The sequence below is a fragment of the Pezoporus occidentalis genome, unplaced genomic scaffold, assembly GCF_034315485.1.
Source record: "Pezoporus occidentalis ecotype Australia unplaced genomic scaffold, CSIRO_AGI_Poc_V1 ctg243, whole genome shotgun sequence".
NCBI lineage: Eukaryota > Metazoa > Chordata > Aves > Psittaciformes > Psittacidae > Pezoporus > Pezoporus occidentalis.
The window spans coordinates 308,238-452,416 of record NW_026914319.1 but is presented as its reverse complement, the minus strand read 5'-3'; the positions used below and the strand labels follow the sequence as shown (position 1 = coordinate 452,416).

The 144,179-nt window shown below is 40.6% G+C and overlaps 4 protein-coding genes across 7 annotated transcripts; 1 reads left to right on the top strand and 3 right to left on the bottom strand.

Moving 5' to 3' along the window:
* Nucleotides 1-37,551: 37,551 nt before the first annotated feature.
* Nucleotides 37,552-73,002, bottom strand: STK31 (serine/threonine kinase 31). Its single transcript, XM_062622536.1, is given in 25 exon segments — nt 37,552-39,016; nt 39,018-39,205; nt 43,743-43,811; nt 45,744-45,869; nt 47,554-47,703; nt 48,603-48,689; nt 48,928-49,053; nt 49,891-50,016; nt 50,346-50,426; nt 51,243-51,344; nt 52,346-52,477; nt 52,939-53,058; nt 54,091-54,207; nt 56,857-57,033; nt 61,210-61,332; nt 62,575-62,734; nt 63,474-63,589; nt 65,239-65,389; nt 67,530-67,885; nt 68,775-68,933; nt 69,570-69,644; nt 70,960-71,058; nt 72,477-72,532; nt 72,626-72,664; nt 72,915-73,002. Coding segments are annotated over 25 exon segments (3,051 nt in total). The 5' UTR covers nt 73,000-73,002; the 3' UTR covers nt 37,552-38,985.
* Nucleotides 73,003-75,991: 2,989 nt separating this feature from the next.
* On the bottom strand, nt 75,992-86,540 carry FAM221A (family with sequence similarity 221 member A). 2 transcript variants are annotated; one of them, XM_062622534.1, is made up of 7 exons: nt 86,447-86,540; nt 83,460-83,633; nt 82,783-82,973; nt 80,133-80,339; nt 79,178-79,288; nt 78,429-78,517; nt 75,992-76,740 (listed from the first exon to the last, which is right to left on the bottom strand). In XM_062622534.1, exons 1-7 carry the CDS (start codon nt 86,500-86,502, stop codon nt 76,678-76,680), a joined length of 891 nt encoding a protein of 296 aa, XP_062478518.1. In that variant the 5' UTR covers nt 86,503-86,540; the 3' UTR covers nt 75,992-76,677. The 2 variants fall into 2 exon arrangements, with proteins under 2 accessions (XP_062478518.1, XP_062478519.1); XM_062622535.1 differs by lacking the exon at nt 79,178-79,288.
* Nucleotides 86,541-93,037: 6,497 nt separating this feature from the next.
* On the bottom strand, nt 93,038-107,893 carry CCDC126 (coiled-coil domain containing 126). Of its 2 annotated transcripts, none has more exons than XM_062622532.1 (4): nt 107,755-107,893; nt 98,051-98,188; nt 97,030-97,430; nt 93,038-94,643 (listed from the first exon to the last, which is right to left on the bottom strand). In XM_062622532.1, exons 3-4 carry the CDS (start codon nt 97,265-97,267, stop codon nt 94,462-94,464), a joined length of 420 nt encoding a protein of 139 aa, XP_062478516.1. In that variant the 5' UTR covers nt 97,268-97,430; nt 98,051-98,188; nt 107,755-107,893; the 3' UTR covers nt 93,038-94,461. The 2 variants fall into 2 exon arrangements, with proteins under 2 accessions (XP_062478516.1, XP_062478517.1); XM_062622533.1 differs by lacking the exon at nt 107,755-107,893 and adding an exon at nt 107,574-107,703.
* A 3,257-nt stretch (nt 107,894-111,150) lies between these two features.
* On the top strand, nt 111,151-138,201 carry TRA2A (transformer 2 alpha homolog). 2 transcript variants are annotated; one of them, XM_062622530.1, is made up of 8 exons: nt 111,151-111,399; nt 120,827-120,960; nt 123,253-123,424; nt 127,015-127,203; nt 135,435-135,552; nt 136,138-136,258; nt 136,977-137,044; nt 137,210-138,201. In XM_062622530.1, the coding sequence occupies exons 1-8, from the start codon at nt 111,364-111,366 to the stop codon at nt 137,218-137,220; spliced, it is 849 nt and encodes a 282-aa protein (XP_062478514.1). In that variant the 5' UTR covers nt 111,151-111,363; the 3' UTR covers nt 137,221-138,201. The 2 variants fall into 2 exon arrangements, with proteins under 2 accessions (XP_062478514.1, XP_062478515.1); XM_062622531.1 differs by having other exon boundaries at nt 111,153-111,399; nt 135,435-135,550; nt 136,151-136,258.
* The last annotated feature ends 5,978 nt before the right edge of the window (nt 138,202-144,179 follow it).

Below are 144,179 nucleotides of genomic sequence, written 5' to 3'. Positions count from 1 at the left end.
ACTATATAGCAAGTGCTAAAACTGTCAGAATTTAAATATACCATCTACATCCTTGTCTGCACAGTTTTTCTGCCTTATGGAATGGAACTCTAAATGATCCGAACATGAACGGAATATCCCCAAGATTTCTTCCACTTTCTGTTCTTCTCCAATTAAGAAAATTCTATTGATGGAGATGCTTTTTCATGGTCTTTTAGCAAAACATGATTGCATGGACTGCTGTTTATTTGAAAATCTGCTAAGGAAACCAGTAAGGAATTTCCCCCTAAAGCTATCACAAAAAAAAATGATCTCCATATGGGGAATTTCATGGCTTTGTGAGCTCATAAAAAAGTACAACATTTACTCTTGTAATCCATAACATCTACTCTTGCTTTAATTTTTTGCCCAACTTCAAAATACTGGTTTTGACATTTTACCTCAAGGAAGTGTTCCTCAGTCTGCCAAAGGGGAACCAGCATGAGCTCAGGCTTTATTGGGGAGGTGAAGGTTTATTGTGCTTCTCCTGCTTTTAAAAAGTCCTATGCTGTAACACAGGCATTGAACACATTATTGTATAGTCCAAATTCCATACATACCCAGCAAGCTCATCTAAGACAATGCAAACCAGGTAGGCTTTTAAGCATAACTAACTCCCACAGCAAAATCTGGCAGGTCTGCACAGCTGGAATAGGTTTAAGCCCTGCCTCTAAAATATTTTGGAGAGCTTTTCTCTCTCCATATGGACTCTCAGAACAGAAATCCTCTGGAGTTGATGTAAACTTCCAAGGCTGGATTCGTGAAATTTCAGCAAAGAGAATGAAAGCTAACAGCAAGAATTATCATCCATGGTGAAAAGTTCTGTGGGACAAATTTGGGGTACATACATACACACATATATCTTCCCCATGTGAAAGGTATATTCAGAGCAGAATTTGTGGCCATTGTTTGTGGTTTGTATCGAGTTGGTTGTGTACAGCCAGAGCCCTAAAATCTACGCCTGTACCTAACCAGCCTTCTTCAGACAAATGTCTCTCATCATTTACTCCATATCCCTGAGCATTCTGAATCACTGACTGTCATTTGTTATGTATTTGTTTACTATTCAGTAAACATCTTACACTGCTTTGCTGCAAAAACAACTAGAGCCCTCCTGGTTGTTTTGTGGCTAATGTAGTAAAAACAGCTCTTCTGAAGCATAGGAGATTTCACAATGTGACTGCAACCTGTATAAACACTGCTGGGAGTCTCTTGGTTTTGTCCAAGGTAAAAATCCACCTGTTCATTAATCTACATTGTATTGTCTCTGAACACATCCCACAGTAAAATACAGAGCTGTGAAAATCTGGAGCCTGGAAGACTGTAGATTGATATTGCTCTCTCCTTTTGCACACATTCATTTCCCATCATGCCATCTTCTGTGCTAACCCTTCTAGCTATCAAGGAGAAAACATAGGGTGGAAAGCATTTTATGTTTCACTGTCCTCCCAAATGACACATTATGACTTCTTATTAAAACAACACCTTTAAGGAATATGTTTGGTCAGAGAGCTTTGCAAAAATAATTGCTAGTATCGGGGTGTGTCTCTGCAATTAGTCTGTAACCTGGGACAAAACTCACAATCTTTAAATGGCATGGCTCCTTTTCTCCTATGCAAAAATGTTAGCCTTCCAGTCAAGAGCTGGAGCATTTCAGATCTAAAAGGCTCCTGTAAACACTTCTCAAGAACTTCAGTTTGGGTGCCCAGTGCTCCTACTCTCCTCTACCAACAGCATCCTCTGGTCAAATTAACTCTCCAGACACTCATGAACCTCCCATGGCAATTGCCAAGGTGCAATGGGAAATGAAATCCTGTTGGTTACTTCTACCTCCAGAGGAGATCCCAGAGTGCTATAACCAAAAGGAAACACAGAATCATAGAAACACAGACTGGTTTGGGTTGGAAAAGACCTTAAGATCATCCAGTTCTGACACCCCTGCCATAGGCAGTGATGTGGCACACTCAACCGTGTCTGCCAAGGTTCTGTCCAACCTGGCTTTGAACACCACCAGGGATGGAGCATTTACCATTTCTTTGGTCAGCCTGTACCAGTGCTTCACCGCCCTCACAGTAAAGAACTTCCTCCTTATATCTAACCTGACTCTCCCTTGGTTTAGTTTGAATCCATTACCCCTTGTCCTATCACTACAGTCCCTAATGAAGAGTCCCTCCCCAGCATCCTTATAGGCCCCCTTCAGATACTGGAAGGCTGCTATGAGGTCTCCATGCAGCCTTCTCTTCTCCAGGCTGAACAGCCCCAACTTCCTCAGCCTGTCTTCATACAGGAGGTGCTCCAGTCCCCTGCTCATCCTCATGGCCCTCCTCTGGACTTGTTCCAACAGTTCCATGTCCTTTTTATGTTGAGGACACCAGAACTGCACACAATACTCCAAGTGAGGTCTCACAAGAGCAGAGCAGAGGGGCAGGATCACCTCCTTGGACCTGCTGATCACGCTCCTTTTGATGCAGCCCAGGATACGGTTGGCTTTCTGGGATGCGAGTGTACACTGAAGCTGGCTCATGTTCATTTTCTCATTGACCAACACCCCCAAGTCCTTCTCTGCAGGGCTGCTCTGAATCTCTTCTCTGCCCAACCTGTAGCTGTGCCTGGGATTGCCCTGACTCAGGGGCAGGACCTTACACTTGGCATGGTTAAACTTCATGAGGTTGGCATCAGCCCACCTCACAAGCGTGTCAAGGTCCCTCTGGATGGCATTCCTTCCCTCCAGGGTATCAACCGAACCACACAGCTTGGTGTCATCGGCAAACTTGCTGAGGGGGCACTCAATCCCACTGTCCATGTCACCAACAAAGATGTTGAATAGGATATGTCCCAACACTGACCCCTGAAGGACACCACCCATTACCCGTCTCCACGACTGAGGCAAAGAAGTCATTGAGAATTTCTCAGACTTTTGTAAATCAAGAGTAGCCAATTCTGCTTCCTTCCAGAGAGGGCCCATGTTATCCCTAGTCTGTCTTTTATTTGCGACATACCTATAGAAGCCCTTCCTGTTATCTCCGACATCCCGTATCACAGCTTTCAGCCAATGCTGGTTTTGACAGAGCATTTTTAACCCATCCCATGGGGAGCTCTGAGACCTGCTGCCTCACTGAGGCTAGCAACTTTGTTGACTCACTCTAAGCAGGAAATGCACAAGAAAAAACTTCTTGAGTGATTAATTTAGGGCCTGAGCTGGGCAGTATCCAGTGTGGAACATCTTGAAGAGCTGTGCTACAGCAAGTGCTGGGGACAGAAACCATCCAGGCCAGCTTATGACACAAGAGCATCACAGTGCCAGCCCTCCAACAGCAGAGTTAGTAGAAAGCTGTTGTATGCTACTTCTGTCTCTTTTTTGGCAGTCCCTCAAATTCATAATAAAGAACGATGCAAGATATATTAAAATATTCAGCAAAATCTGAATACTTTATGTTTTCTACTAAGTTATTTCCCATGAAACCAATGAGCTCATAAGATCATTCTGAATAACAAGTTATTCTTATAGGGACAAGGTATCATTATCTAATATTCATCATGACAGAATATAGTCACCTTACAATTTATGCTGCAGTATCCAAGATATTATCTAACATCCATTATCAGCTATGTCTTGAACTGCCTATATTACATTTATTTAAAGAAAATCAGACAGGTGAGATGTCCTAAAAAGATGCCGTTTTCAAACAAGCAAATGGGAAAAAAAGGCATTGACGGCTATAAATGTAATAAACTCCTACTGATGTCTCAAACTCATTACAGTTCACTAACAAGTATAACGGCTGATTACTATGATAAAAGAAATTGAGAGAAATAGCTTCCTTTCCTTCGTAGGAAAGGAAGTACGATATCTACTCGTCATTGTGCAGATCCACCTGACTGCTACTCGTGGCATCTGCCCAACATGCTTCCCATCCTTTTTGTTAATGGTATATTCATGAAATACCCCTTTCCCCCCCCCATTTTGCAATACCAGGTTTTGAACAAAATTTCAGATGTAAGGGATGCGATCTTCAGAGCTATATTTATTATTTCTAAGGAAGTAATTTAACTAATTATTTCTTTTTCAAGTCCAAAAAGTTAAAGAAATGGTACAGCACAGCTGATATGCCAAGTTCCTTCCTCTGGCTTGCTTGATAATACGATGCCAACAAGATGAAATTTAGCATCATGCAACTAGGAAACTGGGTACTAAACAGGTTTTAAGAGATTTAATCCTGATGAAAATTGTGCATAGAAATATAAAATCCACCCAGTCTGTAATCAGTGATAGAACAGCCAGCTTCTTCTATTGAATCATCCTCCCAACACAAACTAACACTAGCTAAAAACACATGGCTTGTTTCCCCTGTGGAAAAAAAAAAGCTATTTTGGAATAATAATGGTTAATATCTTTCAGATAAACAGACAGGATCCTGATGTCAGAACATGTATCTGGAAAAGATTCTCTCTCTATGTGGTGACATTTTCTATGTTTTGCCCCTTGCACGTCATCAGGATTTAAATCTTGCCTGAAATTTTCATAGCCGCGTTCTTACCCATTATGTTAAAAAGGGAAGTCCCATTTGGCAGCACACAAGAGAGGGTGATGTTTCCCTGGAGTCAGGGCAACTCCTCTCTGTCCATGAGCTTCAGCATCTGTTCTGGGGTGGGCGAAGCAGGCAGCAAGGCTGACCCCTTCTTCCCTTCTCTCCGGTCTACAAAATCCCTCAATTGCCACTATAAGGCTCAATTTGTCAGTGATGCCAAGATGCCTGAGGAGTAAACAGGGCAGATGCCCAACACTGAATGGTTTTATTCAGATGAAGCCCTTCTGGTTTTGTTTTTTTAATTATTGAACAGCAGCGTGAAGTGAAAAAGGGACTTCAAAACACTGTCAGCCATCCTTTAGTGCTTGTTTTCCTCAAGGCCAAATATATAGCTTGATATTACATAATGCTGCTATAAATCAATCGATAATTGGATACATAAATGACTATTTTCTCATTTAAAGATTAGTGTTTATTACTTTGATCCCAGTTTGATGGCGAGACATGCAGCAAGTCCTTCTTGATCTCTAGCCACAGCCGTATTAGAAAAAGATTTGCTAGCAAAAGACTTCTTCGTGGATTTTTCTAAGGCAGAGCATATGGAGTCAAGGACCCAATACATGGGTGACAGTGCATCTCAGGGTAACTTCATCTAAACTGTTAGGCTTCTAGCTTTCTCCACTGAGTCTAAAGAAGGAAAAGAATCACAACTAATAAAACGTTAAAATAAAATATCACAAAAGCAAGAGCCCTGGGACCCTTTGAAGCACCTCCTCCCCTTAAATTTATCACAATGAAATATGTCAACATGGTTTTACCAATGCATTCCAAATCTGGCAATAAATAATCCAGAGGAAACATGGGACTGAAATCTTAAAGTAGGTGAGAAAATCTTCACTTGACTGATTTTCTCCTATGGAAAAACTGGCATAGTAAAGAAAAAAAGGGTCTTGTGCAACTGCCTTTTTCTATTTTCAAATACAGCATCCATGGCACACACAACCAGTTCACGCACCAGTAAACTGGTTAGCACCTGGTCAGTGGCATCCCAGTGGTCCTACTGGTAGCCTGGCAGCCTGCACCAGCCCACAGGAGGTCTCCACCAGCTCCAGCCCTATCTGCAGCAGTTACTTTAAGAGGAGACCCAGATGCTGTGAGCTCAGGGCTGCTGAAGGACTGGGAGGTCAAAGGCAGACCTCCATGGCACCCATCCTGCCTACAGCCTTCGTGTATGGCTTCCCAGAGAGCCCCATTAACTTCTGCATGCCAGACCCATGCATAAAGAGGCAATTGCTTCAAAAGCGCTTACTCCAAAAGGCTCTTGGCAGTGCCCCAAATCTGGAACCTGGCCCAACACCCTGGAAAGAACACAGTGCTGCTGGGCTGCCAGCACCACCAGTGCCCCAAGTGCTCTGAAGCGGGGGTGGTCTGTCATTGCCTTAAAGAGCTTTCGCCAGGGGTTGAGAGCAACAAAAATGCTTGTTCTGCTTAGCCATAGGGTGAGGCTTCACGTATCTCACTGAACTGAGGAGAAAAAACGCTACAGGGGGGTGGCAAAGGAAAGCCCCAGCACCACAGGGCTTTGCACACTGGAGGTCCTCTGTGCCTACAGCGCCCACGACTGAGGTCAAAAACATTTCAAGAATCCTTTTCCAATTAATTCAAGCCTTTTCAGTGCTGTTTGCAATTAAAGGATAATGCGCTTAATTGCTAATTGCACCGATCACTCTCCAAAAAGCCAAAGGAAAAAGTTACTTTCCCTGAATTTCACTCAAGTAATTGGCAAGCACAAGCCAGTGTGCAGACTGAAACAGTAGAAGCAATGGGTTTATCTGTTGGAGTCTACATCCTTCCTCAGTCGCAGGCCGCTTTGATGACAGTGATTCTGGCTGGCTTTCTGGTCTCTTGCTGCACAGTAGTTCTATATTGTGAAAAACAGAAAGAGAAAACTTTGCAGAGCAAGCTTTTTTTTGTGAAGATACCATCAAAGCAAACATGCCAAAGGAAAAGATGTTCAGTCTTTTAAATACAAGAACAAATACACGGATCCTAGGTTTGTAAATTTTTTTGGAAATATGTGATGTTCAAGTTCAACATAGGAAGCTAGTCACTCTTGAGGAGAGATGCCAACAATTTTGCAGTGAGCAATGTCATTCAAGTCTTGTGTGTGAGCTGCAAGCCTGACAAGAAAGCCTCACGGTGGTTCTGAGCTGTTATTATTAGGCAATAGCATATGTTAGCATCCTTGACACATTCAGCTTGTCAACACATTTCAGTCTCAGGAGGAGTCTTTGCCTAGCATGTTCAGTAATGGTCTCAAGAGGCAAAAGAGAAAGGGGAGGGAGAGATTACAGCACACGAACTGCAGAGATCTTGGATTTTGAGTCACCCAAAGCAACGAGAATCAGCAGTGGCTTGCTTAATCTTTTATTTCCTTTCCACAATGAGCCTGCCTCTATGAATACAGTTCTCTTGCCTCTCAGCTGTTATCTGTCACTTCATACAACAAACACAGCTTCAAATTTGACACTTTTCTTATTGATAGTCTTTGTTCTGAAAACAACTCTCCTGTTGATCTAAAGAGCCAGAGGCTCTCAGCCCCATCCTGTAGTCATTATGGTCTTGTGTCTCCAGTTCAAAGACTTTCTTCAACTTGTTTATTCAATATCTCTCACCCCACAAACCAGAGCATCTCGACTAAACCCTACCGCATTTGTGTTTCTCCCTTAACCTTAATAAGGGAAACAAAAGGTAGAAATACTGCAGGACAGTAACACTGCATCCTATGAACTGTTTGGTCTACAGCTGACCAGAAACTTTCCTGACTAAATTTCAAAAGGACAAGAACAGCCAGTAACGAGTTCTACCAGTCACAGCAGCATTACAAACACCCACAGGAAAGCTGCTTGCTGCCTCTATAAAACACCTTCTGAGGGAGGACCCATTTGGGGAGTTGCCACTTCTTCAAGTCTGCAGCACATAAGCAACTTTAGCTGGGTTTATAACACCTTGTTGGAACAGCTACATTTAATAAGAACAGCCGCTCTGGACCTGAACTGCCTACCCCACATCCAGGATTCCACAGCAACAAGCAGCAGATGCCTACAATACAGAACAAGAACTGGGCAAGCATGCCATGATACCTCCCGTGCTTCAACCAGACTGAAGTTTGGACACATCCTTAAACAAAAATATGATCTACTGTTTAGCAGGCAAAAGATTTTTCTTCTCCTTTTTCTGTGCTTCTTGGCACAGACAAACCTTTGGGAATAAAGCCTTCTGTAACAGTGATTTTCACTGTCAGCCAAATGCTGTGGAAGGAAAGACATCTTTTGGTTCATTTGCAGCCTTCACAGACCAGTTCAAGACTGCTCATTCTTGTAGTATAAAAAGTTGTAGTGACACACACCCCCTTTTCACTGTACCACTGAGCTGTTTGAATCATGGGGTACGATTAATGCTCATTTCAGAACCTGAGCACTTTCTTCTTTTACTCTTCAATCTCAGTTAATTTTTAAATTCATACAACTAAGCTCAGCTGAATGAGTCCCTAAATTTTCACCAAAATGGAAAATGAAAACTTTATCAAATTCGTGAATAGCTCCATTTTAATAAAAATCTTCCCTTTTTTTTTGGAATAGATGGGAGGAAGGAGACGAAGGTATTTATAACACTTACTGGAAAAAGAAGTCTTTTCTTTAAAAATCTTTTTCCTCAAAGAAATATCTGGACTCGTGTCCAGAAGTTAGGCATTCAAAAAGGATCTAAATAAAAGGATTTTAAGCAGTGGTGACTGCCCACCTAGTTTCATGCAGATCTGCTCGGGTGCAGAGAACACCATGAGAAAGGTTTCTGGCCATTACCCATTAAACAAGGCAGATGTTGATGTGACCCATCAGTTCTTTCACACATCATCTCCTCTGCAGAGCATCAAACTGCACTATTGGGCCTGCTTCACACATAGTCACATCTGTTGAAGCAAAGTGAACATAAAAACACATAAAAATTCCATTTAAATATGTATTTTAGACACTTAAAACCCCAGTACGTTTGCTTCGGGCACTAGCATGTTATGTAAATCCAGAAAACATCACTTACATACACTCAGAAAGCTCCAGACTGTTCAGGGATGTAGACTGAAGTAAGGAGCTGCAAATAGATCAAGCCATCAGCCTTAAATGCCTGAAAGGCTACAGTCTAAGGATTTTCCTTTATCATGTCATTCTTTGCCTGAAGCAAAACCAGGAAGGTGATTTAATTAACTGAAAAACACCTGCATGTTCATTCAACGCATAGCCCCAGAGCCTTCTTCACTCAAGACTAAATACTTCAGCAGACCAGCTTTGCTATCTCTGTCCTGTTCAAAACCTAGAGATTCCAGTTAAGTATGCAAAAATATCTGTCAAAGAACAGTTACACTTCCTTGTTGATTCCAGCAGTTACAGTGAGAAACCTTAGGTGAACCCAGCACTACAGCAAATCCCCAGTGCGGATGAAATAATCCGCAATTACACAAACACAAGACACAGAGCAAGACTTCTATGCAGATTTCCTCATCTACACTTGGGGTTTGCTTTTTAACTTAGGATAAAGCCCCAGCAAATGCAGAGCCAGTGTCATTCTTCCCTTACTCCACTCCCCATGTTACTCAGAATACACATCTCAGTACACCAGAATCAAATTTCTTTACTCCCTAGCACGTTTGTCTAAATGGCTGCTTCTAGCTCCAAGCAGCTGTCACTAAAGCAGGGTTAATGATGCATGTAGCCCATTTGTGAATACACAATTTGTGAAATGCTTCAAAGACATCATTCCTTGTTCACTTCTTAGTGAAGTAAGCAGAGCCATGCAAGATGCTCCATTTGATCATGCAAGGACACATGGAGAGACAGGAAAAAGACATTAAGAAAATGCTCCTAATTCAAGGGTCTGATGATGAGGCATTTTCCAGCAAATAGCACTTGGACTTCAAGCAGAGAAGCAAAATAACCCCGAAGTAACAGCTCCAACTTCAGTAAGATTTGGTAGAGAAGCATGGCAAAAAACACTGGTGACATTCCAACATTTACAGATGTAACTTTCTCCCTTTGAATTGGCAAGTTAAGAAGAAAGCTAAAACACAATATACAAAACTTTATTAAAAAAATATCATGTATTAAGACTAATCAAAGCTTAACCGTGACTTGGTTAAATTCCCTCATAATTATCAAAACCATGAAACCTGTTACTAGAGTGGCCCAGGTCTGGGATTTCCCCCCTGATGACAGTACCAGCAGAAACAGTTTAAAAGCACTCAACAGCAAAGCTAATTAAAAGGAAAAAAATGCTTTCCAGTGGCATAGGAGCGGTGTTCAGAGAGGGGAAATTACTGCTTACAGTCTTAATACGTAAAGGCTATTTTGAGTGGCACTAACTGTTCCCTCTCTCCCACAGAAAGCAATTTTCTAATGATGAACAGTTAACAAGGCAGATCCAAACAAACTTGTTGCTCATTACCTGACAAGCCCTTCAGTCCAGTGGATTGTCTATCCCCTGGAATCCTGATGGAATCACTGTTCCTGGAAGTGTTAAAAAACCATGCAGATGAAGCCCTCAGTGACGTGGCTTAGTGGTGGACTTGGCAGTACTTGGAATGACTGGAGTTCATGATCTCAAATGCCTTTTCCAACGCAGGCTGATTCTATGATTCTGTCTTTCGCATCAAAACAAGTGGTTTTTGAACAACCAGGGGCACCTACCCAAGGAAGCAGGGAACAGAGATACATCTTTTGACCTGATTATCCCTCAAGGAGTCCCGTTTAATCACCTCTGCTCTATGTTCTATCAAAACATTGTGATGATAACTTAAAATTACTTTGATCCCTATAGGTTAGCACTTGAAATAAATCACTGTTATGAAACCTTTCTGTCTACACAAAAGCACAAATCCTCCTTTTTTTACTGGTGCAGCTTCTCTTGAGGACTCTCTTAGGAGCACATTCAGTAGAATGAATCGATGTTTTTCCTTGCTCTTTCACAGTCTACCTTCTCTGGTTTACCTAGTTTGCTGTAACTGGGACATTAAGCACAAGATACAAAATACAAGTATGTCAGATTAATATCAGGAGATGATAAATGCAATGTAAATAATTATCATCTGAGTTGTGTTTATTATCAAAAGACTATCGGTTGGTCATCAGCTCATTAACCAGTGATTCCTATCTTGCACCCCAATATGTTTTAAGGTTACACCTGAAGATCAGGGCCCCGTCTGACTAGCAGACAACATTTCTGAAAGTTGTACAGACAGAAGACAAACAGCAGAAGCTGAGAGAAAACGTATTTGAACCAGAGACACTTCAACCACTTGGCTTCATCACAGGCTGATCACAGCGAACTCCCACAGAGTCTCACACCTGAGATGCAATTGCACCAAATGCAGAATGAGGGACAATCACTGTGGGACACCCAAACCACAGATTATCTACAAAACTGCTTCCTTCAAAGGTCTTTCTCAGTGCTGAGCAAACAGCCCTGGAAGTAGTAGACATGGGATGACATTCACTCCAAAGAAGGGAAGATCCAAGAACTAGACACTATAATAGTACAGGCATTTGTAAGCCATTTAAGTCCCACAAAAGCATCATTTTGCAGCCCTGATGAGAATATGCATTGTGTTGGTTCTTATGTGAATGCAATGCATAGGTAAGATGCAAATTAAGTTTAAGATTAGATTTTTATCACACTTTAAGGCTGTAAGAGGTCCACATAATGAGGTCCATAGGACATGCATAGCACACAACTCAAAACCCAGAAATATTATACTCCCCAATTTCCCAAAATAATCAAAGAGCAGTTACTAAAGATATTTTTTTCTCTTTGAAAATAGAACAAAACAAGAGTTGATGACTGTGTTGTAAAAATGAATGATTCAGGCTGTACCATGCCTCAGAGGAGGTGAACCTGCATTTAGAACAGTTTCCCAAAAAAAGCAGTATGAAGTTGCCAGCCAACCAGTCAGGGAGGGTTTGCCTCTTATTTGATTACTGGCATGAAAGTCATTAAACCCCAACTCTCCCGATGAATCACTGAGAGTGGGTTAACATAAGCCACCACTCCACATTTTTTGTTTCCTCAAAGTTACGTATTATGGTTCAATAAGCAAAATTTTTCTTGAGTCATCAGCATGAGACTAATTCTCATTCTCTGAAAAGCATTAAGCAAGAGCCACTGTCACTGGAGCCAAAAAACTTAGCTCATGTTTGCTAAAGCAGCCAAAAACTCTAACCTGTTCTAACAAGGGAAAAGGGCAGGTTTTTAAGATACCGCGCAACATGGCTGCTTGTGGTAAAAATCAGTAAGTCTAAATCCTTTTTTAGTACCTCATTCTCACAGCTTCCAGGAAAGCAGTAAGTCATCAACACATCTGAATATCAGAGTATGAACCTAAAGGGATCCATTTCCTTGATGTTATGATTTATAGCCATTTATTACCACAGCTTGCACTCTATACCCTATACTCTATGCATCCATAGCAGTACATTGTGGACCGATAACATCTATGCAGATTTAGCTCTACAGGGCGTTTTTGATAGCTGTCAATATCCTATATGGTAATAGCATTTCCAAAGAGCTAAATCCTAGGCAGAAGCCATCACTAGGCCCTTGCTGGGAGGGAGAGAAGCCATTAAACATACATCAGACCAGCTGCCATGCAAACCTAAAATACAAGAAAAAAAATGTATAAATAGATTTGTAGGAAATGTCAGTGGGAGGGAAAACAAACAAACAAACAAACCCCAAACCCACACAACCAAAACAACAGCTCAAGGCCAACAGCAGCCACAGTTTTTCAAAGTACAGTCATATGCAATAAGCAACAGCCTTCACAGCTGACAGCATCTGCTCTCTGGCCTTTCACAGTTTAAAATGAAAGTAGGTCTTTCAGAGTAAGTCAAGCAAAAGAGAGAAGAGATGTCTCATAAAAGGAATAAACCAATCTGTAGCTAACACCCTGTTAGTCACTGCTACACTTAAGCGAGAAAAGTCAGGAACTAGCCCTTTTGATGCTGATACACTGGCTACACCGGGGACGTTTTTAGAAGGATTTTCCATAACATATGATTTGATATGAGAAGTATGCAACTGATCTGGGACCTAGTTCTCAAAAGGTAAGATGCAGCTTCATCTTCATGCAAACTGCATGTTGGTGGAATGAGGTGTGTTCAGCACCTTTCAGGACTGAAGCCTGACTCGCAGGATTCTCTCTCCCATTTCTCCTTTTATCCAATTCACTTTGTGGGTGCTTTGTCAGAACTCACCCTTGGCAGGAAAAACATTCTTTCTCACAGATGATCAGCTCTTTGTGTACAATAGGATCTCTGCATCAGTCTATCCTAGAGGACGGAAAGAGGGAGCTTTTTTTAATAAGAGCTACATGTGAGGGCAGTTGTGGGAGCTTTCCTCCTTGGAGATACTCAAAAGCCACCTGGTCATGGTCCTGGGCAACTGGTTGCAGGTGCCTGAGCAGGACCAGAAGACCTCCAGAGGTCCCTCCCAGCCTCAACCACTCAGTGATTCCATGATGTGCAACCTCCTCTCAGGCACCTGGAGAGAGATATGAATTATAGAAAGGCTCCCAGTATAGAATTAACTTCAGAACAACAGTTAGAACAGTTGAGGGACTCATCTAAGGTGAAAAGCAAGGAAATTCTGTCTTCAGCCCCAGTCTTTCCCAGGTCTTAAACACCTGCATCTATTTGGGATTCACAGGTTTTCTAGATCACACCAGATTATTTCCAAAGCAGAGCAGAAGCCGTTTCAGACCTTGACTGTGAGCAGCAATAGCCCCCAATCTTTGTACAGTAACATTAGTGTCTGAGCACCCCAGATGTGCTGCAGACAAGATTTCTGCACACCCAGCTGTCAGAGAGGATTCATAGCCACATACCTGTGTTCCTAAAGCTACTGGAGTTTGTAGATGTTCAGGGGGAGGAAGATATTTAGCCTGCCAGAAGCCACTCTATTGGGTCAGAGCTGTGTTTTTTCTCCTGGATGAAAGAAAACAGCAATGTTTTTGCATAGATGGGAAGAGCCATTCCCACTTCAGCATCATTACAGCAAGGTAAATCGATGGATGGTTCATGCAAGGTCTCTCATTTCCCATAGACTGATGTCATAACCACCAACCAGCTCCACACACCTGGGGACAGGGTAGCACTAGCCCTCTTTTACACACCTTTTGGGGCAAGACTGTCTCTGACCACCATTTCCAGCAGACCTTTCATGTACCAGCTGCTTTCAGCAGACACAGGGACTGGCAGGTGTGATGAAAATGCTACAACCCACAAGCACACTCATCATTTACATCCCAGCAGAGGTTTCAAAGCATCTGAAAATTACCTTTTAGGACTTAGGCACCTAATTTTGCTATATTTTAAATGACTAAACCTCTTTGTAGCTCTCTGGGATATGACTGCAGGTAGGGACACACAAATAGGGAAAGACAAGAAAGAGGACAGAATATTATTAAACAAGCAATAGCAATACAGAAGAGTATGAATTATGTAATACCTGATAGTTTATTACCTCACTTTCTTTGGCATTCTGTAGCAATAAATCATGAGGAAAGATGCAACAGGTAAGACTGTTAGTGCCATTTGTCGGCCAAAAGTTTTAATAACTGAATGAGATTCATCATGCCTTTAGAGAAACAAGTATTTCTGCATGTCACTCTCTAAATCTGCCAAAAAAAAGAGGTATCTAGAGTATTGGATGTTAAATAATGGCATATTTTCGCAATTTATAAACTCTGGATTTAAATTTCCCCTAATTGCAAGCAGAATACGATCTCCCCAATGTCTGGGATCCTAAGTTTGTCACTAATAGTGAAAAGCATAAATTTAATCTTGACTTCATAGAATACTTTTTCTTAGCAATGGCCATTAAAAAAAACTCATTGTTCTAATAAAGGTCGTAAGGTTTATTTTTCAGCATGGCAATACAAAGATGCTGCTTTAGATGCTATTGTAACATTCACCAGAAGTGCTCACAGATTTTTATTTCCAGACAGGAAGATTATGACCATATAGTCTGAGCTGCTACGAAGCACCAATGACAGACAAAACAACTTCTGCATCAAGCCCATAAATTCTTGTTCAGACAATTCTTCACTTTCAGAAGGCTGTCTTGATTAATGGTTTTTACATCATATTGCTATGCTCGTGTGTGACACAATGTCTGCGAGCCCTTTCTGTTAAATATGTTCCCCATGTGCATAAACAATGTGTCTGCACATACACGGATTGCAAAAATGGCCATAAATCAGGAAATCTTACATCTTTGAGAAGAATAAATTAGCCTTACCCCAAATGTCTATTTGAAGACTCCTCTTCTTCTCCCCCCCACCAAATTGAACCAAACAACCCAACCTTTCTGTTACTGCATTGCAAGCACCTCATTGCAAGCCATGACAACATTCTGACTTCATCTTCTCTGTAAAAGAGAGTTCTGCCTTCATGAACAGTGCTGGGGGGTAGCCTTGACTTACAGTCGAACACCCACCCAGCTGCCCATTCAGTCTCTGCCCGCGTAACAGGACCAATGTACAGGGGTACAGTGAAGTACTACTGCACCAGTTGCCCAAAGGTGTTATTCTTTGCTCTGCCCTATGTTTTAATTTTCCTCTCAAGTCATGCCCCTGGGTTTTTGTTCTTTATTCTCATCATGGTTTTATTTAGCAGTGGCCTTGCTACAGCAAATTCCAACAGCTCTCCTGTTTCTTGGTCAAAACTGAGAAGGTATCTAGCCACTTTAAGCTCAAGGAAAACTGCGAATAATCAGTGTCGGTGACGCCCTAGAGAGCAATCAAGTGGCAGGTTATCTAAATAGGATCATAGAGAATAAAACCTTTCCAGTCCACCTCAGTGAAACTCCATACTCATCAGCATTGACAGAAATACACGTGTCTTCTTCCAGTGATGTACAGCCTGATGGGAACCAAAGATACCCAGCTCTTGAATCCCTGAAGTATCAGCACTGAAGCCCAAAATATAATTGCAGAAATAAAGACACAACTGTAGCATTTGCTTCTATCTGGCTGGAAGTTACAGAGTTTGTACTTTCTGCTTCCATTTTAAAACATCAGTTATATACGCAAGTAGCTTTACAGCTTTGGGCTATGCAAGAAAAGGTGAGCATTGGATACAATTTCAGGATCTCTGCAGCATTCATTTAATCCTCACTATGCAGGTTTGGCATCTGAATTCAAACATTTCTGAGACTAAGCCCTGGAGAGAAGAAGCTGAAGAGCAAGATAAAACAAGTGAAGACTTCATCAGCACAAAGCCAGCGGTGGGTGAAAGTAGGGTTTTGAGCAGTGTGTGGTTTTCTTTTAAACATGTGCTAAGATTGAGGGCACTGATTGAATACAGCTCTGGTAGAACAGCTGCCCTGGCTACAGTAATTAGTCCTACAGTTGCTGCGTGCAGGTGTTCAATTACTGAGGTCCTGCTAGCTGCGTGTTTGTATTAGATTGGCTTTTTCCTTTTGTGGCCTTTCACTGATGTGTTCAGATTTGATGGGGATGGTACCCTTGAGAGATGAGATCTTTGCTCTTCAGGGTTTATTTCAGCCATCCAGAACAAGTGGAGGGAAGCACAAGCAGTCACAGGCATGCAAGTGCCCCAGGCTGAGCATCCTGATGAGAGCAAGCAGACTGTGCAAGCCAAGGTTATTCATCAAGGCACATCCTGGGGGAGGCAGGGGTCCCCGTTAGCTCCTGTCTCCTGGGACACACATCACCTCTAACCAGGCACGCCAACATCAGGAGTGCAATTTTCCCTCATTCAGGAAAGCACCTGAACTATGTGCACTCTGCCAAAGCAGTTTTAAAAATGTGGTTGTTATTTCATACTAGATTGAAAACTCCAGGAGGACAAACTACACCAAAAAGATCTTTGCTAGTTCCCATAAAACTGCATGAACTCCCATCACTATAGGGACACCTTTATCAAAGGACAGCCGTCAATAAAGACCAGCTCTTTAGATAAAGGACAGGACTTAATCAAATGGGAATTAATCCAAAGAAGCCTTATGAACTGAACTATGAAGGAGGCCAGACCTGAAAACTTGGCACCCCAGTCACTGTTGTGAAGTTGGACACAGAGCTCTGAGTGCCTGAAGCCTATGACTGATGGACACCTAAACTACACCCTCACCACACTGGCAGCTCCAGGGTGCCATGGGATGCCAGGGACTGAAGGCTCTTCTTCTGGCTGACAAGGTTTGTCACTCAGAGACCTCAGGAAGGTGGTTAACAAAAGCTGGGGCGTAGGTCTCCTTCTCAACAGCCAGGACATTGTTGTCCAAAAACTGTTCACTGAAAACTTACTGCCACAAATACCCTACATAAAATAAACAAAACCCACAACTGTGTAGATGATGTTGCCTTCACAATCTGCAGCAGAGGCACTGGTGGCTGCAGCTCTCATTTTAGTCCTAGGAAAATAGAAACACCACCTGGTGCTAGAAAGGGCAGAGTACACAGGCATGACTACACCTGTGAGACTGAAGTTTATTCTGCCACAGGAATGCTCCATCCTCATCACGCAAATTGGTGGATGTACACAGGATACACATGAAATACGTAGAAATGTCAGGATTAATTCTGCAGAACACACAATAGTAATGTTGGGTTTACACCTCAGACAAGCCCAGAAGAATCTTTGTGTCTCCTCTTGCTTCAGTGTCAGCCTTCACTCACAGAAGGATATGCAGGCACAATCCATGGCCAGAGGAACCATGCTTGCAGAGGCCCCAAACAAGCACCCCTTACAACACCATTGTACCCACAGAGCACATACTGCCCGTGGACAGGAATAAGAGCGGTGTTGGACATAATTTGCTTGAACATTGCTTCCTGTGCAACAAGCTGCACAACAGGAAGAGGCGTCAATGAAGTGCAGTGAGAAATCTGAGCTGTCAAAGGGCTAAGCCAGGCTCACTTGGGCAACCTCTCATCTGTGTACATGGTCACTTCCTTAATGTAAGGATTTTACATGACCTCTGTCTCTCCTGATGGAAGCAACATCTCCATCCACAAAGCAGGACCCTTGTTTTTATTCATCAAGATTTCAGAAACAAAAATACAGGTCTGAGCAATTATCCCCAGAGAAAAAGCAACAGCAAAACTGGAATGCATTAGCCATAAATGAGGCAATTAAGTCTAACCTTTGCTAACCTGGCAGGTCAACGGTACAAACAGTATGAGAGGAGTTGTTTGGGTCCTATAGATGCCCTTTAAAAAAACAATTATCTGGAAGTGTGTGACTCTGTGAGATGACAATACAGCAGTCCTTCAGAAAGAGCTGGGGGGTGAGGGGGGGTCTCTCCACCTGGCCCACACACAGCTTTCCAGTCTAATTGAACCTTTCTCACTGCTCAGAGGAAGGGAAAGGTTTCTTTCAGCGGAAAGTCTTTGGAATTAATTACACTGCTTCTTAGTGGAGAAGGGTCGGGCACATTTGCCTGGATGAGGTATCAACATACGAGTAGGTTTTTAAGAGGTATGAAAAAAAGGACAAAAGCAAAACCAAACCAAAGAGAAGGGATGCAGCAAGGTATATGACTGCCAAGGCTTTCAGAAATTTCCAGGATGAGGTGAAACACAACTAACAAAGCACTAAAATGGCTGTCAGGGCACGTATGCAACTCATGGTTATGAGGCAGGTAGGACAGGCATACCCATTCTAGGACAGGCATGGAGCAGGAAAGGAGGGTCTTGGTTTCGGTTTGGCTTTCAATCCTAAAATACTGATCTACACACTGTTCCAGAACGTACAGCACAGCAATCCCACTGAAGGAACGTCTTCAGGTGATACAACTGGCCTCATGCCTAGCATCTTAACCAAGGGATGGGTTTCCCGGTCTCAATATTGATTTGGGATCAGGGTTTTTTTGCCTTAGCCATGACTGTATTTTTTTAAGTCCATATAACAAACTAAGCGCAGGGAAGCATTATGTATGATGGTTCACCAACAGCCCTGACCCGAAACTGAACCACTCTTCTCAGATTCAGCAAGAGGGAGCCAGAAAAACCTGAAAGGAAGACAGTGAATAACATTTACCTGCCATCTTGTATCCAATCTACTGCTCCCTCCTCTCTCTGCTGTCCCACTTACTCCATTCTTGCCATATTGCCTTGGGCATCCATTCCATTTGTCCTTCACTTTCACTTTTCAGCATCCTTAAGCAGCAGAGGCTATAAAAGGCTACCAGAGAAAACACTCATGAAATGCATCCCCCAGCAAAGGACAAAAATCGCTACCTGCAGACCATGCCAGCAGGAAGCAAGACCCTATATATGAGCCAAAGTCATTTAGAGAGAGCCTTTTAAAGCTCAGCCTTCAGGGTGTACTGGCCAGATGCTCTAGAAGGCAGATCTCTGAATATTATATCTGTGAATCAAGATAAGCCCTAGGGCCCACCCAGGCAAGCACTATTTCCACTGAACAGATGAGGCTGCTCACAGCCACAAGCACTACAGTTACTCACACCGTGGCTGGCCACCTTCCTATCTCCAAAGGATGAACAGTCTACAGCCTACAGTGTCCCCCAGGTACTCATCCCTCCTGCTCCCATTACATCACTGTAACACATACAAATCAGCTCTGGCTTTAACCATTGCAATACAAAAGGGATCTGCAAATTAGCAGCACAGATACCACTGGCAGGACACAGGCTGTTCTAATGCAACATGCAAACACTGCAGCAACAGCAGCATGCCTTCTGCTTGCGTGTGCTATCAGGAACTATGCTGCTGCCTCTCTCCGCACTAGCAGTGGGATGGGAGCCAGCCACACAGAGGACACATCCTCCATAGTCTACTGCTGCTACTTTTTATGAGACATGCCCTATTTGCATTATGCACTGCTCTTCAGGACTCATCTTCTCCAGACCACCTCTGTTTGTACAAGATGACAGGCTGCTTCACACTGGCTTCAGTGACACACAAGACCTATTGCACATGAAAAGCCTCCAAAGCTTGAAGAGCATGACACTGTCTGGGGTTAGGAAATGATGTATAGATGCAGTATTGCTAGTCCAGGCTCCTGCCCTTGTGCATGCTTGTCTTCACAGACAAACAAGAGAGAATATGAAAATCCATAAAACATAAGCAGAGAGAAGGGAGAAATTGGAAAACATGAGACCATAAAACAGTGAAGTACTGCAAAATCATTATATGCTCAACTTTGACACGCAGACCGACTACAGCTTTGGAAAACAAAACATGACTATCACAGTACCCAGTTGAAGTAAAACAAGCAGCAAAACCAACCACATCTATCCCATATAGCTCCACTCCCCAAAACCTTTCAATAAACATTTATTAGTTTCTCACCCCAAATTCAGATTTACAACAGCAGACCCAGGAGTCCTTTCCAGCACACTTCATTTACCCTGCAAGAGCTCCTGGTCTGTAGCAGCAGCTGCTCTTTATGCCAGCCTGTTACACAGGTGAGCTGAACAAAAAGCATCTCCACATCTCCTCGGGTGCTGCAGATTTAATGAGCTGGGATCTCTTAAAAGAAGCAAACTTACAAACGTTATCTTTATTAGAACTCTCAGTATATGTAACTGAAATGCACGGACCATTAGTTAAGCCAGTGTTTTGGCTAATTACGTTATCAGAACTCCCTTGGTGATGTGACTACACATTACCCTATGTTTAATGGCAGTCACTGTTTGGTGTACCTGATCTGACAATCACAGAGCTTTACAGTTTCTTTTCTAAGAAAAAATATCTCCTGAAAAGGTGACCATGTGGTCCTTTCAATGAGTCATAAAACAAAGAGCCCACTGAGCTCTCCTCAGCAACACCAGTCCCCTCTGTTATTAACTTCCCACTCAGGCCATGTAATGCATGCCCCACTGACACAGGACTTAGCAGTTTGTTTCTTACAAGCACTTAAAGTGCTACCAATTCATCTCTCTTCCCACTGCTCCTTTTTTTTTTCCATTTAGTTATCTGCTTAGGTCTTTTTTCTCCCCTCATTTATGTTAGCGCAGCAGTAGTTTTCACACACCTTAAGCCACCTCCTGCTAAACAACCACCAAGGTCTCAATGGTGCTGCAGGCTTCATGTTGACTCAGTCCTGCTGAGACTGCCCAGAATTAGGTCTGCTCACACTATGGCCTGGACATGTGCTGCCATTGACTTATAATGGGAAAAGCATTAGTACAGAGGGTAAAAAAACCTGCGATCTCCACTTAGCACTTCTGAAATCAATAAGAGCTCTTGCTCAGATCTGACCTTTAATGAAGCAACACAGGACAACAACAACAACAAAAAAAAAACCAAACCCAAAGATCACTAACAGGCAGTGCTAGTATATCTCAGAAGCCTAAGGGACATTCTCTGGAAAACAACAGAAAACATGCAAGGTAGACCTAATCTAAGCATTTGGCATGACATTTGCAGATGACATGTAGCAAAAGTCAGCTCCTTCTGCCATTTAAGCCTTACCCACCCCAAGAACTGGCAAAGAGATGAAAGGAAGAACAATCATGGTTTCTCCTTGGGAAATTAAAATTGTGTTTGTCTCTACTTCAAATTAGTCACTTCTTCAGCACCTTGAAACAAATCCTGTTCCCCTGAAGCCATGGCAAGGCTTTTACTGAGAAGCACCATAAAGATGGTGCTCACAAGCCTGTCTTCACACACGCCTTCTAGACTGAGATGCCTCCTCTTCCCTCTATTCTGCAGCTTCACTTCACATGGCAAAAGTGACCACAACAGTTTAGACACACCAGCAGTCTTGTGTGCACGTCAAGTTTCCAGCCACAGTTGTCACTAGATACCAAAAGACAAGCTTGATATCTGCCTCTTCTGCAGACTAACTTTCTAGCTTTCATACCACTGCTTCCCAAAATAAATCTTTGCCCACAGTGCATGCCTACACTCCTGTTTGTGTGTGCTTCACATGATGTTCAGGACCTTTCAGACCCTTGGCATCCTGTCTCTCTGCTGAGTATACCAATGCACAACCAACATCTGCTGCCCCTCTTTCCGAGCCCGGAGAAGTCATCAGAGACATTTCTTTAGCATCACTGTCCATCCAAACTTAACATCTCACATTTAACCATCAGAATGCCCTCAAAACATTCTCTATGCTGTTTTTTCTTACAGTCTATTAGAAATGTTTTTCTCCCACTGCATCCAGTTCCTTAGGTATTGCCTGAATGGGAACCTGACCAGATCTATGCTGACCATACAGTCTTTCTCACTAATTTAACCTGTTCTCATTGTTCTGTGCATATTGTTCTTTCAACAGCTCATTTAGCCCATTTCTATGTTTTTAACCTCTGGTTCTAGCCATTATCAATCCAAATTTTTTTTCCTTCCTCCTTTTAAAGGATTAAAATATTTTTGTTAATTAATTACATGTTGTTCTCAGTTACTGTTGGCCAAAGTCTCAAACAACAGATCAGAACTGGTACATTGTAATATCATAGCCTAGCCCCCATTTCCTAGTTTGTTACAGGACTTCTCACCAATGACCTGTCAGCGTACCAACCCCACAGTCATGGTGATCAAGGCCATTTGTGAAGTGCTTCTACTGCTTAAACTCCAGAAGGATTGTGTGAAGTCAGTGCAAATGACTCTCTCAATCCAACTGCACATAACACCAGAAGGTGCATGGCCACTGGTGTTAAACACTCTAATGAGTTTGGACCTCTCCGTAGAAATCTCACAGCTTCAGGAGAACAGGTACAAAGCAATCCTATCACTTGGAAGTGTTAAACACATCACAGCAATGGATAGCTGGAAGTACCTCAAGGACAAGGAGGGAAATGACTGTGGCAAAGACGAACAGCACCAAAATAGAAAACGTTTTATTTGAAAGACTCTTAATAGCAATTCCCAGAAATCACAATGCTGCTTCAATATAATGGCCATGGTAACAATTAGACTGAAGGGAAATTCTCAATACAACATTTGACGTTGGAATTGTAACAAACCTTTATTTAGGTCTATGCTAAACCCAATTTGCCTGAGCTCACCCAGTAAAAGTAATGAAGGAATTACTTCTGTTCATCTGTTTGGCTTATTCCTGCCTCACAGTGCTGGAACAGACACTGTACTCCTTGTTCTTTTTTTCCCCAGCAAAACCAAATGATTGCCAGTTTGTTTCCACACTCAAACCTGAAATAAAAACAAGAATCCCACACACTCCTTGCGCAGCCTCTACAAAGTGACTCGTTTTTCTCGGAACAAACTACGGTAACATGGACCTGTTTAGGTGGAGACTCAGCAAACAAAAAAAGCAAGGGTTATTATTTCCTTTGCTATTTTATGTCCTAGAAATGCAGCCCAAAGACTTAGTTTTGTTCATTGCGAGACTTCCTTTTGCTTAGCACTTTTCTCAACAAAATTTAGGGATGTTGGATATGTTCTGTCTTTTCTCTGAAACAACCCAGAAATACAGAGCAAGAAAGAGGGTTCTGAATATTCAGCACCAACAGCTTTCCTTCCATTTGCCAGGATGTTAAGACAAATCTGCTTTATACACAACCTACAAAAGAGAACTGTAAATGCTCTTACAAAAAGGAATCATGCTGCCTCAGTTAACCAGATTCATTTGCTTATAATGAATGACCCTGTATGACAAGCCTGTGAACACTAGCACTCTAGTCTTCCATAAAAATGTGAGGTAAACAAGATAATTTTTAATATGAAAGCAAACATAAGCCAAAATTCTAGTGGTTGTTCTAATACTTCTGAGAAGAGCAACAAAAAGTCCAATTCTTTTACCCTTTTGTAAGTTATTACATCAGTCACTTAGGAGCTGCGCCATCATTTCCAAATGCCTTTTCTATCACAGGAAGTTTCAATTAAATTGGTTATTAAACCAAATTAATTAAAGTTGCAAGATTTCTACACAGATGCTTGTTTTTGTTCAAGGGAGGCTTACCTGCTCCTCTTTTTAATCAACCTAAGCAAAATCAATACATGAAATCTGATGCAGTCTGTTGGTAGTTGAAGGAGGAATTCCAGCTCATTTAGTTACAGTTAATTTGGAAAAACTTTCTCTACTACACAGAGCCTACCCAAATTGCTACTCAGATTTTCTCTTATCTGAGAATCGATCCTTTTACTTGATGAAGGGAGGCTAAAGGGTGTTAAACAACTAATTACTATTTTCCAGGTAACATTTTAAGTGAGGAAGAGAAGAACTTAGATGAGAACAGCTTGTCAGAGCAGGAAACCTCCTGCAACACAAAACAGCCACAGCTGTGTAGCCACCACTCTGAGATCCCACAAGCTGCTCCACACAAGGCCTAACATGGAAAGGTTTGCCATAGTTTTGACTCATCTTCCCTCTCTTCCCACTCGCGTTCCGCTAGCTTTTCTAAGTGCTTTTCATTTGGTTCCTTCCACTCAACAGTTCCTTCATCCCTTCTCCCCTTCAAATCCTCTCTTGACCTTCACTCGCTTTGCCTCCCGCCTTCTCCCAGTTCACTCCTCCCATGCTTTTTCCTCTCCAAGTCCATTCCCAGGCACTTTTAAATGTGGCCACTCAGCAGTGAGGCAGAAAGGGAAAACCCAGGCATCAGGGGAACCTTACTGTATAAGTCTAACCTGAAATAGACTGACATGGGAGCAATTAGAATGCAATTTTATGTAATAAGATGATTTATTCATTAGCACAAGGCAGGGATGAAAGCTTACTGCTGATGAGAGAAGCAGGTTTGTTACAGCTGTCAGTTCCACCAGTAAAACGTATTAGTCATTTAACTTCTTTATTTTTTTTTAAACACCAAAAGCATACTATAATTACACCTGTGTGCCCTTCCTTATAGAAGAAGGCTTTGCACAGGATTCTTTAATTTCATAATGAAGCAGCAGCAATTAAAGTGTCATGAGATGATTGGTCTGTCAGTGAGTTTGATTGACCTATGTATTACCAAAAAACATGTTAAAGAAAAAGTAATAGTAAGATATTGGACTCAAAATACCCTCCTACTTCTCCATAGTAGGAAGCTTAATTAGCACCAGGTACTTAACCAAGAGACCTATACAAAAATCACATGGTTTCTTTTCAAGGACAGCTGCATTAACAGGAGACAGCTCTCATTTCTTTCAAAGCAATTTCAACACAGGAATCTGAGTACCAACATATAAAGCACTTCTAAGGTTGGCCTTCCAACCAATACTTGTAAGTCCCAGCAAAAGGTCACCATGAACAACATCTGCACTGTTGATGGGCTGAGGAAGGGAATGAGAACCTCAAGGCTTTGGCTCGGTGTCTCACACGCTAGCCACAAAGCCTGAGACTGTAGAGAGTAAAGAGCACTCTGCTTTATCTTAGCCATCATGACACGAGAGCACACTTTTATCTTTGCTGTAGCTCCTACGTACAATTCAAGTAGCATGGGAGCACTCAAAGCCTGCCCTATTCCTATATGCTGGAGAACCACGTGAAGACTTAGACCTCAGCAAACCATACCTGAACACAGACCCAACACTTAGTGGACTGAACTGGCAGGAAAAATGGTCAGGAAGGAACATTGCCCAGTACCAAGTCTCCTGGGTCATTCTACCTCCCCCTACTTCCCATCTGCCTTCCAAGGCCTTTATGTTCTTCAGAATATGAAATTATGTACTAAGCACCAAAGAAGGGTGCTTACCACAGGAATACTGATGATGGTTCACTTTAAGCAAGATTTTCAAACCATATGGACGAGACCCTCTCTGCCATTCACCACACAGCAGTGGAGAGCATGAGCACCACTTTTGCACTATTACGGGGGATTTTGATTGGTTTTACCCATCAGACCTCAGTAACTACATTAGTATGCCTGGCCATGTAAGTGTTTCAGACAGTAAAATTAAATCCCTAGGACGCAACCTGAGATAGAAAGGAAGACAACTGGTGATTTGTGGAATCAACTAAGGCTGGTAGAAAGACATACACTCAACAGTGAGCCTTCAGCCTGAAAAACATGAAGTGTGACAACAGGAAGGTCCCCTGAGGAATGGGGGAAACCAAGGAAGACTATACTCTGCCCGTGGATTTCCCAGTGCAATAGGGACATCTTGGGGTAACCCCATCTTGGGTGGGTCTTGGAATGCTTTGATGCCTGACCTAGGCAAATTGCTAAAGAAATAACCTCATCGTCAGAAGAGTGGGAGGTCCAACCTAATCTGCAAAGCAGGAGCTGTGTCTGCAGGAACTGTGATAGGTAGGTTATAGCCTAAAGAAAAAAAAAAATCTGTAAATAGCTCCTTGATTTTGTTTAAAACAACTCAGATTATGAAGTTCTGACACTAAATGTGCTTTCTTCATGCTCCTTTTGAGAAAGGCGTCAGGAAAATAAAACCTTTAAAAAAAAAAATACTAACATCTTTCCACTGTTAAAAAAACCATTCATAGCAGCCTTCAGGGACACCTCATTCCTCACAGGAAGGAAATAATCCACCACTAGAACATACTGACCTTGCAACATTATTAAGGCAGGAGGTACACACAGCAGTGGAAGGGGTGTCTGCCTCTATTTAAACTGCAGAAGCACAACACAGAAAGAAATAACAAGGACTAGTCATACAGCACACAACACACTTTGTTCTGTACTTTATGAGAAAACATCAATTACAGAAGGGAAGGCAGCCGCATAACATGGGAATAGAGCAAAACCTTGCACAGACCATAGTGAGTAATGTGACCAACAGCCTGGAATGACTACAGGGAAGAGATTTCCCAGAAGAAATCCCACTATTTCAGTTTGAAAATACCTTTCATCATGGCTGACTCTACACTCGTCACTCAGAACAGCACATCCAATGAGCTCTTACAATGCACTGTACCATTTAGAAATGGAAAAGCGTCCCTTCAAGTAGCTCCCCACAGGCTTTGTCCTGGAACAAGTTACACTCCCTATAGCTGCATCCAGGCACATCCTAAAACCTCAGATGGCTGACACTTGCATTGCAGCAGCTGCGCCGGGTGTCTTCCACTCTTCTGTTCAGACTCTACACCAGCCCACCAGTTACAGTGAAAACAGTGTCTCTCTCAGGAAATAGTTGGTGAGGTTTTAACTTTAAAAAAAATTGCAGGTCTGCCCAGAGTTTTAACAGTGCAGCTACCTGCTTACGCTCTCTTTCACCTCCCATTTTTCTGTGCCATTTGCTTGGATTTAGATTACAATGACATATGTTTCTAAACAATTCCCAGATACATTTTCTAGATCCTACAATCTTCTCCAAAAACCTCTATTTGACACCAAGTCTCACAGTGCACTGGCCAGGACAGAACTGTACCATCCAGAAGTGACTGCACAAGACCCATACGCAAACATGCCCACATCCCTCAGATATTAAATGACAGTTTAGTACCTCAATCTCACTTTCAGATCCTCCTTAACATTCACTCCTTGCCTGCTGTCGTGGTTTAAACCCAGTCAGGTAACTTGTTCACTCACTCCCCCCCTTCTTGCCCTCCCCCTACTCCCGGAGGGACGGAGAGGAGAATCAAAAAGAATGCAACTCCCACAGGTTGAGATAAGAACAGTTTAGTAACTAAGGTATAACACAAATCACTACTGCTACCACCAATGATAATAATGATAAAGGAAATAACAAGGGAAGAGAATACATCATCTCACCACCAGCCGACCGATAACTCGCCCCCCCCAGCCCGACCAAGCTCTAACCGATACCTCCTCCAACCCTGCCGTCTGCCGGCCCTTCCGGCTCCCAGTTACCTCCTGGGCATGACGTGCTGTGGTATGGAATACCTCTTTGGCTAGTTTGGGTCAGGTGTCCTGTCTCTGCTTCCTCCTGGCTTCCCCTCCTCCCTGGCAGAGCATGAGGCTCACAAAGTCCTTGGCCAAACCAAAACATCGCTTGTTATCAGCTCTGTTCCCGAGCTGAAAGTCAAAACATTGCACTGCACCAGCTACCAAGAAGGGGAAAAATGACTGCTACTGCTGAACCCATGACACCTGCTAAAGAGGAAGTCTTAGGGATGTGTGCAGGCTGGAAGAGTGGAAAGGCTGGGGCTCTCCACCTGAGAACACCAACTGATGGCTCTAAATAATACACTACAGAAAGTGTAACTGGGAAGGATCTCCTCCACTGTTTCACAGCACACAGCAAAGGGAATACTTGGATTCAAGGTTAGAACCTCAGAAGTTATAAAAATGTTTTTTCACCCAATCTTAGTTTTTAACAAAAATAACTGAAGCCAGATACAGGAGTAGACACAACTAATGAGCTACAACCCAGGAATCAAGTGCCTGCTGTTTTTCCAACTCCTGAATAAGTTTCATTAGGATGCCATAGGTTTCACATTCCATCAGCAGTTATGACTTTGGGTTTTTTGCTCTTTCCTTTAAGACCAGGGATCTAGGTTAAAGATTCATCACCCAAGACCTGCATGTCTCAACTGGAACCCAGTGTTTCCATCGGTTTGGCACAGAAACAAGTTATGCCCTCAAAGCAGTCCCTTTGGCAAAAGCCTTCAGCTTCTCAAAATGCTTCAGAAATAATCATCTGCTCTATGAGATGCAAAGCATCCGGCTTCTGAGCAGCAGGTTCTGTGGCAATAAACTGACAAAACAGATCATCTCCAGGGTCAGCAGTGCTGGTGCCTTTCTGCACAGATTAGCATGTCTGACCGTCACAACCAAGGAGAATCAGTGAGTCTACAGCAGCCTTCAGCTGGATAGCTTGAAGATACAGATACATCTGCCATAAGCAGGCTCTTTCAGGAAAGTATCAATACAAACATTTCCGATCCCTTCTATAAAAAGCACCCTTGTTTAAATGTTTAAGATGCTGGCATCACCTGTAAAAGTGGTAGGACACTGCACTGAGGGTCTGCTGTAAGAAACAGAAGAGACACTCTGCAAACTTTTGTGCCAGAACTTCAAAAACACAAAGAAAAATCCAACAAAACAGGACCATGTCATGCTGGTTCCATAAATAAAACAATAAGGAGAATTAAGTGATATTCTGGAGTGACCTTTGAAGAGACATGGTTTATACAAAATCTTTGTTCCAGACCGGAAAAAAATTATCTCCACTTCTCTCTCAGGCAATAGGAACTGGCATAAAAGCAAACACTGTTCCTGAAGCAAGCAGGTGACATGCTGAATTACACTGAGGATAAACGGCCTCCTCCAGCCAGCAGGCAAGGACACTGCACAGTTACTGATTCAACTGCATAGAGGTTTGCAGCCCACAAGTGACTGCTGGACTGCGGCAGCATCCAGAGGCTTCTCTCTGGCTCTGGGCCTTGTTATGCCACAGAAGCTCACACATGAAAACCTTCTGCTCTAATTTTTCTAAACCAGGTGAAATGAATGGGTAACAAACAGTAAGTGAAGAAAGCAGAAAGACTGAAAACAGCAGGTATGAGATTATAGGGTCTCACTGCATATAGGGCAAGAGCAGCTCCAAACTGGACGTAAAGTGCACACATGAAGACCATTATTTGTAGCTGCTGCTCGATCTTGCCATTAGCTTAACATCTCACAGATATCACAGAAAAACGTTACTGTAATCCTCTGCACTCAAACCTCCTATTGAAATGTCCACATCAGTTCCCATACATCATCATAGAATGGCTTGCAATGGAAGGGACCTTAAAGCTCACTCAGTTCCAACCCCCTGGCACAGGCAGGGACACCTTCCACTAGAGCAGGTTGCTCCAAGCCCCGTCCAACCTGGCCTTGAACACTGCCAGGGATTGGGCAGCCAAAGCTTCTCCGGACACCCCATGCCAGCGCCTCAGCACCCTCACAGGGAAGAACTTCTTCCTAATGTCTAACATAAACCTGCCCTCTGTCAGTTTAAAGCCATTGCGCCCCTTGTCCTATCGCTACCTGGCCTTGTAGAAGTCCCTCTCCAGATTTCTTGTAGGTTGCCTTTAGGCACTGGAAGCTGCTATAAGGTCTTCCCTGTGTTTTCTCTTCTCCAGGCTGAAGAAGGCCAGCTCTTTCAGCCTGTCTCTGCAGGAGAGGTGCTCCAGCTCTCTGATCATCTTTGTGTCCTCCTTTGTACTTGCTCTGACAGCTCCATGTTCCAGAGCTGAACGCAGTACTGTGGCAGGGGGAAGAGGAGGTATGTATGTGTGTCTCACAAGAGCAGAGGGGCAGGATCACCTCCTTCGACCTGCTGGTCACGATCCTTTTGATGCAGCCCAGGATAGAGTTGGCTTTCTGGGCTGCAAGTGCAGACTGAAGCTGGCTCTTGCTCAGTTTCTCACCAACCAATGCCCCCAAGTCCTTCTCCTCAGGGTTGTTCTCAATCCAGTCTCTGCCCAGCCTGTGTCTGTGCTTAGGATTGCCCCTACCCAGGTGTAGAAACTTACACTTCAAAACCTTGGACATATTCAACATCCAGCTGGGTGCTGTTCTGAGCAACCTGCTGTAGCTGATCCTGCTTTCTGCAGGAGGCAGGACTAGACAATCTCCAGATGCCCCTTCCAATCTCATCCACTCTGTGATTCTGCAATATGTTGGTTCTAAGTTTCTGTTGTTAGCCTAACATCCAAACAAGCCAGCAGCACTCAAGTGAAGGAGAATAAGCACACAGGAATATTCAAGCTAAATCCATTTATCACAAACTTTTTTTCTTCTTTTTTTTTCTTTTCATAGCATGTGTACATCACAGATCTGTCTACCCACGCACTTGTGACAGTTGTGAGTTCTGCTTTGGCATGCCCCGAGTTGTTCACATCATCTTGGGGGATATTAAATTAAAATGTCAGCTTTCAGATTAGATACATTTGAGTGCCTTTCTGTATCGTTGTCAGCAACAGAGTTAGAAGACAAAGATCTTTGATGCAAACAAGGCTCTGCCGTAACATTTACTAACTCCTGGAGAAGACTGAGTTGAGTCACAGCGTAAAGAACTGGATGCAAGCGCATATACACATACACGCAGTTTTTAATCATCACCCCCAGGAGGCTGCACTGATTTCACATAGAAACACTTCGAGAAAGTATAGGGATGCAAACCCCTCCTCCTGCATGAAAATCAACAACTACAAATACAATTTCCAACAGGCATTTTACACTCCTGTGATACTAGAAAGGAATTTTAAAGGCTTCAGCATCTGGAGAAATTGAAGCACTAACTATGGTTTGATCTCTGTCAAATGATGCAGATAAACTGAGGTGGCAAGCTAAAGGCCCAATGCTGTAATGAGAATGTTCTACATCCTTTAGTGACTTGTTAAAGAAAGTAAAGTTCAAGTAGACACATGAACAGGGCATGCCTCTCATGCCACTAGCCAGCATATGAAGTGATATAGCCCTGTAAGGTTGCACTCAAAAGAAACATACCCAAAGACATGCAATGGAGGAAGACAAAGATGAAGATGCACAAATTGCAGACTAAAAATGAGATTGAGATAAATCATTACATTAATGGAAGTGGAACAACTCCTCTTCCACCCTAGTCCTGCACAGGGCAGAATGTCCCTCGGCACAGAAGAAACTGCATGCTGATGTGAACTGATCCATTAACTTCATCTGAAGAAGACAGAAAGTCATCCAAAATTTGTCCATGCCAACACCACCTCCTTTTGCACACACAGATGGTCATGGGACACACATCAAATCAAAGTAGTGTTAATGAGCTAAACTTAATCCGCAGAAGAAAAACCTGACGCTGATCTCTAGATGATCATCTTCTATGCCATCACAGAAAGACAAACCTCAAAATTACAAAGGTGTCAGTAACAGAAAGGAAACTTACGCCAAACAAACCAACTCCAATGTATTTGGATATTTTTTCATGGTACTAAGATACGAAACTTGACATCTTGCTCTGGAATTCAGATGAATTCTCTCCTCACTTCCACATCTAAACCAGCCCAGGAAAAGAACATGGTAAGTGTTCAAAGACCAAAACACCATCATTAACAACAAGAACATGCAAAAAAAGGGAAATGAACAAACAAACCCATACCAAAGCCACCCCACTGTCAAAACATCAACAACTTGCAACTTTTTACATCATTTTAAGTGATTAAAAATGAGATTATTTAACTGTTTCTTTTTCTTTCCTCAGAATTATCTGGCACATGAGATGTAAACCGCAAGGTGAGATCTCACCCCAGTGCTGGAGAACACCATAAGGAATATATGGTTGATACAGAAATTATTTAACAGAAGACTGAATTTTTTACAGATCTGTAGCTGTAAGAGAGCTTTTCAAATATGTTTTTTAGTTGACAGATTTTCATCAAATCTTTTTGTAACTATTTCACAAGTCAACATTCCTATTTTCTTATCTTTCCTTAGCCACATAAAGCGATGAATATTAAACGTTTCAAAGTAGTTTCAACTGATCAGATTAACAATGAACTTCAGAAAATAAACTCCAAAACCCACAAGTATTACCTTGCTTTTTAAAGAAAGGCTGCATTTAGGTAAGTCTATCATAAAGTTTTCACAACTCTAAATGAAAATGAAAACTTGAACTGAATCTCTTCTGGAACTTCTAACACATTGCTCTCTTTGAAAAACAAGCCTGCTTGCATCACACCCCATGTATTATTACTTATTATTAGTCCTACCAGGGATAGGTGAACAGAAGCAGAAGGTGCATTTCTCAGAAGTTCACTTCGTTCTGCTGGTTATTTCTCTGCCTGAAGGCAACTGCGACTAGACCATTATAACTACCTCTGCAGCAGGTATGCCAAACAAGCACAGCAGATGGGGAATCAACTTCAGATGATGACTATGTAGGAAGCAAACCTGTTTTCATCATCAGGTACCATCTGTAAAAAAAGAAGAGATAAAAACAATGGATAGGATTTTGGTAACCCCTCTCAAGGGACAAAGTCAGTCCTACTTCGAAGCAGGTATCTGGGAGGCATAGGGGTCCATGTGAATACTGATGTGCATGCAGTTTCGTACCTAGCCCAATGACAATTCACTGGGAGGCAGTGTTGTTATCCGGTAATTCTTCCTCCGTGGCACATTAGACATATATGGAGCATACTCTAAATAGAATGTTCCCCAACAGGATGAGACATCCATAGGTGTTTTCAGCCTTGTATCCAAAAAAACGCTCAGTATCTTATACCCATGACGATCTGACCACAGAAGACAATTACTGCTCACAGCAATACATTTGACAACCAGCTAAGGACAACAGGCCTTTGTATAAAATAAATCCGAATGCTTTAAAACTGAATTAGAAATGTACTGAACAATATTTTACAATTGATAAAGCATTTGCTGAAGTCATCCTTATAGGCAGAGCCCCACTTTGAGTGCTGCAGGTCTCTGCAAATGTCAAGTTACCTTTGGTACAGAGTAAGTCGTGTGTGCAGCTTCCAATAAAGAGAAGAGGCCAGCTACTTTTTGAGCTTCCTAGGGCTGGAACTGCAGACACACCTCCATTGCATGCAGTTAACCTAGGTCTCCTTTCCCTACCACCTGCAAAAGAAAGATTCTGACCCAGGTTTCTACCTTTTAATTTACCCAATTCAAGGTACTCCAAGTTCACACATTTTTTTTCTTGATGAAAACAACCTATCTAATGGTGGTGGCTTAAGGCAAAGTAATATATTAAAAAAATAAGTAAGTTATAAAAGAGACAACTAGAAGTGAAAAACAGTTATTTAGCCCAGCTTCCACTCCACAGAAGTTATACAAACCTATGTCATTCCTGTCCTAAAGACAGTTGCTTTATCTCACTACAGCACAGGAGGGTTCAAGCCTCCCTAAGCCATACATTCCAGTGCTCAACTATGCTGAATTCGGAAGTTTCTTTCCCTAACATTTACCCTCAACTTCCTGTGCCGTAAAAATCAACCCATTAATCCCCAAAGGGCAGAAGTAGTAGTAACTCCATTTTGCTCATCTCTCTTCTAAGCTTTTACCTTGTTGAAAGATTAAAATCCACCCTCTCTTTACCCAAATTCTTTTTTTTCTAGCTCACTGATCCTGGTTTCTAGACCTTTGACTTTCTCATACTCTTCCCTGATGAAGCTTTTATTCTTCCTTGATGTATGAAGTCCAAGCTGCAAAAAAGTACCCTGGCCAAGAAAAAAGGGTATCTCTCTTATTTTACTGAAAAAATGGATAGTAGCATCAAGATCACTGGAGATGTTTTAAGTCTCAAAAATTCTGTCTTCTCCGACTGATTTATTCTGAAGTTGCTTGGTATTCAACTTGCTAAAACTAATTTAAACTGGTTCTGAGACTTCTAGGATAATAAGTGTATGGTCAAAAGAGGTGATTCTGCATATTCATTAGAAGTGACCCAATCTTGCTCAGCAACTTAAACAAAAGTGAGTTACTGGTTCCTGAAAAGGCAATAAACATTACTTGAGCAAATTCATTCTCCCAAATAATGTAAGTTCTGATTTAGTACTGTATCTCTACCTACCCATCTATCTGAAGGCTGATCCTTTCTGCAGAGATTTTCAAATTTCAAAATGTAGTAAGTGGCAGGTACTGTTGCTGGCACAGTACCTAAAAAGAGGGAACATTCCAAACCAAATCACACCACTTGAGCATTTTAAACTGAAAGTGAACCCACAGGCAGTAATAAGTATATTACATCTCCCTAATTTGAGACATCAACAATTCAACGGCCTGACGATACTCCTTTAGTAGCACTGACTTAATATTAAGCAAATGCTGAATGATCCCTCCTTAAGCCATCCCAGAACCATTCTGTAAGTGTCTGTGCACTGATCTATGCTGTAGCCCACCTTCAGCAAATGAACAAATGCACTGCAAAACAGTTTTAACAAAGTACAAATTTTAGGTTGAGGTAGCAGCCGTTGGATAATCTGACTTAATCAGCAAGTGCTCCACTGAAGATTAAAGAGGTCAGAGGGACAGATTTACTACATATATGTAGGAACAGTCAAAAATCATTCTCTCCTATAACTGCGCTAATACAGGACAATTCTGCCACCTTATATTCAGCTATTTATCTGGTGACACACTAAAAAGAGAAACTAATAGACTTATGAATCATAAAATGATACTAACTGCAGATGATGAAATTCATGACTCAAGCTACTAAGATTATCACGTTCCAAATTATGCTACTTGCATTTCTTTTATTTATTGCTTTGCAGCTAGTGTAATTTGTAGTTACCATCAATTAAATGACAGTCACAAATGTAACTTCTAAAAGATAAAATATGAATCGTGATGCTGAGCCAAAAAGCAAATAAAAATGTCAAAAGATTAACTTTATAAACACCATGAGGCCTAGTATTAAGACTAGCACAAAATGCTGGTATATCAGTACGCTCGGACTAGAAAATGTTTACGTTTTCAGTAAACCAAGTTCAGCATTTTGGTCCATCTAACAGCACTAACAAGCTGTTTCCCACCACTGTGGTCTTGCAGTGGCCTAAAGTAGTAGCTTCTTGCGGAGTTAGAACCAACAGGAAATAATACTGTTACCTGTGCTTTGAAATAGTGTATGGGTGGTACATATAGACACTATCAAATACTCTTCAAATATATTGCTTAGAACAAGTTAGAGTGCACATTTCTTAAGCTTCCTATCAAAACTTGTCCTTTTTTAGAGACTTTCACTGAACCAGAGATACCCAGCAAGGAAAAAATAGTGTTCAAAAACTAAGTCACTGGTATCCAGTTATCTCCCTGATTTCCCCACACCATTTTTGTCTCCAGCAGTGGGAGCATATTAAATAAGAGTGGGAGGTTTGATCTTATCTTTAAAGATCAACTACTTCCCTAATAAAATAGTGAGACAAGATGCAGCACACATCCAGACGTGGCTGAAAGTCTATTATTAAGTTGGAGGGAAAAAGGCTGCTCCATGACAAATCACTACAGCATACCCAAATGATCTGCCTCACAGTTCATACACATTAGCGAAAATGGGACCACAAAGTAAGTGTCATCTCCAAGAGAACATCAGCACCAAATCATTCTACAGTACCAATGTTCGTAGAGATAATGTAAGGGATTAAGTAGTGAAATACAGACTAGATATAAAGACATTTTTTTACAATGAGGATGGTGACACACTGGAACAGGTTGGCCTGTGTCTACCTGAAGACAGCTCGGCTCATTGCGGAAGAGCTGGACTAGATGGCTTTTAAAGGTCCTTTCCAAACCAAATCATTATAACTTGAAGTGTATCCAGATGCTACAAAATTCAATATTTAAGAATTAATCATTTCACAAAAAAACCTGACACAAATGTGCAAAGAAAACAGGTAGCCACAGCAGCCAATCTCTGAGTCAACGGAGAAGGTAAAACCACACAAACAAAAGCTTCCAACTAGGTTAAAAAATTAAAAAAGGAAAATAAAAACTTTACAGAGGAAAGGTGACAGCGGGAAGAACAAATAACAACAGCTCCATCTCCTGTTGGCAAGGACAGAGGATAAATATTACAGGCAGATCGATGAGTACAACAATTGCACACTTGCACCACAAACACGGACACCAACCAGCCTTCAAAAGAGGTTGGCACTGCTTTTGTGGAATTATCATTTTGACATTTATCTTAAGTTCGGACAAGGAAGAAAAGTTGCTATGGAACAGATCTGCATTCCCCAATAGGAGACTTCAACTTTAAACAAAGTCCTTGGGGGCAGGGGGGGAGGGGAAGGGGGGGGAAATGTTTTTCAAATAAAACCGTTTCCAATTCCAGCAGCCTCCACCTGCACCCCCTGATACTGAGGTCAGCAGGCTTTACTTTGGAGTATTCACCCAGCTTTCATCACAGTAGCTGGACTACAAGGAGAAAATTCTTTACTGTCAGGGTGCTGAGGCCCTGGCACAGGGTGCCCAGAGAAGCTGTGGCTGTCCCATCCCTGGCAGCATTCAAGGCCAGGCTGGACAGGGCTTGGAGCAACCTGCTCTAGTGGAAGGTGTTCCAGCCCATGGCAGGGGATTGGAACTGGATGAGCTTTAGGGTGCCTTCCAACCTAAACATTCAATGACTCTATATGACCAAAGCATCTTCAATCTATTACCTCCAAAGGTATCTTCCTGGTTATTCTCCTGTTTTTATTCCTGAGGCAGACAGTCAAACTTGTAAACTGAATGCGAGATATATGCAACAAAATAAATCCTCCAAGTTGTGGTGGCTATACATATTTGCATTGTATGTGACTTACACCGCATACGGCTTCTTGCATGTTTGTTCAGTGTTTCAGCTTGTAGGACTTCCACAGCTTGCAATTTATCACAGTTGATCCAAACAGCATAAACATTGAAAGTGTGCTAATTACCACTTAAAATCCTTCCACTGAATCTCAATACATTCGGAAGACCATCTACTGGGTACATAACTCTTATACTCTCTTTCAAGTCTTGCCCCTGTGTCTGCTCTACTCCTGCCTTGGCAGGGCAAGGCGAGAGAGCAGGCAGCAACTTAACCCACCACAGGATGCATATGGCAACACTATTAAGAACTTGCATTTCACAGATTTTTAGATTCCAGTAATACCACCACAGACTGCCCTTGAGAGTAACAGAGAAACCTTATAACCAGTGCGAACTTGGAACAGAAGAAAAGCTCTCAAGAAGCTAGTTAGAAAGAGAAGCTGCGGCAATGCATAGAGGACGTGGAATTCAGCTTTGGCAGGACAGCTGTGCAACATGACTCTGAACCAACCTATTTTTTTAAGGCCTCTGGCAAACAGGAAACAAACAAAGCCAGAGCTACAAAACTGCCATAGAAACGGTAGAAGTACAAACAGAACTGGTTACATTAAGACTGTAATCAACATTTAATTCAAATGAAAAGGCTGTCTTGTACCCTGACACTCATATGTACCAAAAGTTTTCAGAAGTTTCATTGCTGAGTTCCACATGTAAAATTGTATTCCTTAAGGCTGAAGAGATTGCAGGTTTTTTATATCAAGCATACACAGACTTCTGGTTTCAGAAAACCAAAAATGTTACCAATTTGGGGATTTAAGAAGTACACTTTAGGTTGCAGGAAAACTGGGCGGAAATTTATTCCAATATATATGACACAGCACAACACAAACCATCAGGTTAGTCTTCTAACCGCTATTCAGTGTTTAACATTCATTAAAACCAAAGCTAGCCTTTTATTAACAGTGAAAGGCTGCAATCAGTTAGCTAGAAAGCATCACAAAACTGCTAAACTATTTCTTTTCATTGACAAAATCCAAGGTATTATTCTTCTGTGATTTCTGTAATGAAAATATTTATCATGCTAACCAGAAATTCTACATAAAAAAAATACTTTTAACAAAGGTTATGCTAGCATTGGTCATTACAGAAATTTAAAAAAAAAAAATATATCATTATCATTTCATGAAAAAAAGATGAAGCATCTTACATGCTATCGCATGTAAAAAACCTAACTGGTTTAAGGGTAGAAAACCCAGTCTAATATCACAGGTGGACCTGCCAAGGTGGCATCTTCTATCCACACTGGATTGTATTATCATACCTGAGGGCTCCTCAATTCCCCTGGTGCTGCTTCTTGCTCATTACATACTGCATTTTTGCAGTCTTCATCTGACAAAATGCAGCTTCAAACATTCCTCTACAAAATACTATGCCTGCAAACAGTGCTGTCCAAGAGCAACACCCAGAGGCTAAAAGGACTGCTACAGCAACTCCGCACATTTTGACCTGTTTGTTTCTGAGATGAAAACCTTCACAAAGATAAGAAACAATTTCCTGTAAAAATAAAAAGATGACAAAACTCTTCCAATGGTAATATTAACAGCAAAGTGTTGCAGGCAAACAAACCTGTTCATGAAAATCACACCTTTATAGATATTGCAAACAACATTTAAGTACAGATAATATATATACACACTTATGTAGAGCAAATAAGCAGTAGTTCTTGCAAAGGTATGCATACAGTATTTTGGTTGGCAGCAGCATTGCAAAGGAACAACTGGAATGATGCCTGTTCTCTAGAAAGCCAACTGCATTTTTCAAATACAGAAAGATAGAAAAGAGGCAGGCTGCTCACCATTTCCTATACCAGTTGTCAGAGCAGTACTTTTTCCTTAAATACTGAAGGCAGTTGCTGTAGGAACAACTTGTCCATGCAATAATAAAACACTTCCAGCAAACGGGTAATTCCCTAGAGCACCTTTAAGAGGAACAGGTTATCTGGAATCACAGCAGGAGGAGTCACTAAAGCTTCATCTTAAAGATATCTGGCATCTAACAAGACTATTCTCTGTAAACTTAAAGCCTAACCTAACAAAGAAAAAGGCTGACTACTAAAAATACTATCAGTAACACCATACTTATACCCCTGAACACTTATTTAGAATAAAACATACTTAAAAGAAAACACAGTGAAGATTGTGTGATCACAAAACATGACTGCATCCACCAAGCCTTCTGTATTTTCAGATAACAGATGAGGACAAAGATTTCAAAACCAAGCAAAACCAGAAGCCTCAATCAAACACCTGATAGAAAAGATCCTCATCTATTCAGTAGGGTTTGCTCCATTCTCCTCAGTTAATTGCTTTTTTTTTTTAATGTGTCTTCTCAGAACCATGTTCTTCATGTGGCTCGTGCTCTTCACCTGCTTGTGGTGAAACTGGAATCTCATCAACTACAAGGAAGCAGTCATCCCTCAGCACCTGCTCAGCTGTCAGTCTGTTACAGCAGAACAAATTCAGGAGCAGAGATTTAACTTTATCATCCTAAAACAACAGAGAGAAGGATGCAATCCGTAAGCAAAACAAACTTGATGACAAATAACAACCAATTATTTGATAAACACATCTTGTAAGTTCTTAGTGCCAAAAGCCCTCACAAAATGTTGTACCATAGCATTCCAAATGGTCAGCAACACTTGACAGTCACAGTGCTAATTAACAACAAAACAAAAGCAAGTGTTCAGCACCAGGTCTGTCAACCTGGTGCCAAAAGATTTCACAGAAGAGCATGAGTTATTATGTTTTAAAATACCAATGCACTGAAGCAATATACATTAGAAAAATACTGAAGTTTGTCCTGCAATTGAGAAGGAACAAAATAGGCACCATTCGCCTTCTACAACTTCATTTTTTAACTTTTGTCATGCTGCTTTCTCTCTCTATAAGAGCATGGGGGGGGGGGGTAAATTAAACTATGTAAACTAAAGTAATGGGCTCTAAGTCAACAGTAACTATTTTGCTATTAACCGATCACTTACATGCAGGCTCTCTGGATTTATCAGAAGGGATTATGTGCCTACATGCTTAGCACATTAACAGTGCTTGACTCCATACACAAAATACAACACAGCTGCTACACATATGCATAAACATCAGCTGTTGAGGGAAGAAGAACACACTCTGGATTTGGACAAGGGGACTGCAAGAAAGACAATCTCCAGTGCTGCTCTAGAGATCTAGATTACCAAAACTTCTGGGTACAGAACCTTTCCATAAGAAGGCTTGCTTGCTCACAGTCTCAAGCCAGTAACACCTCTGACCAGGGTCAATAAAGCACAGATGCAAGTATACCTCTCACCTATCCAAGTTTCACCCAGATGGAAGAATCACTGTGATGCAAAGGAATGTACACAAGTAGTCAAAAACTTGAAGAAACATGCTGACTATTTCCAATCCTTGTATTAATTATCAGAGTGCCTCTGGAGAATTAGCCACTTCCCAAATAATGTTAAGTCTGGGTAAAAAAAGTAAGGTTCCAAAACTGTTGATCTTACAGGCATAAGGATTGGTAAATACTTATAAAATATCTTAAATGCTTGAAGAAATATCTCCAGTTAAGAAGACCCAAACATGTGTGATGAAATACAGGACAACCATGACTATACCCTTCCTCTACAAAATTTAAACTGAAGAAATGTCTGGGCATGTGGAAAGCTTGAAAATCTTTGTACTTGTGTATTTGCATTTCATGATATTATCAAATGCCTGTCAGCAACAAATATCCCCTTCACAGCATTTTCTCTCACAAAGGAAACCAAAAAAGCGATTCTACAAGGAATACTGCTGTAGGACAACATTTCATCATGTTTATTCCATTTCATTGTGTTTGCTCTTATTTACCTTTTTTTTTTTCCCCTAAATACACAAAACTGAATGCTGAACCACACTGAACAATGAAGCTTGGAACAGCTACACAAGCGGCTACAAGATCTTATCTCTAAACTCTGCTTTCTTAACAGTTACCTTACATTAATATCCCTTTTTCCAAGCTTACTGTTATTTTCCTGTGGCAATTTTACATTTGCTGGAAACAACAAAAATTTTTACTAGTTGCACCTCTGGGCACAAGACTGATACGGAAGGGAAATTACCAGCCTGTCAAGAGCCTGCAGATGGGCATGGAGATTAATTCCGAATAAGCTGATTATAGGTAAAGCACTTAAAAGCAAAATAGATTTTCCCCAAGAACTGGGACAAGGATTAACAGCCAGGGGTCTAAAGCATTTCTCAAGAAACAGCTGAAAGATATTTACTAATATTACATTTCTTAGTAAGACTCTTGTGTGTTCCTGTGCACAGCAGGCAGCACAGATTGCTATCCAGCAGCCTTTGGTGGTTGGTGTGCATGCAAGCACATGCACCAGGATGAATCCTTAAAAACTGCCAACAATGATATATTGATTATGGTTGTATCACCCGACAAGGTCAAAATCAAATGCTGCTTCTTTTCATCAGTGGAAAAAAGTCAAAGAAACTTGCTCTTATTAAAAGCTGTAAAATTAATTAATCTCTGTAAAGAACAATAATGGCTAAATTCATTAATTGTCCTTGAGATAAAGGCGCTCTTTGAACTTCAAAAGATGCCTACTAAAGGAGAACACAGAAGCGTAATACCCTGAAACTGGCCATTTAGGCTTTGATTTGCATACTTCAGACCTTATTTGTAGAACATTATCACAACAGAAATTTTATGGAAACGGAAGTGAACCAACTGCTAGTTTTAACGTCCCAAGACATCTTTTCAACTTCCTTGAACAATTACGTTTTCCTTATGCTTGAGAGAAAGTTAGGGGTTTCAGTATCTAAGGATTACTGTATATTATCCAGATCGATGCACTGGACAGACAGTTCTGTACAAGTTTTGCGGAATACATTTAAAACCCCCTAGGTAGCCCTAATGGTGAATGATGAAGTACTGGATCCTCTTTCCTACAGTACTGTGTGTTTCATGAGATTCATTTAATTTCTAACAAGAAACCAAGCAATTATAATGAGCAATAAGAAACACTAATTCAGAGGATCACCTCCCTGCTCAAATGATGCATTTTATTTTCCATGGTAGTGTCACACTGAAAATAATTTTGAGGAGGGATTCGGTAGACAGTTCTGTGCTTTATCAGTAATGCTTTCATCTCCGGATACCACTGCTGAAAAGAAGTTATTACAACACATACTGTAGAGGATAAGAGTCATCTAATAAAACAATATATTTACAGTACTGTATTATGTAGTGATAAACAACCTACCCTGCCTGGACACTGGAACCCCTACAGTTGGGTTAGTCCAGCCCTGTATCATGACAGTTTCTTACCCTAAATACAGTTAGGCAGGATACATTATGCTTATAATGAACACAAATTGAGTAATTTAGCCCCATGCTTCAACAGTTCTCTGCAAAGCAGGCAAATAATTAATACAGAAGTATAAATAATAAAGCAGGATTTATTATTTGGGTTTCTTTTTCCCTTGACACAACAACCCAAACTTATCTGACCAACAGCAACTCCACTGCTTTGTTTTCTACTTTTCCATTTAAAGTATTTTTCCACTTTTCTGAAAAATATGGGATTAACCTCTAACTCTCCATGTTCCTTAGAAAACTCTAACTGTAACTTAAGGCTTCACTTAAAAGCTAAACAAACAGTCACCTGCTTGCAGGTTACTTAGGAAAAGTATAAGGCTTAATTTAAGGAGTTTCATGGCCTTCTCAAATCTAGATAATGCAGCAGTCATTTAAAGTAAGATCAACAGAATAAGTGTGATACCAGAAGCAGTCCATACAGATTAAAGAAAAAAAAACCCTCAAGGGCAATCTTCTCAAGAGATGGGAGAGATAGAGAACAAAAACAAAGTGGTCAGTAACTAGCCAGCAGAAGTACAGCAAAAAGTAGGAAGTGGAAACTAGTCCAGGAAAGCTAATGATCTGAAAGAGGTCCATAAATCCCCCAGTAAATGCCTTTAAACTAGGTATGGTGGCATGTCTTTTGTTGTTCCAACTTTTCTGAGGAGGAAAAGGAATCATTTGTAGCAAAGGCAGAAGAGGTTGAAAGCGGGCAAGAAGAAAGGTTTTAACTCCTGGCCAGAAGGCTGAAAGCTTATGGGAAAGAGAGTTACACAAGAAAATAAACCCAAGGAGAAATGAGTGCCCAGGTAACTAAGACACACAGAGAGAAGGCCATGAAATTATCTGCTTATGATTAACATCCAAGAGATAGGCAAGTGAAGAATCTACTTCAAAGTTGGAGACCCAAGTTGGGAAACATGAAGGCACAAAAGCTCTCTTCCTTATTCTCGAAGACTAAATGAGACAGTGGAGAGGGATAACCTTCAAAAAAGGGACTGAAAATAGTGTTCTAGGTGACAACAGTAGCTGGCATACAGTAGTCAGAGAACAACAGTTGAGAGTAGAAAGAATGAATGAAGCAACACAAACTTGTTATCATGCAGAATCCACTTAGACCTGTGCACCTGTTTCAGAGGCATACGAAAGTTTGTTTCACACAAAAAAAAAACCAACCACAAACACAAAAACCCCAACAACACAAAACCAAAACCAAACTGAGTAAGAACTGGCATAATACACTTTGATAACATAAATGCAGTTGTGAAAGTGAAATGTGGCTGGTATATTAATGCTCAAGCATTGTGCAACCATTATGTCGAAGACAGGTGAACAAAGACAACTTCCCTGACTTCAGAAAAGACAGGTTCCTAATTGAAATACCTCCTTTGAGGCTGAATCATAATCACTTATTCCCCAAGTCTGTAACTTGGTGTCATTCACTTAATAGTTACCCGTGAAGAAGTTGCTCCTCCTGAGGTCAGAGCTCAGTATTAAGAAAACTCTGGGGGTTTCTATCTTCCCAAACATCATTTTATTTTTGCATGCTATTTAAAATTATCCAGATAGTCCATTAAGAACATTTTCTCAACCCAGCACTTACAATGAAATCTTTGATATTTTAAGAAGTGTCGATTAACCAGAACAAGTCTAATCTTCCTTATCTGACGATTAACATACCATGACAACCACTTCCACCTCGGGTGTTCCATCTTCTTTTATCCCAAACTCCTGGTTTTGAATGCAGAGCTGTAAATGAAAAGATACATATGGCTTAATACTGGTGGGTTTTTTCCCCCAGTTAGTTTAACAAAACCGAACATCACTCAAGGAGATTCCAGGTTTCAAGTGACAATGGATTGTTACAGGGAACTGGCAGGAAAAGGCTTTTTTCCTAATTTCACAGTAGAGTAAAACATGCAAGGATATCAAGTTTACCTTACACAGAAACAAGCAGAAAACAAATCAGTTCTAGAAGAAACTTTTAAAGCTCAAAAGAAACAGACTTTTAAAAGCATGACTCAAAGTCCATGCTCAAGCTGGATTAATTATATAATCCTCTTTAAGAAATGCTATGGGGTAAGTGCACTCCAAGAAATAAATGTGAACCCTGTACCTATCAACAAAGCAAGATTTCCCCATCCTTTACTATTGCTAAGAACCATGCCAGAGTACAGCACTTTGCAAAACCCTGCCTCCAGGTTAAGCTGAAATTCCTCTATTCTGAACAATTATAAAGGCAGCAATAGGAAGCACGTATTTAGTCAGTTCTGGGCTCTTGTAACACAGATCAGCAGAGAACTCTGAAAACCACTATCTCCATTTTAGAAGCAGCAATTCTGTTTAATGAGACAGAATACAATTTCAGACACCCAACATGACACTGGGAACTGCTGAACATAATACTAACACTTGAGCTAGAATCTTCCATCAAATAATCAATACAATGACAAGTCTGAGCTGAAGATTAGTTACACTTGGATTAACTGAAGTTCAGCTGGCAAACTTGGATGAGGTTTCAAAAGAATGACAATCGTGCAGCACCCCAGATATTCTCTTCAAAAAGAACCAGCCATTTGTAAAACTTTGGATTTTCTTTTTTTATTCACTTCTACTTGTAAAAACCTTTTTTTTGACCAGATGAAAATCTGAATAGTACTGAAATTGTCCAACTAAACCATACCACATGAATAAATTATAAATATCTATGATATTAAGCTACATTTTATCCATTTCAGTACAAAAATAATTATAAGCACCTGCCTCCTAAATCGGGAATAAAACTTAATGAAGCGTGACTCTTATATGAACCAGCTTTGTCTTGTCACCTCAGGTATCTGACAGTGGCTACCTACCAACTTGCAGTTTACATCTCTGTCTGGAAGTGTTTTTAAGATGCTAGGGCACAGAAGGGATTACTGTAGCCATCACTGTGGAGCTAATGGAGCTGCCAATGTTTCCTATCTACCTGGAGCTCCAACTCACTCAGTGAACCAGTTCCAATATACCAAGTGCTCTTGCAAAAATCAGTGTCTGGGAATATCAGCACTTGCTGGGCAATTTACAGCTTTTCAAGTCCAGGAGACTGGAAGTTTTCCTATTCAGAACACATGGTACTGACACCCTGAGTTGGGGAGGTAGCAATACAGCACCAGAAGACAAAAAGATATGGAGGAGATGCTGTGCAACATACCAGCTAACACAGGAAAGTACACTGCTTTTTCCTCCCTGGCGTAACATGCACCGAGAAACAAAACAGCTATCTAAGCACTGTTGCCAGCAACAGAACAAACAGCAGCCCATCCTTACCTTCATCTTCCCTCTCTTTTGGTTTAGGTAGTTCCTCAGGGGCAAGGTCACAAAAAAAAAGAAGAAAAGGCTCACAAGGAATGAACAGGAAGTGCAGCAAGAACTGACAATCCACAGCATAAGGTACAAAAGCATAAATTTTGTTCATATTTATATTGATATATAAATTATACTTGTATTTACAGAAAATGCACTGTCTTCTGCACGTAACTGTAACCCCCATTTGTTCCACACTTACTACTCAGTCGAAAACTTGAACACTTATTTCACCAAAATAGTTCAAAGCTGGAGCTGGAGACAACATTTACTGTTCTTTATAAGCCTGCTACAGTTTCGCAATATTACTAGAAACTCCCACAAGCTACCACATACCCAGAACAGAAGGCAGCCATAAGCATACATGTCAGAGGCTGGAGAAGCTGGCTGTCCCATTTTCAGTTCAGGAGAAATTAAGCTCAAGGTACTGACAACCATAGTGTTTGCAGCAGCACGCTGTTCCTATGGGGAAAAGAGCTGTAGCTGTAATTTCAAGCAAGACTGACAGCACATTGAAGCAGATGTTATCACCCTCTCTTTTTTCACGTGTCAGACAACTTTACCATAGTTCTGTGCTGACGCGGACTGAACTGTAAAGTCCTTCTTTACTGATAAAAAGTGGTGCATAATGTCAATTTATAATATCTATAAATCTGTATAGAATAGGCATGGCAGATTTTACTCCATACTAGAACTATTAAAGCTCATAAGGTGGTAAGGAACACAAATTTGAAAACTTCTTAAACGAGGAAAAAACCACCCATGAGTATTAAAAAGCATTCCGTTCTGAAGTTCAGTTCTGCCAGCTTTCCTACTTTTTTTCTTCTCTGCCCTTCCAGTCTTCACTGAGAGTAGCTGCTTCCTTCCTCCTGGTTTCCAGCACATTTTAGAACTGTCTACTGCTAAAATAAAGAGTTTCTATCCCCTCTGCGACAGCAGCCAACACCAACTGCAATCAGACTGGGGAAGACTAGTCTCCAGATTTCCAAGAGTACTTTAACACATCAGTTACCAGCTGCACTCCTGCATTTGTGATCATGCAGGAAGTACCAGCACTGAGCAATACTGACATCCCTATAGAGAAGGCACAGACTGGATCCAGGCTGTGAACCATGGATCCCTGCTCTACCACACTTGAACTGCTCTTTTCAGCACAGCCCATTCCTGCAGGGAAGAGTAAAGAGCTCAGCAATATTCAGTGACACCATCTGTACCGAGTATGACCTTGCAGAAAACTCAGCTGACAAATAATTTTTAAGCACCTCTCTTTAGCATGTTGAAAACTGAAATTTATTTCCAAGGGAAGCACACCCTCCTGTTCAAACATGTGACACTTCATGAGATTAACAGATAATACATCTCCAAAGCAGAGATAAGGGTTCCCAATGAAACTAATTTATAGTATGTTTATTATATGAATGACATATTATTGTATTACCATTTAAAGAATTAAATAAGCATGAAGCATACCCCAGCAGAAAAATGTTTCAGCTCAACCAACATCATCTTAGAAAGTCAAAAGGTGACTACAGAACAGATACCATTCTTGAAGACTTTGCTATGTAAACACAATGAATAGGAGGAAAACAGCTTGTGTTCTTAAAGAATATTAGGTTTTCCCTAAGAACTGCTAAAGAAACTCTTTACTACAGAAACTGAGGACTAAATCACGAGTACATATAAATACAGGTATATGTAGGTAACGTGTAAAATCCTGTTAATTACCAAATACCGCAACAGATTAAAACACATACTAGAATCTCACTCCTTACCAAACACAAAAGCAAACACTTCATTTGAGCTTGACTAGCCCTTCTCCAAACATGAGTACTTACTCTCACCTCTGATGATGCCAATTACAATTAAATATACAAGACAGCAACAAACAGCTACTGCAACTTCTCTTTTTTATTCCACTGTTTTATTTAACCAGAGCACACTCAGTAGTTCTTTTTTCCCCTCCAAGATTAGTCTGCGTTTACAAAAAATTTCAAGAAGAGTCCAACTGCCCAACCCTATTAAGATTATGAAACAGGAGTCTCACTGCAAAGCACAAAGTTTATCAAGAAATCTTTCAAATCGCAGACACAGTTATCTGGTTTGATATATAATTCTGATTAAAAGTCACTAAGGGGTTTTTTTTCACCTCTGATTTTGTGAAATCAAAGTCTCCAACGATTCCTTGTTTTCGATCGACAGCAAAAACATTATTTCCATTCAGAGATCCATGTACTATATTAGCTCCATGCAATGTCTGTAGACCTTTGGCCACTCCTTTCATCACTTTTAATGACTCCTAATGATTTGAGTGTTTATTGCAAAGACAGAGAGATAGTTAGACAGATAGAAAAAAACAAAGTACAGTAATAAGTTTCTATCCAGAACTAAAACTTTGCTTTCTTTCTGTAAAAAGGTTTGTACACAGAGTTCATTCCAATTCCATTTTACGAAGTATGGATTAATTCACAGTAAAACTATTATGACTTGCAGAGCCAGGTAGGGTGCAGACATGACACCACTAAAAATAAAAACAAAAAAAAACACGCAACTTGGATCTTTGCAAGTAGGTTCAAGTCAGCAAACAGAACTAGAAAAAAGACCGTACTGGCTTCTAGATACTGCTTCCTTGAGAAGAGATGACTATCCGAACTACCTAAAGACTGTGCAGGGAGAAGGTAAAGGAAAGGAAGGGGAATGAAGGTGGGGGGATGATTTACACACACAGGAGTCCTCTAGAATTTCCATATAGAGATGCCTGCCACTGAACATAGAATCACAGATTATCTCAAGTTGAAAGGGACCCATAAGTATCATCAAGGCCAACTTCCTGCTCCTCACAGGACCACCTAACACTATGACTAAGATTGTCATCCAGATGCTCCTTGAACTCTGACAAGCTTGGTGCTGTACGCAGCCTGTTCAATTTTAGTACTTTTAAAATGTACTAGTAACACAGCTAAGGCAGCCAGTTAAATAAAAGAAAAAAGCAAATCCAAGCAAAATCTCTTTGAGAAAGTTATAAATTACTGCCTGACCAGATGCTAAGAATGCCAGTCAAGCTATCCTGTGCACTTTCAGCTACCAAAAAATAACCTAGTAAAACATCATCAGCACCATAAGATACAGCACAACAAGAAGAGATCAGTTCAAAAACATACAAAATAAAACACTGATAGCTTAAGTAGTTATACTTACTTCTAAAGTTAAAGGTGTATCAGCCTGTACAGCTCCCAGACTTGCTCCTGGGTAATACGGGACCATTAAATATATCAAAGGATCAGACTTTAACAACAAAAAAGGAAAAATAAGTTGCTTCAAATATCAGGTATATTGGGAAGTTTAGCACGCACTAGATGTGTGATAAATCAATTCATTATGTTTACAAAGTAAACAGTTTATCTATACTCAGAAAGGAAATACTTTTCTGATTCCATGCTCAAACTTAATACACTAAAGCTTTAAGGTCCATCTGCAAGTCTTCTAGCTTAAATCAGAAATCAAGGTTTGATTTGAATCTTGCCTTGCAGAAAAGAAGGAAGAACAGTTGTAATAATCCAGATTTTTCTTTCTGTTGATTCCAAGCTCTGTGATACTTGGCAACATTTTCTATGACTTTGGCTTCTGAGCTTACATCTACAGAGTAGCCCTTAAAAGCAAAAGAAGATACCAAACTGTTACTTTTAATGCCCAAGACATTATTGTATTCATTCATTCCTTTTTTAATTAAAAAAAAAACACATATTGTTAGGTGCCATGAAATAACTTCTGCTTGACACAAAACTCAATCCTGACTGTCACAGGCTATTCCTATATTTTCTTGTTAATGCTCAGAAATTTTATACCCACAATAAACAGGATCATGTCTTTAAGATTTAAATAAGTCAAGTCAAAACCAAGAATATTTACAATTATGCCTCTTGTAATCTTACATCCCCTGGTTTCCCAGTTGCTAGCACACTGGCAAAGAAGTAGAGCATGGGAAAAGTGGCAGTTCCAGAAATTTCTCAGTGAAATCATCAGAAAGACAAACCAGCATCTGCCAAAAGGGACAGAAATAATGAAGAGGATAAAAGGTCCACCAGATACTGGAAAGACAGACAGTAGAGCGGAAGCACTGCTCACTACAGCAGTCCTGAAAAGAAGGCGAGTGGGGAAAGAATCAGTAAGCAATATGGAAGTAATCCAGAAGGAAAACCACATCATGTTCTACATGTCCCAGCATGAAAATCTGCCATTAGAAAAGGCAGAGAAGGCCATGCAGATGAGGACCTCAGTGATATGGTTTAGTCATGGTCTTGACCATCCTGGGGTAATGGTTGAACTTGATGATCTTAAAGGTCTTTTCCAACCTAGTTGATTCTATGATTCTAAGGGTCATTAAATACAAAGACGTGACGGGAACAGCAGAGTTCATTCAGAATCATCATGTTAATAAGCCAAGGCCTCACCTACCGCACCAACTGAAAGCCAGTGCCAACATTACCTTTAAAAGAACCTTCTGGCCCCAAATTTCTGAACACAGTAACGGTCGCTTTTTGCTCAGTGCCTTCATGGGCTCAGCATCCAAAAGATCTCGCTCCAGGCTGCATGTCAGGAGTCCACTGGAGTTCTGAAGCACATGCACACATAGATATTCAGGGTAACAGCTGGTAAGATTCAGAGGCTTCATTTACCTCTCCTCTTCCTCACTCAAGTTAACAAAACACAAAACAGCTGGGACATGTTAACAAGTTACAAGATCTATTACCAAGAGATTGGCCATGATGAGGCAGCTAATGAAATACATTCCTCAAACATCTCCCAGAAGATGGGGAGAAGGAGGAAGACTGCAACAGACAACGCTCAGGGTGTTTGTTCCACAAATGGACAGAGACTATGCAGAGCCTTGATTGTGCCCAAAACAGTCATTGACAGTGCATTCAAACAATTTCTGCTTACCATATAGTTTAGAATTCCTGCTTCTGGATAAAGAAGTGGTAACTCAGGGAACCATTTCTGTACCAACCATGTAAGCTTCTCCTAAATGAAGAAAACAAGGCCACAGCTTCAGGTTGCTAGTTTCTGACATACACACTGACATCTGCAATGTATACCCAGCACATTCAAATGTACATTGACCATGACTATACCTCCTTCAACACCACCAAGGTATCAGATTTTTTAAGTCTCTGAAGATGGGTACTGTTAAGGCCCCAAACAGCTCATGCACTATCACAGAAAATGTGTCATCTTTTCTACAAGGTTTCAGCAGGCCTAAACAAAGTAAAACAACATCCCTACAGGTAAGTGGAAGAAGACGGAAATAAAGTAGTAACACAGACCAGGCCAGCATCTCACGCATCTCCAGATCCCACACAGCTGTAATGCTGCAAAGTAACTATTACACATAAACATTACATCTGCAGAGGTAAGTATACTGCGACCACACATTATGGTGCCCTTCTACTTGCTCACAAGGCAATGGTTTATGATTCTTCCCTCCATATAGAGGGCTTAGAGAAAAAGTGGCCTCCTTCACTGTTTTAACCTAGTCATAAGGAAACAGTTCCCTTCTTCAGCAACAAAGCTTACACTTTCACCTGCTGCTCTTCTGGGTTGAGAGCTACTGCTTACACTTTTTTCTCAGCTCCCCCCCCCCGAAAGGGGTAAGACCTGAAGAATTATATTCAAATAGAGATAAATTTTATCAGCCTCCATGCTTTCTACCATAGGTTTCACCAAAAAAGGGTCATCTTAACATTCACCACCATAAAAATCACCCAGAGCACACGTTAAACCAACCAATGCAGGTGTGTCTCATATGGCTTTTAGTTGCCTCAGTAATTCAATACTTACATATTCTTCTTGTTCCTTGGCTATTTCCTGAAGAACCCTATTTTGAACTTCAGCAATTTCCTCTTTTATTCTTGTCATTTCACACTCACTGTAATCATCAGACTGTATTAGGAATAACAAAGTTAGTCTCATTTTGCTATTATACTATAGCCTACTATATCAGGATTAAAAAAACAGCTTCCATATCACATTTTTGGAGTGGAATGCATTCTCAAATGCATATTTACTCAACCTACTTCCTGGAAACAAAAGAGAATCTCTTAAAATCTAATCACTGAGAAAGGTGTTCCCTTTATTTGACAGACCAAATGTTCTGCCCCTTTGCTTACTTATTTCCTAAGTCAAAGAGTTGTGGGTTTTTTTAATTAACTGATCACATATAATCACAACAGGAACACCATTCATCTACCAGCAATGTCAGGTTCCATCACTCATTCTTTTTTTTTTTCCTCCCATAAGCAGGCATTTCACTGATGTCAGCACATTATTCAAGAATACTTTTCCTATCCATTTCCTTAGTGTGCCTCATTTTAAATCCCTCTTGGAAGCTTACTGCCCTTTTACAATGCTTATAGAGAGACACAGTAAGGTTCTTTTTCTCCTTAAGCATCACCAGAATAATTAAGGTGCAATCAAACAAACAGCACTGAAGCTGGAGTAATATTTACATTCTTTGGACTTCCCTGAGGGGTAGTGGGGAACCCTGAAAACTACAACAGACATAGACTTCTGTCACCAAAGAGGAGTTACACACATTATTAATGAAGTAAAATCTTAAAGTAATTCTCAACCAGCACAATAAGAGCTGAACAAACCTCCTCGTGCTGCAGACAGCAACTACCACCAGAGGGACTTAGTTGAAAGCACAGTGCCATGATTGGGGAATGAAAACGAAAAGTGGCCGTGTACTGAATGCATTTTATTTCTTTTTAAGCCATTTAGGCTTCATCTCAGGGGCCTGTAAAACTTCCAGTTAATAGCAAAATTAGGGTGAGAAAACAACACACAAAAAAGTGTTCCCAATAGTTACCACCAACAGAGAAAATTAATGTTTCTAAACCAATCTGAAAACAACAGATAAAAACACTGTAACAGTTTCATACTTCCTCAAAGTTGTTCTTTTCAACCAGCTTCCATCTTAACTGGGCCTTTAAGGCTTTCACAGTTTTCTTAATTGACTGTAAGCTGTTGATATTGGGTCTTCTATTCATCCATTCCTCTGCCTGGTTTTTGAACTAGGAGGGGGAAAAAAAAAAAAAAAAATAGATGAGAAAGTGTTTTAGCATTTTATTTTACTATGCTTTAGTCCAATTCATTAGGGAAACTGCTTGAAGCCTATTTGAATGCAGCTTTTCACAGTATTTCTCCAAAGGAGAGGTTTTATTGTGTTTCATTGTAATTACATTAACAAATTTCTGAAAAAACAATATTCTATTTAAAGCTCAATTCCTTAAGTTACACATCCGCCAAATCCAGAGCAAATCCAGAGATTCCAGCTTCTGCTTTTTTTTAAAAGCATCTTTGTGTTTAACTGAAATTAATCATTGGCTAAGGCAATATACAACTGCAATTATCAAGCTTTGACCCAACCAATCTCTCATTACCAATACACTCCTAGAATTTCCTTGTATCAAAAAGAAATTATATCAGAAAGGGTTACTACTATAGATCAGAAATAAAGAAGGCATAAATTCACCTCAACACTGGCCAAATATCTGTTCTCTATGACAGAGATCATACTTTGCTCCTGACGAACTTTATATATAACTTCATTGTAAGCACTCATAATTATTCTCTTCTCTGATTCATCATGCTCCTGGGATTGAATTACAGAGTGAGATTAAAGATTAAGAGTTGTTCTTCGTTTATACACACCAATGTTTGAGTTGCAAAAGCTTTACTGAGAAATTCCACTATTAATGGGAAAAAAAATATAATTTATCACATTTCTCTTCTTAAAGAGATTCTTAAAGAGAAGTTCACAAGTGAAAGAATTCATCCAGTAGTTTCAGTGGAATACACTTCTATGTAGAAGACCGATTTCATATTCCACATGCTATGAAAGCATTTATTTTATTTTTTAGTGGTTAAATAGATATGATGCAGTAAAACATGCAACTCTTCTTCTGAACGACAGTCATTGGTTCTACTAGAGCAGTCACAAGCAGACTAAGCTACTGGTTTGTTGTTAATATGATGCTACATCAAAGGACAGGTTCAATTCTTGCTGACATGACCATTCTCTGGCACAGCAGGGACTTCCATTGCAGAAACAATGCAAGTGCCTCCAAGAGTCAGCAAGAGAGAATGGAAGAAATGCTTATCAGAAAAGGCAAGTAACTGGGGGAAAGGCTAACAGAAGCATAGAAAAACATTATCAGTAAGGCAAGAACAACTGTCCTATGCAAAATGAAAGTGATGAAAAACTTAAGACTGGAAAACGTGTATGTATCCATACACGTTCACACAGAGAGACAATCTCTTTAATTTTAAAGAGAAACTTACTTTCCTGTATTTTCAACAAGCACCAAAACTCAGTACAGCTCAAAGAGAGCTTCTCTGCACACAGAGGGAGGAACCAGTTTTCCCAGTATTTCTTAGTTAAACCAGTCATATATACAGCTAAGTTCCTGTAACCCAAAGATGTCCTCTGCCTGTTGATTTGAAAACACATTCTCTTCTCTCTGGAGAGCAACCTGAGTGACTTCTATCACACTTCCACAAAAAAAAAAGATTCTGCCTTGCAGCAAATAAACTCATTTGATATCTTAAGAAAAGCCTTAAGCTGAAATTAAAGATGTATAAAATACATAGAAGTCATCACACAGTAGACATGATCAGAACTTACATTTAAGTCAGCATCCAGTTCTTCACAAATAGCCAACTCAACCTTTTTCAGAATTTCATCTGCCTTGCCAATCACTTCATCTATCTCTGAAGATGCTTCTGACATCAGGTCAAAACACTTCAAGGGGGGGAGGGGGAACAATCAGCCTTGCAATTGGAAGTAAGGCATTAGCAAGCATATAGCAAAAACAAGCAAGAATTACAAAGTTAGTGCTACTGGAAATCTAATCAGGATTTGTGTCAGATCTCACCTTTAACTGCCTCACACTTGAGTGATACAACCATTTCTAGAACTAACAGAGTTAAGATTCATCAGGCAAGAAGAAAGTTGATTCTTGCCTCGACTGGGTTTCATCTTCTAATCTCATTTTGATTTTTGCCAAAATGAAACAGTAGAAGAATCCAAATCCTTCTCTTACCGAGTTCCATGTCAAAAATCAACATGTGTGCTGCTCACACAGTGATACACAAGACGTACAATATGGCAGTTTCACTACCAAGTGCAGTTTCCATTCCTATACAGTACTACCTGAGATAAAGAAACATCCTGGCATCTATTTCACAGTTTATCAAGCGTGAGATAAAGTTTAAGATTTCCCCAGGAAACCCTAACTGTTTTCACAGAAGTCAGAAATAACTTAAGCTTCAAGATATGACACAGGAGGTGCCAGAGAAAAAACAGTAAAATCAGCTTATAATTACGTTAAATGTTCTTTTCAGCAAAATTTTGTTACTCCTGTCTGCACAAGGAAAGACACTTCACTGGCAAACAGAACTAAAATGAAAATATGGTCCTGTAGTTACCATGCAAGATACACAGTCATGACAGAAACCTGTGAACTCCAAACCCACTTTGCTCATTTACCTAACACTAAAGACTGTAAAAATATTTTGTTGCCTTTACCTTAAAGGAACTTCAAATAAAAATGTTAACACTGCCAGGTCAAACAGAACGTTGCTCCCCAAAGCCTAGAGCTACTGGAAATGAACCATCCAGTCTCTGAAATTCCCTTGTCTGCCACTGACCCATTTCCTATTACAGATTCCAATCAGTGCTACACACGATTAATATAGATTCAGGAAGAGAGGAAGAGGAGTTAATCTGTTTAAAAATAAGCGGAAAGGAAACACTTCAAAGAAATGTTTCCTTACACAACTGCTCACACTTTTTCTTAAAAAGGAGGTAGAAATTATATTGCAACAGCATAATTGCATGTCAAAAGCTTCATGATTAAGACAGATAAATAAAAAATTTCTTCCTTGTTCTACCTACAAGGGCTTTACCGACTCATGCCAAAAGTCTGTATGCTTCCTGTGTCTCTGAACTGTTTTCAGAGCTCAGATCTGAAATCTGAATGGGAAGCTCATCACCACACTGACAAACTTTAGTCACTTTCATACATGCAAAATAGCACTCTGAATTGCACCCAGCAATCACAGAAACCCACCTGCAGGTTTGTTTGCCCCCTCTAATAACTGACATGATTATTAACAAATATAATTAGTTGCAGATGTTTATGTTATACCGCACATGACATGCACCAACCAATGCTGCTTGCTGCTGCTGAACAGCATTTATCATCAGGTCAAGGAACAGTGTCATTTGTAACAGCATCTGACCACAGTAAATGCTCTGGGTACAATGACATGCAAGGGCAGAAGACCTGGTCAGTATGAAAGCTCATGACCCTGGTGGATTATGTACAATTCACATGGGCAGGAAGGTTATGCTGACATAAACTGACAACATTTGCACAAAAAGCACAAGGAGATGAAGGAAGCTGGGCCTGCAGGAATAGAGAGAGAAAGAGCAGCTTACAGTCTTTTCAGAGTCACAGACTTGTTAGGGCTGGACGGGACCTCTCAGATCATTTAGTCCAACCCCCTGCCAAGCAAAGTCAAAATATCAAAGCTTAGCCCAATCCTGGCTTTTGGCTGAGGGAAGATTTCTTTTTTTTCAGTGTCACAAGTCCTAAACTGAGCAAGAACATAGATATTAAGCACAGAGACAGGAAAGCCATGAAGCTACCTCCCTGCTTTGAGTTCTCATTGTAAAGAAAGTGCAATGGATGGTAACCCACTTCCACCTTCCGTCTCCTGTTAAGACAAACACAATTCACTCCAACTTTAATGCTCCAAATCTCCTACAACTCAGAGAGACACAGAGCACCAGAATGGTATTCCAGAAAATACTGCAGGACATGCAAATAGAAGTGAACGGTTTATGTGCATAGATTCTCCATACTCAGCATTTCAATGAGGAAAAAAAGAACTACTATATATTTTTCTGCAACCTGTACCTAGATCATGTCAAGTCAGATCGGCTTCTGCTTTGCACTGCATCACCTCTTCCAGCAGCATTTATGAGCTTACTAATCTTTTAAAACCTTAAGTTTTTCTATCCAAAGGCCACGTGAAAGGACTAATTAAACCATTTCAGTCACACAATGGCCAGAGCACACCCCTACAAAAGTTATATTTGCATAGAAAACCCAATCTTGATACAAAAGATGTTCTTTCAAAGCAAGCATAAACTCTGGCTCACCAAGAAGGTACACTAAGAATAAAGGTAAATTAATACTCCATTCCTCAGCACATTCCCTTTCCCTCTGTGTTAAGGCACTTCCATTGAGAGCATTCCACTATTCACGGCACAATTTCCCTGCCACAAGTAGCTGTCCCTATTAATGCCTCCTGCTCACTAGCTCCATTAGCATCACACTTCGTATTTTTCCACCAACAGGAAAAAATGACTGTATATCCTTACCTTTAAGACATCACTGAACCAGTCAGCAAGACTTCGCAGAGCTGTGTCTGTACCATTTCTGACACAAATTAATTTCTCTGTTTTAATACTCTTCCACTTAAAGAACTCTTGAAATACCTCCTCAGAGTCACCTGCTTCAGAACCTTGATCATACATCTCCAAAGAAGCAGACAGTTCCTGTGCATGAAATGAATCAAAGAAAAAAAAAGGTCTGCAAACAAGAAGAATTTTGTGACCACAAGCTATCTATAAAAGTCATTTTATACACACGAAGGTTAGCACTACCTGCTGGCATACCATTATTTCTACTACAAAAGCCTCTTTCTATATCCAGTGAAGTATATTTTATTTACACTTTCCTCTCAGTTCTACTGCCAGTACGTCAACCAAAAACTTTGATGTAGAAAAGGATCCCACACAGAGATCGCAGAGTCCGATTTTTCCCTTCAACACATGGAAGGAAAAGACACCCCAAAAGGTTTAACAGCTCTTAAGAATTCATTTGCCTTCTAGTCATCTTACCCTATGGATTTAAAGTCACACTCATCAGGATAAAATGAAAAATGGGGTTCACAGAATGGTTTGGGTTGGAAGGAACCTTAAAGATCACCTGGTTCCACCCCCCCTGCCATGGGGAGGGACAGCTTTCACTACACCAGGAGGCTCAAAGTCCTCTCCAACCTGGCCTTGATTTATAACAGTCCTCATAGAACTGCTCAAACTCAGAAAAAGTGAACTTGTACTGAGAAACAAGGCAAGCAGCAAGACACTCAAGGAGTGTTTCTGGACTGATCTCTCCCTTCAAAAGTCACTAGGCAAACCTCTTCAGAAACACCATCACCACACTGATTCCTAGATGGAACAGCAATTACCTAGGTGCCATGACACCTGCAGGCTGTCTGAAACTAGTTTTACAGTCTGGAAACTTCCATTTCCATATAAAAGTCAAGTATTCCACAAGTATATGAAGCACACAGTGTCCACCCTCTTCTGAATTCTATTAGAAAAGAAACTGAAGTGCTACACTATGCACAAGGGAACAGCACTGAGGCTAAAGCTCAGGGCAAACAGAAGTCACTTTTAAACAAAGGGCAGTCTGTCAAATGCCCTGAAGCAACAGCAGGGTCAGGGAGGAATGTATCAGTCAATTACCAGTGGACACAACATCCTAACAGAAAGCAGCCTTCCTGGAACCTGGGTAGAAAGTCCCATGATAAAAAAAATTCTCAAGAGCTACATTGGTGTTTGCAGGCAATTTGCTATAATTCAAAAGAGAAAATTCTCCTAAACAGTTGTATTTGACTGGATGAACCTGTGCTTTTGTAAAGCTCTCAACATCCATCATTTTACTTATCCACATCACACCTGACAAGATGACTAAAGAAACCCTGAGAAAGGCTGCTGGCAGCTTGCTTACATGCAGTGTTTCACTTTCTCTCCTATTTCTCAGATCCTGGAACATTTGAGTTAAATGTCACAGACCTTCCCAAACAACAGTTGGGTCATACTGATGAAGAACACCAAAATTGCTCTCCAACTTGAGAAAGGTTTCCATCTTTGCATCTCCTCATCCTCAATGGCCAATACCATGGAAAAAGCAGTAGGACAGTATTAAAGTCATTTGTCAGAAGCCTTTTAGACATTTGAAATCCAGTGGCCATATAAGCAACCAAATATAACTTAAACAGACTGACAGTATATCACCACATGCCTGAATGCAGCAGCAACAGCCTCCCCTTGCTGAGGATTACAGATACTGTGGCAGTGAGGAAGTGAGCTTGACATGATGATGCCACAACCAGGACTCATCTCTACACGCAAAAGTTTGCGGAAGAAGTTCAAATTGGATTCAAAAGCCTAAGATTTTCTTCACATTATAACTAAATACATTGACACACGCATAAAAACTCCAAAACAAAGAAAATCATCACACCAGCAAACAGTATTTTGCAATAATTATAAAAGCACTTTCATTACAATAGCTGCTACAATGAACAGCATTCATTCAGTACAACAGACTGTTTAAAACAGCAATTTTCAACTGAGCCAAGTGATATGAGCTTTGAACAAATATGCTTGCCTATAAACAAATACATGAAGGAGGTTTAGTGCTAAATTTATGGAGGCTGTTTAAGTTATTCAGGTGCACAACATTTTTCTCACATTCTTGTTTTGAACACCTGGAATTTAATATACCAGAATACACATGGTTAGAAAATGACACAGCAAAGTAGAAGCCAGGTTCAAACTGAAGAGCCCGAAGGAGGCAGAAAAAAAATCATCCCATTTAACAGCAACCCAAAGGGGGTAATACAGCTGAGAAAAGTGCTCAGTAAGTTTCACATCTACTATCACACCCAGTTTACAAAAATAATAGCACCAGTCACACCAGTATAGTACCTGCACACATTCCATCAGGCTGCCCTCAAAGAATCCTGTAACTTACGTCCTATTTCTTCACCCTTATTTTTTTCGTATTATAACACACTTCCCTAAAACATTAGCAACTTCACAAGTTACTATACAAAGATGGCTCAGTGGCATGCACTTGTCCCAGCCTCTAAGAGTCGTAATTCAAAGGGAACAGAACAATCTACTACATGCTACCAATGGGGCAAAAAAAGTGCTTACACAGAACAGCTGAAAACTGCTCAGCTCCCACCCTAGCTTGCTTTAGAGTAACCTATGTGTATGCCCACGCTCTTGGCTTTCCTCTTAATCAATGCATTACCACTCAGGAAGCATGGAGCTCACCAACTGCTTATTTCCACCCTAGCCAGTTAGACCCAGCTGTGGCTGAAGCTGTTTGAATTTGCCTGCATTTTAGGCTGTTGCAGAATGACTCTAAGAGCAGAACCATAGAGTTCTGGAGGACTGTGCAAGCAAGGCAGGGGGTGGCCCCCACAGGTGGCCGGAGACTGGACCTGGGAGGAGAATGTGGAGGAAGCTGTGGGGGCTAACCAATACTGTTGTGCCAAGAAGGAGTGGCTGAATACCACTCCTATATATGTGTGAACTGCGTCACAAATAAACTAGAAGTTGCTTATCACCCATACTGGGTTGGCCTGTCTGCTTCTCCTCGCCGCTTACATTAGGCCAACAACAATTGTCATCAAAAGGCATAAAACAAGCCAGAAGAGATGTGTGATGCAGAAGAGAGGCTTGCAATATGCAGCCTCAGTGAGAGAAGCATTAGCCCCCAAGCTCCTGCTCTTCTGAAAGACACTGGAAAAACACTCATTTATCTAGGACAGCACAGCATGACCCCTTTGGCTCTGTAAAACTGCAAACAAGGTTCTCACTGATATTTGGTAAATAATCATTTCCATTTCCTTACTTAGGAGCTAGAAGATCAAAATAGTTTCCCCACTAGAAGGGACAGGATCATCAACACAGTTAAGCTAAAGACTAAAATTCACTTAACACACCTGGCAGCACTTCAGTACCACTTCAAGTATTTTCAAAGCACTGTTACAATTTCACTGCAGTGCAGTTATCTAGAAGATGCTTAATGCCTACCACCTAGTGGATTAGCACAGCACAACCTTTAAACACACACCAAAAAAAAAAACAAAACCACCACAAAACAGAAAAACACAAACACCACACCACAACTTTCCATGAAATGACATGAAATCCTTACCCTTTCAGTTTCTTTTGCAATTAAACACCAATCTGTATATCAGACTAGGACCAAAAAGTAAGTATTAAAACTTTTTTTTTCTGAATGACATTGAAAAATAATTTCATTAGAAATTAAGTAATTCCGTGAAAATTTGAATGCTTCCATTTATTAATGCTGCTCCAACCTTACACTAACTTATGCACAGCCTTGGTGATTTTTCAAGTTAACAAGAAAAGAAATTATTTCTAGTAGTAAAGGCCAGTAACACCAGCTTGGTAATATTTCAGTTGGTGAAGTCCTCTTCAAATGTAATTACTGCCTCTACAGAGTCTATTTCCCCATCTACTTCCCCACCTTCTGTTGTTGGGTTGGCTGAGAGGGCCAGAGATTCTTGGCATAAACATGTGCTTCTGTAGAGCTTAACTTCCACATTGAAAAAAAGGCTTTAAACTTTTTATACTTTGTTACACTAGTCCAAACTACATAGCCACCTTAAGAAGAGGGCTAGGAAAGCATATAATCAAACCATAAAACCCACTGCCATAATTCACAGGATAACTGCATTGACTTTTCCATTGTAGGTGTCAGATGTCCAACTTGGAAGCGTCATCTAAAGCTTCACCTGCTGCTGTCAAGGTCTCCAGCTATAAAACATTTAACATTTAAGAAGCACCCTCTACAGGTTCTCAGCCTTTCAGAACCAGCACTGATAAGGGCAGCCTCCTTACCTGTAACGTTCTTGAGCGCTCAGAGAGGGGCAGTTGATCCACTTCCAAAATTAATTCTTTCACTGCTGAATACAAGTTCTGCTGCACCTCATCTCTCTTGCTGATCAATTCATCTCTTTCATCCTATGCAGAAGTAAAAACACATCAGCAACTCGCACCCAAACGCCACATACACAATGTGGAAAGTAATATGAAAAAACATTATTCCTTGCAAAGTCTGAATAGCACAATACACACCTGACTTGGGATGGGTAAAAAGGCAAAGTTTGGTTTTAACCTCCTGTGGCAGAAGGGCTGGAACTAAATGATTTTAAGGTCTTTTCCAACCCTAACTATTCTATGATTCTATGACATGACCACATTGCACAAACAGCATCCTTTACAGCATAAAGATATGACATTATCAGACAACTAAAGAAACAGTTTCTGCATGACTGTTGATCACAGTAGAAGTCCTAACAGCCACTGCAAACTTGAAATGTCCTACTTCTGCTGCAGTTTTTCACTGTATCACACAAATGAGAATTTGTATTTTCCACAAAGTCAGACTGCAGAAGATTTACTGCTGGAGAAGAATGCTTTATAATAATAATAATAATAATAATAATAATAATAAAAAAAATCCTTGTACCATTTTTTCCCTTGCCTTCCCTTTCCCTTGCCTTCGAGCAGGAAGGCCAGGTGACCTGTAAAATCCCCATTCATTATCTACAGTAAGATCATTAACCTAAAGGTAATTTCCTACAAACAAAAAGGAAGTTTCTCTTGGGTGACTGGCAGGATTAGTTCTGCTCATGAGAGAGAAACCCCACATTCACATCAGCCAAGGTACCTGACTTGCCAAAACCTTTCAAAATGAATAAAGTGCAATACAGCAATACTACTCAAGCAAACATGTTTAAAATGTTTTAGGTTATACCTGAAAATAGTCACAACACATTGCTTTAATTCTCCGAGACACACAACTACCATCCCTTCCCTGCCTTAGCACAATGCCTGCCACAGATCAGGAAAACCTTCTGTTCCTAAAGCAGCATCCCCGCACACGAGAGATGCGGTACGTAACCATCCTTACCAACACAGCTACGCCTGCACACCCAGGCAGGCTTTTCAGATCTGTGCTTACAGACAAGTTACACTAGATGGCAGTTTTCCGCTGTGTAAGACCGTCCTTCAACACAACCGCATTTGCACACCGCGCTCTCTATCCCTCCCCGTACCAGGGAAGCTGCAAGCTGCCTTAACAAAAGGTTTTGAAGACAGATACTGCAGCTGCACAGCTATCTAGCTACACTTACAAGACTAAAATACCCTGTCAGTAGCTGTTAAATTTCAGCTCTTGAGAAAAAAATAATTCTAACCTACCACATTTGTGCATAACTGAATCCTCTCTTGAGCCATGTCATACTCTGTCCAAATCATCTTCAGTTTTTCCAAAGAACATGGAACAGTGAGACATCCTTCTGTAACCACCTTTATGGCTTCCAAGAGCTGCTCCCCAGAATGACTGCTCTTATTTGCATGCCTAAGTTTTTAAGGAGGAAACAACATTTTGCCACATTAGTAACTCAATTTCTTTCAAAAGGTAGCAGCAGCAATTTGTCTCATTTAGCTGTCGAATCTATTTTTTTCCAGGAAGAAGAGAGGACCAAGAATACATTCTTTATACTTCAAAACCGATGAGGCTTTAAATGGAAACTCCCTCCTGCTGTTAATTTCCCTTTTGTCCTATTCATCTTCCATGCACACGTATACCAATGTATTACATTCCTTCTTAAAGGATCTGATGGTCATTTCTATTTCAAGTCTTTGTCTCGCTGCAGTTTTGTCTCTTCTTTTAAATCTAGAAGGATAAGCTGTGCTACTCAGAGATACACCTCTCCCAGCAATACAGACACCCAAGGAACTCTGACTACACAGTTACTTTTAACACCCAGCTGCATTTACTAATTAGCATCTTCCTTGAAGAGGGAATTGAAAGCTCTTCTTGAAATAGCTATGGTAAAGGAGCAGAAGTGAACCAAAGTAATCTGACAAACACTGAAAAGTAGGCAACACAAATTCCAATGTGAGCTTCCAAAATGCTCAGTTTTCAGCCTTGCTTCTGGGAAATACACCCCTCTGCAGAAACCACTACATTTTTCTTAGAAAATTAACAAATGAAATGCATGATTTCAAGAGATTAGCAGGGCAACGAGAAATAGTACGGGGGGGGGGGGGGGGGGGGCAGGGGGAAGGTAGAAAACAGAAACAAAACAACATACCTAACTTCTTTCAGTGCCTTCACCTTAGCAGCCAAGCTTCTCATTTTTGTTCCTATGTAAGTATGCAGGATCTTCTCAAAACTTTCAGTAGTTTTCCTAGACAGTTCCTTTTCTTTCTGTATTATTTATGATTTTGGGAGCAGTGTTTCAACAAAGAGAGGTAAAAACAGACCAACAGTCAGTCAGAGGTACTAACATGCAGACCACAATTTAGACTTTTGAAAACTAGAGATAAACACCTAAACGCAAGCACGCACACATGAAGAACTGGCTCTCTTCAAACACTAACAAAATGCCTAGAAGGACATCAAAACCAATAAGAATAATTTTATTTTAATAGCTTCTTAAAGGTTAATGGTTCATTTCCTTTCATTTCAGTAGTGATGTGCTCAAGTAAGTTTCCTCAATTACCCCCCATTTGCTAGCAAGTCTTCAGGTAACACGGAATTTTTTTCTTTCCTTGCTGAAAAATTCCTCCCCATTAGTTGGGGGAAATCAAATCCAGGACCTCGGTAATCTCCTTATTGCCATCACTACCAAGCATCAAAGTGGAGCAGCAGAACTGCTGTTCTACAATGCTGTATGTACAATCATCCTGACCTTCCTACAAGGAATATTCTTAAGACAAAATAAGGAGTATTTTTGACCCAGAAAAAGCCCACACCCCATATCAGGCTATATTCCTTAAGAGGCGAAGGGTCAACTTAAAAGCTTTTGCTCTCATACCAGAGAGATGTTTTTATAAACTCCCATTAAAGTAATGAAACAGTCTTTACATGCTGTTAGCCTTTCAGACTCACTACATATCCTTGCATTTAAGTATTTTTTCTTAGATTTTTTAAAAATCAGACATGTATTCTCTTGCTTGTTAATTTATTTTGCATAAAAGTGCACAAACATCGTATCTTCAGTGGATGGAGAATCTGTGCAATGGCAGGTTAGCATATGTACAAACAGATGTGTCCTAAGTAGAGGTAATCAAGTAGCAAAGCTGGCTGTAAAGTTTTATTCCACAAGAAAGAAAAAGGAAACAGCTGTGTGCAAGTTCAGGTTTGGGGAGGTCAAAGGGATTTAAACAGCAGCAGATTTTCCTTTCATCTCTGTAAGGATCAGAGTTTGCACAACATTTTTTCTGAAATGGCAAACATAACACCTTTCACACAATCTCTTCTTATTACTGCTGTTCATCACATCTAAAACCATTCACAACATTTGTAAGCCTAACAGTAACTATTACCAAGGACTGTGCTTCTCAGATAGTGCTAGGAAATTCACCTGAAAAGAAATATAAATATCTCCCCTGTCACAGAGCAATTAAGGAAATACTTCCAGGCCTAGGATTCCACAGCTGCTGTGATTCTGTGATGCTTAGGAACTTCCAGCCCAACACACAGAAAGTTGTTTTTCCCTTCTAGTGAAAAGCCAGCAAGGATTACATCCATACATACAAACATGTTTTTAATCACAAAACTCCATCTTTAAACTGAACACCTATATCCAAAGCAGCACTTGGATCAAGCACAGTAACAAACCAGTACATACACCAAGGGGAGCAAGGGTCCAGCCTGGACTGCAAAACACATGCTAACACACACTGACAGCCTCTCCTCCCTGCACCAGGGCAAGTCTTCACTCAACCGGTTTAATCCTCTTGCATTCCAAACAAGAGTGCCCAGCTGAACTGCAGTATGAAACCGTAAGACAGAAGCATTGTCAAGAACACTTGCAACTAGGAGAGGAGCATCCTCTTCACACTTCCACATACCTGAAGCTCACATTTCAGCTGTTGAACCTTCAGTTCTAGCTCCTTCTGCCTCCGCAGGAGATCCAGATTCTCCCTTCTCAGAACTTCATTCTCTTCGGGCAGCTTCTGATCTGGTCTTACTTGTGCCAAGCTGGTGTCTGGCACCTTTTCCCTTTTAAAAATGAATTAAGAGGAATTAAATGATTAAAATAAAGAAACCCATAATGTGTTCATTCATTCTTGCTGTTGTAATTTCAGTAACAACCACAGAGCACCACATCAAAAAGACTACAGAAGCACCTACACAATCATGCTTCAGAATTTGTATCCCCCTCCATGCCATTATTTACAAAGACTGTTAAGTAACACAGAGGAAAAATATACGTCATCTGAAGACAACTCTTTACATAATCATCACAGTCACTAACTCAAGTCTTTCCCATCCACAAGAATCATCTTCTGATACCACACAGCAGACACAGAAGAGTCAAGGTCAATTGTAATCAAGTCTTCTATCTACCAAATAAGCCAAAGCATTTTAACATTAGTGGCCTGAATCTATGCCCTAAAAGTATAACAAAGAGCAATGTGAAGCCATCTGTGCCATACCAACCCAAAAATGCCTGCATGTGCAAAATTTAAAGGACACAAGAATATACAGAAATGGAATTGAGAATCCAGCTACTCAGGCTGGCCAGGACAGCCTTGTACACAGAAGAATCTCAGCACTGTGGGGGGCAAAGGGGGCAAAGGGGGCAAAGGGGGCAAAAAGGGGGCAAAGGGGGCAAAGGGGGCAAAGGGGGCAAAGGGGGCAAAGGGGGCAAAGGGGGCAAAGGGGGCAAAGGGGGCAAAGGGGGCAAAGGGGGCAAAGGGGGCAAAGGGGGCAAAGGGGGCAAAGGGGGCAAAGGGGGCAAAGGGGGCAAAGGGGGCAAAGGGGGCAAAGGGGGCAAAGGGGGCAAAGGGGGCAAAGGGGGCAAAGGGGGCAAAGGGGGCAAAGGGGGCAAAGGGGGCAAAGGGGGCAAAGGGGGCAAAGGGGGCAAAGGGGGCAAAGGGGGCAAAGGGGGCAAAGGGGGCAAAGGGGGCAAAGGGATGCTATTGCTTTTTAAATAATAGATTCAGCGTCTACCTGTAACTCTGCAAACAGGCCAGAGCACAGCATCAAACTCGGACTGAGGCACTTTACTATAAATTCAGACTCTTTTGAAGGGCACCTCATTTCATATAGACTTGCCTAAATCATAGAATTAACTCAGTTCAAAAAATCCCAGGACTGCCAAGACCACCACTAAACTATATCACTGAGAATGATCTAATTGCACACCAGATTTGGATACCATGCTGGGATGTGGAAGGACATGCCCTCAGGTGGTTCATTAACATGTTCCAGAAGCTCAAATTAGGAAATGTTAGCGTATTCTAAACAAGTTTTTTTGGAGAACATTACTTCTTACACTCTCTCAACTTTCTGAATGCCAAGTACCATCTTTCCCACCCACAAACACCTCTCTCAGCAGCCTGTTGCCATGGCAATGCTAGCAACTGTAGGACAAGTTTCTTTAAAAAGATTTCTGACAACAACTAACTGCCAACTTACCACCACCTCTTGTCAATGTAATTACAAGGTGCAGAAACCGCTATCCGCTAAAGCTGACTTCAAACTGTGATAGCTGGCTTTATTTCTTGTAAGCACACACTGTTACATTCCTACACAAATCACCAAAATACATCTGTCTGCTCAGCAAGTGTACTTTTGCATTCCACATTTGTTTATACACCAATATTTTAATAGAGGAAAATAAATAGGGGGGAGCTACAAAAAGCCTCAAGGACAAGCATATGGAAATTACACAGATGCTAAACCAAACATCATTCCACTGCCTGTCACTGCAAAAACCTGCTAGAGGCCTCATGTCCTGCAACCTTCACTTTCAGCTAAGCTTTCCAGTGTCATCTCTGCTTACTCACTGACACCCCTTCCGTCTTTTTCAAAACCTTGCATTAAGATACATATGAATAGTCAGTCTCTGGAAAATAAATGAGGAAGAACAAGCTAGCCAACCAGCAACAACACTAATAAACAGTTTCCTACAGATTAATGTCCTAATTCCCACCACCACAGTGTGCACGCGCACACACACACTCGCATATTGCCTTTCATTGAGTACCGCTATTACCTGATGCTGGAAAGACAGAAATTAAACTCTGTATTTTAGATAACACCACCCCCCCACCCCCCCCATACAACCACATCCCAGCAACTAATCTGATCAGGTCACTCATACAAAGTCTTCTATGACATTTCACTGTCTTACTTTGGGGCAAACATTCGGTTTACAGGAAAATTCCAGTTCCTGGTGCCGGCAGATCCTTGCTCAACACGCCCTCTTGGGGAGCTGTGCATCGTGTGATCAGACCTGTTTAACCACAGCGGAACTGAAATCTTCATCTTCCGATTCTGCATTTGCATGACATCTGCTTTTTTCTCTTCTGCCTCTTTAGTGTACCTTGGAGATGTACATCTTTGAGCAAACCCTGCCTTGGCCACCTCTTCTCCAATATCTATCTTTTCATGTTCTGCCTGGGCAATGATGGCACCGTCTTCGAGCTTGGCTTTTTGACGTATTTTTATTTCTTTTTCAAAAACTAAGCTGCTCAAGAACTTCTTCCCCTGTAAAATAAAATACAGTGAAGGTGTGTACTGGACACTAAATATTTCCAGCTGAAACCAGCGATTCTTAGAAAAAGACTAGTTTAAGACCAAAACCCAAAGAGCTGCACAGGCAAAGCTTATGTTTAGCACATTTACTCTGAAACAATGCTGTACCTCATCTAGTCACTGTCAATTCCAGACAGAACTTGAACACCAATAGCTCTCCCTCAATGTTCAGCTTTGAAGAATTCAGATTCATAACTGACACAAGTCCAAAGTCCCATCAATCCTCAACAGAATCTGGCAATCATGTTATCCAATTCTTATAGAGGATACTAGACCAACTATGGAACAGTACTATACAAAATAATATGAAAATAATTGAATTACTACACTGTTTAACAGCCTTGTGCTAAATAGTCCAGAAGGTGAAATGGAATATAGCAACAAAATAAATATTATGTGTATCTGCCTTACTGAAACTACACATTTAGAAATTGGGATACACCACAGCATTCAAGCAGCTCACAGATACAAGTGAATTTAGCACAGGTGCTGTGACCAATGGAAGTATTTCTGCCTCTGAAGGGAAAGGAGCAGAGGTACTTCGCTCCCTCAGCACCAGAAAGAACTCAGGTCAGTCAGAAATAGACATGAGGTTGTGAAAATGGCACAAGCGTACTCTAAAAAAATCACCCCCCAGCACAACTTGAAACATTTTTTGATGAAACCATTTTAGTTTCTAGAGTATGTTCAGGGCAACAGGTCAAGACCGTCCTTCCCAGCATGCCCTGCCTTCACAATTAAACATCCAGCTTTTACAAGACTCCTCTGGTCACACTGTGCTGGTATTTGGCAGCATCTGTTATAGATCTATCATCTACATTCTTCAAAATCTATTACTCACCTCATCAAACATGTTTACATTCTGATCAGCCGGTATCTGCAGTCCCTGGAGTCTGTACTTCTTGGCAATGCTCGGACACTGCAAGTTCGGTGGAATTTCCACTATGTCTGATCTATTCAGAACCTCAGAATTTCCATAGTCTATGTACAATACCTGACACTGCAACAGTAACCCAAAATACAAAGCAGCAGAGGTTACACAAATGTCCTACAGAAATATGCACTAACAACTACTGGAGCATATGCATTTTAACTCATGTGAATGTTGCAGAGATCAGACTCTTCCTTGCTAAGCCTTCAGAGGAAGGAATCAAGTCAAATTACAGAAGCATTATAGAAGACTTTCTTCAATGGACAGATATCTAATGTAATGTTTCCAAGCCAACCAGCCTATCCAGATATTATAATTTTTAAATAAGAACTACTAGCCTTCTGTATCAGTCACCTAATGCTGATTAACAACTGTTTCAGGTTATCAGTGCTAATATGTAACAAGAAGACTGCCATTCTCACCACTCAGAAGTTTTGAAATTAAATTAGATTGCTTAACTACCATTCATGAACCCCCTTATCAGGAGATACAAACAGCCCTTTGCAAGTATATGATGTTTTTCCAGTCTTTTTATCAGCATTTGTCAAAACTACAGGTCACGTGAATTTGTGTCCCATGTGTATATTCACAGTTTGTATATGCATTCATGCAGCAAGTTTCAAAACGAGAAGGTGCTGCATTTACTGCTATCATCCTGCAGGTAGAACTGATACATGATTGAAGTCTTAAAAAAACAGTTCCTACTTTTTCATCGCTGATCACTTGCTGTACCATACACCTGTACCAACATCTGTCTTCAGAAAAACAGCCACCATAAATCTGAAAATTAGGGAAAAAAGATCTTAAGTAGCATTCTGAAAATATAACCATACCTCAAAATGGTATTTACAATACATTACAAACCTTATTTCCACACTCTCCAGTAATTATTCCAACAGCAGTATGGAAACAAAGTAATGCATTTGATATCTTATCTCTCATAACAATCATAGAATCACAGACCGGTTTGGGTTAAAAAGGACCTTCAAGCTCATCCAGTTCCAACCCTCCCGCCATGGGCATGGACACCTTCCACCAGAGCAGGTTGCTTCAAGCCCCATCCAACCTGCCCTTGAACACCGCCAGGGATGGGGTAGCCACAGCTTCTCAGGGCACCCAGTGCCAGTGCCTCACCACCCTCACAGGGAAGAACTTCTTCCTAATGTCTAATCTCAATCTCCCTCTGTCAGTTTAAAACCATTCCCTGTTGTTCTGTCACTACATGCCCTTGTAAAAAGTCCCTCTCCAGCTCTCTTGTAGGCCCCATTTAGGTATCAGAAGACTCCTCAAAGGTCTCCCCTTCTCCAAAAACAACAGCTCAAAGAAAATTCCGCAAGTAGAAAACACCAACATTTTACACAGCAGACTCCTGGGGCTTTTCTGTTAATGTGTGGCTACATTGTATGGACACCGACAGCTTAGTAAACCCAACAAAGGAACAGGACAGTCACACCACAAACATGCTGCGTTTGCTGTCGGTGTGTTTTCTTCCTTTCCAAGAGGAATGCAGGTCATTTACCTTCACACACCAGCCAAATCACTTTATTTAAACCTTACTTTGCAACCCTTACTTTAGCCATTAGTACTTCACACAGAAAACCAAAAGCTGAAATCATTCTCTGTATGCTTTTCATAGAACTGCTATTAAATGTCCTTCTCAATAGTACTTTGTCCAACACATTTAACATTACGGGTTACTGTAAGATCTTCCGCAGAGCCTGAGATGGGGTAAAGAATCACTTCTCTGCCAAAACACTGCTGTCTTGTTAAAGATAACCCATACATTGGATAACAAAAGAGAATTCAGCATTCTGTATATTACCTTCTTGTATTATCCCCCCAGTGTTTAAAGAAAAAAAAAACAAAACTATGGTCACATAATTTAACTGAAGTCTGAAGTGCAGAAAGATTGAAATTGCACTAATAAGCTTTTTCTTTCTTTAGGAAAGCCAGCAGTTCTTAAAAAAATCTTAAGAGAATATATCCCACACCATAATCAAAGATCAAGAAAATACCTAAGAAAGTGGTGGCATAGAATTAAAGCTTTTTTAGATCCAGGTGAAAAACAAACTCCACATATACACAACCGACTTACCTTACCAAAATCAGGTTTGCCAAAAACTGCATTAGCCTTGGGACAAGCATCTGCCAGCTCACAACTTAATTTCAAGAGGTCATTACATCTACTGACATTCTAAGAAGTGTGAGAGAGAGTGTTATGAGTTATTAACTGTCACTTTCAATAGATGCTTGATGGGCTAGAATTAAAAACAGTTGCACTGCTGTTGAGACAAGTAATACCCCACCTTAAGCTTTCCATCTTCATGATTTAAAGTTGTGTTTGTAAGCCTGCTCTCATTTTCTTCCAAAAATTAATGGAACAGTTCAGGGCAGGTAACGTACCTCAGAGAAACAGTTTACATTGAGTGCTTTTAACAGTTTAATTACCAGGTTCTGCAAGCTGTATACAGATCTTACTTATCAATCTTTCCTCACAGATTTTAGTACCCTATTTGGTTTTCTTCTTCCTTCTCTCCTTAACACAAGGAGACAACAGCTCTGGCACACCCCTCATACTCCTTACATGCATGATCTGGGTTGTGGTTTGCCTGCTCTTTCCTTACATGCATGATTTGGGTTTTGGTTTGCCTGAGAGCAAGCAGTCTCTTTCCACTTAGAACTTAGTATCTGGAGCACTGTAAAACTGGGTCAATTCCAGTAACACAGCATTTACTAGACAACATTCCAAATGTAATTCAGAGCAGGAAAAAACCCACCAGTGCAACTGAACATTTTGTTAACACTAAAAGTACACTGCTAACTTTTGTACTTCACAAAATCAAACTAAGCCCTACGATCTAGTCTCAGAATGCCAGGGTAAGAACCTAAAGGAGAATTACCTATGGCTACAACATCTAAAAATCCCTTTATTAGAATACAGTATTCCATTAACAGAACCAGTAAAGCTTGCCCCCCCCAAGTTTCTATTAGGGACATAACAAGCAACATTACTCCTCCAGCTGGCTCACAGGCACAGAGTGTTGAGTAACACACAGCCCCCAATTAGCCAGCAGCCCAAATGGGAAAGGCAAGCTTTGGTACTCACTATGGATTTCCCCCTCTCCCTTCTGCACCCCCACATTAATAAAAAACACTGGTTTGGGTTTCTTCCTTTCCCTCACTCCCCTCATCCAACACCCTCCCGCCCATCTACACCAAACTTTAAAGGACCTAGCACCTCTGAGCCACCTCCTCATCAGGCTCCACTGAAACTGTCCCGAATGCTCAGCTGGAACAGTGGGTTGCCTACCCCCAGCAGGGCTTCAGCTGCCTCCTACAGCATCCTAATGACAACAGCAGACAGCTCAACCTTACATTTGTATTTTTGTCCCTAACCAACATTCATGAAAAGTACTCAAATGGATGGGCAATTCTTTTTCACATTTCACAAAACTTATTTCAGCTTAAAAGGGAACAATAACACTAGAAATTCTGAAATCTAAATTTAAGTGTTTTCCAATATGAAATGGTACCACTTACTCTTACTTTCATAAAAACTTGCAGGGGGCAATTAAACACCTCAGTTAAAATCAAACAGCTCTTTGAATTCACCTGTGCCCAAAATGTTACAGCATCTTCAACGTGGGTGCCCACAACATGTTCCACAACTGCAGGGAAGGGAAAGCAAAAAACACAACGAACTCAATTATTCTCCAGTGCAAATTATTCATGTGCTTGTTTTAAACACCACCTCGCAGTACCTTTGTCAGGCTCCTTGTCTCCGTCCATAACAACGGATTCTGAAACAGGACAAGGTATTTGTAGTTAAAGAGAGAGGCGGAGGCGCTCCCCCCGAGGGCCGCGGAGGCACACGCACACACACGGTCGCACCTCAGCACACCATGGGTTAACGGCTTAGCAGGCTCCTACCACCCCACCCCACCCCACGCTGACCCTCGCCCGTCGCCGTACCGAAGCCCGTTTCTTTAGCCGAAAACGCGCTTTAACGCTCCGCGACCGCGGCTCCCTCCCCACGCGGCCCGGCGCTACCTGAGGCGGCACGGCAGGCTCGCGCCGACGGCCCCCGCCGCGGCTGCACGTGCTCCCACCAGGGCCCGCCGCCGGCCCTGCGCATGCGCCCGCCGCACGTCCCGGCCCGCGCTTGGCCGGCGTGCGGCGGGAAATGGCGGCGCTGCCAACCGCGCCCGCGCATGCCTGCGGGGTGGAGGAGCCCCTACGCCCGCCCTCCTGCCCGGCGGAGAAGCCGGCCCTCGACGGGAGCGAGCCTGCCCGCTGAGCCGTGGGTGCGCTTTGGGTCTTGTAGGCACCGGGCTTTTCCGGCATTCCGTAACCGTGGGTCCGCATGCATCCCTCGCCACACGGGGTGAGCTGTTCCGAAGCAAGCTCCGGTGTCCTCGACACCCGCTGCTCTCTGGCTTCCATGTACCCTTTGAACGTGCTCAGCCGGTTCCCTTTGCTTGACGTGGCTGTGCTCGGATTTTGGTGTGAATGAAAACCGCTGAAGCACCGTTGAGTTTCAGGTGCTGGTGTTACACAGGTGGTGTGTTACGGTTGAGTCCCTCAGGAGGTACCTGAAGTAGTGCATGGACTTCGTGCCCAGCTGGGGCCCACCAGCGAATGTAAAATAAGTGCTAAAACCGGTGTAAAGCAAATAATGATCAACTCCACCTGAAGACAAATGCCAAGGGCTCCAAAGCAAGAGTAGGCTTATGGACAAAATTAGTATCTTTTATTATGGAAAAAAACAAACAGGTACCTCTGTGCAAGGTCTTTCAGACTGGTAAACCCGTGGTGGTGTTTTCAATTATATTCATGCTAAGAAAAAACACTATTGCTACCTGCAAAGTCATGTATTTTCTTAGGCTGCATGGCTACAGCAAGAGACCCCAGGGTCACGCAGACACAAGACCTGCAAACCATTTAATATGTGCAGCGTGCTGTAAAAACACAACTTGACAAAGTAATTCTGCACAGATGCCACTGCTGGATGTGAATTCACACATCACATTCCCCTTCCAAACCTGAGACAGGCAGACATGTTCTGGATTGAGTATCAGAAAAGCACAGAATGGGAAGGAGCCACTTGCCCTCCACTTGGGATCACTGACCAGTCTGTGCTATCATAAATAGCCAAGGTACATCAAAGCCATTTCATAGGACAAGCAATGAAAAGATTCTGTTCCATGCTCTAGGAGTGTAATAGCAATGGCAAAACATCAATTCGTAGGCCAGCTGTTTCAAACATGAGAAGTGCTTAGCATTGCCTGAGACCTGTGCAATTAGGCTTTAACAGCTCGGAGTACTCCCGTTGTATGACAATAAACCATTTCCCCTGTGCCAGATTCCTTGGATTAGGGTCAGAAATGGTTAATGTGCCTAGCTGAATGTCAGATACACACCCACCAATAAATCATACAGATAAACCAGTAACTCATCTGTCCCGTGATACCATGTTCAAAGTTCATGACTGCCTCAGGAAAACAAACCCAATGTTAATAGCAAGCATAACAGCATGTGGTCTCTGCTTTTACCTTTACAGAAATATTCATCTTTAGACAGAGAGAGATTTCTGAATGGAATTGAAGGTTGCAATTTTGATCCTACAAAATTGTGATTTTTTTTTTTAGGCTAAAAAATAACAGTAAGTCCAGATAAGTGCAAGTTTCACTTAAGACATGACATTAGTGTCCAGTTTTCGCAGTCAGCAACACTATGAGATAAATTGTACCTGTTTTTTCGTGTACATATAAAAATTCTGGGAAAAAGTCCTACATGAATATGAAGAAGTCAAAAGTGTGTCTTTTAGTAAGGAAAGTGAGTTTCTTTTACTTGGACATGAACATGGGTGACAAGTGGTCAGAACTCCTAAGCAATAGTTAATACAGTTGATAGTTTTATGATTCCACCTGTTTTCCAACTGAAAAGAAATATAATGAAATAAATGTAGTAACTTTCTCATATCATTTAAGTGGAAACATTAGTTAAGTTTAAGCACAGAATTCCCTAGTGGGTACAGCCACTGGTATAAATACTGAAGTGGAATAAAATTCTGCTATTAAGCTTGTACTAATCTCTTCGATGACTGAAATAGTTTTTCTATGTATTTATTTACCATTTGTTTACTAATTGTTTACCAATTGTTTTTACATTTGTTGTTTCTTGTAATTCTACTGTGAAATCCCCATTTACTTACCAGATCAAGTAGAGGATCTGTAGAAATTATTGCTTATTGGGACCAGAAGAGGGAGCTCAAATTAACGTTTTTATTTATTCAGATAAAGCAGCATGGAAGAGTGTAGAATGGAAAGGTGAAGGTACTTCTAAAACATTAATTAGTCACTCTGATATATTATGCATTTAAATTGAAGTAACGGATTAACCTCTCTGATCGGCATCTGGAGTAATGGCAGCATAGGTCCGAGTTATGGTAAATGGCGTTTTTTCATCTGTCATTTTGGGCAACTGAGCCTTCCATTCCCTCTTCACTCAAACTCCAGCCATCTCCATCAGTCACTGTACGACCTGCATGCACTCCTAAGAACTCTCATTCCCTGCCACAGGTGGTGTCTGAACAAAAGGCAAGCTGCCCTGCATGACATGCCTCCAATCTCACCTCTTTTCCGCTGCCCATCAAGCACGTACAGGCATTAGGCACAAAGAAGGATTCTCTCTGATGGGTATTCCCACCTCTGGCTGTAATGTCTCAGTACGCACATACCACCTGTAAAGTCTTCAGTCCAACACACATCTTCAAGTATTTTTAATGACAAACTGACTTACAGCTCTCTTTTCAGAGTAGACTAGCAAAGTGATTTCGGGCTCTGCTTTTGCCTCCTAAACTGTAGCCTCTGCCAGTTATTCTGTACCAAGTTCTTGCTGTACTGCTTCAGATTTAAACCACCACACAAAGTTACCAAATACTATATTTTCCTGTGCACTACCTTTAATACAACATATGCTGCCACAGCTGAGAATATAGACAAAAAAAAAAAAACAACAAACAAGCTCATCTCCCTTCTTGGTATCTTTTATCTGTTGGATAAGTGTATGTACCAAACACCATATAATTGTTTGTTTACAGGCAATAAACAGTATATCCATTTCCATTTAATGTTTTCAGAAGTTTAGTGTAATAGAATCATGGACAGCATGCTACAGAAATCTGGGATAAGGTATACAAGCAGCATCTCTTCAAGTAGCTACTAAGCACATGTGGAAATGGGTTTACAAGCATACAGAACTTCACGTGTAAAAAATATTTATACATTGGCAAGAACAGAGCCTAGAGAAGCCAGAGAAAGAAGGCTATGTTTGAATTTTATGTGAAGGCAATGAAACCAATTGGAAAAAAAGTATTTAAATAAAATTAAAATGTCAATATTAACAGAACAAATTCCACCAAATAAAAATTCACGAATGAGACGAGTTCTAAGGACTCTACAAATAAAGCGTGTCATAGAAGTTTAAGAATAAGACATATTTTCTTTGCCCTACTACAACATTATACTTAAATACACAGTTGTTCTCTCAGATCTTCAGTAACAGTTCTGTAAATCTCTAAATATGATCTTCCATTCTCAAAGGAGTATCTGTGTAATAATTCTGGAGATTAGAAGTGTATTGATTAAAGTACCAATGTTACTGCAACAATTTAATTAAAAATTCATTTCAGCAACAGAACAAACCAGCAGAATAAAGAAATTAAGAAATACAAGGATGCAGGTAGGCACAGTAAAAAATACTCTTCAATGCAATGATTAATACTGTGGTATATAATAAATAGTTCTTAAACTTATGGCTTCTTTGATGGCACTGCGCTTTTCTCTTTCTGTTTAGCAGCCTTCTCCTTTTTCAGCTGTAACAAAGAAACCAACATTGGTTCAAGTACTAATTTGCAAATCAGCTAGCAATGCAATATTAAATCTCTACATCCAGTCACAACTTTAAGAGTGATAATATGCAGTGGGGAGAGCTACAGATCCTTGTTAGCCCAATCTAGCATTGCTTACTTTTGTACTGTAGGACAAAGCAGCACTGCCAATAGTTATGCAGCTCCCCCACTATTAAAAACAGGACTGCCTTTATCTCTGATAATGGCAATCTAGGCGTTTATGTATCCCTCAAGGCCAATGTGCCTCACAAATGCTCACGGGTTTATCTTTATGTCAATGAAAGGTAAAGGAGCTTTAACACAGGTGTGCAACAGACATATTTAGACTAATCAGCATGCACAAAATCGCAAGGGAAGTCCTCACTGACCCACAAGGTCATGTCTTCCTCTCATAAAGTTTTCCCTATACAGTAGGCTCTTAAAACATGGTCTGATTTACATATGCATTTAAATCTGCCATTTTGTAATAAGACTATTAATACAAAAAATTATTTCTGTTGGTTTTAGAAGCAACAGTTCCCAAGTATTGTTAAATTAGTGAATGACATTCTATTTAGAATAATTATGTAAAATGCATGCACGGACTTTTTCATCTCATGTAATGTAACATAACTTGTTACTATCAAAAATGCAAGAAAATACAAAATAAAACTTTTAAAATGCTTTTTTCCCCCCCTCATATAATAGTGTCAAAAGGAAGAAAGCCCCAGTCCTGATTTGAATGTCTACAGATGAGCTCACCGCTAAGCAATTCTGTTGTTGGTCTACACAGGAACTCATTTTAAAACATTTTTCCGTATTTGGAGGCTTGAGCTTGTTTCTGAAATTCCTACTACCTTTTGCAAAGAAAGTAAAATCTTGGGGGTCAAAGAAACATAGCAATTTGAATTTGCTAATAACTTGTTTTCTCCTATAAACTGATAATGCATTTTTAACAGCCTACCATATTTTGTGATGATTTCCAAAATAAAGTATTTAAAATTTCACAGAGCTAGATAAGCTTTTTCATTAAAAAAATGCTGTGTTGCAAGCAGCAAGTATAACAGCAGTTAAGGTTTTAGAAGTTAATTATGCAATACTGCCTTACAAAAAAATTCATAAACAGTCAAGACACGCTTTCAGCTGAGATGGGGGAGCTAAGGAGACGATGCAGGGAAAGAACAGGTATTCAAGCATCTAAGTAACCTACACTGCAGAGCATTTAAAGACAGTCAGTGGGGTGAAGGAGGCACCTCTAAGGGGTGATTCTGATCATCTATGAAAGACAGTCCAGATTTAGCCCAACTACACAGATATTCTTAAGGAAAAGAACATCATAAAGCTTAATAAATGAGGCAGCAAACACGCATTCCTAAATGTCATAAGGGGCTTTCTGTGAGTCTGCTTTGCTATTTCTTTTTGTCACATAGTAATGGAGAGCTACCTGAATAAACACCTGGCCAGTTAAGGTAAATGCCATCCCAGACATGACTGAAGTCTGAAATTCTGCAGTCACTCATAACTGTATTTAAAACTTTAAGTGGATAGTGTTTTCTCAGGAAGAGAACAAATGATAGAATGCATTTATATGCCACTTAAATCATGCACTGATCTTTTTTAGATATCCTCTTGTGCAAACATGTTTGAATTAAGCAATAAATGTAGTAACTTGCCCGTTCTTGATAACGTTTCTCAAAGTAAGCCATGTCATCTTGTTCTGAATACTTTCCAGGAGAAACTTGCCTTATGCCACTAGAACCACCTGAAAAACAAAACCAAAACCCCACCTTTTTTTATTATACTTGCTATTCCATTAGTCATGTTTTACATTTGGCAAAACAGATTTAAGATGAGAACTCACCTCTACAGGCAAGTAAAAAACCCCTGCAACTGGGACCACAGAGTAACCTCTTTAATCTAGGCTAGCAGCTGTTATAAATAGTCTTGGAGAAGTTCAGCAGTTTTATTGCTAAATTCTTAAACTAAATAAAGGACATAAAATAAGCATAACCAATCCATAATTCCATGCAGAAAAGACTTTCTGGCAGAAGGCAATTTCAGAGGATTGTGCTGAATATGCACGATCCATTCAGATCTGATGAACTTCCAGCAGGAATGAAAAATTTAAGAAAACTGATCCAATGAATAAGTGACACCATTAACAGGGAAGATACCAAATTCCAGGAAAAAAAACATCATTAAAGGTTAAAAAAATCATCATGGGCAAAAATAACAAGCAGTAACAAAAGTTATTCTAAGCAGTTCAGCTCCATGAATGTTCTACAACTTTTCACATAACAAGGCTTCAATACTCAATTTCAGCTTTGATTTTACCCCTAAGCATCCTTCAACTCTTAAATAAAACCAATTAATTCTATATTAAATACTTTTTGTAAACAGTATTATCCTACTAATATAGCACCTGCTATCTGTGGGATTGTTTGAGCAGAACTAGAAGGTCCCTGAAATGCTTTCAGAAATGGATGATCTGAGCTGGTAACAGGGGATTCTAAAAGTTCAGCAGAAGGAGCCCCTGTTAGAAAACAAGTTGAATGAAAACAATGAAATTCACGAGAACATGACAGGCCAAAACAAGGCTACAGATTCAGATCTACAACACTCAGTGCACACACCATAAACTTCAGTTATCAAAAGCATAACAGAGGATGGCTTCAAAAGAAATGAAAACCCCTGTTTCTTTAATTATTATTACTGCTACACTACTTTAGTTTCTAAACTTCAGGCAAATCCAGGAAAAGACCAGAATTTAAAAAAGAAATAATCAGTACATGGCAATAATAAGTAAAACAGCACTTTAGGACAAAGTGTGAGAATTACTAAATGACACAAAATCACACAGCAGCACACATATTGAGGCCAACTAACATGCCTGTCAAAAAGTTCTACAAATGACCTTTTCTATGTGAACAGCTATTAACCTTTGAGGTTGGGGGGGGGGGGGGGGGGGTGGTGTAGCTGTATAATCAAGGGCATAAACTGTATAACTGTATAACCAAGGGCATAACTGTATGACTGATAACCTGGGCAGTATCAGGGTAAAGGACTAACGTAAGTATAACATGGAAGTATTAACAGAAAAACAGAAGTGGCAGAGATCTTTCTAAAAGATATGTCTCATTTCAGCCAGAAACTATTGGGCTGGACACCAGACTTGTTGATAAAAGATTTTTTTAATCAGTTCACTACAGAAAGTTGGACAATAAGGCCACAGTGATCTCTTCACACTTAAGGACTGTTAGGGAAGAAGAAAAATCTCTCTTAAGTCCTACTCCTATTGATGCAGTTTGCTTTTGAACTTTAAAAAACTATGTCGAATTACTGCTTTTCAAACAACTTAGTTGGTCAGTTGCACTTACCTATACCACTGTCGTCAAGTCTCATGTAGCCTTCTGCTAGTGAACTAAAACCAGTCAGTCCTCCCATGGCAGCATAAGGAACATCCTGGCCCACAGGCTTTCCCTGGGCTAAGCGTTCTTCTTTAGTTTCCACGACTGTTTCATGAGCATATGTTGGCTGACCACATGCACAGGTAAAGCAACTATGAAAGCCCGAACACTTGGAACCTGATTAACAAAAATACAACTGTAATGAGATAATAATGCAATTTATACCCCACTGCAGACAAAACAGTTTTTCCCTAAACTGATCTTGTCAAAAACTAGAGTTCTTTCACTGTAAAAGCGTCCAGCCACATGAAAATGCTGTATAAAACAGGATAAAGGATGAATGTGGGGATTAGATCATAGGGGTTGTCTAGTCTCAGGGTCTCATTCAATCAAGTTTTGAGTACCTCTGAGGGTGAAGATTCCACCTCTCAGAGCAGCTTGAACAGACACTGTTTTTCCCTTGAAGCAGACATTTATTTCCTAATATCTAATTGGATTTCCCATGCTGTGACTTATGTCCATTGCCATCAGTAACACCCTTCTCTGTCCCTCCCCTGGCAAAAGATGAACAAAATTTCTGTCCCTGGGTGAAGCAGCCAACCTGCCAGCATTCTGGCAGTGTTATTTCCAAAGGTGTACAGCGTGTGTTGCATGGCCAGAAAACTTCAAATCACAATTTATGATACAAACCACAATTTAAATGCCTTTTGCAATTAGCAAAATCATCTCGGTAGTAAACAGAGGCTGTGGCAGTAGCAAAATGGTTTCTAAGGAAGAGTACCATTAGACTGACTTTCAGGGTTTTTTTAAGCCACAGGATGTAACTGAAATAGCTGTACAAGTCACATGCGACATTCAGAAACACAGAGTGAAGTGAGATATCTACCCTAGCTACAGCTAAGACTGTCATAAAAGCCCTGTTGAAGCAATGACGTGAACAAGAAATTGATGAACTGATTTTTGCATGTTTCATTATACAAATAACCCTGCTTCAAACTCCCAGTTACAGTTCATTTTGCAGAGCACCAACTAAGATTTTTTAAGTCTTGTGTAGTATGTTCAAGGATCACATTTTGGAATGTTGAAAAGCTTTCTCACATAATTTTGGGCACTCCTAGTAAGAGAGCTCTTACTCTATGTTTGGATACAGAATAAAATATATAAAGGGCAACAGCAGTATTTCTTTTCAATTATAATTTTCATTTCATGTTAGATTTATACAACACTGAGCTAGACTAATACCAGTATATTAAATCAACACGAGTCCAAAATGGAAGTTTTGACACTTCTCTGTTTAATCTGTGAAGCTCTCAGAAGTGCAGAGTATTTTTGAGAAACACTAGAAAAAGTGCATAATGTCAATCACAGAAATCACAGAATTATTGAGGTTGGAAGCAACAACCAAGGGTCATCTAGTCCAGCCCTCCTGCTCAAGCAGGGTCACCTACAGCATGCTGCTCAGGATTGTGTCCAGATGGCTCTTGACTATCTCCAGGGAAGGAGAGTCCACAGCTTCTCCGGGCAACCTATTCCAATGCTTAGTCACCCTCACAGGAAAGAAGTTCTTCCTCACGTAGTGATTTAATTATTATTAGAAACACTGTGTTTACGGATTCAATCTGAATCATCCAACTGCACATTTAAGACTTTCACATTACTTAGAGCAAATTCCTGAAAGGCTGTCATATAAATATTTAATGTTTTAATTCTGTGGGATGTGATTCTCATCCAGCAGAAGCTGTTTACAATCTTTCCTGTACAAATTAGACACACTTCATGAAATAAATTTACTACTAGTATGGAAGGCTAAGCTGGATGGGGCTTTGAGCAACCTGGTCTAGTGGAAGGTGTCCTTGACCATGGCAGGGGGTGAAAGTGGATGAGCTTTAGGGTCTCTTCCAACCCAACCCATTCTAAGATTCTATGAGATACAGAAAAAAAAAAAAATCCATTTACATAATTTGAGGTTTCACACTAAAACGTCTTTATGCATTATTTTCTATAGTTAATAATTACTGCTGTTTCATTATAACAGCTTGAACGCCTGAAGCAAAAAGTTTCCTCTTAATGCCTTCTCAAACCTTTTTCTTGAAACTCCATTCCAATTTACATTTCTAGACCCACATTACGCTCAGAAACTGCTTTGTTAGAGTGCTAACAATAGTACTATTTGAGAACAGAGCACTGCTTCCTATTGGGTTGAGAAATGACATAAAAATACATTAATGTTATATTCAACCAGGCAACAGAGGAACGGGGATCAACACTTCCCTCTCTCAAACTACCAAGTTCAAGTAAAAAAACCGTCATGTGTGTGCAGCAGTGGAAGTGACAAACTGCAAATGGGATGCTTTCATACTGCCTAATTTTAGGTGGCTGTCTCCATCTGTACCTAACTGAATCATTCAGACACTTACACTCCTTCACAGGACTTAGGAGAGCTAAGGATGTTGTTCTAAACCCTCCTGTGCAAAAGGCGATGTCTTCCTTCCCATTTCACATCCTTCCATCCCTGACAAGTGCAGTGCATACTTAATACTCTGAGCAGAATACAGATCCCTAATGCTGTTCCTGTTAAGTTTCCTCACAAAGAACACTGTGAGCCCATCAGTAAACTTACAAGAGTTACATGAATGTCCAGGTGCAGCACTGTGCTGGTCAGCAAAGTGTTTGCATCTGCAACGGATGGGCTGTGTGCCATTTACAGGGACGTAGTGGTAGGACTGGCATGGACAGCGGCTCACTTTACAAGGCACACAAATAGGACGGTCTTCGGGAATCACTTCATAGTCCGTTTTGTGTTGTTTATACCTGAAACCGTTAAAAATAACAAATTTTATAACTGTGTTAGTATTTAGCAGAAAGCTGACGGCTTATAATTTATCTTGTAAGTTCTGTTTTGAAATATCTTGATTTTTATTAATTACTGTTAATTGTTACTTTTCAATTAAAGGTATAATATCAGGTGCTTTTACATCCATTCATTACATAAATAGCACAGATCTTTATGTTTCATTTTGATAGATCAGAATTCTGATATAGATCAAAATCAATCTGATCTATAAAAACTCATGCCTTAAAGCTGAATTTATTGAAGACTAAAACAATCATTTTGGTCTCAAAAAAACATAGTGAGATTTATATTTAAGAACAGTTCTTATGATTTAAAACCTAATTTTCTCGACTCTTAGACCTTAAATTAGCTTCCCTATACTGCATTCCAGTGCACCTGGACATATTTTACATTTTCCTGACTTTTAAAACTACAACAGTGCAAAAAGCAGAAGAGATACCTACCTGTGAGTACAAAAGCACAGTGTCTCTGGCCCCACAAGCTTACAGTCCATGCCAGCTGGTGATCTCCAGCTCACGTACAGCCTGTTCCGTAACCGAATTGGCCCAACTTTTCTTTTGTACTCCTCATATTCCTCAGGGGTAAAGAGCTTTCCTCCATCATCATCACCTACAATTCTTTAAGCATGCATTAAAACACATAACAAAATGAAAACAAAGTAGGTTCGTGAAGTTACTTTTTCAATAATACATAAAAAGACATCTGCTGCAAATGCAAAAAACCCTCATATTCCAAAATACCATTCTAGTGATATACATTTAACAGAACTATAGCTGATCTTCAGAGAAATTTTGTGAATAATGCTTTTTTAATAAATTTGCTTTGACAGACTGAAAATCAGCACTGTAAGGAAAAAAAAATAAAGCAAACTATGAAGCTGCTTTTCACATGGCTCAAAAAGCAATGGGCATCAAGGGTTGTGTAAGCAGCCAGCTCTGCCGCAGGCATTTTGAATGACTTCTTGCAAGTCATTTCACCCACATATACCTAAACCTACTGCAGATTTTTATCAGGTTGTCTAATCTTAGTCTAGTCCTTAGTGTAGTCTGAGTAAGATTATTCAACTGCAAGTAGGTAGCCACACTGCCGTGAAAGTAACAAACTACTTTAAAGTGGGCTGTTTGCTGATTTGCAAGAACATGCTATTTCTGCACATGAAGTTGGTAACAGATGTATCCTACATCTCACACAGGCCTATTTGTTTAAACTATCAGTACACTCAAATTCCAGGTCACTGAATAGCTGGAATTCTAGAGCTGCACCCAAATACTTGATTTATGGAGACAACTGAAGACAATGTCCGGCTGGAGACCAGTAACGAGTGGTGTCCCTCAGGGATCAGTGTTGGGACCGGTCTTGTTCAACATCTTTTGTCGGTGACATGGACAGTGGGATTGAGTGCGCCCTCAGCAAGTTTGCCGATGACACCAAGCTGTGTGGTTCGGTTGGTACCCTGGAGGGAAGGAATGCCATCCAGAGGGACCTTGACACGCTTGTGAGGTGGGCTGATGCCAACCTTATGAAGTTTAACCATGACAAGTGCAAGGTCCTACACCTGGGTTGAAGCAATCCCAGGCACAGCTACAGGTTGGGCAGAGAAGAGATTCAGAGCAGCCCTGCAGAGAAGGACTTGGGGCTGTTGGTCGATGAGAAAATGAACATGAGCTGGCTTCAGTGTGCACTCGCAGCCCAGAAAGCCAACCGTATCCTGGGCTGCATCAAAAGGAGTGTGACCAGCAGGTCGAAGGAGGTGATCCTGCCCCTCTACTCTGCTCTTGTGAGACCTCACTTGGAGTATTGTGTGCAGTTCTGGTGTCCTCAACATAAAAAGGACATGGAACTGTTGGAACAAGTCCAGAGGAGGGCCACGAGGGTGATCAGGGGACTGGAGCACCTCCTGTATGAAGACAGGCTGAGAAAGTTGGGGCTGTTCAGCCTGGAGAAGAGAAGGCTGCGTGGAGACCTCATAGCAGCCTTCCAGTATCTGAAGGGGGCTATAAGGATGCTGGGGAGGGACTCTTCATTAGGGACTGTAGTAATAGGACAAGGGGTAACGGGTTAAAACTGAAACAGGGGAAGTTTAGATTGGATGTAAGGAAGAAGTTCTTTACTGTAAGGGTGGTGAGGCACTGGAGTGGGCTGCCCAAGGAGGTTGTGAATGCTCCATCCCTGGCAGTGTTCAAGGCCAGGTTGGACAAAGCCTTGGGTGACATGGTTTAGTGTGAGGTGTCCCTGCCCACGGCAGGGGGGTTGGAACTTGATGATCTTAAGGTCCTTTCCAGCCCTAACTATTCTATGATTCTATGAGAATTGTCAAATTGAAGACAAATATAAAATACAATTTAGAATTAATTGCAGCACTTAACTGTACTGAAGTTTAGTTTTTTAATGCATGTAAATATTTCAGTTATTATTTGTTGGGTGCACTAAAACATGCGGAGTGATTCTTTGTTAAGTATCTCTGTGGGTTTGTACATTACCAGTACTGTGGAGCACCAGAATGATGTGCCAACACATCACTGTCATTTGCTTGTCAATCCAGCTGACATCCACTGACTCAGTGTGTAACTACTTATGCAAGCAATACCACTCTAGTGTTTTACTCAAGATTTTTGTAAGCTAAGTTAAGATCACATTTCACTAGAATCATAGAATGGTTTGGCTTGGAAGAGACCTTAAAGCTCATCCCATTCCAACCCCCTGCCATGGACAGGGACACCTTCCACTAGAGCGGGTTGCTTCAAGCCCCATCCAACCTGGCCTTGAACACTGCCAGGGATGGGGCAGCCACAGCTTCTCTGAGCACCCTGTGCCAGCGCCTCACCACCCTCATAGTGAAGAACTGCTCTTATATCCAACCTAAACCTCCCCGTTTAAGTTTGAACCCATTGCCCCTTGTCATTCCACTTTGCTCAACTCAAGAGGAATGACAAGATGAGCAGACGCACACAGGAGTGCAAGGGCGCATGTTTATACACTGCAGAACTCAATCCAGGTGCACGGAGTCCCCTTCCCTGAAGGAGAGGTACAGCTGGCACACCTCAGAGCACACTGTCGGGCCCGCAGGTTCGTAGGCCTGGACGGGGCACACGATGCGTTCCTGCGCTCGCAGCCAGCCGCATTCACAGCACGTCTTCACACCAGCGAGATGTAGGGTGCTAGTGTCTGAGGCCCCTCCAGCGCGGCTGCTGCAGCCCAGGGAGGGATACTCCCTCCCCGCGGAGAGCGGCTCCCATCACCTGCACGGCGCCAGTCACGGCACTCCCGATTTCCCCAGGACATGGCGAAACGCGGAGGGAGGGACGGGCGCAAGGAGCCCGCCAGGAACGCCTCAGGAGAAACGCGGCCATCGCCTGCCCCCACGGCCGGGATGGAGCCACCCCGCCGCGCCCGCCATGTCCCCTCCGGCCCGGCCCTTCCCTTCCCTCACCGCCGGTACTCCGCGTACTCGTCCAGGGCCGCCGCGTCCACCCGCAGCCGCTCCATGGGGCCGCCCGCGCGGTGGCTGCGGCCCGCGGCAGGTGAGTGCGCGGCCCGCGTCAGCACGGCAGGCCGGCGGCTGAGGGGCGGCCGTGTCGCCGGAGGCTGGTGCCCGCGTACAGCGGCACAACCGCCCCGGCGGGGATGGCGCTCACCCTCCGCGGCCCTCTGGACTGCAGCGCCGGGGCGCGGGCACCGGTTTGTTCGTAGCTCAGCACAAAAGGAGGAGGACTTTGGGCAGCTTCGTAGACTGGCAACCGGCAATTCCCAGTTCCGGTCCGTATGCCGCAAGCAATGCCGGCTTGTTAAAATCACTCCGATGCGTTTGAAGGCTGCAGTAAATAGACCACAGGCTGATGTTTCTGGTGCTGCGCTGTGCAAATGACTGCTTCCTCTTGATACAAACATGTTGGTCACATAGTGACTGAACATGTGAGCTAAAGTAGTATGTTGTTCTTAACTGAGCTTTAGGAAATTGACATTTAAACTGCGCTTTGCATGTTGGCATAAGCCGCAAGCTTTGTGAGCTCCAAGAGGGTAGGCAGGCTTTTCACATACAGTAAAATGACAGGTGCCTGTCAAAAAGGCACAGCAGTCAAGGAAGCCTCCAGATTGTTTTGCACCGGGCAAGCCACCAGCAATGGAGCAGAAGGTGCAAAGAGCACAAGGACCCAGGCGGTGTTTTGCCAAAACATCCCCTAGAGAGAGATGAAACAACAAGGAGACCCTCAGGTTCCCAGCAGTATCAAAATAAGGGCATATGGTCTGGGCATTTGTCCTGTGGCTATGCCGCATGTATGAAATGTCAGCAGGGCGATGCAGGATGTACATTCCATCACACTGAGTTCTGAGCACAAACAGGTGCAGAAAAGATGTGGGAGCAAGTCATCGCTGCAGTCAATATGTCTGCAAGTAAGCAAGCTGAGGAAAATAAAACCACACAAGAAAGTCAGGATTGTTTCTCCAGGGGAAAGAAAACTGCTCCTGTGGCTTCACATTCCCCCAAAGCTTCAAAAAAGAAACAGATGGGGAAAGGGGGCTTCGAAAGCAGGAGCAGCAGCTCTGCAGACAGGGAAGTCAAACATACTGAGGAACACACTGCTGCACAGGAGCTATACAAAACTGAAGAGCTTCCAGACACCTTATCTGCATGCACATCACACTGGTGCCAGAGATCCCAGTACTGCCAATAAGGTGCAGGGGGAGAGCTCTGCCACGCCTGGTTCACAGACAATGAGCAGAGCTCCTATGTCATGCGTTGATGTACCTCATCTGTGCGAGATTTCTGTTAAAAACAGTGCTCTGAAACAGTTCTGTTTTGGAGAGCAGAGCCAGGTTTCTGAGTAAAGCAGCTTTTGGTGAGAGCTACAAATGTTGTATTGTACTTTAGTATCAAGAAGCCTGTGAACAGCCAGTGAGAAAGTAGTAACAGTAGGAAAATGAAAGTGACTTTTTGACAGGCACCTGTCCTAGGAACCACCTCCCATCTTAAAAATAGAGGCTTTATTCCTAGACTTGATCACAGCAAGTTGTTTTCTGCAATAAAGAGACTGCATTCAGCTTATTAGCACCCCAGCATCTGCTTGGATCTGAATTTGTGCTCATAGGCTTACTTGGGAACAGATATAAAAGGTAATACTTTATAATTAAGAAATAGAGTTCTTAGCTAATAAAGATATTTCAAGCTCCTGCTGGTTTACTGTCATAGCATGGGTATTAGAACACATGTTGGACTCGGGAAACCCTTTTCTGTCTCTCATCCCTTCTAAGAGATTGTTAATGGACACCTGAGATATAATTCATTAAAGAGTGAATCAAACCAGGTTTTTCATGGTAAACTATCAAATAATTTTGAATAGAAGAAGAAAGAAAATGCATTCTGCTACTGTGAAGAGACCATGGCACAAGGTAAGTAGAAGGAACAGAAACCCAGATGGCATTTTTTACCTCCAATGGCTGTGATGTAGTGTACGGATGCTGCTGGCCCAAGATCTCTGAACACATCAAAATGGGTTGAACATATGGACCTCCACTTACAGTACAGCTCTCTGAGACCTAAGGTGCTGCCTACACATCAAAGCAACAGCTTAATGCCGTGTAGGGTGTTGACAGTCTCTCTCAACACCCCGTTAACAATAAAATGTGTGACCCTTTACATTTTTTAAAATCCTTACAAGTTTGACAAGTGCTTTAAAATTCATGTTGGTGAAATACCTATGTAAATGGAAGAGAGCTGCTTTATTAATGCAAGAATAAATAATTCAGAAACAACTGCTTTAATATTTTAGACCTCAAGTCATCATTCTGAAGTAGTAGTTATTCTGGAGTAGCAGTTAGTAATTCTATTTCTATGCATCTGGTCTCTCATTAGCTATTCTGAGAATGAAGTGGCATAAAGAACAATGGAAACAGTTTCCATCAAATTGTTTCCTCCTCCTGTGTTTGCTACCAATATTCTGATATACTTAAAGGCAAATGCAAGCAGTACTCACAAACTTCTAGCCATGACCACACATTATGCTACAATAAAAATCAGGTTTTGTATTGTTAACTCTAGCTTATAGGCGTTTCAAAATGTCAGCATGCTTCTCTTCAGTTTTCCTATCAGAGAGACAGAACATGATTAGACATCTACCAAACAGAGTAAGTTGATGAATGCCACAGGGAGTACGTAAGCTCATATGCAAGCAAAGGTCAATTAATTGCTGGAGGTACTGACAAACATCCTAGGAAATTTGTAGTAATCAAGATCGCCTGCAGATAAGCCAATACAGTAGGGTGTGATGCTGCTGGTGTTTAGGATTTCATGTGTGCATGTGATGTGAAATTTTTTCTTTAACTTGGGCTTCATTTTCATAACCTAAATGATATTTTTAAACAGATACAAATGCACAAGTGCGTTATCCCAGACAAACTGAGATGCAGTGAAATATCATAAATGGTTTGTTCTCCTCAACCAACAGCTTGTAAAACTGTTCATCAAGCAGCAAGTTAAAGATACTCTAATAGTATGCTACCTCTAGTTTTGCATGAAACCAGCATTATCGGGGATTGATACAGCAATATGTATGTCAGTGTCCATGATACATCTTACCCCAACATTTGTGGCCAGTTTTTCTGTGCTGTATAGCCTCTGACTTGTATTCTTCTTTCCCCAGCTACATCCATGACATCTGTGCTCGAGCAGTGCAGAGGGTGGAAGCTGAGCTTCATCCATTCTCCTAAGATGACAGCACTTTTCAGAATGGAAAAACTAGACTTCAGGTGTGCAGGCTAAAGAAAAAATGATAAGGAAGGGATAAGGAGAGGGTCTCAGCTGCCTTTTCTATCAACAGCAGTAGCAAGAAAACATCTGCATGTTCTACCTTGTTGCCTTCTTTATAGGGATATTCTGAGAGGTATGACAGCTCTGCAGTTGCAGGAGGTTATGTGAAGAACCCAAGGTCTTGCCAAAAAGAAGGCAGAGAACCCTACAACTCACCTCACATCTGAAATGCTTTTGGTTATGTTGCCAAATATTATTTTTTTTAAAAGAATATTTAAACTGTATTTGTGCATACAGTTCCTATGATGCACCTACGTATTTCCCATTTCAGATGATAGCACAAATCCCCCCAGAGTGACCTGCTTCAAGTTTTGTGAATTACAGAATCTCCTTAGGGTTGGTTGGTTCTTAGGCCGGGTTGGGGATAGTTGGTTTTGATTTTATTTCCTTTTTTTTTAGAGGGCAAGGGAACATACAACCTCCCTAATATAAAGGACTCCTGATTTGAGGGTTGCAGGAGGTATTTGTTTCAGTTTTGTTCTTGACATCTTACAGTAAATTGCGAGACTTGAATTTTCCCAGCTGTAATTTGCCTCATTGTGCTCATGAACGCTTACCAGCTATTTCACTAGGTAACAGTTAATGCTTCTGTGCCTGGGAATGGATGTTTAATGTAGGCAGCAAAAAAATGTTCAAGATCCACTCCCTAAAATTCTAATGAAGAAAAATGGCAAGAAAAGAGTGTACCAATTGCTATGTGAACAGCTAAAAGCACCACAGTTCTCAATACAGCTCTCGAGTTCCACAAACAAATAACCAGCAGGCAAACATCTCAGGGAAGATAGTCTTGATTCTTTAGCTTTTTTTTCATTGTTTTCCTCATCTAAGCCATTCTTGAGTCATACCAGATTAATCTTAATGTAATTAAGATATCCAAGCATTGTCTCACAATTGTGTGTGAAGAAGCACTGAGTAGTTCCACATTAAAGAACCTTTGGGATGAATGGATGGGCAGATATCTTAACAAGCTGCTCTTCCACTGCTGGATCACAGAAGTTTGCTGATATTTTCAATGAAATAATTTAGAACCCACAGAAATACAGCACAAGGTTGTAGAGGTTCTTGTCATCAGTGTGGTGAAACATCAGTAGCATTGGCATCCAGCAGTATGTCCAACATATTGCAGAGTTCTCTGTTCTTCCAAGTAACTGCCAAATACTTGTTTTCCATTAGCACAGCCATTTAAAGAAGCTGGCTAGATTGATCTAAATTCTAATTAAGAATATTTGATAATGCAGGCTGCATAATCTCTGATGTGTAGAAGTTGCCTAAGTGACCAAATGCCTCCTGTGCAAATACGTATTCTGAGCGTAATTGCTGCTGTTGCAGCCTTTCTTTGTGGGAATGCAGAAGAAGATTAAATTTGGGAACTTCTACAAGTTTGTTTAGAAAAATAATTGCATAAAATTTAACATTCCAGTTTATTAGGTTTTCTTAAAAACCTTTTTAATTCCTAAAAATATTCCGATTAACAGAATAAAATAAACATCTAAAACAGTCTTATTTAACTGGTGTGGTATTTTTTAAAGGTGATGTAGAGTGTCAATTGACACCTTTAACTGTTAATCCAGATAGGACCCTCCTTTCCTAATGATTTTGTCCTTTCATTATTTTGTGCTTTACAAAGCAATGCAGTCTGCTGTCTGTGGGGTTTGATTTAATATATTTGATAGTATGCTTTCCTCAAAAGCAAGAGCAAAATGGGAGAGGTTTTTTTCTCATAGCAGCTAAAAAAAAAAAAGATTTAGACTTTTGTAATGTTTTTCATGTGCAAAGGATTGTTACTTTCTTAATACTGGTGTTGACTGATGAAAAGCTGATGAAAACATGAGCTGGCCATGGTCATTTACAGCCCAGAAAGCCAACCGTATCCTGGGCTGCATCAAAAGAAGCATGACACTCGGGTCAAAAGGGGCGATTCTCCCCTCTACACTGCTCTGATGTCCCACCTGCAGTACTGCCTTCAGCTTTGGGGCCCACAACTCAAGAAGGATGTGCACATATTGGACCAAGACCAGAAGAGGCCACAAGGTGATCAGAGGGTTGGAGCACCTCTGCTATCAAGACAGGCTGAGAGAGTTTGGCCTGTTCAATCTGAAAACAGCCCCCAGAGACTTTAGAGCAGCTTCCAGTGCCTGAAGGGGGCCTACAGGAAAGCTGGAAAGGGATTTTTTACAAGGATGTGTGAGGATATGGCAAGGAGTAATGGTTCTAAACTGAAAGAGAGAAGATTTAGATGAGACATTAGGAAGAAATTTTTTCCTGCGAGGGTGCTGAGACACTGGCACAGGGTGCCCAGAGAAGCTGTGGCTGCCCCATCCCTGTCAGCGTTAAAGGATTTGAACGGGGCTTTGAGCAACCTGCTCTAGAGTGGAAGGTGACCCTGCCCATGGCAGGGGGTTGGAACTGCATGAGCTTTAAGGTCCCTTCCAACCTAAGCCTTTCTATGACTCAGTGAACCATATTCATTAATGGAATTTACAGGTAGTTCACAGTTCTCCCTATATATTTATCAAATACAAGCTAATTCCAATGAGTTATTGTACTGCTGAAACCTGAGAGAAGCAACTATTTGCTAATGGCACCATGAATTACTATGTACATAGCTACCCATAAGCTAGTACAGCAGCCTCCAAAACTCCTGAGTAGAACCTCTGTGTGCACAGAGGGACAAATACTCACCTTGCAACTTTTTGTTATGCTTGTTTAATAAACCTTAGTAACTTTAAGATTTCACATACCCTTACAAGAAAAGAAAAAGTCACACACAGAGAACTACTCATACTACTGTTTACAGTGCAAAGGAACACTATCCATCAAGGTTTTGGTTGGTACCAGTCAAGTACACAGGGAATGAAAAGCACAGATAAGATATAAAAACCTGTCTTCACATTGTCAGTAGAGACTTGCAGGTTCAGAAGAAGTTAAGCACCGGTCTTCACTTTTCAGAAGTGAATCTTTACCATTAAAAATTCTAAATTTTTAATTCATTTCTTCCCTCACCTCTAACCTAAGGGAAGTCCCAGAGTATTAGGATCTCAAGAACAAAAGAATTCACTGATCGAACAGGAATAATAAAGAATACCAGAGAGACTACTACTAAACTTGAGGGACGTAAGATTTTTCCAGTCCAGAAACACCTACACCACGTGTAACCAGAGTGACACAGCTTTGTCCAAAAAACAACAACAAAAAACAAAACAACCAAACAGGAGCTTTTACAAGTACAATTAAAAATTTATTTTTCTCTTTCTGCACTGAAGTGAGTACACGTTTACACACAATGTAACAGGGCAAAAAAATCACCTGGTTTCTAACTAAGGTTGTAAGTGTATCTTCCTTTTTAACAGTCCAGAGTGTCAGCAGGGAAATGAAGAAAAACCTAAACCAAAAACTTAACTTCAGATGGTATACCTGAAGCACCCCTTTTTTACCCACCCCCAAAAACCCCACTCAGAGCACACTTTTGGCAGAAATCCCTGAACATGCCCTCCCTCCCCAAAAAAACATTCAGTACGTATTAAAAAACAGGCTCAGTGGCACTTTCTCTTGAATATGACTTCAGTAACATTTTGAAGTACAGTGCATTTGCACTGTACTTCACTTCGCTGTAAGGCTAGCTTAGACATAAGGCAAACATCACCTTAGCTTTCAAGTGCTCCATGCTAAGATACCCTTAGTACATGAGGTGTACTAAGTATAGATGCCTTGTTTCCTTTCATTGCTTTTACTCCCAATGAAAAAAGCAATTTAGGGAGATGGTGTGCTATACTCATCATGAATTGCAAGGTACTAAAAGGTTCAAGAGAAACAGCAGTGAATAAAAATAAACGGTATTCACATATCCAAAACTTATTTCCATCACTTAAATAATTTTATCTGCAATTACAAAATACATACACTTAAATATCTTTGTAAGAAATTATCATCTAAGGTATCACAGATTACGATTTGCTTTTGATATTCTAACTGCCCTAACTCTGGCATAAAGATACACCTAGACAGTGTTACTACCTAGGGTGCTTTCCTATTATAATTAATTTTCTTAAATATACACTAAATTCTCTCTAGCTATTCTGACAAATAGTGCAAATAAAGACATTCTTTGGGTCACAATTTTTAAATATTACTGCCAATGCTATCCTCAATTTAATATTGTTTTAGTAAATGAGTAACAAAATATTGTAAGTATACACATTTTCTAACATCTGTTTAGCAATGTGTTTTCCTCAGTTACCTCAGCTTAATGCAGACCACAAAACATGAATAAGCTACAATACTGCTCACCTATCCAAAAGATATGTTCTATTTATACTTAAATAAATATATTTAGAAACCTACTTTTACGTTCCCCCTTGCTTTCCATATATTGTTATTATCCAATGGCATACTACATCAAACCGTGATATCAAAATATCTTTAAAGACAACAATCACTTTGGAAGTATTGCTCAAAGGCGATGACATAATGCTTTGAGAACCTATGCACGTAAGTTAGACCTATATAAAGCCAGCACATTGTATAATAGAATAGTTTATGCTTCTTTTAGAGTCAACTACTGCATTGCCCTAGCCAGAGATAAAATGCTTATCTTAAAGATTACCCATCATAGATGTAGTAACACAAAGTGGCCCTGTATGCTATCTAATGTTGCTTGCTGGTTTTGCACGTCTATTTGAAGTTACTGGCATCTGATTGCTAGTTCCATTAGTGGTATTTGTTGCTGAGCCGTTCACAACGATGTAATCAACTTTGTTTTCCAATTTCACAAGGCGTTGTAAGATGTCCTCCAGAAGAACAGCAATTGTTCTTTTAAGATCAGCTGAAGATAATGGAAAAAATAACCAAATTAGATCCTGTTATTTGCTCTGTGTGAAAAAGAACTGCTATTTCAACACACATCTTAAGACTTGCCATCCTTCCCACTTTTGGGAAAGAGTGCACATTAGTATACAAATATAGAATTAAAGAGCTGCTCGATTTTTCTCTTATTTTAGGCAAGGAAGATACCACCATAATAGTGAACTGTGAAGGAAGACAGAGTGCAAGAACAAAACCACTAGTTGGAACATTGGACTAGTGACTTTTCAAAGACAATATTTCAAAGTTAATTTGACAACAGCACTAGGATACTCAGCTATGACAACTTTTAGCCTTGGACAGCAACAGAATATATTTACTTTCCAACATAAAAATGGTAGTTTTAAATAATAGATCTGTACCACAGAAAAACAGCTACAAGAAAGTATCTTACCACTTTTTACACAAGCTATAAAGAAGGAAAATAAAAATATCCATATATTTAGACCTATATTGACTGAAAAATAAGAGGAAGGACAGTAAAAAAAAAAAAATCCCATGTTCTGGAACACAAAACCAGTAACAGACCTCTCAACAAAAGCCAATTATGCTGTTGTCAATGCTGTCTTCTCTAGATTTGGAAAAAATGAACAAACTTGCCAGCTTTTACAAGGCGTTAAGATCACCCCAAAACACACGCAGACACACTCTTTCCCTCTGATTTAGTTCATCGGTTCTTAAATAACCACAGAAATTGGGGAGTAAAAACACAGGTATAAAGAAAAAAGGTATTAACCCAGATAAAATTACTAGTTGTAAAATAAAAAAGTCTCAGATCAGTTTCTCCCTCTAAAACTAACTAGTTCTGGTTTAGCAATGTTATCTTAGGGGCTGGAAAGCGAGTTAAAATTTGAACCAGAGCAGAGTCTGCAGTCAGTGATACAGTAGGCCGTGTAGTCTGTAGTACCACAGTGAGGAAAGGAACTGCCTATTCAAGTTGCAAGTCTGATGTTCAGCATGTAGATCAAGAGTTGACTTTGTTATTTTTATTAAACTTCAGAGAAAATCTCAGAAGGCAAATCTCATTTGGAAATACACTGCAAGATTTATGCAGCAGTAGAAAGCTGCAGTACACAAGGGTTTTTAAAAGAAATTACACAGAAAAGCAATTACACGGTAAAGACAGGAAATCCTTGAAGACATAAAAAAGGGGGAGGGGGAAGGAAGAGAAAAGGGGCAAGAAAGGAAAAAGAAGTGTTTGACTGGCAAAAATGTTAACTTAATGAATGAAAGAATTTAAGCCCGGGACATTTTAATACTGCTGTCCTCATCTTCAGTTGCTTCCTGCTCATCTTGTCATCAGACTCGCCTCCTTGTTCCTGAGCAGCAGCCAAAAGCGTTCAGATCCACTTTTGCTCTTTATGCTCCTATCAGAGTGCCTTTTAAGGACATCCTACAACTGGTACAGCCCACTCTTTCAAGGATTCCTTAAAAAGGGGATCAAAGTACATTAACATAGATCTTTACATATATTCTTTTTAAAACATATTTCTTTTTAAACCTCATACTTCCCTTATTTTCACAGATACATGTCTTAAATTTGACAGAACACAGGTAGTTTCTTCAGACCTAATACCTAAGAGATTAACTAGAGCGCACTGCAGCCTTCCCTCGAAAGAAGCTATGAGGGACCAGAGAGTTCCAATTAAGACATTTTTATAGCTTTGCTGAGAAGATCTCAAAACTATAGTCCCAAAGCTATCTTTTCTGTATTTCAGAAGATGGTGAATAGTGGCCACATACTCATCAAGTTAACACATAAATCAGAGAGATATGATGCAGCAAGTATCAAAGCTATAGAGACAAGGGACCTTACCTCTAATGGCTACTTCTAAAGCAAGAAGAGATTCTCCTAAATTAATAATTGCCTTGCAGTCTCAAGACTGCAATCTTAACCAAAGTTGGTTTCTGCTGCTTTTTTACTACTTGAAGAGAATAAAATTACAGAAATAAAAGCAGAAAGTTAGCAGTGAGGCATAAAAAGAATCTGGAATGTTGAAGTGACTTAATCTAAAACTGTCCCCTTAGCAAGCATATGCTTACTCCTCAGTAGCTTAAGATTCAGAAAAAGCACAGTGCTTCTGTTAATCTTGTACATAATAGTAGCCATATACCTGGAGATATCTAAAACATTCCTGGAAAACAGAAATCTCATGTCTCGAGCTTGATTTTGTATCACATCTTAATCTTCACCTTCAGTGAATAAACTAAAATCAACTTTGTTAATACAGAGAGCTTTTCTTCTTACATAGCAGTACATATTACTTTTAAAAAGTAGAAAAGTATAACTTTACAGTTTGCAGGGAAAAGGGGTATTTGAATAACTAATGTTTGTTTCTTTCTCTTACCATATCCAGCCATAGAGGCTCCACCACCACCATTCATTAAGTTTTTATTTTCTTCTGCCAGTGCTTTGACATATCTTTTGCTTAGATCTAATATCTGTCCACGCAACTCAGCACTGCTTTGGCGTCTTGGATACTGAAAAGTGTAGCGTAGCAACATCAAACCCCAGATGATGCCAAAAACTAGTAAAAACATGCTCAGTTTCTGGGACATATTTTTCCTTGAAAATGCTAGAAACATTTCTGATGAAGGTCACAGGCGTGTCTTAATTTCAAGATAAAACTGAACCTGGCTCTGTCAAATTATATTACATTATAAACAAAAATAAGATTCTATGAAGTGAAAAATCTTCTGGGTTGATCATCTTGAATACGTCTTCTCATGTTGTAGTTGGTCTGGACTCCTGAAATTTGTAAAAGATCACCTGGTTATTCAAAACTGCTACAGCTGGGGAGATCAAGGACAAATACCAGTTTCCAGTATTATCACAGTCTAGCAAACAGGTGTGGATTTGTATCGGCTTAGAGATAGTCATCTTCCCATCTCACGTGTTATTTACAAGTTTTCCTCTCATTTTACCAAATTTTATTCTCCAAACCCCAAACTTTTATGCTTCTACGAATCACCTGAAGTACTTTAAATACCATAATTTGAACTGACATTAAACCCATTTCACACAAAATGCAATATCTAGAAGAGACTTGTAAGGGACTTACACAGAACATTTTGATAAATGTTATATCATTTGTATACACACATACAAAAAAGATCTTGTGAAATTCTTCACTTGATCCTTATTTCTCACTTAGAAGCATAGGACAAGTATAAACAGATAAAATGCAGAACAGAGTTTCTTGTTTTATTAGTTAGTTCAAAATTGGGCATCATCCTTTTCTGGTTTTGTACAGCATTGATATTCTTTCAGATTTTGTATCTTGCTAATAAATAAAGAAATAAAACCAAAATTCACTGACACATTGCACCTATTTTTAGCACTTTACTACGACTTTAAAAATGTCTTACCATAGCAGCCAATTATGATCCCTTAATGGATTAAGGCTTCAGGAGAAAAATAGATGGTAGAAAAGCTTCAGCACTTAAACAGCAAATGTCCAGACAGTCTGAAGCAATATGAGCCAGACATCTTCAGGGAGCTCCGCACTGGGGAAGGACAAAAAAATACAAATTAAATAAAGTGCAGGACTAAACAGACCTTTGTTTTCATGTGGAGTGGCTGAAGTTTAGGGCTTCAAACCACACGCTTTTAAACCAGAAATTTTTAACTTAACTTGAAGGGAAGAAAATAGAATCTATTTCCGTATTATTATAAATGCATACATTTAAATGCCCAATATCCGATTTCAACATACTTAAAAAATGGCAAGAATCTCACAAAAATGTGTCCCTCTTCTCATGTTACCAGGCAGTGACGGCAGATGTTCCAGATTCATCATAAATGATATGTATGTACATATATACTTATATACATTCTCTTACTCATTTTTCTCCCCCAAACAACTCTGATCTTTTCCATCTCTTTACATGTGCCTATCTCGTATTTCTCAGTTTCAGCCAACTCTGAAACTTCTCCAATTATTTAATATTTTTGAGAGGGAATTTCTATTATTTCATGTAATCTGGATAAAACTACTTATTTTACATAATAGTTACATTCCCCTGTTATTCCCCATTCTTCCCCATATATTGCCTGACATAAGTGCTTTTCAGACTGAAATCACACATTTAAGTATTCCCCACCACACTTTCTATATTGGTACTTCAGTGTCTGGTTTTATTGGACTACTGAGACAGAATTTTTAATCCTGCTAAGCACTCATTTAAACCTAACTCTTCCTCCACGGCATTTTTCATTGCCTCTGCTGACCAGTACAACTGGCCTTATGCCAGCACACCAGAGTTTGCTGCAAACACAAGTGTCATTCCAGCAGGGTTCCAAGTTGTGCTTGTCACCCTTCACCTTCACTCCTCAGATAATGCTCTCAATAGGCAGGCCAAAATGGCTGATTCAAGTAGCAGATTTTCAAAGTGCTCTAAAATCAACATGCGTATCTAAACTATTCTGAAAGTTATCAGCCCAAGGCAGGGGCAATATTAGGACTTGGATGCCAAAGCTGCTGTAAAGTAACAACTTATGGTGTGTAAAATGCCCTATAGTAACTGCCAATACATAAAATCTTACTGTTGCCAGTGCAAGTGGCAATCACAAGTCATTTAATGAGGAATAGCTTACTTCACCTTAACGGTGAGATACGACCGCACACACAGACAGCCAACATGCAATCTGAAATCCCACTGTAAATTCAGTGTGGTGTACTTTGGTCAAAAACTGTGCTTATACCCCCAAAAATTACTTAAGACATAAATTTGTCTTAAGCACATAAGAGAGAAAACAATAAAAGCTTATCTTCTACAGTATCAGCATGATTATTTGGAATTGTGTGGTTAAAGATTTCCTGAAACAGATCCTCTCTAAACATGAGCTAACCAAAACTTCTTTTCCCTAGCTCTTTGCCAAATCCATGGCTCTGCACTCAGACTTTAAAGCGTAAACTGTACCTACATCATTATGCACCCTACACAATTCCCGAATAGTATGAAATACGATGGAACACATTCACATATAAGGTCCAGGAGTAGGATATTCACATCATGGTTCAGAAGACCAAATAGTATCTCTCAAGGAGAGACCACAAGTTTCAACCCTATTCCCAAAAGCCTACATTCTGCATTATTTAAAAATAATAATAAAAAAATATGTCTGACGATAACAGATACCTTTCGCAGAATTTAAATTAAGTTCAGCTCTCCACAGATCTCCAGCCATATCTCCTTCTAAAGCATTTCGACAATCTCACTACAGAGCTTTGGAATGGAAGTAACTCAGCATCACACTGTAAGTAAGAGCACAAGCCAGGACAAGAAGCCGAGCCAAAAGGAACAGACTGCATAAACTCCAGCCAAGGAGCAGCAGGAATTGCAGACTGGGTCTCTGCCACGTATATTTGATTCACAGTGCACATGCTGACTACTGAAACTAACGGAAATCAAGGATTTAACCTGCTGAGCAAATGGCATAACACCCAAATACTGACACAGGGCAAAGGAACTGGGAGTAAGGTGTACCAAAATGAAGGGAACTATTTGTACTTGTCACTTTTCCTATACATTTTTAGAGGCCATTCCCCCTAACCGAATTTTAGTGTAATTTTAAAGTTCTGCAGATTGGGCACTGAAGCATGCCCTTCTGGTGACCCGTAACACACTTCCTGCAAGAGCCTTCCAAGATTACACAGTGTGGAGCAGCAATAAAAATAAAAGCAAGCTTATACCCATGTGTTCTGCAAGAAGGAAAACAGGATATCAGAGTAGCAGGTGTACATATTAGGAATAAAATAGCACAATAATTAAGATGGATAGATTGGAATATTCTTTTGCCTATTGTTGCCCTGAAGGGTCAGTGCTTCTCTACATGAACATTATAGTTTAAACAAAACTTGTCCTCAGAATGGACCTTTGATTTTAGTATTTCAGAGGTAATAACCCGTGAGATAAGAGCATACATGTGAGAAGGGAACCGTAAGTCTTGTGATCTTTCCACTCCCTTATTATTCGTATTCCTCCTTACCCACCACTCCCTAAGCAAGGAAAAAGGAAGCTGAGACTTCCTTCTTCACACCAATTTATCCTAGGTGGGAACCCAACCTCATCACTCTCTGCAGAGACCAACAGGAAAAAAGGGCACAACAGAGCTACACCTTGTTGGAATTCCTACCATCTATAATCGTAAAGACTGAGACAAAAGGAAGTCGCCCATGAAGATGAAGGAGTATAGCCATGACAGAATTTGAAAATCTGAGGAGAGAAAGGAAAAAACAAGAACAAAACCAAACCAGACTGAAAACAACAAACAAAAAGCAGCCAACTAAAACAAACAGAACAAACACATACCAAATGAAACTGCTGACCTGACTATGCAGGCAAAAGGTCAATCCAAAAATCCATGAACAGGAGAATATCTTCCAGATAATCCTTTCAGTAGGCAGCCTGAAGTGACTGACTCAAGTGGCAATTTCTCAAAGTTCTTTAAAATCAACGTGCATATGTATTATTCTGAAAATTTACAATTTGAAACTATAAACAATTCCTGAACAAAGTATCTGAGACTAGGTCTGCCTTTCACAGACATGAAGTTTGGTTTTCTTCACTGCTGCCACTGCTGGTTGTCTAAAAAAATGTATTGCCAGACTGCCAATGTGGATTTAACATTGTCCAGCAGTACCACAACAAACACTGACGTACAGCTGGCAATGAAACCAATGAACTAAGGCACTCAGCAACTCCAAAACAAAATCTTGTCTCTATCCTCAGAGCTTCATTCCAACATCAGTCATGTATAAATTATATTACTGAGTGCATGAAACATAAAGAACAAGGGCCAAAGAAAAAGCAACAGAAAATCCATTCTATGTTCTGTAATAAAGCAAAGTTCTAGTATCTCTGATGCTACTTAACTGAACAGCAGCATCAGACTTCAGTCTGAGCTGACTCTTCACCATGGAAACCAGCCCATACTTAACAAAACATCATACTTGAAATTTGTTGGAGTTTTCCTCAGATTCTGCTTTACTTATTCCCAGCAAAACCCAGAGATTATATTCAAGTACAACATAAAAAATGCAAGTCTGTAAGGCAAAGGAATGCCTCGTATGTCCTCTGAAACACCTCAGGGTATCATGAAAACCAGGCATACCCAAAGCCTTAAAAGGTTACAACGCACCGCACAGTGCCATCAGTTCTGCTAGTCAGCTTATAAAAGACCAGTACATGTTTATCATCGTTTTTCTACGCCTATATGAGACATTTCTATTAAATTCATTGCAGGAAACACCTCTCAGTAAAGCAAGATTGCTGTATTAATATACAATTAATATATTATTGTATATTGTATACATATATATATTATTGTATATATATACATATACATATATATACACATATACATATATATTGTATATATATATTATTGTATATTGTATATTATATTATATATTATATTATATTATAATATTATAGTTATAATTATATAATAAATAATAAATATATTTATAATTATATATTTTATATAATTTATATTTTATAATTTATAATTTATATATTATATATAAATTTATATTTATAATTATAAATAAATAATAAATATAATAATATTATAATTATAATTAATTATAATAATATTATATATGGCCCAATGATACCTCACTGCAATAGTCAACCAAGGTTTCAGAAAAAGAAAATTCACATGGAATTACAGATACCAGGAAATAGTCTCACTGTTCAAACAACTCTATTCTATTAGTTTCCTTTTTTGCATCTATTTAGGGTGAGGCCCTCCCCCAGCCCATTTACCTCTGTGACCTCCAAAGTCTTTTATTGTCCAACATAAAACTTTGAGCATCATAGTCATTCAGCTGCCAGACACTGTGCTGACCATTCTGAGTGCAGACAGGCTAGTTCTGTGTTATTTGGAAATCTGTCAGTGCAGCTGCTGTGCAGCAATGAAAATGGGAATTCTGAAGAATGACTGATGCACACACAAAAAAGCACAGAACACAGTCACTAACCAATTAATCTTAGAAGACAGGGGCAATGAAATAAGCATGCAGAAGCTCAGGAGCTACATGCTGAGACTTTTTGGAATGCCAAAAATGATGTTTGCAGTCTTAGATGGCTATTGGTTTGGCAGTAGGAGAAAAATCTGCATGAGGTGCAGCTGACAAAGAAGTTAAGTATGTCCTGTTTGGGAAAACCACAAGTCCTGGCAACACACAGAAACTTCAGTTCTCCACTCCTATAACACATAACACAAACTCCCTCTAACAAATCATCTTACCCACATAATGCATTATTTAAAACTGGAGCCCAAGGAAGAATCACCTTCCTCATAGTTTTAAGAGCACATGAGTTCTTAAAAAGATGACATTTTCCTGTACTGGCACATCCATACTGGTGACTTTTGCAGACCAACACTGCCTTTTGGTTCCCAGGTTCATTAATCAGGTTCAGACAACTGCACAGCACCATAAAAGTGCAGAATATTCGACTTGGAAGCAAACAATTAACAGAAACACGTGACCCCAAAGAAGTAAGACCATGTTTGAGCTGTCTTTTGATGACATCAGCTCTCAGCATGTGAAGTATTTCTGTTATTGTTACTGTAAAACTTGGTCAACAGAATAATGTCACCAGCAGGGAGGGAAAGAGAAGGATACCCTACTCACAAAACCTCAGCAATGCCTGACACACCAAAGCCCATCAAAATGTTGTACCTATGTGCTGATGAGACTCGAGGGTCTTTGGAGACTGCATCATCGATTGGGTGATAGAAGACAGAATTTATATTAATAGCTGCTAGGCTCAAGTAAAAAAATAACAGCACTATACAACACACTGCCATCTTTGGAATAGGTAACAAGGCATATTTCTGGGAATAAAAAAAGGCTGTCTTATCAAAATGACAGCTGCAGGACTGCAGGTTTTAACAGTTCTGTACCACTTTTTTGGAATGCACTGACAAAGGAGTCTGCCTAGTGCTTGGTGTCTTTTCCACGACATCTATCTTTATACCTTCTCCCACAGCATATGTTCCTTCACTCCCTGACTGCATGCCCCAGACTTGAATCACCAGGAAATGCTGAAAGAAAAAAAAACAAACCCTTGCCTTATTGCTACCCGTATTTCGAGGAATAATTTTAATAGATATTCCAAGTGACATCATAGAAAGACAAGAGGTTTAAGGGAATAGCAAAAAAGGGGTAACTACCAAGAAAACCTTTTCTTTTAGTGCTGCAACAAAGAGAGAGGAAAACCTCCTTGTGTGCTACCACCAGTTCCCTCACCAGTCTCTCAATGAGGTGCTGATGAGCTGCTGGGACAACCTCAAACATATCTTAAATCAGGAAGTTTTACCTCCTACGGGCTTCTAAGAACAGCACACAACCAATTTGTTTTGTAGCTGGACTTTGAGTTGAAAGGAAAACCATACTGCTTGAGACTTGAAAACCCACACATCAAGTTCACAGTGGCTCTGGTATAAAATTATCTGAGTGCCCACACACTAAATTACCTTTTGTGCTGACTTGTTTCTAATTTGAAGGCATGTACTCCTATTTCCATTGGTTTTATTTTACACTTTGTGCCAACAACTGGTTTGGGTTTTTTTTGCATGTCTAAGGAGTCTGCTCAAGTACTTTTTGGTACCTTAAAGTATCCTAGCTTTTTTTCCAGCACCTCTCCCCTTTATTTTGCTTACTACTCTCAGCGAATGCTTTTAAATCAAATCAACTATTCAAGAACAGAAATTCTTTGTTCCTTGCCTGTGGGCAGTCAGCCAAGATTCAAGATTTTGAGAGGGGAAGTGACTTGGCAGGGGTTGTGAAGAAAATTAAAGAAAGCAGATATCAATGGGGACAGTATGTTATACTTGCTGAAGTCCCCCTCCTCCCACTGGATCCATCTGGGCCTCAAAATGTTTCTACATCTCTGTGTCAGCTTCTTTAAAAAAATAAATAAATAGAAATCTCAGCTTCATTCCATCTGGGACACTTCATTACTTCTTTACACTTTATCGCTGCTGTTCCAGGTCACAGCAGTAGAACCCTTGCTCAGATGAGCCACATGACAGAGCATGTGGTACCTTCTTAAGTTCCTATTTCCCAATAAGACTGCCACAATTTTTTTCACAGCAGCTGAACATTAGGCTATGACAAGTACTCCCTTTCAAAGCCTTAAATAGTACCTCTACTCCCTGAAATTTCACAGCTGTATTTGCATCACTCTTTCCAAAGCCCCTGCCACTCCAAAACTTCCTTCTGAGAGGATCATGGCTTGACTTTGCAAAGATTTTGGAATTCTGAGATGATAATGTTCAGCTAACTAGTTAGACAGCCATATCTGCAATTATGAATGTAAGCTACTGAGAAGAGAGAGATTTTCACTGAACATTTTAAAGAGAATTAAGAGGAAGGGGGGTGTCATTAAAGTGAACTGAAAGGGGAGGGGGGAGTCAACTAACAAAGTGACAGCTGCACTGGTGGAGACTTTGCCACTGCAGAACTTGTCATACATGTACACATGGTGCAACATCTACACAAACACAATTCTCATAGAATAGTAACAAAAAAAAAAAAAAAAAGGGAGAGAGGAAGAATTTAACCTGTCTTTTTTATTTCAAGAAACCTGCAGAATTCAGCTGAGTATGGATGTATGCAAGGTTTGTTTCAGTGGTGAAACTACAATACAGACCTGGCCTCAGAGTCACGCTCCTTCCCAGGAGCCTGATCCATTTGAAGATTTTAGTAGACCAACACTGGAGGAGTTCTTTTACTGTACATCTTTTATTATTTCTGTATTGACTTGCCAGTTTATCTTAGCATAGTGAGGCCACAGTTGTGTGCACTGCAAAATATTTCATTGTTAAAATTAAGTAAAAGGTACCCAGAATTTTAATTGGACTATTTATAGAATGGTAGCCTCTTACTTCTTCAATATTATGGAAGAGACCAGTTTCAGTGAAATAAGTTTTAAGTCCTCCTTTCTTGGTTCTGTTTCCCACAAGCAAAGTAGCCATTTAGTTCTGAGCGACCCAAAATTAATCCTTTAAATTACATAGGAAAATGGCTATATAAATTCTTCATAAAGTTGACAATCACAATTTAGGATACCATTAATAATGCTTATATGAGGAAACCAGCTCATGTAATGGTACAAGTTTTCAATCACAGGTGAAAAAGCTTGTCAAATAAAAAATACCATATAAAGTACATTTTAGCAGTAAACTTGTACTAGCACAAAACGCATTCATTTGAATGACTGAGCTCCACAGATTTTTGACAGCTACTGAAAACAATTTAATGGCTATTTCTGACACTTAGTAGTCTTCAGATATACTGACTACATGGCTGACAATTCAAGCTGACAGCATGCATTTATCCTACTTACAGCGTGGGCAAGATGCAAGAACTAGTGCTCTTAACTGCTCTTGGAAAACGTGCAAGTGATCACGAACTCCAGGAGAAACATCTTACTTTTAGCAGTTAAATGACATCCAATCCCCAAGCTAAATTACAAGCTTGTGAAGCTAGTACCAGTGCCTCTTTCAAGAAGCTAAAAGCCAAAAGAAGTCTCTAAAAGCAGAGACTACAAAAGCTTAAAAAAAAAAAAAAAGTAGCTTTATTTCCAGCTGTAAAAGCTTTAGGAAAAAGGCCTATTTACTAGACCAAAGGATTTCCAGCCTAATTGCTTAATCCTCTGGAGTGCTCAAGTACCTGAAATGAATTATTAAACAATTATATATTGTAACACATAAAATGACAAAAAGAGGCCAGAATAATTTAGTCTTTATGCACATGGGTACCTCCAGCAGTCAAAACGGAAACAAAGGTAGCAATAAATTTCCACATTTGACCTAAAATTGAAATCGCTCCACTTGTGACACTTGAACTTAGAATACATCATCATCATTTTCATACTGTCTCCTTTCTTTGACATTCTCACAAGAGCAAAACAGTAATTCAAGCCATTTGCTCCAAAATAAACACTACAGTTAGAACGAATCACATGCTTAGCTATTATGCTCAGCACATTCGTATTCTGCAGGTCCTGTTAAAATAAAGCCACAATTCCTACAAAACTCACCTTTCACAGTGAAAAAGTGAAAAAGTGAAAAAAACCCTCTCCCAATTCACTGAGTGGGCAAAACAACAAAACCCCAACACAACAACAAAGCCCTAGTTGTTAACCTGATGTAAAGTGCACTAAGGAAACTCCATATCATGTCATAGGACAGAACAAAAAATTCTCCCTGCTTTGTTTTGTGGCATACAGACACAAAAATTACACCCATTTTAGCAGGCAGCATTTTTTAGATGCCAAAACACATCAAAGAGAATTCATAGGATCTACCATGTTAGATTAGGAAATTAGAGATAAGAAAGTTTATTAATAATGAATTATTAATGAAGCTGCAGAAGGCAGACTGAATAACACATTATCAATATTTACAGAAATAAACTTAATGAAAAATTAAAAACATGGTTAAAATATCAGATATTATAGTTTTATTATATTGTAAAAAGAAAACATTATTCCACACTCATGCTGTCACGAAGCTGCATATATTGTACTCTCCTAAAATTAGATATTTCACCCGTTATTTTTTTATGCAGACTTCTTAGTGCCAAATTACTTAACCTAACGTGACTAAGGATCCTACCTTTGCTTGAATAGGAATTAGAAAAGAATTTTCTTCTTAGTGCCATCACATCACTGTAAACACGCTTTTGAAAGTTATGCCCTGACAGTACAAGCCAGACATCAATCCTGCAGAGTCACTGCAGTCACAGTTTATGACAGATGAGGAAGGAAACCACAAAACCCTTATTTCCTTCACTGCTTCCTCAGCACCCAAGGACACTGCACCACAGCCCTGGCTCACGGCCGTCCGGCGGAACGCACCACCCCCGCGCACCTGTGAGAGGGGAACACAGCCACCGATAGCCCGAGGCGGGGGGAGCCCGAGCTGCCCTGCCGGCAGCACGACCCGCAGCGGAACGACGAAGGGAGGAAAGGTGGGAAGAGGGAAAGCTGACGGCTGCACAAACGCCAACGGGGGAAGCAGAAGCACGGCCAAAGCCGGGAGGTACACAAACCTGTGCCGAAGCAGGGGACGAGCCCGAGGAGGAGAGCAAAGTGGGGCGCTCAGGAGAGGTGAAAACCTGGGCTTACCCAGCAGCTGCTGCCAGGTTGTGGCCGCTCTGCTCCCCACCCAGGCCAGCGGGAGCTACCCCGGCTCCCCACACGGACTGATGGGCCTCCACCACCCTCATGCCACCCGACTCAGCTGAAGGCCCTTCCTTCCTCAGGCAGGGGCACAGCTCTCTCGCACCCCATCCTATCAGCCGCTCAGCACGGCACCTCAGGAAGAACAGGACCGCCCCTGCGCGAGCACCCCCCAGAAACACCCTCACACTACCTCAACTCCACGGCCGGACCGCAGGCGCCCTGGCTCGGCTCCGCTCCGCCCGCCCGCCCCGCGACGCACCACCTCGGGCCCCGCCCAACCCGGTCAAGGGGTTGCCGCACTCTGTGGGGCGCATGCGCGGTCCGGTGCCTGCCCCTTCCCCACCGCTGGGGAGGAAGCGTGCGGGGTGCCGGTGCCGGTGGTGGGTCGGGGTGAGGTGAGGCGGTTGTGCAGTTTGGCGCAGGGCTTTCGTCTGCAGCAGAGAGGCCGGGAGAGCCGCAGCCCGCTGTGCGGGGACCGGGAGGGCGATACATAACTGTAGGGCTAGTGAATGCTTCCTGGAAGCATTCGTCCCCTGGGCAGCGGGAAAGCTGTCCACTCCCTTTTGATGCTCGTGAGTAGTTTGCTTGCGGGAGTTTAAGCCAGGGAAGGCGTCGCTTTCTGCCCTCTAACGGCGTAAGTGAACGTTGCCATTGGCCTCAGAAACAGCTCTGTCCCTCCTCAGGTCCGGTGCAGGGACAGTTTGCTCTCATCATATTCTGGTTCTTGTAGCCCGCAGCTGCACAAGCTGGGCTGTTGGCGGCTGGGGCAGTATGTGAGCTCCCACCGCGATAGTCATGTAAATAATACCCATTGTGGGTGTAGGACTGTGCTTGCAATTTACCTCAAGCTCTTCCTGCAAGGTGGGATTTAAAGGAGGCTTAATCAGTTTAAAGATATCGGTTAACTAGGGTGACTATAAGGGCATGTCCAACAGGTGCCAGTGTTATGGACTATGTTGTTCACTCTAGCTCAACCCCTTCAGCGGGGGTTGTCTCCATCTAGACAAGCTAAGGTACCTGTTACTGGTCAGGTGCTGCAGGTGGGTGTAAGGGGAAGGTTGTGCTTGCAACACGGCACCCTCTGTAACATAAACAGTTACAGCAAGTGTTGTCGTGGCAACCACCGCCTCAGCTTCCCATCAGTATCTCCACACCTGCAATTGTACTGCAGCTTTCCCTGTTTCCCTCCTTTCCAGCGTGCATCAGAGCCTGCCTGGCTGCTCTCTGGTCATCAACCTTTCTTTTTGGCATGGATTAGATGCAGGAAAAATCAGTATTTAAATCCATTGCTCTAATAGAAAAAAAGATATTGATACATTGGTGGGGTTAGTGGCCTAGACCTAAGGTAGATAGACAAAACTATTGGCAGGTGTTATTATGTCAGCTGATGAGTCAGTTGCATATAAAACTTTTCTAATGTCAACTACCTCACAGTACCTTATTTCAGAGTTTCGTGAAACATATTTTGGAAAATTTGGTGTTTGGTCATTTGGTTTTTTTTCTTGTTTATCTGGAAAATATTGGTATTCACCTAAGAGTCAATTTAAATTTGATAAAATTAGGCAAGTGTAGAAATGGATAGAAGAATATTCAGAAGAAGCTGCATTAAGGGAATTATATATTTATTTGATTATGTAATCCATCCCATGGGCAAAAGTCTGTTGCTAAGTTATACAATGTTGAATGACAGGCAAAAAAACAAACAAACAACCCAACCTGAAATACTTGGTGAGTAAGCTTTTGAGTGAACAGATTGACTGTATGTTGTGCACCACCAATAAAATTGTTGCTAGAAGTATTTTCAAAAGTGGAATCACCTCATCAGTTTCTGTGGGTATTTCCTCATGAAGATTTCCTCTTGACAAGATCAAAACCAGGTAGTCTGAATTGGACTTCACAGAACAAATGCACTGCAGCTATTTACTGCCATTTATTACTGTACTATTTTCTCAGCGATTAATCCTTTATTTTCACAGACGTGCAGTGAGCAGCTGTAATGTCTTTGCAAATGTAATTTACATTCTGTTTAGAGCTTACTGGGGAGAGAAAGGGAAATCTGTCAGTGGTGTAATAACAGGAAGATTTGTTTGTGGAGGTCACAAAATTGTATTAAGAAATCTGTCTCCTTTATAAATGTATCCTCTGTTGACAGGAACTCTCAGCTCTTAATAACATACCTAATTCCTGTTGCCTGAAGGCCTCATGTATTTGGTCATCTTCCATGAACATGCATTTCACAATATTACGTGACAGGTTTTCCCCTTATCCAAGATGTGTGGTAAAAACTATATCACAAAATTATATCCAACACCCTGTTTCTCCTCAGTGACATATGAATATCATACCTTAACAGTGGTTCCATGTTCCTCATATCTGTGCACAAGAATCAGAATGATTTCCCAAGAGACAGATAAAATCCCAGGATTTCAGGGGTAAAAATTTGCTATACTGCAGTGTTCTGTATTAGCTTTTTAAATCCAAAACCGCAAATACAGGTTGATGCTGTGATGTTATCTTTGTTCCTTTCCCATGTCATTCCGTACCTGTAGACTGTCCTTCCCTATTAATTTGCACATCTATTGCTCTGTCCTTTCCAACCCATTTGGCCTCGGTGCTGAGCCTCTGCTGCCTGCAAGATAAGGGCTGCTGTAGGTACTGGCTTGTGCTGGAGGAAGAAGTGCCAAAACCGCGTAGGCCACAAAGGAGGATCTTCTCTGTTCGGCCACAACTCAGCCCTTGACTTGTGGCCAAGCAGAGAAGCCTTTCGGTAAAATCCCTCTTGAAAGGCAACTCTCCTGATTGAACGCGGAAATTCAGGCCTTTGTTTTCTGGAAGTATTCAGACTGAATCACGCGCCTTCGTTTTCAATTTAGTACAAGGAAAGCACCCTTCCAGCCCTGCATGTTAAATAACCACTTGCCCTAACAAAGGACCACCGACAGCGGGGACCCGAACACATGAACTTTAAACACCCTTCCCCACGGCGGGTTTGGACGCAAGGCCGATGTGCACGTCGAGCAGGAGCATCCGCGATCCAGACAGGACAGGAGGAAAAGAGTTATAATTACCCGGGGAGCGGCAGGAGCTGCCCCCGTACCTGGCCGCCGAATCCGGCTGGACTTGCAGCGCGCTCGCTTCCGCGGCGGCGCGCCCCCGACAGCGGATGGGGGGGGGGGGAGAAGCGTCTGCGCATGCTCGGCAGACCCTCGCGAGGCTCGTCGCTCGTTGTCCCGCCGGCGGCGTCTCCTCCTTTGTGGCGGGCGGGCCCCGCCTCCCGCGCGGTGTCGGGCGCACACGGAGCGGAGGCGCCATTTTGCGGTGCTGCGGGAGACGGCTTAGGAGGCTTTGGGGGGAGGGAGGTGGCAGCGCGCGGTAGTCATAACAGAAACGGTAACAGCAGTAGTGGCCGTGGGTACGGTTGCTGCTCGGGACTAGCGTCCCCGTTCGACCAGTCCCGTGTCCAGGACTTCGCCGACATGAGCGACGTGGAGGAAAACAACTTCGAGGGGAGGGTGAGTAGCCGTCCCGACTCGACCCGGGCCGTGTGGGAGGGGGGTGAGCTGCCCCGGGGAAGGGGGGAGGGCGCTCTTCCTCCTCCGGCCCGCTAGGGGTGGGGGCAACGCAGCCTGTCTCTAAAATGGCTTCTTCAAGTGCCCGAGTCTGGACTGGGCCTGGGCCATTCGCTTCTCTCTCCTCTTCCTGCCTCCTTTTTTGTTTGCTTGGTTGGTTTTTCGGACTTGGCGCTGAGGAACTGGCCTAGCGCGAGGCTGAGCTGCGCTGCCTCAGTCTTCACAAGCTTCCTTCTCCCGTCACCCCCTTCCCACCCCCCCGCCGGGGTGCGGGCCCTGCGCTCGGGCGGTGCGGGTTCGCCCCCACCGTGCTAGCGCTTCTTTCTTATCTAAGAACAGGGCTCGGAGCGCTGGTGCAGCCCGGCGTTTCTCCCCGTTTTCCTCTCCCTTTTCTTTCTTTCCCGTGATTTGAGCCGCCCTATTGTCCGGCCTTCTGTTGTGTGCCGGTACTAGGCTTCGGGGTCGCTGCCGTTCCCCGTCCGTCACCGCTCTGCCCGCGGGCAGTACCAGCCCCCTGCTCGTGGCATGGAGAGCGCGGTCCCGCGCGGTGTAGCCGAGGCCTCCGCCCGCCTAAGAGAGGAGAGACCCGGTCCTTTTGTGAGAGGTGCGCTGCCTTTCCTGGCTGCTGGCCCGCAGGCAGGATCTTCGGGCCACGCTTCCCGAAGCCGTCAGGGAGGTATGGCCTTCGTTGTCAAACCGTTGAAACGCATTGATCACGCAGCTGGAGACTTTCTCTCAACAAGCTGCTGTGGCTTTGTAACCTTGTTAAGCCTGTTCCTTCTCCCTCCCCTCTGATTGCTGCGGTTTTTCATGTACACGTATGATTGGTCCCTTATATTTTTCATGGCTTTCTTCCTTAGTGATGATCAGGGCAAGCAGGAATTGCTTTGTCCTCACTCCACCTCTACTTACTCTTAACTTTGCAGAGATTTGCTGTTGTTGCTTACTCTTTTAAGGGATCATTTAGAGGAACAGCTCAGGTCGCTTTCTCTGATGAACCAGTGACAGCAAGTTTACAGTTATTTATATAGGGTTACTGTTCGGGGAAACAAGCAATGAAATTATTGAAGAGTAGTGTCACATTCCATTAATACTTTGTTTTACAAGAATATTGTTACCCTTTGTGATGTTAGTAAAAAGACCAAACAAACAAAATGAAAACAAACACCCCAAAACCAACACTGCTTAGGCTTGACAGTGTAGTGACCGCTGCTGCTGCTTCCTCAGGTGAGGTAAAGAAAATCTATTCTGTGATGGCTGCTTGGACAAAGATGGCAGTATAGCTAAGGTCTTTTCAGCTAGATAAGCTAATATCTGAAGGGAAAACTGAGTCTGACAAATTTGAGCAATAAGTATGTTTTGTTGTTGAACTTTTGAAATTTTTACTTCAATTTCCCATCTTGCAGTCAGATTTATGGGGGTTTTATTATTATTGCCTGTATTCCCTCTGCCATTTATTGTTAGGAAATATTTATGTTGGGTTCATTGACTTAACATTTTCATTAGGTTCCTTAATGGATCTGTTCGCATTCTGAAGCTGATATAGCTGTGCAGGTTCAGTATTTCTGCACACTGCCCTCTGCCAGATGTAGAAGCGAAGTAATGTTTTGAGAGTATGTGGAGTTTGAGAAGTCCTATGTAACAGTTTCTGGGACTGCCGTTTCTTAGCTGGCTTGTTCTTTCTTTGGTGGTGGAAAATGTACCTGTTGGAAAGGACTTCTGATCACGTTGAATCTTTAATTGGAAAACTTTAATTCTTTTATTTCCGTAACACTGGACTTTCTCAATCAGTCTGGCATTTGGCAGTGTCTTTATCTACCAGTGGGTTTTGTTTTGGTTTTGTAACTGAACATAATGGTAGGTAATTAATTCGTTTACAGGTTAAGGTGGGTTTTTTTGGTGCTATTAATAAGGAACTTCTTTTTCTTCAGTAATGCTTTTTTTGGTTGTCGATGCTATTAAAATACTTGAAATAGAAAATTCTATTTCAGACTGCAACATTTTATATTTCATTTCCTCTGAAAGTGCTTGCAGGCATAAAATAAAGCATGCGAAACTTTGGGTCTTTAGATTTCTGTTCCCAATTGGATAGAACTCTGCTACATGGTGGTGAATACCATTTTGCTATAGTGCTTCAGTTTGCTATATGCAGGCATGTGGAACTGAGAGAGTATGGGATAAGTTTTCAATGGAAGAAAACTGCAGAAACTAGAAACAAGTTTGAAAAGAAATTGCCACAAATAAGACTTGAGTAGCCTTTCAGTTCTGTCCCCCTCAGTTTAAATACTAAATAGTGTGACATGTTTTTAAAAAACTAAATGCCAGGAGTAAGGGAGTTCAAGCTTAGTTTAAGTGTCTTTGTATTCTATCCATGCAGGTGCATGTTGTCCTAAAAGTACATCCGTACTACTCTTGCATCTAGTGAAGTCTGATATTAAGATGAAGGTGCTTATTGATATGTAATAAGCTTTGTCTTAGATTAATTAGAAACGATTTTCCTGGTTTGCTACTTTATGAAAGAAAAAATGTTCACAAATATTATAATGCAGTTAAATTCAAAAATTTCTCTACAATATGATCAGGGATTTTACTTTTTTTAAAAAAGCATATTTTTAGCAGCTTTAAGGTACTGTCTATGCATATGTTTTGCCTCTTTATTATTTTAAGATCATAATATTAATTAATCTGAAGAGGAAATGTAAGAAAATCATGGAAATAACTCCAATGAGACTGCACTATTTAAAAAATCACACTTCTAAAATGCTGGATAAAATCTTTGTAGAGATAGGTTTGGGGTTTTTTTTCGTTCTTTAGCTTTTTTTTTAATTGACTTTTTTAAAGCAACTATTAATAAATATGCTCAGACTAATTAGCATCTGCTCTGATTTTGTATCATTTTCTTTCAACGTGAGCAAGTTCTGTATTAAGAATGTGGCTGTTTGAACATAAGAAACCCCATCATTCAAGCATGGTGATTTAGTGAAAGAAATTGACCAAAGAAGAAGTATAGTGGATGTGCTAGATAAAGCTAAGTTTATGGCAATTAAGAAGAAAAAAAACCATTCTAAGTCATGCTTCTTATCCAGTGACTTGACTTTTGGGGAAGTCATAGAATTTTATCACCATAGAATGTTTTTTCTGAGCAGGTTAGACAATTGAGTGTTGTTTGGGTTTATATATATATATATATATATATATAATTGCTTTCAGATGACAGGCAATTCTTATTTCCTTTAAGATTTCTTGTTATTTTTAATAGCACCTCGTTCATTTGGGGTGCATTCTGTGATGCAGCTTTATTAAAATGTTCCCCAGAGCAGTGAACAAATGTCACTGCAGGAGCTCTACTTGAAACTAATCAATTGGTTTAGCTTCTGATGTTTGATTGAAATCAATAATCTTAAAAGTTTATTAGTTTTCTAATATTAATGTGCTTTTTGTCTAAATAGGTAAAACTCTTTATCAGAACAAAGATAGAACTCCATGTTAGAACTCCACATTGTTTGTCTTCCTTCATCCTAATGAGATGCCGCTTCCTGCTCTGCAGAATCTCACAGTGATCTCACTCTAATAAAGTACTTGAAGAAATACGATTTTTGCATGTGAGCCGTCGTGTTGAAGCTCATATATCTGCAAGCAGCTTTTGGCTTAGCTTAACTGAATATTTATTGTATTTGCTTCATGCAGCTTGTACGCAAAATACTTAATTTCATATGTGTTCTAATGTTAGTTGCCTAAATCTGATCAGTTTTTAAATTATTTCTTGGGGGGAGGGTGGATGATAGGGGAGAAGGCTGTTTAGCTGTTGTATTCAGTCTCACCTTTAGTGGCAGTCTGCCACCTCTGTGGAAGTAAAGGCGTGCTGCATTCCATACCTTTTGAAATACAGGCATGAGGGTCTGCTTATGCTCAGGAGTTCTGCTTGGAGAGTGCTGTGGTTTCTAATGGCCAGTGTGGGAAAGGAGACTTTGTTTGGAAGTCAAATTTTTCTCTTTTTTTCCTTTTTTATCAAGCTTAATGAATTCTGTATTGTTCTGGATCATATCATCTGGGAGCACTGTTCTTTTGAAACAAATTCCATTTCCTATCTTCCATATGTGATAAAGGAGCGAGAGTACAGAACCCTCCCTGAAGAGGCATACTTTCAAGCCTCAGTGAGATTAACTTGCAGCTGCAAAAAGTTTTTTTTACTGAAGCTTCCTCCTCTTTTTTTTTTTTCTTTTTCCCTTTTAATCAGAGCAGTATCACTGAGAAGTGCATAAAGTTTGCTGATGTTGGTAACTTTTAAAATATGCATGCCTTCAAGATAGCATAACTTATGAGTTGCCTTTTATACAGAAGTATGTTACATATACTATTGAAATATTTATAGAAGAATAGCTAATTAAGGGATGAGTTATATTTTTAGTAATAAGTGACAGAATAGAGTATGAAGCAAAAATTACTTGTGAGTTACAGGGAAGATTGGTAGATTCCTGACAAAACAGTGGTTAAAATGTGAACTGTAAGGGTGGTGAGGCACTGGAATGGGTTGCCCAGGGAACCATTCACAGGGAAGTTGTGAATGCTCCATCCCTGCCATGTTCAAGGCCAGGTTGGACAGAGCCTTGGGTGGCATGGTTTAGTGTGAGGTGTCCCTGCCCATGGCAGGGGGGTTGGAATTAGATGATCTTAAGGTCCTTTCCAACCATAAATATTCTATGATTTTATGAAAATGTAATTTTGTCCTTTCTGATTAATGTGAAGTCATATTGACAGTTTTAGCCAGGGAATGTAGGCTGCTCTAAATTTCTGTTTCTTTATAGAATGTTTACTTTTTTCTGTCCAATTACGAAGTTGGACTTAATTTCTTTTTTGATTTTGGGCTGGATTTGTGTAAGGTTTAACTATTGTTTTGCTGGCTTAAGGGTACTGCTAGACTACTTGTTGTCCTGTCCTTTTTTCACCCCATGTGTATTTCTTAACAAGGTCAGATGAATTTAAACTGAAATTTCTGTGATTTAATGATTTTGATCTTCCCATTGCACTTGCCATGCTTTGCTTTAGACAGCCTAATTTAAACTTACTTTAACTTTTGATATTATTTCTGTTGTACTCTGGAAGGGTAAGGTAAGAAGTGACAGAAGTTGGAGGACAGAAAAGTGGTATAAAAGAAAGAATACTGCCTTTTGTTTTGGTGCGTTTGTTTTTCTCATGTTGTTTCTCATATCCTTTTATGAAAGGTGGAAAACTGGAAGGATACTTATTATTCTACTTTGCATTGAAATGTTTCAAATGCTTTTGAAATAATAATTATGTTGGAAAGTAGCATTTCATTTGGAGGATGTGAGGAATATAAATGGTAGATAAAACTTGCTTTGATTACATGATTTAAATAGTTGCACCAGTACAGATGAAATACATTTACATGACTGACATTTTGCTTAACTGGATCATCTTAAGTTGATAGTTAAGTAACTGGGTTTATGTGATCATGAGATGAGGGGGGACAGTAGAATAGCCTTTCCATACCATTTTATTTCACATTGCTCTTTCTGGGAAGAGGAAAGGTAGAAAGGATGAAAAATAGTCTCCAGTGCTCTCTTGAAGTACTTCTAGCTGTGCATCATCTTACCCAGAAAATCAGTAACTGAAGCTGAAGTCTTTAGATTTGGTGTTTACCTGCAATATTTTCTTTGGCTGCAAGTTTCATTTCTTGGTGGATCATCAATCCCATTTCCTCGTATGTACTTGAGGAAACTGCCGCATCATATTCTGAGGAAGCAAGCTGTTACAACCGAGTTTTTTAAAATGATTGGTTTAGGTGGGAATTTTGGTGGGGTTTTTTTGTTTGTTGTTTTGATTTGCCCTGGGAAAAGTGTTATTGATAGACATAGTATTTGTTTTGAAAGGAAAATCAGAACTGAAGAATGTTAAGGAGTTAGCTGACTGTCTTTTTCTACAGGCTTTAGTGACAGCAAATCTAGATAGTTTGACATGGTCACAGTCAGTATCTGCCTATAAGTTTGTAAGGGTGAAACCAGTGACGAGACATTTGCATGGTAAAGTCGAAGGCATTGAAATATGTAAGAGAATTGTGGGATGAGAAACTGGGTTTAAGAAATGCGGCCTTATCTATGGCCATTAAATAGCTGAGGATCTTAAGAACAGAAAGGTAAGAAAATGTTAAGGATCCAGAGAAAAAGTTTAATACTTTTTGCTCTTAAACAGTATTTAAATTAATTCCTGTGATAACGATGGAATTAAGATCAGCATGTATAGATTGTTTAAAGACTAGTACAGAATCAAGATTTGGCTTGGAAGTTTTGGGTAATAGAGCTATTTTCTCTCGTTAAAGATGATGTACTAAGAGGGAATGTTAACTAATTTTCTTGTTCGTGTTGCAGAGTGGGTACAGATTGTTTGTACCGAACAGTTGGGTCAGTCTGTGATACAAACTGAGATACAGTTGGTAATTATTTCCTTATAGTAGGAAGTAGAGGAGGAAGATTCATTAAAATATCTCTTTGTGACTGCTTGAAGCTCTGAAATCTCTTAATCTTTGCCTGTAGAATTGCTGTTACAAATCTTGTTAGGTACTTCTTCAGTGTCATCCTCAAATCCTTAAACTCCAGCAGATTATTGTGATTCTGTTAGTCTCTCCTTTTGAAGCACTGTAGGAGATATAACTAGGTGATCTGTGTTGCATCAGGAGATGAGATGCAATTGCCTGCCAGTGACAAGACACAGTATGCAACTACTAACAGGTAATCTCTTTAGCTGCAGTTTACATCTACAGTTTGTTTGAGGAAGTCTGAAACGTGTAAGAACTTAGCTGTCACCTCTGACATACCCCATTGTGAAGTTGTATGTTTGTGAATACAGTCCCTAAAAGGTCTAATCAGATAGTTCTAAAAGGACTTGACCTACATGAAATGATGTAACATTTGCTTTTGGCAGTTTAATACAGATTCATTGTTTTAACTAATACTAGCAGAAACTGTATGGGCGGTGTGGCAAGATTTAGTTGAATAGCTAAGGACACTAATTAACTTTTACATTGTATGGGAGTGATTTCGTCCTTGGTATTTTTGGCACCTCCCAGCACTTCTAGACTGCATTGTCTGGTTTGGGGGATTGGTTTTGATAAAGTTTCCAAAGTTCTTCTTGTTGAAGAGTTGATCTTTCAATTGTAAAAAGTATGGACAAAGCAGAAAGCAGTATTCTCATGAAAGAGTAACTGAGGTGAATTCTTTGTCTTTTTATTGAAGGAGGTTTTCTAAATAAGAATTATCTATGTTGCTGATCACTTTGGTAGGGAGGAAAGTGGAAACAATTCTGAAATTGCTAATAGTTGTACAGGGGATGAAGTGAAAGGGAAGAATTGAGGAGACTCGGACAATGAAGAGTACAAAAATAGAGGCAAAGTGATTAAAAAGCAAGTTGGTGGTTATAAAATGAAATGTACTTTTTACAGTGATCAGTGAATTTCAAATGTAGAAATAAATATGTAATAGTTAAGTGCACAAAAAATCATTTTATTTCAGTGAAAGTCATGTAGCTAGATCAGTAGGTAGCTTATAATGGTAACCTGTAATGTAGACCTGATTATATGGTCCACGTGTCACAGCCAAGCTTCAAATTTGGTCTTCATTGCTAAGTTTGGCAGGTCAATTATCCCAGCAGGTGACGTTCTGCATGTGTCCCTTGTTCTTTCTATTGCAGTAAAGGGGAAAGGTAGCATAGCTGTAATACTTAATAATACCCAAGTCTCTCAGGTTCCATTTCTGGTGGATGTCTTGTCTTGAAATGTGAGGACAGTATCCTTTGAAAAGAATTTCAGCCCAAAGTAGTACAGAATTTAACTGCAAAAGAAAATCCAAGTCTGGACATAGAAAGACTAAGAAATAAGTTAAGAAAAATACAGTGAGGACAGGCAGGAGGAGAAATGCAAATAAATGTGAAATTTAATGCTTATTGGGAGGGGGGACTTGCTGTACATTTTTTTTAATTAAGAATTTTGCACTTCTTTAGTTACAGGTTTATATAACATACTATTCTGTAGAGGATTTTATAGCTGAGCTCCCTAGAAATGCTGTAAACTAAAACATGAGGAAATCCTAACCAGCTCTTTGTTTGCTTGTTTTCCTAGTTTTTCTCTTGTGTGCATTACCATGCAAGAAAAAAACCCTCCTGTCTTTACTTCTGTTGGATTGCTTTGAACCGTTCTGTTACACATCTTGTTTTATATGGATTAAGTTGTATGCAAGGAAAACAGGATAACAATGAGGAAGATAAAGTAGGAAGAAAAATGCATTGTTGCATATATCTGTGTGCATGTATTATGCGAGTAAGTATGTGCATAGATAGGTTTTGACTAGAAATCTTTGGCCATTCTGTTGAACTGAGAGTGTCTAAAGTAATAATGTGTAGGAGTAGAATGGGGGATATTTGATACTGAGAATTACATAGCTATTATTTTAGGGGGGAATCACAGTTATTGGTATCAGTACTTTATTTGTGCTAATTAGTTTTTAGTGTATCTGTGTATCTTACAAAAAATTTGAAAGGGGAGGAGGGTAGCTTTGAAAATAGATTAAAGCACTGAGAACTCAGTAAGCTTATTGTTAGACCATAGACACTTATACATTTTTAAAGAGTATTTTTTTAAGTTGTTTTATAAAATAGTTTCTTGCACTTTACCTGCTGGCTTTTCAATTTGGTAGATAACATCTGAACTCCAGCAGAGTTTTATAATCCCCACGTGCTTAAATATACTAAATGTTCTTTTTCCATTAAGGTTAATGTTCGTGAAGAAATTGAAGAGTTTTTTCCAAGAATGTGGAAGATAAATCAAGATAAAAGAAGGCTAATGAAAAGTATTAAAGATCAGAAAATTAAAATTGAATGGGGGAAAAAATTGAACAGAAGATTGGTCAGATAGAAGCACTTGAATATTTTTTTAAGGCTATAATGAATTGTTTGAATTGGGGAAGAATACACGAAGTATGAAAAATGAAAAACTCAATGAAGAATGAAGAAAAGTAGAAAGCAAGAGTGAAGTAGAATTAAAAGAATCTGGAAGAATGAATGGGTCCTAGGTTAAGTAAATGTATGGTTTATGTTCCAGTGTCTGTATGATCAAGTTGTAGATGAATTTGCATGATTACTTAGTTAATAGAGAATTGGTGATCTGGTTCAAGCAGGGACCTATTTGAGGAAAGCATACAATATTAACAGTGGGTTAGCAAAATGAAATTTGTTTTGGAGGGTATTGCCTAACCATTTGTTTTTCAGGAGCAATCAGTATAATAGAATTACTGTACTTTAAATGTTAGGAGTTAGGCATTTATACAACCAATACCATTTTTAATACTGTCTTTTTTGTTAGGAGTCTCGCTCCCAGTCAAAATCTCCAGCTGGGAGTCCTGCTCGTGTAAAATCGGAGAGCAGGTCAGGATCTCGCAGTCCATCGCGGGCCTCCAAACATTCTGAATCGCACTCTAGGTCAAGATCAAAATCAAGGTAGGTCCACGAAGTTACTCATGTTAATTTAGTGTTCCTGCTTATGCCTGGCTTTGGGTACATTGGTAAGATTTCTTTTCCCCTATTGGAAAAAGTTACAAACCTTGTGAGGTGTATTAACCAGGGCTATGTTGTTTCCATGTTAGCGGTCATATAGGTTGGCAGAGTTGAGATTAGAGTTTATGAGTAATAAAGCATGAGTGTGAATAGGGAAAGTAATCTAAATAAAAGAAGTAATGTAGAAATAACAAATAAAACGTGTAGGTTTATCTCTTCCAGAAGAGAGAGAGAAGGGATTACATCTCAGTTTTGTAAAAGCTCCTGCCTCCTTCACCCGGATTTTTTTTTTGGGGAGACGAACTTTTGTGCGTACCTCTCCTTCTTGGGGAAAAATAAGTCAAGTGAGAACTGCAGCAAAGGTAGTCTGGGTTAGATAGAAGGAGTAAGCTCTCTTAACTGGTGGAAGACACTACTTGGGGAAGTTCTTGACATTCCTTCATTGGAGGCTTTATAAACAAAATCTGAGAACTGTGATTTAAAATGGGCATGGAGAGCTTCTTGATTTGTGGAAGATTTAAGATTTAAATTCATTTTTTAATGCTGCACATGTCCTTTATCCCAAGTGTATGTTTTCAGAGGCCAAGTTTTATAGTTCTGAGAGAGTTTGCTCAGAACAGAGGAGGGATGTCATATTTCCCCCCCCTCCAAGTATGTGTTGTGATTTAAGCCCAGCCAGTAACTCAGCACCACGCAGCTGCTTGCTCACTCCCTTCCTCCCTCTCTCCTGGCAGGATGGGAAGGAGAATCGAAAGAATGTAAACCCCACAAGTTGGGGTTTATAAGATAAGAATAGTCCAGTAACTAAAGTATAATATAATACTCCTAGTAATAATAATGATAAGGGAAATAACAAAGGGAGAGAATATAAAACTAAAAAGGAAAGAGGAAAAAAAAACCACAATAAAACCAAGTGATGCCTGTTGCAGTTGATCACCACCTGCTGACTGATACCCATCCCAACCCAAGCAGCTATTTGGGCCTTCGGGTGATTTCCCTTAGTATATATACTGGGCATGACATGCTGTGTTATGGAATACCCCTGTGGCTAGTTTGGGTGAGGTGTCCTGTCTCTGCTTCCTCCCGGCTTCTTGTGCCCCTCCTCACTGGCAAAGCATGAGACTGAAAAGTCCTTGATCAGGGTAAGTGCTACTGAGCAACAACTAAAACATTGATGTATTATCAGCATTGTTCTCAGACTAAAGCTAAAACACAGCACTGCACCAGCTACTAGGAAGGAGAAAAATAACTGTTACAGCTGAACCCAGTGTTACCTGGCTTATATCACCTATCTTCTCTCTTTCCTTGTACCATTTTACTGCTGGAAATGGGAGTAGCTACCAAATCCTTCTTTTGTCAATGGAGACAGAAGACAAAACAGCATTTGTAGCTCCAGAGGGAAAAGAGGCATTGCACAGTATTATGTTGTTATTGTCATCCCCTCCCGCAGTTATTGAGGGAGGTCAGTATTCCATCTTCCCTGTTCCTGTATCCCTATATATGCTTTGTACTAGGGCAGCTGAAAAAGAGTTACTGTGCTCTGAATTCCCAAAGTTCAGCCTGATGTTATAGCTTTTTGCAGTGTTTAGCCATATTACTAACATAATGCCTGTATTAAATCATGCAGCTTTAGGATGATGCTGGACAGGATGCTGGGGCATCTAGCCTGGGTCATACATTGCGTAGAAAGGTTGGACCAAATGATCCTTGAGGTCCCTTCCAACCTGGTATTCTATGGTTCTGTAACAAAATTGAGGTAATCATTGCCAGATATCTGCAAAGGAATGTTTCAGGAGTTAAGCAGCGGTTTTTTTTTTTTGGTCTTGAATACTTTTAAAGTCTAGGTGGAAGTTCATTTGTAGATACAGCTTCACCATTGTGCCATTTTTACAGCCAAGTCAGTATTTTACGGTGTGGCGTATTTGGTTTCTCCATAATTGTGCAAGTGTTAGTTACACTTGCAGCCAAGCTGATAAAAATTTAAACTTTGAACTTCCTGAAAACTGTCATGAATGTAATCGTCATTATATGCCAGAAGCACTCTCACAAAGTTCAAAATGATGCTGCCAAGCAGGTTATTAAAGATCCACACAATCTTCAGATGTGCAGAGTAGGAGAAACTTAGCTATTTTAATTGTATCTTAAAATAAATAGATTTTTCTTTAGGAAATGTAAGGCTGACAGTTCAATACATCATCTGCATATGCCTAACTAAAAGTTTTCTTTTTGTTGAAGATCCAGGTCCAGAAGACACTCGCACAGACGTTACACTCGTTCCAGATCCCATTCCCATTCTCATTCCCATAGGAGACGTTCTCGAAGCAGATCATACACGCCAGAATACCGTCGCCGAAGGAGCCGTAGTCATTCTCCAATGTCCAACAGGAGAAGGCACACTGGCAGCAGAGTATGTCATGTTCATCAAGGCTGAGTATCAAAAACCAGTTGCTGCTTACACCAGTGTAGTCCAAAAACATGTACCTTTTCTGTGCATGCTTGCAAATGGACAGTATTGATAAGATTGACTAGAGAAGACAAAGAAAATTCTGAAGTGTTTATTTGCTTAATAACAAACAGGATATTGTGTTGAAGGTTGCTTGTAATCTTATACCTGTGAGTAATTGTTTTTAACTTGACAAAATAACCCATGTATTATTAGTTAACATGCAATAGGAAAATTTACAGTTAAGAAAAGGATCAGCAAGTCTCTCAAAATGTAAATGAGAAGTATCTCTGTATGGACAGGAGGAATTCTAGGTACACCAGCCAAGATCTAACATCTTAGGTCATTCTGAGAGTTTTCTCTCAATGGCCTTTATGATCCTTTTCAGCGCCTTAGCTCCTGGTTCCACATCACTTCAGACTGATCTAAATGAGAGCTGTTAAACACAGGTCTGCTTGTTTCTTCATGAGGGCTGTGGTACTTCCTGATCCTTTTAGGTTTATTCTGGTTTAGTTTGTTAGTAATCCTGTGGAAAAGAGTATAGGTTTTTTTGCTGTTAAAACAGCTCGCCAGGACCAGATAATACCAGTGTGAGGGAGAAGACAAGAGCGTATGAAAAAGGGCAAGACTAAAACAGTGCTAATGTACAGTGGCTTAAGCTGCTGGGAAGCAATGTTCATAAATACACGTCTAGTGGATTGTTGCCAGTGTGTAATCATGATGCAGTAAATATGACTTTAATGTCTTGAAAATTGGCAGGAAAAACTGAAAAGGGTTAGCAGATTTCCTGGTAAGAGATGAACAAATCCACTTTACTAATTTTGGAAATATTAGAATATATTGCTGTGCAAAGAAGACTTTTTCCTTGGAAGTGGCTGTGAAACAGTTTTGCTTTCACAATGAGTTTCACATTAATTCTAAGGAGTGGTTCTAGTAGTGTCGAAACTGAAGTCAGCCGTATTTGAGTCCCCTAAATAACAAGGTACTAAAGACACTAGGAAAATTGCTAGCAATTTTGCCACCTCTGATCTTGTAGAGAGAACTTGCATACTGTGTTGATAGGAGGCAGTACAAAAAACCCTACTATAAAAGCCTTTAGTCTTCTGCAGTCAGTTTAGTGCTTCCAGTGGTGATGTAACTTTCACTTGCTGCTTAGGGTGTGGAGACTGATTTTCAGTATTTCTCTTGCCTAGAAAATGTAGTTGGATTTAAGTGTATGGGGGATGAATAAAAAGGACAATACTGGTATATACTCTGTGGAGGGACGTTTCCAAACAATGATTTAAAAGACTGAGGGATTTCATTAGAATCACAAGAGTTTGAGCAATAAAAAGACTATTAGTGCCACTGAATTATCAGGTAGATTGAAATATTTATTATTAAGCTTAAACCTCTGTAATTAAAACTTTCAAATGACAGACTGCTAGGTTGTGTTCTGCTTTTCAGCTATTATAAGGAATTGTAAAAGATTCATGTCTTAAAACAAAGTTTGAACTTTGGCAAAGGGAAAGAAAGAAACTTCAAATATATGAATAGTTTGGGCATCTTACTTTCACAGTGGATTCCTGAACAAAAGCACTGAAAAGAACATGACAGAAGATATAAATATGTTTGTTCTTTGAATCGAGCTGAAACGCAAGCTCTGAGGCACAAATTACTGTGCATCAGGGGCTTTGAAAATCTGAAACTGAAACACGTTTTGACTGTGTCAACTTCCAGTTATTATTCTAACAGAAACATTAAATCCCTGTGACTGTTGCTGCTGTTTTAAACAGCTGAATCTAGAATAATGTGCCAGAAATTTAACTGAAAAAATGGTAATTAATAATTCTTAGAGTGGAATTTGAATTAGATAAACTCTTTAGCACGTAGAGAAACCTTAAACCTGATAGAGAAATTGTACAATTTCTCAGAATCACAGAATGGTTTGTGTTGGAAGCAACCTTAAATGTCATCCACTTCCAACCCCCCTGCCACAGGCAGGTACACTTCCCACTAGACCAGGTTGCTCCAAGCCCCGTCCAACCTGGCTTTGAACACTTCCAGGGGTGGGACAGCCACGCTTCTCTGGGCACCCTGTGCCAGTGCCTCAGCACCCTCACAGTGAACAACTACTTCCTAATACCTAAATCTCCCCTCTGTCACTTTGAAGTCATTTCCCCTTGTCCTGTCATTATCTGCTCTTAGAAGAAGTCCCTGTACAGCTTTCCTATAGGCCCCCTTTAAGCACTGGAAGCTGCTCTAAGGTCTCCCTGGAGCCTTCTCTTCTCCAGGCTGAACAAGCCCAGCTCCCTCAGCCTGTCTCCATAAGAGAGGTGCTTCAGCCCTCTGATCATCTTTGTGGCCTCCTCTGGACACCAGCAGAGTAGAGGGGGCGAATCACCTCCCTCGATCTGGTGGTCACACTTCTTCTGATACAGCCCAGGATACAGTTGTCTTTCTGGGTGTAAGCACACACTGCTGGGTTATGTTGAGCTTCTCATAAGCCAGTACACCCAGGTCTTTCTCCTGAGGGCTGCTTTCAGTGCTGTCTCTGCCCAGCCTGTGTTTGTGCCTGGGATTGCCCCAGCCCAGGTGCAAGGCTTTGTACTTGGTCTCGCTGACCTTGATGAGGTTGGCATTGGCCCACCTCTTGAGCCTGTCAAGGTCCCTCTGTATGGCATCCCTTCCCTCCAGTGTATTGATTGCATCACACAGATTGGTGCTGATAGTAAACTTGCTGAAGGTGCACTCTTTCCTGCTGTCACGTCACTGACAATGAAGTTGAATAGCATCAGGCCCAACACTGACCACTAAGGAACATCACTGGTCTTCACTCGGGCATCAAGCAGTTGGCAGAAAAATTCGTATTTGACTTCCTTTAGTTGAAGTGACGTGTATGAGGTAGATCCATATGCCACATCATGTTAAAGAATCACGAGTCGTCTTGATGAGTTTCACACAACTGGCCTTCAACACTTCTTACAGTCTAGATGAAAGAAGCAGGTGGCTTTCATCCAGCTCACAAGTGGAGAGAAACTTTCAAATGTGAATACTGACTTTCAGTGTAGTTGGATATGAAATGTTGAAGGGGGAGGAAGCTAAATTATAGTTCAGCTGCTGATGCTGAAGAGCCCAAATGCATTTAGTGTGTGCGGCTGGAGCCAGTGTGCACAGTACTGATGGTGATGGTGCAGGAGGGCCGATGGTGGGAGTTGAAGCTGGCTGACCTATTCCTAGCCATGTCACCTATGTAGCTTGTTGGTCACTCAGGTGTGAAGAACTAATAAAATAGGTTGCTGTTAATTCTGTAGCTTTTCTGTAATAAGAATACTTAATTTTTATCAACTGAATTTTTTACCAACACAGGTTCCTCTTTGTCTTTTTTTTCTACAATGCCATGAAAACAGGTTGGGTTTTTTTTTGAAAATTGGAATATTGAAATGATAACAGCTCAAGAAACCGTGTGTCGTTTTCTTCAGATTAAAAATTGTTAATAACTGAGAAATTTTGATATGCGAATGTTTAACTTGTTTTTTATAAACTTAATGGGAGTTGAACATTTGTCTTACCAGGCTAATCCAGATCCTAATACCTGCCTTGGAGTGTTTGGTCTCAGTTTGTATACCACTGAGAGAGATTTGCGTGAAGTCTTTTCCCGTTATGGACCTCTGACTGGCGTCAATGTGGTTTATGATCAACGGACTGGACGGTCAAGAGGATTTGCTTTCGTCTATTTTGAGAGAATTGATGATTCTAAAGAGGTAAATTCATGCTTTGCGACTTGTAACAGGTGTGCCCTTTGTGCATTGTCTTCATCACTATCTTTGTGAAAAACAAGCCCATGGTTTTTGATGCATATTTCCCTAGCAGGTTTTCACAGTGAGATTAGTTTAAAATACTTTGTTCAAACAACATACTGTTTTTAAACACGTTAGCATTTTAGTTCAGTGTTCTGATGGTTGGGTAAATATTGAGCATGAGCCGCATTGAATCACTGATGCGCATTGTGTATTGATTTTAGTCTGTCACTTCAAAATGAAAGTAAGTCTTTAGACATAGAAGCCTCTTAGTATTTTTGAAATATTTTGAAAGTTAATTTTTCAGAATAGTTTTCTCTATCTACCAAAGTTCTGAAGGTTCTCTTTGCTTTACATTTTCTTCTTTAAAAACACATCATCATGCATTTGAAAAATAATGTGGTTTGTCTCGATTTGTGCCTTGGTCAGTGTCTGCTGGTTATACGGATAGCTATTTACAGTTGGACTGAGTTGTTGTTAGTATAATAGGTCTGTAAGGAAAGAATCGAAGGATATGAACAGCAGCTTGTATTACAGTTTATCACAGTAAGCAGTACTTTATCTGTGAGAGGAAGGATACTGTGAGCTTTACTACATTTACTGAAATTTGTATGAAATTGCTATTAAAACTAAAGTCATCATCTGAAAAAAATATTTTTTCAAAAGTTGGGCTTTTTTCTTAAGGCTTTCAGTGTGGGATTATCTATTTATTTTGGGCAAACTGAGTCAAAGGCTTCAAGCATCTTGTTTATGGATTAGTATTCTTGGGCATATGTTTCAGATTATCTGTGATTCTGTTTACATTTGTCAAGTGTATTCATAATGTTTGTATGTGATTTCTCCCTTAGCATTGAAGGGAGGGAGGGTAACAGCTGTGGAACCTACTGTCAGTAGCTGGAAAATGAAAACTGATGGTAGCTGATGATATTTTAATGAAAAAAGCTTTGTGGATGAATTGGTTGAACTAGATTCAGTTCTCATCTTCGACTGATTTATGGTATGATCCACAGAGAATCAGTTTATGAGAAGAGTAGGGTTTGTGTATGTGTGGTGGTTTCAGGTTGTTAGGGGTAAGTAAAAGGACACAAAACTTCCTTTAGTGTCCCTTCTGTATTTTCCCCACTATCACTTGCACAGGGAGAGAGGGGAGTTAATAGGATGGATAGCTGTATATTCCATCTTTTGTGGCCTTCTGTCTTCTAACTTTCAGCCTTGTATTTCTTTGCCCTGTGAGCTCAGTGGGATTTTGAAACTGTGACTGTTTTGTAGAACGTTTAATGTACAAAATACTTGCGCAGTATTTCTTGTCACATCTGTGTGCCAGTCTTGCCTGTTTTACAGCTTCATATGTCTTCAGAAGTAGGGTTTTTTGCTTGTTGCCATGGGCAATGGTCATGCATGACACCATGCATTTCTTAAAATGTTCCGTGTAAATAGCATGAAGTAATTTGTTTTCATATAAAGCTGTTTTGGCAGATACGGCAAAACTGGAATGCAGAGAGAAAAAATGGGGTATTACATACAGTCAAAAATACGGAAATAAAGATGAGCATCTTAAACAGGAACTGAAATAATTGAGAATGTAATTAAACCCTTTTGTTTTTTCTCCCCAATGGGCTAGTGCATGAAGAGGGGGAAAGGGTGCAAAACTTCCCAATGCTTCGAATATACGTAACTGAAGTACTTTGGCAAAAACAATGGGAGAAAAACTTGTTTGTTTGACTTATTTCATGGACCTTGAAGATGAATTTAACGATGGCATTGAATGGCAGCTAGTGTAGAAAAAGGGAATATAGCTACAGGCATGAAACTCTGTGACAGGGTCCTGTAGGAGAACACTTGAAGGACATGAAGTAATTCTCTGTGTGGAAGATAGATCAAATCTGAAAAGCTGAGTATGCATAAAAGCAATGACACTTGAATTACTGTTGTTCTGAGTAAATACCTTTTCTCTTAAAAAAGCCCTAAACCAAAACCCCAAACCTCCAACACCCTGAGCATCTGAACAAAGAGAATATAAAACTCGAGATGTTAGAAGTATGTTTCAGACTTTCTAAAGCAGTCATAGATGAATTATATATATGTAGAACTCTACAGAGAAATAAGGATTTCCCATTATCTCTACTATTGTCCTTCCAGGAAAGGTAAAATGGGGACATCTCTAAGTTGACATGCTCTCAAACCCTTAATATGAAAATTCAACACCAAGTGGATTCTGAGTAGTTACATTTAAACTTTAATAACTTGGTTTAAGATTGGTCAGTATCAGTACTGAGTGGTTTCTATCACAGCTGAAGTCCCTCAGGGCCATGTATGATAGCATTTCTTAAAGGTGATACTTTGCTGTATCCTAAAAGTAACAAAGGGGCAGTAGTGAAGTTTATTTTGACTTAAGCTGGTTTAGACTTTCAGAACTTAAGTTTGATTAACAGCCTAGTTGTTAACTGTTTATGATCATCTTAGTTATAAAGAGGAGCAGAGATTTATTACTTTTTGAGAGCTACTAGGTTGAGCAGCTGCCAGAGCATCACAGTACCCTCAGTGATTCCACCTTAACAGGAGTGGGAAAGAAACATCGGATGCATGTGTCCATTGTAAAGGAGATTTCTTGTGGAATTTCTTCTACTCTGAAACTGCTATTGAGATGAAACTTTATGGTCTGACTGAAGGTTTCTTTTCCATCGAATGTCTTACTGCAGTGGCCTGGTTTTTGCAACATAGTACTTGCCGGAGTTGTTTATGTTCTGACCCATACTGAAGATGCTTGCAGATGTTGAGGGTTGATAGATGATTGTCCGGAAAACCTGAGGGTTTGCTGTGGTAGTGTTCATTTTGGTGTGCTAGTTCAAAAGCTATTTAAAAAGCTTATGTTGTTACCTACCCTTTTCTAGACGAAAGGGTATTCTTTCTTATGCGTGTAATGCCTTTTGGTTTTTGTAAAGTTACATTGTTTTACTTTAAAACAAACCCCCCAAAACCCTAAACCTTTTCTAAGCAATAGTTGGTATTGTTGTCTTGTGTGTTGCAGTGTCTTGTCTTATGTTGTCCATCCTTCTGCTAAGTCTTTAGAACCACATGTGCAACATTATGCAAAGGTCAAGATCTGTAAACATCTGTTCAAGACCTGTTTCTCAAGATTGGCATTCTTTCTTACATAGTTCTAAGTATTGTCAGTGCTGGCACTGAGCCAGCATTGTCATTTAGCAAAATTTACACTAAATTATAGAGGATATTCACCTCATCATCACATTAGGATTTTCTTTCTGCATTTAGAGGAGCCCAACCTTTTATATACTAGAAGAAGGGGTGGGAAGGTTGGTGGAAGGGGATTGATTATCTTGGGTTAACCATAAATTGAGAGAACGATGAGTAAAAAGTGCTGGCTGTTCTAGGGAGATGATTCTTATTACAGTTACTAGGGATTTAATACACCACTATCCAGCTTTTTAGTAACTCAGAAAATGAAGTATTGTTTTTTGAAAATACTGTGAATGTACTATATATCTGTAGCAAGAACTCATCTGACAACCATTAGCTACAGCAGCTGTTGGCAACATGGTGTTTTCTGATTTCTGATGCTAGTTACATGCTCTTTACAGTTCTGACCATCTTTCAGGACCGTTTTCTGAAGCAGTGTTCATTAGCAATCAGTACAAACTTTATCTAGACAAACTGAACTATTAACATAATGCAGTTACCAGAGACCAGAATAACAGGGTTTTATCATTTTAATTTGTAAGACATTTAATCTGTGGTGCAAGCAGACCATCTTAGAAGCACTGTTATTGACCAAAACTTCTGCCATAGCTTGTTGAAGAAATGCTTTAAGTACTGTTTGTGGTATCAAAAGGGACCTTAATATACCAGAAAAAAACACAAGAATGTCTCAAATGTTTGGTATTACAAGTTGCAGACTTGTGGAGACTCTGAAATACCATGAAATCACTAATGCTTGCAGAAACATATCCAGCTACTCATTGTGGTTCTCTAAAATTCTGTATTTCTTGACTCTGCAACTCTTTAAAGTACACTTTAAAGAGAATACATTCACTCAATAGATGTTTAAGCTCAGAAAAATATATTTTAAAACATTATCATTGTCAATATTCTGATAATGCTTTAAAAACCCCAAAGCCTTAAAGTATAGAGAATATGAATTTACTCTTGTTCAAAAGTGACATGGATGCTTAGCAGACCACAGTAAGTGTGGGGGAAAAAAGAAAGGTTTCATAGTTTGTTTTTTCATCCCATCAGTTTGGGTTTTTTTTTTTCCATAGGGTCCTGTCAGATGTCCTCGTTAAATCCAGACTTGAACTGGCGATACCAGTATACTGGGGGGAGAAGGGCTAATCTGTTGTGCCTGTGTGTCCCATGCTGCTCCTGTGATACAGTGGAGATGATGTTTTCATGGGTAGCATTAAATTCAATATGGGAAGGATTTGAGTAGAAAACAAGTAAGAACCCTCTCCAAAATCAGCAAACAGAATAAGGCAGTATCTTATATCTTTTAAATCATTAAAATACATTTTCACAGTAGTCCAAACATAAATTGCTCATGCTTAACTGTTTGGGTGTATTCAGTCTGTGCATCACTAATGTTGTGGTGATGCCACGCTGTTGAAGTAACTCAAAGCAGTTACTCAGTTGAAATATAGACTCTTATGATCTCTTGCAGGATACCAGTGTATCTTGAACTCCATTGTAGAAATATCAAGTGACTGTGACACCATCTCTGCCAAGTCTCTCTTCTTTCCTATTCCTCCTCACCCCCTTTCCCCCAGTGATCATGGTGCAGGTTGCAGAAATTTCCCACATTGTTTCCCTGTCCAGGGTGCTCTTACTGGCATAATCCAGGCTGAAAGATTATTTAAGCTTTTTCAGTGAACTCTTGATTGCTTAAGTACCAGTCACCTCTGTAAATTTGTGCATATATGAAAAGTTCTATGTTTCCAAGCTTGCTTTGCGCTACCTAATTGCTAATACATGTAGAAAGCACCACATGTAATAAATATAAAATGAAATACAAATCTGTTAAATTTAATGCTTGCTTTCTAGCTGTTAGAGCCACTGAAGGCTGTGATCCTGTAGTTTGGGAACTGCTCATTTTGTCAAACTAGCACTTTACGCATTATCATTTGAAGGAGTTTTGTTGTTATAGATATATAGATAGCCTGCTGAAGGTTTAAAACTGTACTCTTAAAGCTGAATTACTACCTCTGCCATTCCCAATCCCATTCTCTTGTTTTCTGGCTGCAAGCATATATTGATGTGTATTCTGGCATACAAAGTCTTTTTTCCTTAGACTTTGCAACCAAACCTAGCAGTACATGTTTATAGAAATCCTGTTTGCTTGCTTACTATCACCGTGAAGAAGCTGTGCAAGTCTTCTAACATTTGCATATTTGGAAGAAAATCCAGGTTGAAATAAAAGTGGACTGACAGTTGAAGGTTCCTAAGAGGGTATTGTGTGTCTTAAACCCCTTTGAACTTTTCATTTTTTTCTTTAAAATGTTTCATGTGATGGTCTGGAAAATACAATTCTATCTCTTAGAGCAGTATTTGAGAATGTCTCCTGCAGTGTTAGAGCAAGTGTGCAATTTTTTTCCCTCGGACATTTAGATGTTCTTAACGCAACATTTGTGCATACCCGAAACTAGTAAGAAAAGCAAACTGAAATTTGTTTTGACTATTGCATGCTAGTCTAATGAAATTTTAAATCCAAAATTTAATTATGAGCTATTCTAACTTTAAAAGAAAACACAAAAGTTTCAGAAATTAGAAGCCCAAACGGTTTTACAGCCTTTGTACAAAATAACTACTGTTGTATCACTTGGCTGAAACAAGGTTTTCAAATAGGGCTTTTGGTCCTATTGTAGCGGTCCTTAGCCAACAATGTAAGTACTTTGTTTCAAAAACGGGTGGTGTGTGCATTAAGGATAATGCTGAGAATTTGAAACCATCTTTGGGAGGAATTTCCAGTTACTCACTGTGATACATACTATCAATCATTGTTGGATTCATAATGTCTTTGTGTGGCTTTTGGCTTTTCTGCACTTGGGGGAGTAGTCAAAACTGTAAAAGGCTTTGTTATGTCTGTATATTTAACAAATACTTTGATTATTTTTATTTATTTCTTTTTGTTGGCAGTTGTTGCTGACAGCTGTTGAAAGCTAAGAAAAGTTTTAATACTGAGTAGGTAATTAGATTTTGTGACCAGGGTGTCTGGGTTTCATGTGGACTGGTAACTATGAACTGATCTTTATCCACTGAAATGTTACACATGCTTGGTACTTTCAAAACAAACAAGTCTCAAAACCAGCTCTTCATCTGTCTTGCTATTACGTTGGTTCTTCTCTGTATCATCCTTATGTCAAAGAACTCTTCTTCTTAAAAAGGTGTTTATTCTTTTAACTAAATGACATGTGCCAGATGTTCTGGATTTGAGGTGGCTTCTTGTTAGTTAAGCTTATTACTCTGCAAGTTGCTGATGAGATATAAAAATGCCATGAAGCAGAAATGTCCTTAGCTTTCAAGATAACTTGCATATTGCTACATTTCCAGAAAGATGCTTTTCATCATGAAGCTAATTTTTCAACCAGCTATTTGCAGCTTTCATTTTTAGGTTTGTGCGCACGTAGATTCCTAGGTTCTGTGCACAAATTTAGTTTAATTTAGATCATCCTCGTGGAACAGGACTTAAAAAAGTCTCAGGGCTGCGAAACTAAAGTTAATGTTCCTGTTCTGTTCGCGAAACATACTTCAGTGTGTGCTGAAAGACTTCAAATCCTCTTTGGGCTCTGCCTTGCAGTTAGCCAAATGTAGTTGGTTTATTTTTGTACGGGAATAGAACTCACTAGGTGGCGATGTAGTACAGATACAAACAGCACTACTAAGTGTAGTTAAATAGGTTCGTGATAATTCAGTCACTTCTAGTTTGGGGGCATCACAGTTAAATCATGTGGGTGTCATGTTTTTGTTCCCTCCTCTGACTTGTCTGTTAATTCAGTAAGTCCTAGTTAGCAGCAAAATGGTAAATTTCCAAATAGTTGTTTGCTTCATTATTTCATTAAAAAAAAAAAAGCTCTACTTAAAGAGGGACCCTCTCATTTTAAGGTTGTGTGTGGCTCCTCACAGTTAAATAATAGCAAAGTGCTTGTGTTCCTTAACTCAAGATTGTAACACTCCACACATGGAAAATACGAATAATGTATGTTGGGCAGAGTGCTGGGCTTAGTGACATGAAGAGGTGTGTGCTGGTATTTCAGAGATCCCAGAGCAGTTCATAAAAGGATTTAAAAAAAACATCTTGCTTTGCAAAATTTTATATTTTTTAAGTCCAGCATTAACTCTTTGTCAAATTCTTACAGCTGTGGGTTTGGTCTGGGGTTTTTTGTAAAGTTATTGTTGCATGAGTATAATTTGCAGAAGTATGCTGTGCTCCCTTGAAAAACTATTTTCAGGATTTTGAGTTTGTGAAAGGCCATTGTATTGATTCTCAAAGAGTAGAAGCAGGGGCTAGAACACCCAGTGAGTGTGTGCAGGGGCTGCGGGCAGCTCTGAAGGCACAGGCTTCTCAAGCGCAGCCCCTTCTGTGTATCGCTTTAGCGAGCTGCTATTGTCAGAGTGAGTGGGGAGGAAGGTTGTAATTAGGTATCCATGTAGGCTGAACCCGCCATTTTACTAAGCTGTGCTGGAGTAGGTCCTTGTAAGGGAGATGGCAGGAGGCTGGGAGAGCATGAAATGGCAGCCGACTAGCAGTAATCCGGCCATATGCACCCTACAGGAAGCCACTGTTTTGCACAGCTTTTGAATCCGCCCGTCCCCTCTGGGTCAGAGACGGCGGGAGGAAAGATGCAGTTTTCAGAAAAAAAGATATTTTGATTTTCAGCTTACCTTTCTGGTGGGTGCAAGGCAAAGTCTAGGGAAAGTGACTGTGTTAGTGGTTAACACCGTGCTCTCTTAAGAAAGGACTGTGTATCACATTAGTCTGTCACCCCAGTGTGGTCCTGTAGCACGGCAAACGGGCCAGGGGACAGCGATGAGCCATTCGCCACAGTGGGGCACTAGTAACCAGTTTAAATAAAACATGTGCAGGACTTGCTTTTCTGATAGAAAATAATGTGTTCTGTACATAGCCTTCCACAGTTGCCAGTAGGTTGCAGGTTTCATGCCCCTGTTCCTTGTGTCTCCTGCAGGCAATGGAGCATGCAAACGGTATGGAGCTGGATGGCAGGAGGATTCGGGTGGATTACTCAATCACCAAAAGAGCACATACACCCACCCCAGGCATCTACATGGGCAGGCCAACACAGTAAGGATTCACTCATTTCCTGTAATGGGACTAAAATGGATTTAAATTGAATGCTTGGAGTCTGGTTGAAGAAACAGAATTACAGATACTTTTTGAAATTTTAAGAGTTGTGCCAGTTGTATCTTATCCCAAAGTTATTAATGGAAATAACTCATTACTGTGGTTCAGGTATACTATTAAATTCTACTGTAATTTATTGCCCCTATTTATAAAAAATATTAAATTAATTTAATATATAACATATTGTATATAATAATAATATATAATATTATCTATAAAATATTATTAAATTAATATTATTTTTTTAAAAGCACATATGCAGCACGATCAGCTAATGTGGCCTTAGCTTACTGAAATTGGTTATTCTGGGAATTAGGCTCAAATCCCTGGTGGGGTTTCTGTTTGGTGTTTTTGTTTGGCTTTTTTATTTTTGAAGGTGTTTTTCTGTCAGTGTTTCATTCTGAGATTGTTTTGGCATGGCATAGTCTTAAGTGTCCGATTTAGAAGAACAATTTTAAAAAGCTTTTAAATCATTTTACTCAAGCTGAAGAGTAGATGTATAAAGTGATGATTTTGTGTTTTTTGGTTTTTCCTGAATAGTAGTGGAGGAGGTGGTGGCGGTGGAGCCGGTCGTCGCCGTGACTCGTATTATGATAGGGGGTATGACAGAGGATATGACAGATATGAGGAATATGACTACAGATACAGGTACCCAGACTTTATTTGATTTCTGTACAAACAGTGGATTTGTTGGAAAACCTGAAAAGTTAGGTGACAAAACTGTCACTCCATTCATAGCAAGATTCTGTATGTGTGTTTGCTGTGTGTTAGAGCCTCATTGCATTAGGTTTTGTGGGATTAATAAGTGATCGTAATCTCCAGTTTTTACGTTAATTCAGTTGTATAGTGAACAGTTGGGCAAGGGGTTAATTTTGCTACCTGAAGGAGGTAGAGCATGTGCCCTGTAAATCTAGTGGACAGATAGAAAGGAAAGTCATTTTTCCATGCTGTATATAGAACCAGGGACAGCTGATACACAGTGCTGTTTCAAAAGGGGTTATTTGTAGATGGGACTTTTAATGCTTGACATTTCATAACCATCTCACTGTTTTGAAAGTTATCTAGTTTCAGAGAATGTTGTTCAACAGGAATTGAAGGCATCTGGAGAAGCACTTCATGTGTTCGCAGGGCTAGTGAGAGTTTAATAAATTCTTTGTCTGGGAGTATCTTACAGTTTTAAACACATCAAATAGAGAAATATAAAAGCATTTGTTAAATAACTAAGCCACAGCCAAATAAAGCTGAAATCATTCATGCAGGCCAAGTATTTCAGTGCTGAGGAAATGGTTGTGTTCTGTAGAAGTGATGTGAATAAGGCTTCTTTCATAATGGATGTTGTTGGGTTTCTTTTTCATTTCCTTTAAAGGAGACGATCACCATCGCCTTATTATAGCCGATACCGATCACGATCAAGGTCCCGTTCCTATAGTCCAAGTAAGTAAATACATGTGAATAAATACAATCTGGCTGGCTTGAACCTTGTTGTTACTAGTATTAATTGATCAGTGGGAATTCTGAATGTGAAAGCAAGAAAGTTGAGATGATGTGGGTTCAGTTTGTGTGTAGTAACTGGTGTTGTCTTTTGTTTTGTTTTTGCAGGGCGCTACTGATGATCAGAAGAGTTACAGTTGAGGACGTGATTTTTAAATACAAAGTTCACATCTTGGCTTCCCTACTGCTTTCCCTCCCATCCTCCATCCAGCTCTTTTACAAATCTTTGGTTCATTTAGAATATACACATTTCAGTTGAAGTATTCCTGTTTTCCATCCCTTCTTATTGTAATACTCTTAAATATTGTAATTGTTGTAGTTTTTGTGTAGTAAAGCATCTTAAGGAAAATGAAATAGAGACCCCAAAGTGCTCATACATTTTGGAAGTCATTCCTGTTTTGTTTTTAAAACAATTGGACTCCTGACTAATCAGAAGAGAGCATTGGTATTTTTAAAGCTTGCATGTCATATGTAGTATACACACTCAGATACTTTAATCAAAACCTGCATTTCCAAGTAACTCATTAATGTTTCTGTTAAAATGTTTACCTATTACTTTGATAAACAAGTAACGACTTTGAGCCTTTTCTGTAATGACAGATTTACTTAGATAGTCATGAACCAGAGGACTTGGTTTTGTTTTGTGTTGTTTCGTTGTTCTTTATTTGTCAGGTAGTTGCTTTGAGTGTAGGTTATTTGAGCTAGAGTAAAATTTGGTATTTGACCGACTGGGAAAAATATAGAACCTTGTGCACTCAAAATTGAGTCTCTATTTTATAGACAGAATTTCTGAACTGCTACACAGTGGATAGCATTTGAAGTTAAAACTAAAAATCGCGGGGGGGGGGGGGGGGGGTATTATACTAGGTTGAATATTTCCCCTTAATTGGTACAGGAGAGAAAATATTTATTGAACATGGCAATTAGTTATATAATTTGCTGTTCATTTAAAAGGGTAACAATAAAACCCACCAATATTTTGGTATTGCAGTAAAGATTAAGCAAGTTTTGTTTCCAGTCCGTTTTGGAAGTATGGATGGAAGAACCTACAGCTACACATAAACTTTTTTTTCCTCTTCAATAAAAGTTAATTCCACTGAGATATGATTTCTTGTCTTTTGTTCTGCATTTTGTGTTACCGTAGGATACAGGTTAAACAAAACTTGATAACGCTGTGTGGATAATAAAGTCAGCATTTGCCTGTCTTCTTGGGAGCCTTGTCTTCCCTGAGAATTTGCCTGTGGTTACACAGGGTGGCAAAGCAGAGTGGGTCTTCCAGCTTCCTCTTGTGCCAGCTTTGGCGCTTGCTGGGGTCATGGTGAGATGGTTTAAGGAGAGAAACACGATTGGCATTGTTTAGATTTCTGGCAGGTTTTGCCCTCTGAAATAATGTGCCATGTGGCTGATTGAATGTCAATATTGGCACAGCAAAAGGAGTAGGACTACAAAGCTCTTGCAGCAAAAATAATTTCATCCTGATTGTCAGGGAGAGCCACCAAAAATTTGTCAGCATTTTAAGATGGTTAGGGTATGAAACGTCATTTTGTTAACTACTTCTCAATGTCAGTGCCAGGAACTATTATCAGGTAATTGAAAGAAACGCACACATCTAGCTATTTTAAGAGCTTGGTACAATAAACGAGGAGAAATGGGTGACAAAACAAGTTCTCGGTGGTTATTGCACAATACTTCATTGTTTTATTCACAAATTGCAGTTGAAAACTCTCAGTAAAATGGAAGCAGGGAATCTGAAGCACTGAAGTTAACATTCCAGTTCTGACGATGTTACTGGGATTTATGGGTGATCCAGACCAATCAGGGAACGTTAAGAAAATTGTTCTCTGTAAACCAAAATGCCAAAGTCTCAACATGGAGAACTCTTGGTATTCTCAATTTTGTTTTTGTTCTTTCAGAATTAATGAGTCGTGTGCAGAAATAGGCAACTGGGTGCAGAAGCATGGGAAATGGCCACAGGACTGGTTGCAGAGGCATTCAGGCTCAGGGAGTTACAATAATGGGAAGGGAGAGAGAAGAGGTGACTACTTCTTGCCAGGTTATGGGATTTGTGGCCAATAATTGCCAAGGGTCAGGAAGTTAGCAAAGCAGCTGGGGGGCAGTTCAACAAACACATTGCCTGCAAGGTGGAAAGAAGCATCTTAATCTGTACCTTGGATACTCTTTTTTGGAGCAGTCAGACCTAACAACCTGACAATCCTGTTTGTCATAAGTGTATGTAAAGCTCTACATAGCAACAGTGAGGTATTGTGTGGTGCGTTTTGTGCTTTATGCTGACTGATGTGATTCAGTCTGTTGGAAGAACAGGTGACAGCAGTAATTCTTGCTGTATTGGACGTACCAGCACATGCATGTAATGGGTGAATAATCATAGTAAGGTTTGGGTTGGGAGGGACCCCACAGTTCACCCAGTTCCAGCCCCCTGCCCCGGGCAGGGACACCTTCCACTAGAGCAGGTTGCTCCAAGCCCTGTCCAGCCTGGCCTTGAACACTGCCAGGGATGGGGCAGCCACAGCTTCTCTGAGCACTCTCTGCCGGTGCCTCAGCACCCTCACAGGGGAGAATTTTATTGTCAGTCCTGAATTGGGGCAGATAATTTATTTCCTCATTTGTGTATTTTTTGTAGTATTACTATTTTTTTAACTGAGACCTATTGGTTGGAGATCTGTGTTAGCAGTATTCTGTAACTTCATGGCTTGTGTTCTGCTCAGCGATGGAAGCCTTGTCTGCTTCCTTCTGTCATGAAGGGATTCAGGAACACCATTTTTATAAGCTCCTGATTCTGTTTATGAACTGAAATAGCCTGTATAACTCATACTGTGTCTCTAAACGCAGCTAGTTAAGTAGATCCATACTTTAGTCATTTGTGTATTTTCTCTAGTTCTAGATCAGGGATCACATGCATAGTGACAGCACTGATCAAATACTGAAGTTTTGCAACAAGGTAAAAATAAGTCAACCTAAGTAACAAAGCTTAGTGTTACTTTATGCTGGTCTACAGTATGATACAATGAGCTCGGGTTGTATTGAGGGGAGTATTTAAATGCTGAGTTTAGCCGAACCTGACAGTTCATCTGTGGTTTTGTATAGCCTCAGTCCTAGGCACAGGGTATGGAATGCAAGATAACACTTGCTCTTAAACGTACTGTGTTCCCGAATGCTTCGAAGAAGTGGCCACAAAAAGCTCACCAGCATTGCTACAGTTGCTACAGGCTAGTCCTAGACTGTGTGTAATGGGAAACGTGCACCAGATGACAACAGCCAGACATACTGGTTTATGTGTTGGGTCAGAAGAACTTCTGAGCGAGGGTGAGAGTGTGTGTGTAAAGATGGTGGCCATGAGGTGAGATTTATTAGGGCAATACCGCTTTGTCATTTGGCCTGTATGGCTCTACCTCAAACCTGTAATGACATTAAGCCTTTGGTCTCGCTGTACTTACCAAAGTGTTTGGCTGTGGTGCTGCCTGGAGCAGCAGAGGTATGACCCAGACAGCTGATGAATGCTTTTTGGGAAAGCACAGGATGAACAGCAAGGTGTACATACACCATTGCTGCCGTTTACTCTCAGGCTGCTGTGCTTAGCTGCTGCAGTCCTCTAGATCTGAGGTGAATTCTCTGGACCAGAGAAGGAAAACAACCTGGGATAAACACTTTCTGTCGCTTTCCTTCTACTGCTTTACATACACAAAATGAAACATCCATTTAAAAACCCATCATACACCAGTGGCCTCGAAAAGGCCAAGAGCCACTTCAGCAGGTCTGTTGGGTTCCATGAGGAAGTGAGAGACCACCTTATGCAGAAAGAGTTCTTACCCCTTGTGCTAGCAGCTGGGTTACATCTGAGAGCTAACAGCAGATCTCTCACATTCAGATTAATAACCAAATTTATTTGACGAAACATGAATGAGGATCTTCCTTAACCAAGATCTGCAAACCTTTCTTTAAATCAGTTCTTGCACAAGTTGGAACTTGATGATCTTAAGGTCCTTTCCAACCCTAACTATTCTATGATTCTAAGTGGCTGCAGTGCAGAAGGCTAGCGGTGCTTCCTGTGTAAAATAGTTTTTAAGCTTAAAAAGCAGTTATTTTCCTTCTTTCCAACCTTTGATATTTTTCAATTTCTTCTTTTGTTTTGGTGGGGCTCTCCGACCCCCAAGGTGTCTGATGCTTTGGGGATCAAGAGTAGAGAACTGTGGTCACCAAGACCCAGACCGATTGACTGTTCCACCATCCCCGTCTGTGATCCCGCCCTTATCCTCCTCCCAGTACCTCACTGGGAATAGGCCACATATTCTCTGCACAGCATCTCAAATACAGTAATTATGATCTGCCAGATTTTCCAGGCTGGATTTTCTCATGCCAACCCAGTCCCTAACACATGAAATAGAGCATCAGCAGCAAAGCAGCACAGGCACAAGTGATAACCCTCCAAGATGCTTCTGTATCTCTGTCTTTCAAGATTTATCCCAAAGGAAAATACTGACAAATAACTCCTAAAGTTGCATAGATGTGTCATAGGAGCTTGCACAGGTCTTTATATTAGCTTTACATGAAAAACAAAGCCCCACTTATAAACTCATTGGGGTAGAACAACAGATCAGTGCTGTGCAGAGAGCAGTCTTGCAGATCTCTAGATGGAGGAACCACAGGCTGATTGGACCCCTCTCTTTCACTGCTCCATTTTCACCCCTGTTCTCAGCACGATGATAACTAACCAAGCTTTTACTGGTTTGGTATGTGGATCCAAGGTTATTTACAGCACTTTTTCAATGACTGTAAGCTGGCCCTCTCTGTATCACAGTAGAAACCTTTTAAACTCATGGAGATAAAAAGAACCTGAAGGATGGCTAAAGGTAACTGGTGTTCATACCCTATGTGACACTAGACTTTAATAATTCACAGTGGCTCCGTATCTTATATGGGCTCTGAAAGCAGATACCCAACTCCCACAGCAGGGCAGGAAAGAGGAGCCACTGAATGCTGATTACTAAATCACTGTTGATGTGTGATTCTGCTACACCGGCAACACCGACCTTTACAAATGTTGTGTAGTATCAAACCTCCCAACAAACACACAAAATGCCTTCATCGGGGAACATTCACCCGGCTGATGGCTTCATGTGCTCTGCTGGGATATTTTGGAATGACCTCGGGTGATGGCCACAGAATGGATGGCTTGGGCAGTAGCTGCTGTCTCCTGCTTCCACAGTCTAACATGTTTTCCTAATACTTCTATTTCTCTTCTTCTCCTTGCTCTAGATGTCAGGTTGCACCATGGGAGCAGGATGTGATCGGTTTCACACTGAAAAATCCTACATGTCAAATCCCATGGTTACTTTACAGCTGAATTCCTCCTGGTTGAGGATCCTCTCTTCCATAAGGAGCTGCCAATTTGGATTCCTAGGTTCTGGCTTAAAAGAAACAGAAAAAAAAGGCCCCCAACAACAAAACAACCCCCAAGATTTTAACAGTGCTTCAAATACAACTCCAGTGTGACTGAAATATTTCAATAGTTCCACAGGGCATGAACACTTCTCACAGTTTTTCACCTTCCTTCAGAGCAATTAATGCACTTTAGATGAAGGTTAATTACAGGTAGCCAAGTTTCCCTTAGCAGAACACTGACTGCCCCACTGTTGCCCCTAGACAGGTAGAGGGATGCTGCTCTGTACCCGTTGTTCTCACTGGCTTTCTTTTCCCCCCTTGCATGGGGTGATGCACACGATAGTGCACTGAATGCTCTGTTCTCCTTGACCAGAAGAGAAGGGGGAAAAGCAGAGATAATAGGTCCTAACCTGCATTTCATGTTCCAAAGCCTTTCCTCCTCGTGTATCAGTGCACATCTAACCAGTAAAGATGCCAGCTCGTCCCAGTGGACCATGACAGGGGAACATCTAGCAGACATGCTGTGTCTTTAGAGCAGGTAAGGAAGGATTATTTGCCAAGCTGAAGACTATCAAGGTGTGTCAAGGTGTGCTTCACAGGTTTACGACAACATAAGTCATAATTACAAGTGGCTAATGCCAAATCTGATTGAGTGATGGCAGCAGAGGTAACTGCAGCTGTTGCTGCACAGCCAGGGTAGCTGTGGCCCTCTGCAATGCAGCTGGCTCTCCCAGGGGTGTTTGATACCAGCACATTAGCTGCTAGCACTTCAAGGGAAAAGGTAGCAAAAATGAAACTTCACTAAACCCCAGAATTCTAGTGCTGGGCTCACACTCACAATGGAACACAAGGCGCAGGGATCTTTTCTTGTTTCAAGATGAGACATCCTTTCAAAGTACAGATTTCCAGGTAGTCTTACACACAGTGTGTTGAATTTCCATCTACTAGAGGCTAGAAAGGAACCCATGCAGCAGCCCACCTGAGGATTTCACAGAAAGGAAGCAAGAACAATAGGTCTTCAAAATGTAGAGAGACAAAACCTCATGGAAGTTAACACCAGACTAGATATTGATATAGCTGAGAACATTCCCTGGAAAGGGAAGTTCATGCTGGGATAGAGCTACCGGATGTGGTGGGAATGTAGGAGGTCTGGTTTAAGTTCCTACCTCAGCCTGTGTGGGTACCCTTGGATAGAGCAGTTAATCTCAGTTTCCCATGTATGAAGATGAGGTTAATAAATGCCCTTCTTGCATCATTTTTTCATCTGGTCTGTTCCAGCGTTGGAGGACAGTGGGCGATTTGCGAGAGGATCTGTGAGAGATGATTAAACAACTTATATAAATCTATAAATAAGTTTATAAAGTCTATACCAGCACTGACAGATGCGGAACAGACAAGAGCAGCCACACACGCACAGACCAGGTCTGCCCAGTCCCAAGCAGATGTTACAGGAGAGGATGGGTTTTAAGAGAGTCCGGTTCTTGAACTGCAGCACCAAGAGGTTCCTACCTCAGGTGGATGCAGATGATGAAGGGACAGATAGCTTGCTTCAGCCTGGGGAAGGGCTGAGCCCCAGTCCTCAGCCTATGCTTATCCCACGCCACACCAACACTGGTGGGACAGGCCCCTCCTTGCTGATCACCCATGTGGTGCCTGCAGGCTGCACAAGGCAGAGCAG

Excerpts from the sequence above, each read along its gene's own strand:
- FAM221A (XM_062622534.1), bottom strand. The coding sequence starts at position 86,502 with ATGGAGCGGCTGCGGGTGGACGCGGCGGCCCTGGACGAGTACGCGGAG. Across the intron at positions 79,289-80,132 it reads ACTTGACGACAGTGGTATAG|GGGCTCCTTCTGCTGAACTT; the intron begins GTAAGTGCAACT and ends GTTTTCTAACAG. Across the intron at positions 76,741-78,428 it reads AGAAACGTTATCAAGAACGG|CTGAAAAAGGAGAAGGCTGC; the intron begins GCAAGTTACTAC and ends TCTTTGTTACAG.
- CCDC126 (XM_062622532.1), bottom strand. The coding sequence starts at position 97,267 with ATGTTTCTAGCATTTTCAAGGAAAAATATGTCCCAGAAACTGAGCATG. Across the intron at positions 94,644-97,029 it reads AGCCTCTATGGCTGGATATG|CTGATCTTAAAAGAACAATT; the intron begins GTAAGAGAAAGA and ends CATTATCTTCAG.
- TRA2A (XM_062622530.1), top strand. The coding sequence starts at position 111,364 with ATGAGCGACGTGGAGGAAAACAACTTCGAGGGGAGG. Across the intron at positions 120,961-123,252 it reads AGGTCAAGATCAAAATCAAG|ATCCAGGTCCAGAAGACACT; the intron begins GTAGGTCCACGA and ends TTTTTGTTGAAG. Across the intron at positions 127,204-135,434 it reads GAATTGATGATTCTAAAGAG|GCAATGGAGCATGCAAACGG; the intron begins GTAAATTCATGC and ends TGTCTCCTGCAG.